Source organism: Manis pentadactyla, chromosome 6 (genome assembly GCF_030020395.1).
Source record: "Manis pentadactyla isolate mManPen7 chromosome 6, mManPen7.hap1, whole genome shotgun sequence".
Classification (NCBI taxonomy): Eukaryota; Metazoa; Chordata; class Mammalia; order Pholidota; family Manidae; genus Manis; species Manis pentadactyla.
Genome location: NC_080024.1, coordinates 93,676,771 through 93,820,949, shown reverse-complemented (window position 1 = coordinate 93,820,949; position 144,179 = coordinate 93,676,771).

Below are 144,179 nucleotides of genomic sequence, written 5' to 3'. Positions count from 1 at the left end.
AAATGTTAATTTATGACAGGTTAAATATTTTCCTAGAAATATACACTGACTTCTTCCTTTTTCGAGCTTCCATAGCTTTCATAAACATTGTATGTTGTCTCCTTCTCTCCAGTTCCTATTAGGTCAGATAAAATTAGGAAAATAACCATAGTTTATACTTTGATTTTCAAATAGAGAACAAAACAAAACGCAGTATATCATGTTTAGCATTTATAGACAAGTCACAGTAAATACTAAATATAAGACAAGAATGGCCAGTCTGTGCATGTTTCAGTTCAGCTTTAGAAAGCAAATACAGGAACAATCAAAAGGATAATGGTAAAGCAATGAATACGGAGACAGTGTAAACAGAAGCATACAAGATTTACTTATGGTCAGTTGTGATGCTCCTTCAAAAGCTGGCAGAACAAAAAGCATAATGGTTGGCTGGAACAGGTCAGTTACCTTACATCTGCTATTAGAAAAACCACAAATACGTACTAACCTAAAGGTTGTATGGCTCTTGGATTTTTAGATCAGGCAGAAATTTATTTATAATCACTTCCCTTTATGGTTTTAGAATGAGTTTTTTTTAAATTTCATGTACACTGCCATTTTATAAATTCAGTAAGCCACCAACAAATTAGAAAGGTTCTTTTTTTAAAGCTTTTACACCAGTTCGGTTTAAGCTAGCTGTGGTTCATATACCAATACCAGTGAAATGGAACACTGCTGTTTACTGATGTCTGCCACTTGATACACTATTTAAAGCCATAAAAACTGCACCATCGGCCTTAAGGGCATCTTGAAGGCACAGTATGAAAATAAGATAAGCACCAGCACCAGCTTAGTTTGATCATCTCATTTCACTTCAAAATTAAAAATCAAAGTTGTAACATCTAATCAATCCTTTTGTACCCCCAAATGGGTATTTCTTTTTTCTTTGGTATCACTAATCTACAATTACAGAAAGAACATTATGTTTACTAGGTTCCCCCCTTCACCAAGTCCCCACAACATACCCCTTCACAGTCACTGTCCATCTGCATAGTAAGATGCTGTAAAATGACTACTTGTCATCTCTGTGTTGCACAGCCCTTTCCGTGCCACACACACACGATACATGCTAATTGTAATGCCCTCTTTCTTTTTCCCCACCCTTATCCCTCCCTTCCCACCCATCGTCCCCAGTCCCTTTCCCTTTGGTAACTATTAGTCCATTCTTGGGTTCTGTGATTCTGCTGCTGTTCTCTTCCTTTAGTTTTCCTTTATTCTTATACTCCACATATGAGTGAAATCATTTGGTACTTGTCCGTCTCTGCCTGGCTTATTTCACTGAGCATAATACCCTCTAGCTCCATCCATGTGGTTGCAAATGGTAGGATCTGTTTTTTTTCTTATGGCTGCATAATATTCCATTGTGTATATGTACTACATCTTCTTTAACCATTCATCTACTGATGGACATTTAGGTTGCTTCCATATCTTGGCTATTATAAACAGTGCAGTGATAAACAGGGGTGCATCTATAATTTTCAAACTGGAGTGCTGCATTCGTGGGGTAAATTCCTAGAAGTGGAATTCCTGGGTCAAATGGTATTTCTATTTTGAGCATTCTGAGGAACCTCCATACTGCTTTCCACAATGGTTGAACTAGTTTACATTCCCACCAGCAGTGTAGGAGGGTTCCCCTTTCTCCACAACCTCGCCAACATTTGTTGTTGTTTGTCTTTTCAATGATGGCGATCCTTACTGGTGTGAGGTGATATCTCATTGTGGTTTTAATTTGCATTTCTTTGATGATTAGCGATGTCGAGCATCTTTCCATGTGCCTGTTGGCCATCTGGATTTCTTCTTTAGAGAACTGTCTATTCAGATCCTCTGTCCATTTTTTAATTGGATTATTTGCTTTTTGTTTGTTGAGGTGTGTGAGCTCTTTATATATTTTGGATGTCAACCCTTTAACGGATCTGTAATTTATGAATATGTTGTCCCATACTGTAGGATACCTTTTTGTTCTATTGATGGTGCCCCTTGCTGTACAGAAGCGTTTTAGCTTGATATAGTCCCACTTGTTAATTTTTGCCTTTGTTTCCCTTGCCTGGGGAGATATGTTCATGATGAAGTCACTCATGTTTAAGTCCATGAGATTTTTGCCTATGTTTTTTTCCAAGAGTTTTATGGTTTCATGACTTACATTCAGGTCTTTGATCCATTTGGAGTTTACATTTGTGTATGGGGTTAGACAGTGATCCAATTTCATTCTCTTACATATAGCTGTTGAGCTTTGCCAGCACCATCTGTTGAAGAGTCTGTCATTTCCCCATTATATGTCCATGGCTCCTTTTATCGTATATTAATTGGCCATATATGTGTGGGTTAATATCTGCAGTCTCTATTCTGTTCCACTGATCTGTAGCTCTGTTATTGTGCCAGAACCAAATTTTCTTGATTACTGTGGCTTTGTAGTAGAGCTTGAAGTTGGGGAGCGAGTCCCCCCCTCCACTTTATTCTTCCTTCTCAGGATTGCTTTGGCTATTCAGGGTCTTTGATGGTTCCATATGAATTTTTTAATTATTTGTTCCAGTTCATTGAAGAATGCTGTTGGTAATTTTATAGGGAATGCATCGAATCTGTATATTGCTTTGGGCAGGATGGCCATTTTGATTATATTAATTCTTCCTAGCCAGGAGCATGGGATGAGTTTCCATTTGTTAGTGACGTCTTTAATTTCTCTTTAGAGTGTCTTATCGTTTTCAGGGTATAGGGCTTTCACTTACTTGGTTAGGTTTATTCCTAGGTATTTTATTCTTTTTGATGTTATTGTGAATGGTTTTGTTTTCCTCATTTCTCTTTGTATTAGTTCATTGTTAGTGTATAGGAAAGCTACAGATTTCTGTGTGTTAATTTTGTATCCTGCAACATTTCTGAATTCTGGAATTAGTCCTAGTCGTTTTGCAGTGGAGTCTTTACGGTTTTTTATGTACAATATCATGTCATCTGCAAATAGTGACAGTTTGATTTATTCTTTACCAATCTGGATTCCTTGTATTTCTTTGTTTTGTCTGATTGCCATGCTTGGGACCTCCAGTACAACGTTGAATAACAGTGGGGAGAGTGGGCATCCCTGTCTTGTTCTGGATCTCAGAGGAAAAGGTTTCAGCCTCTTGCTGTTCAGTATGATGTTAGCTGTTAGTTTATCATATATGGCCTTTTTTATGTTGAGGTACTTGCCCTCTATGCCCATTTTGTTGGGAGTTTATATCATGAATGGATTGTGAATTTTATAGAAAGCTTTTTCAGCATCTATGGAGATGATCCTGTGATTTTTTGTCTTACTTTTTGTTCATGTGGTGGATGATGTTGATGGATTTTCAAATGTTGTACCATCCTTGCATCCATGGGATGAATCCCACTTGGTCATGGTGTGTGATCCTCTTGATGTATTTTTGAATTCGGTTTGCTAATATTTTGTTGAGTAATTTGAATCTATGTTTATCAGGGATATATGTCTGAAGTTTTCTTTTTTGGTGGGGTCTTTGCCTGGTTTTGGTATTAGGGTGATGTTGGCCTCATAGAATGAGTTTGGGAGTATTCCCTCCTCTTCTATTTTTTGAAAACGTTAAGGAGAATGGGTGTTATGTCTTCTCTGTATGTCTGATAAAATTCCGAGGTAAATCCATCTGACCTGGGGGTTTTGTTCTTGGGTAGTTTTTTGATTACCGATTCAATTTTGTTGCTGGTAATTGGTCTGTTTTGATTTTCTGTTTCTTTCTGGGTCAATCTTGGAAGGTTCTATTTTTCTAGGAAGTTGTCCACTTCTCCTAAGTTTTCCAGCTTGCTAACGTATAGGTTTTCATAGTATTCTCTAATAATTCTTTGTATTTCTGTGGGGTCCATCGTGATGTTTCCTTTCTCGTTTCTGATCCTGTTGATGTGTGTTGACTCTCTTTCTCTTAATAAGTCTGGCTAGAGGCTTATCTATTTTGTTTATTTTCTCAAAGAACTAGCTCTTGGTTTCATTGATATTTTCTATTGTTTTATTCTTTGCAATTTTATTTATTTCTTCTCTGATCTTTATGATGTCCCTCCTTCTGCTGACTTTAGGCCTCATTTGTTCTTCTTTTTCCAATTTCGATAATTGTGACATTAGTCTATTCATTTGGGATTGTTCTTCCTTCTTTAGATATGCCTTCATTGCTATATACTTTCCCCTTAAGACTGCTTTTGCTGTGTCCCACGGAAGTTTGGGCTTTGTGTTGTTGTTGTCATTTGTTTCCATATATTGCTGGATCTCCATTTTAATTTGGTCATTGATCCATTGATTATTTAGGAGCATGTTGTTAAGCCTCCATTTGTTTGTGAGCCTTTTTGCTTTCTTTGTACAATTTATTTCTAGTTTTATACCTTTGTGGTCAGAAATTTGGCTGGTAGGATTTCATTCTTTTGGAATTTACTGAGGTTCTTTATGTGGCCTCGTATGTGGTCTATTTTGAAGAATGGTCCATGTGCACGTGAGAAGAATGTGTATCCTGTTGCTTTTGGATGTAGAGTTATATAGATGTCTATTATGTCCATCTGTTCTAACGTGTTGTTCAGTGCCTCCGTGTCCTTACTTATTTTCTGTCTGGTGGATCTGTCCTTTGGAGTGAGTGGTGTGTTAAAGTCTCCCCAAATGAATGCATTGCATTCTATTTCCTCCTTTAGTTCTGTTAGTATTTGTTTCAGGTATGTTGGTGCTCGTGTATTGGGTGCATATATATTTATAATGGTTATATCCTCTTCATGGACTGAGCCCTCTATCATTATGTAATGTCCTTCTTTGTCTTTTGTTACTTTCTTTATTTTAAAGTCTGTTTTGTCTGATACCAGAATTGCAACACCTGCTTTCTTCTCTCTGTTGTTTGCATGAAATATCTTTTTCTATCCCTTGACTTTAAGTCTGTGCATGTCTTTGGGGTTGAGGTGAGTCTCTTGTAAGCAGCATATGGATGGATCTTGCTTTTTTATCCATTCTGTTACTCTGTGTCTTTTGATTGGTGCATTCAGTCCATTTACATTTAGGGTGATTATTGAAAGGAATGAACTTATTGCCATTGCAGGCTTTAAGTTTGTGGTTACCAAAGGTTCAGGGATAGCTTCTTTACTATCTTACTGTCTAACTTAACTCCCTTGTTGAGCTATTGTAAATGTGGTCTGATGATTCTTTATTTCTCTCCCTTCTTATTCCTCCTCCTCCCTTCTTCATATGTTGGGTGTTTTGTTCTGTGCTCTTTTTAGGAGTGATCCCATCTAGAGCAGTCCCTGTAGGATGCCCAGTAGTGGTGGTTTGTGGGAGGAAAATTCCCTCAACTTTTGCTTGTCTGGGAATTGTTTAATCCCTCCTTCATATTTAAATGATATTCGTGCTGGATACAGTAGTCTTGTTTCGAGGCCCTTCTGTTTCATTGCATTAAGTATATCATGCCATTCTCTTCTGGCCTGTAGGGTTTCTGTTGAGAAGTCTGATGATAGCCTGATGGGTTTTCCTTTGTAGGTAACCTTTTTTTTCTCTCTGGCTGCCTTCAATACTCTGTCCTTGTCCTTGATCTTTACCATTTTGATTATTATGTGTCTTTGTGTTGTCCTCTTTGGATCCTGTCTCTCGGAATTCTGTGTGCCTCTGTAGTCTGAGCAAATATTTCCTCCCCCAGTTTGGGGACGTTCTGAGCAATTATTTCTTCTAAGACCCTTTCTATCTGTTTTTCTATCTCTTCTTCCTCTGGTACCCCTTAAATGAAGATATTGTTTCTTTTTTATTGGTCACACAATTTTCTTAATATTGTTTCACTCCTGGAGATCCTTTTATCTCTCTCTGCATCACCTTCTATGCGTTCCTGTTCTCTGGTTTCTATTCCATCAGTGGCCTCTTGCATCTTATCCATTCTGCTTATAAATCCTTCCAGAGTTTGTTTCACTTCTGTAATCTCCCTCCAGACATCTGTAATCTCACTCCATACATCTGTAATCTCCCTCCCGACTTCATCCCTTAGCTCTTGCATATTTCTCTGCAGCTCTGTCAGCATGTTTATGATTTTTATTTTGAATTCTTTTTCAGGGAGACTGGTTAGGTCTGCGTCTGCAGATCCTTTCTCAGGTGTAACTGTCTTGGACTGGACCAGATTTTTTTGCCTTTTCATGGTGATAGCAGTGGCTGTACGCAGGTTGCAGGTGTGTCAGCTGGGAGAAGAAAGTCCTTTCCTGATTGCTGAACGCCTTTCCCTTCTGCGCTGCCTGTGACAGTTACCAGCACTCCTGGAACAGCCACCAGGTTAGTCCCCTAAGCTGCTGTGGGCAGGGTGTCCATCAGAGCAGCGTGGAGCCCTTCAGGGAGTGGCAGGCATGCCAGGTGCACTCCTATGTGCTAGCGGTGACCCTGACGGGCAGCTGTGTGGCAGCAGCAGCCTTTGAGTCTGGCCCAGGCAGGATTCTGGGCTGGATTCTGGTCAGCTGCAGGGAGCACGCCTGCTCCCTCCGGCTCCACTGCAGGTGTGCACAGGGCTCTTCCATGCAGGCTTCTACCGGGCCCCTCTGGCTTCACTGCCACTGGTGCGCGCGAGCCATGCCTGGGCTGTTCGGTCGCACCTCTGCAGCCTAGAACAAGCCTCTCCTGTGGTGCACGGATCTGCTGTCGGTCTTTCCAGCGCTGCCATCCCTGTTGCGCTCGCCACTCTTCCGCTACTGGGCCTGTGTGTCAGGCTCTGTGCCAGTTGGAGGAATGACTGGCAGGCTGCTTAGTGCCATGAGGGGCTTCAGAGCTGCACTGCCTCCATTGAGGGCGCCTAATTCTCCCCGGTATTCCCAGCTGCCGGGACAACTTCGTCCAGCTATGGGGTCTCTGTCTCTTTAAGACTTGTAGAAAGCACTCACTTTTCTTTTGTCTCAGGGGTGCCGGTTGTGGGGACCTGCCCATAGGTTTTGCTTTTCTATTTCTCTAATATCCAGCACCCCGTGCACCTTGTGTCTGTGTTCCGGGTGCAGATTTCTAGAGCTGGTTGATTAGCAGTCCTGGGAATTCACTCCCTCCCCTTTCCGATTCCTTTCTTCCCACTGGGTTTTGGGGTGGGGGAGCGTTCGGGTCCCACCTGGCACAGCTTGTATCTCATCCCCTTCATGTAATGCTGAGTTCTCACAGATGTAGATGTATCCTGGCTATTGTACTGCATCCACTGATGTCTCTTTTAGGAATAGTTGTATTTATTGTACTTTCATAAATATATATGTTTTGGGGAGCAGATTTCCTCTGAACTACTCATGCTGCCATCTTCCCATGATCCCCCAAAGGGGTATTTCTATTAACCCTTTTAAAATTTACCTATAAAACCAAAACGAATTTCAAATTCTCTCATCAACGTAACTCGAAATTTCCATTGTATTCAATGCCAGTTTTGCATCAGGAAAGATGAGAGAATATGGGTATAATTGTATCTAATTGTACAGTTATCCAACCTTCATTTTGACCTCAGTAATGCAAATTTTTGGACGGCGGCCTTCAATAAGGCTTATGCAGTCCAATTAAAAACATTGGGGACAGATCATACTTATAGAAAGACAAGCAGATGTATGCAATGCACTGTGCTGTAAAGCCATGCAACTGTGTATAATATGACAGCAGCCAGTGCCATACTTTATGAATTGCTATGACAACCATATTTCAACCAAATCACAATACGGTGTTAGATGCGCAAAAATAAACATACCCAAACCACATCTAGTCTATGCCTTTGTAACTCCTGGTAGAAAGAGTTGGTACAACATTATGAAACAGAAATCACAGAGTCAGGAAACCAATTTTTAACTCCCCCAAAGACACCAATACCAAGGCAAGGCAATAACTGTAAGATGAATGGAAAACTTAAGTGGGAATCATAATAGAAATTTTTTTTAGAGGGCATCTCTCATATTTATTGATCAAATGGTTGTTAACAACAATAAAATTCTGTATAGGGGACTCAATGCACAATCATTAATCAACCCCAAGCCTAATTCTGAACAGTCTCCAATCTTCTGAAGCATAACAAACAAGTTCTTACATGGTGAATAAATTCTTACATAGTGAACAAGTTCTTACATGGTCAACAGTCATCACAGAAACTTTTGGTTTTGATCACGCATTATGAACTATAAACAATCAGGTCAAATATGCATATTCATTTGATTTTTATACTTGATTTATATATGAATCCCACATTTCTCCCTTATTATTATTATTAATTTTTAATAAAATGCTGAAGTGGTAGGTAGATGCAAGATAAAGGTAGAAAACATTGTTTAGTGCTGCAAGAGGGCAAATGTAGATGATCAGGTGTGTGCCTATAGACAAAGTATTAATCCAAGCTAGACAAGTGCAACAAAACATCCACGGATGCAGAAGATTTCTCTCAAAACAGGGGGGGTGAGGTTCTAAGCCTCACCTCTGTTGATCCACAATTTCTCACCTGATGGCCCCTCTGCAACTGTGCCTGTCTTAGGTTGTTCCTCCCTTGAGGAATCTTACCCATCTCTGGCTAACCAGTCATCTTCTGGGGCCATACAGGGAAATGTAAAGTTGGTAAGCGAGACAGAAGCAATATTGTTTGAAAAGGTTAGCTTTTTACTTCTTTGCATATTTATGCCCTGTGGCTTTTATGCCCAGCATTTGTCTTGAGGTATCTTTACCACTTGGAAGAATTATGATACTCGGTAATTTCGTTATGAGGCACAAATTCTACTTAAGGATTGTAATTAGGAAGGAAGGAGAAAAGCTATAGAGGTAGCAGACGGAAGAAAACATGGGGAGATTGATTATTTCTTTCACATATCTTCTTGCAGAGTAACATAAGCATGTATAGGTTTTAAACTACTAATTTAATTGCGCACACACATTAATATAATAGGAATACAGCTACATAACCAAAGCAGACCTACAATTACCAGCCATCTCCAGTGAAACCAAGATAAACAGTTGGGCACCCTAGGCATTTGTGAAAACTTATCAATGATATGATGGATATTGTCTAACTGAATTTGAATAGTTTGAGAAAAATCAGACAAATTAAAACAACACATTCCTGGGAACTGTTCACATCCCATATTTCTTTTAACAGTAGAGAGTCTGTAGTTGCAAGATTTTGGAGAGCTGCAACTTGCACTTCTCCTAATTCTTGGTGGAGTTCTGACAGTATAGATCCAGTCAAATTTGTTGTTTTACTGTATGCCCAGGCCAGCTTAGATATCTCCTTCTTCATTCCAATGGAAAGTCCAGGAACCGGTGGGATGAATGCAGCTACAACTGCAACAGTGCCAGGATCTTTGCTGAAGATTTTTGATGAACATCTTCTGGAATTAATCTTCCAGAGAATGTTCATGTTGGAAGTTCTTCATATTGTATCTTAATTTGTTTTCTGGGTAGCCAAATTAGGCTTTGATCCTCTGTATAAACACAAACAAACCCTTTGCCCACACTTTGATATGCCCTTTATATCATTGTGAAGAACTTATTATAGATCACCACACAGGAACTGCTTTTTTTTTTTAAGGGAAAGGAATATTATCAGAAAAATGTATTTCCATAGCTGATCATCTGACACCCTTTAAATGATCAAAATTAAGGATATTTAAAGCATGCATTAATCGTTGATTTACAGTTAGTTTTATGCTATCAGGGAGTAATCCCCCTTTTCTTTCTTTCTTTTTTTTTGTTATCATTAACCTACAATTACATGAAGAATATCATGTTTACTAGGCTCTCCCTTATACCAGGTCCCCCAACAAACCCCTTTACAGTCACTGTCCATCAGCATAGCAAAATGTTGTAGAATCACTACTTGTCTTCTCTGTGTTGTACAGCCCACCCCTTTCTCCCACCCCCCCCATTATGCATGCTAATCATAATACCCCCTTTCTTCTTCCCGCCCCTTATCCCTCCCTAACCACCCAACCTACCCTGTCCCTTTTCCTTTGGTACCTGTTAGTCCATTCTTGGGTTCTGTGATTCTGCTGCTGTTTTGTTCCTTCAGTTTTTCCTTTGTTCTTATACTCCACAGATGAGTGAAATCTTTTGATATTTCTCTTTCTCTGCTTGGCTTATTTCACTGAGCATAATACACTCTAGCTCCAACCATGTTGTTGCAAATGCTAGGATTTGTTTTCTCCTTATGGCTGAGTAATATTCCATTGTGTATATGTACCACATCTTCTTTATCCATTCATCTACTGATGGACACTTAGGTTGCTGCTAATTCTTGGCTATTGTAAATAGTGCTGCGATAAACATAGGGGTGCATCTGTCTTTTACAAACTTGAGTGCTGCATTCCTAGGGTATATACCTAGGAGTGGAATTCCTGGGTCAAATGGTAAGTCTATTTTGAGCATTTAGAGGAACTTCCATACTGCTTTCCACAATGGTTGAACTAGTTTACATTCCCACCAGCAGTGTAGGAGGGTTCCCCTTTCTCCACAACCTCGCCAACATTTGTTGTTGTATGTCTTTTGGATGGTAGCCATCCTTACTGGTGTGAGGTGATACCTCATTGTGGTTTTAATTTCCATTTCTCTCATAATTAGTAATGTGGAGCGTCTTTTCATGTGTCTGTTGGCCATCTGTATTTCTTTTTTGGAGAACTGTCTGTTCAGTTCCTCTGCCCATTTGTAATTGGATTATTTGTATTTTGTTTGCTGAGGTGGGTGAGCTCTTTATATATTTTGGACGTCAAGCCTTTATCGGATCTGTCATTTACAAATATATTCTCCCATACTGTAGGGTACCTTTTTGTTCTATTGATGGTGTCTTTTGCTGTACAGAAGTTTTCAGCTTAATATAGTCTCACTTGTTCATTTTTCCTTTTGTTTTCCTTGCCCGGGGAGATATGTTCAAGAAGAGGTCAATCATGTTTATGTCTAAGAGGTTTTTGCCTGTGTTTTTTTCAAAGAGTTTTATGGTTTCATGACTTACATTCAGGTCCTTGATCCATTTTGCATTTGCTTTTGTGTATGGGGTTAGACAATGGTCCAGTTTCATTCTCCTACATGTAGCTGTCCAGTTTTGCCAGCACCACCTGTTGAAGAGACTGTCATTTCCCCATTGTATGTCCATGGCTCCTTTATCAAATATTAATTGACCATATATGTCTGGGTTAATGTCTGGATTCTCTAGTCTGTTCCATTGGTCTGTGGCTCTGCTCTTGTGCCAGTACCAAATTGTCTTGATTACTATGGCTTTATAGTAGAGCTTGAAGTTGGGGAGTGAGATGTCCCCTACTTTATTCTTCTTTTGCAGGATTGCTTTGCCTATTCGGGGTCTTTGGTGTTTCTATATGAATTTTTGAATTACTTGTTCCAGTTCACTGAAGGATGTTGCTGGTAATTTGATAGGGATTGCATCAAATTTGTATATTGCTTTGGGAATGATGGCAATATTGACGATATTAATTCTTCCTAACCACGAGCATGGGATGAGTTTCCATTTGTTAGTGTCCCCTTAAATTTCTCTTAAGAGTGACTTGTAGTTTTCAGGGTATAGGCCTTTCACTTCTTTGGTTAGGTTTATTCCTAGGTATTTTATTCTTTTTGATGCAATTGTGAATGGAATTCTTTACCTGATTTCTCTTTCTATTGGTTCATTGTCAGTATATAGAAAGCCACAGATTTCTGTGTTAATTTTGTATCCTGCAACTTTGCTGTATTCTGATATCAGTTCTAGTAGTTTTGGAGTGGAGTCTTTAAGGTTTTTTATGTACAATATCATGTCATCTGTAAATAGTGACAGTTTAACTTCTTCTTTACCAATCTGGATTCCTTGTATTTTTTTGTTTTGTCTGATTGCCGTGGCTAGGACCTCCAGTACTATGTTAAATAACAGTGAGGAGAGTGGGCATCCCTGTCTTGTTCCCGATCTCAGAAGAAAAGCTTTCAGCTTCTCGCTGTTCAGTATAATGTAGGCTGTGGGTTTATCATATATGGCCTTTATTATGTTGAGGTACTTGTCCTCTATTCCCATTTTGCTGTGAGTTTTTATCATGAATGAATGTTGAATTTTATCAAATGCTTTTTCAGCATCTATGGAGATGATCATGTGGTTTTTGTCTTTCTTTTTGTTCATGTGGTGGATGATGTTGACGGATTTTCGAATGTTGTACCATCCTTGCATCACTGGGATGAATCCCACTTGGTCATGGTGTATGATCCTCTTGATGTATTTTTGAATTCGGTTTGCTAATATTTTATTGAGTTTTTTTGCATCTACATTCATCAGGGATATTGGTCTGGAATTTTCTTTTTTGGTGGGGTCTTTGCCTGATTTTGGTATTACGGTGATGTTGGCTTCATAGAATGAGTTTGGGAGTATTCCCTCCTGTTCCACTTTTGGAAAACTTTAAGGAGAATGGGTATTATATCTTCTCTGTGTGTCTGTTAAAATTCCGAGGTAAATTCGTCCATCCTGGGGGTTTTGTTCTTGGGTAGTTTTTTGATTACCATTTCAACTTCTTTGCTCGTAATTGTTTTGTTTAACTTTTGTGTTTCTTCCTTGGTCAGTCTTGGAAGGTTTTATTTTTCCAGGAAGTTGTCCATTTCTTCTAGGTTTTCCAGCTTTTTGGCATATAGGTTTTCATAGTAGTCTTTAATAATTCTTTGTATTTCTGTGGAGTCTGTCGTGATTTCTGCGCTCTCATTTCTGATTCTGTTGATTTGTGTTGATTCTCTTTTTCTCTTAATAAGTTTGGCTAGAGGCTGATCTATTTTATTTATTTTCTTGAAGAACCAGCTCTTGGTTTCATTGATTTTTGCTATTGTTTTACTCTTCTCAATTTTGTTTATTTTTTCTCTGATCTTTATTATGTCCCTCCTTCTGCTGACTTAAGTCCTCATTTGTTCTTCTTTTTCCAGTTTCGATAATTGTGATGTTAGACTATTCATTTGGGATTGTTCTTCCTTCATCAAGTGTGCCTGGATCGCTATATACTTTCCTCTTAAGACTGCTTTTGCTGTGTCCCACAGAAGTTGGGGCTTTGTGTTGTTGTTGTCATTTGTTTCCATATATTCCTTCATCTCTATTTTAATTTGTTCGTTGATCCATTGATTATTTAGGAGCATGTTGTTAAGCCTCCATGTGTTTATGAGCCTTTTTGTTTTCTTTGTAGAATTTATTTCTAGATTTATACCTTTGTGGTCTGAGAAGTTGGTTGGTAGAATTTCAAGATTTTGGAATTTACTGAGGCTCTTTTTGTGGGCTAGTATGTGGTCTGTTCTGGAGAATGTTCCATGTGAGAAGAATGTATATCCTGTTGCTTTTGGATGTAGAGTTCTATAGATGTCTATTAGGTCCGTCTGTTCTACTGTGTTGTTCGGTGCCTCTGTGTCCTTACTTATTTTCTGCCCATTGAATCTATCCTTTGGGATGAGTGATGTGTTGAAGTCTCCTAAAATGAATGCATTGCAATCTATTACCCCCTTTAGTTCTGTTAGTATTTGTTTCACATATGCTGGTGCTCCTGTATTGGGTGCATATATATTTAGAATGGTTATATCGTCTTGTTGGACTGAGCCCTTTATCATTATGTAGTGTCCTTCTTTATCTCTTGTTACTTTCTTTGTTTTAAAGTCTATTTTGTCTGATACTACTACTGCAACTGGTGCTTTCTTCTCTCTGCTGTTTGCCTGAACTATGTTTTTCCATCCCTTGACTTTTATTCTGTGCATGTCTTTGGGTTTGAGGTGAGTTTCTTGAATGCAGCATATAGATGGGTCTTGCTTTTTTATCCATTCTATTACTCTGTGTCTTTTGATTGGTGCATTAAGTCCATTTCTATTTAGGGCAACTATTTGAAGATATGTACTTATTGCCATTGCAGGTTTTAAATTCGTGGTTACCAAAGGTTCAAGGTTAGCCTCTTTGGTATCTTACTGCCTAACTTAGTTCACTTATTGAGCTGTTATATACACTGTCTGGAGATTCTTTTCTTCTCACCCTCCTTATTCCTCCTCCTCCATTCTTCATATGTTGGGTGTTTTGTTCTGTGCTCTTTTTAGGAGTTCTCCCATCTAGAGCAGTCCCTGTAAGATGCCCTGTAGAGGTGGTTCGTGGGAGGCAAATTCCCTCAGCTTTTGCTTGTCTGGGAATTGTTTAATCCCTCCTTCATATCTAAATGATATTCGTGCTGGGTACAGTATCCTTGGTTCAAGGCCCTTCTGTTTCATTGCATTAAATATATCATGCCGTTCTCTTCTGGCCTGTAAGGTTTCTGTCGAGAAGTCTAATGATAGCCTGATGGGTTTTCCTTTATAGGTGACCTTTTTCTCTCTAGCTGCCTTTAAAACTCTTTCCTTGTCCTTGATCTTTGCCATTTTAATTATTATGTGTCTTGGTGTTTTCCTCCTTGGGTCCTTTCTGTTGGGAGTTCTGTGTATTTCCGTGGTCTGTTCGGTTATTTCCTCCCCCAGTTTGGGGAAGTTTTCAGCAATTATTTCTTTAAAGACACTTTCTATCCCTTTTTCTCTCTTTTATTCTTCTGGTACCCCTATAATACAGATATTGTTCCTTTTTTATTGGTTACACAAATCTCTTAATATTGCTTCATTCCCGGAGATCCTTTTATCTCTCTCTATGTCAGCTTCTATGTGTTCCTGTTCTCTGGTTTCTATTCCATCAATGGACTCTTGCATCTTATCTGTTCTGCTTATAAATCCTTCCAGAGTTTGTTTCACTTCTGTAATCTCCTTCCTGGCATCTGTGATCTCCCTCTGGACTTCATCCCTTAGCTCTTGCATATTTCTCTGCATCTCCGTCAGCATGTTTATGATTTTTATTTTGAATTCTTTTTCAGGAAGAGTGGTTAGGTCTGTCTCCTTCTCTCGTGTCTCTGTGATCTTGGTTTGCCTGTAATTTTGTCTTTTCATGGTGATAGGAATAGTTTGCATATCTGGGATGAGCGACGGCTGGAAGAACTTCCCTTTTTGTTGGTTTGTGGCCTTCCTCTCCTGGGATAACAGCGACCTCTAGTGTCTTGTGCTGGGAAGCTGCATACCAACAGAGCTTCTGCTTTCTGCCCAGCTGCTATGGAGTTTATCTCCACTGATGCTGTGGGCGTGGCTTGTCTGGGTCTGCTGCTCCAAAATGGTGGAGCCGCTTGGAGGGGGGGAGGCTATTTATCTCAGTGAGGGTCCCCCATGCTCCCTGCTGCCCAGGGAGTTAGATTGCCCAGAGATCCCCAGATTCCCTGCCTCTGGACTAAGTGTCCTGCCCTGTCCCTTTAAGACTTCCAGAAATCACTCGCCAAAACAAAACAAAACGAAACAAAAATTAAATAAATAATTCAACAACAACAACAAAAAAGTCTCTCGCTTTTCTTTGTCCTCAGGTGCCGGCCTCAGGGACCTGCCCACCGGTCTTGCTGCCCTGTTTCCCTAGTATCCAGGACCCCACGCATGCACTGTCTGTGCTCTGGTCCATATGGCTGGGGCTGTCTGTTCAGCCGTCCTGGGCTCCCTTCTCCCTCCCAGCTCTGACTCCTCTCCTCCCGCCGGGAGTTGTGGGGAGGTGCAATCGGCCCGCTGGGCTAGGGCTTGTATCTTACACCCTTCATGAGGCGCTGGGTTCTCACAGGTGTGAATATGGTCTGGATGTTGTCCAGTGTCCTCTGGTCTCTATTCTAGGAAGAGTTGTCTTTGTTATATTTTCATAAAAATATGTGGTTTTGGGAGGAGATTTCCACTGCTCTACTCACACTGCCATCTTGGCTCTGCCTCTCAGAAATTTCTAAGAAAATATTTTCAAGAGTCTGCCAAAATTAAGATTTAAGAAAAATCATAAAATGTACATTTCAACAATTGTTTAACTTTATGTCTACAGACCTGATGCTTCAGAAGAACAGCTTGTTATCGTCTCATTTCTTTTTCCTTAAAAATAAGAAACTTAATAAAAAAAATTTCAGGGAAGATTTAGAACATGTTACAAGTATTGCAAGTTCCTTTTCTGAGATTCTATAGTTGTCCATTAGGTCAAAGTATATAAAATTGCAAATATGTAATCATTTTTTACTTATAAAATAGGCAATTTCATGTGGTTCTACCTAACGCATTAAAACTATATAACAATATCAAGGATCTTTATTCAGCAGCCATTTAAACTTAAAATTCAAGGACCTAATGTTACATCTCAGTAGCACATTTACGTAACCGACTGACCAAGATTGTCAGAGCATATCAGATACCAGTGGAACATGTATTTTTTAATTATTTTAATAATAAAATATTTATTAAATACATCTATTTAATGAATAGATTTGGCACAACCCTCAAATCTAACTAACTTGAACCCTCTCCACTCTGAATATAAATTCCCAAATACAGTCTATAATTAACAGCATCTATATCATTTTATACACTGTATGTGAATGATAGTGATGAGAGGCAATGGGATCAGTGTGAGATTCTGATGCCTGCCTATGATTCAGCGCACCATTCCAAGGGGGTGGGGCTTGATGCAAGCTATTCTATGAATGCTAATAATTCAAATATTTTTATAAAGGTAAAATATGGTTGAAAATAATATTAAGGGAAGCCATGAAAAAGGGTAGAAATCTAAAGAACAAAGTAAGAGAGTCTATATAGAAAAGGTATCAAACAGATCCCCGGCTTTATAAGATAGACTGTGGTAGCTATTGCCTGAGCCAGCAGGATCAGTTGGCTGCCTTCCTTCAGTAATCACTTGTGAGAAAAAGAGGGATGTAAGCGGAGGAATGCATATGTGTGTGTGTGTGTGTGTGTGTGTGTAGGGGGGCATGAGAGTCCACCTCTCTGATGCTTCATGTCAGAAAACAAAATGGAAAGGCCCTCAAACAACACCCCAGTAATTAATAATGGCTATTTTTACTATTGGTAAATAACTGACAACTTTAGGTTTTTGTTTCTGTAGGCTTCTTTTTAATATTAAAACAAAGAGAAAGTTATAATATAAGGACGTAAGCAGATTTCAGATGCAATTTGAAACATATTAACAACACAAAATAGCTTTGGGGAGATCATTCTCATCCAGCGAAACTATACACAGTATATAGCATTATGCAACAGTCTGCATTTCTGAGTTGGGGTCTGCTACATAAAGAGCTCAAGGCATCACATAAAACCCACATATAATGAAATAAATATACACATACAATAAAAGTTCACATTATATACATCTATCTGTGCTAAATATTATTTCCTATAGTCATTTTGAGGAGTTTTTAAATTTCATATCATTGGTAGTGGTATACCATCACAGACTTTATTTTTTAAAAGTAAAAACTCTGATTCAAAATGGATCAAAGACCTGAATGTAAGTCATAAAACCACAAAACTCTTAGAAAAAAACAAAGGCAAAAGTCACTTGGACATAAACATGAGTGACATCTTCATGAATATGTCTCCCTGGGCAAGGGAAACAAAAGCAAGAATGAACAAGTGGGACTATGTCAAGCTGAAAAGATTCTGTACAGCAAAGGACACCATCAATAGGACAAAAAGGTACCCTACAATATGGGAGAATATGTTCATAAATAACAGATCCGATAAAAGCTTGACATCCAAAATATATAAAGAGCTCACACACCTCAACAAACAAAAAGCAAATAATCCAATTAAAAAATGGGCAGAGGAGCTGAACAGACAGTTCTCCAAAGAAGAAATTCAGATGGCCAACAGACACATGAAAAGATGCTCTACATCAGTAGTCATCAGAGAAATGCAAATTAAAACCACAATGAGAGATCACCACACACCAGTAAGGATGGATACCATCCAAAAGAGAATCAACATCAAATGTTGGTGAGGTTGTGGAGAAAGGTGAACCCTCCTACACTGCTGGTGGGAATGTAAATTGGTTCAACCATTGTGGAAAGCAGTATGGAGGTTCCTCAAGAAACTCAAAACAGAAATACCATATGAGCCAGGAATTCCACTTCTAGGAGTTTACCCTAAGAGTGAAGCAGCCCAGTTTGAAAAAGACAGATGTACCCCTATGTTAATCGCAGCACTATTTACAATACCCAAGAAATGGAAGCAACCTAAATGTCCATCAGTAGATGAATGGATAAAGAAGATGTGGCACATATAAACAATGGAATAGTATTCAGCCATAAGAAGAAAACAAATCCTACCATTTGCAACAACATGGATGGGGCTAGAGGGTATTATGCTCAGTGAAATAAGCCAGGAAGAGAAAGACAAGTACCAAATGATATCACTCATATGTGGAGTATAAGAACAAAGAAAAACTGACGGAACAAAACAGCAGCACAATCACAGAACCCACGAAAGGACTAACAGTTACCAAAGGGAAAGGTACTGGTGAGAATGGGAGGGTAGGGAGGAATAAGTGTGGGGAAAAAGAAAAGGGGTATTACAATTAGCATGTACAATGTGGGTGAGGGGGCATTGGGAGGGCTGTGCAACACAGAGAGGACAAGTAGTGATTCTACAACATCTTACTACGCTGATGGACAGTGACTGTAATGAGGCTTGTGAAGGGGGGAAGCTAGTAAACATAATGTTCTTCATGTAATTGTAGATTAATGATGAGAAAATTTTAAAAAATTATTACAATATGTGTTCACCTTACAATACTGAGTATCCATCCAATGAACTGGGCATTTTATATAAAATAGCTTATTGGTCATTTAAAAAAGTAATGACAACACAGGAGTTGAAATTAGCCTCTTTTCACGTAAGAGAAAATTGAAGCTCCTAGAAAATAAATATTTTGCCTATAGTCAAACAGTGAAGGCAGAGCCCTGGTCAGTTTCCAATGCCTTTGCTCCTGCTTCATAATAATGCCTCTGGCTACTTCCAGAAAACTGCTGTGAGGACTGTCGGGTGGTATTTTTGGCCTACCAGGTGGAAAAAATAATCTTGAGGATGAGAAACACATGCTATTATTTTAATTATTTTATTCTAGATCTAATGTAAACTTGAAAATAGACTCTATGTAACTGGCTGTGGACTAAAGCTATGCACGACTTTAATTTACTTTGCTAGCAATGAGGAGTAAGTCAGATGGTAACCTAAGACTAGTCTCAGATGAGCATCTTGATCAACGTCTAACATCAGTTCACTTGTATTACTGCTCCTGGAACCTTGGAATATCCATGTTTTTCTTGATGAGTAGCACACTATGTAGGCTTAGGTCCTAGCCACTCCAAGACTTTAGGATCACAAAGCTGAATTTAAAATGCTAATGGTTACAACGTGTCTCAAGCCATTATGAAATAGGATAAACTATTAAAAACTGTGACAGAAACAACAGTATTTCAGCTTAAAATGAACTTATTTTACATATACTGTAGTAGGCAGTAAATACTTACAGTATTCTAATAAATGTATTCATCACACTATATATTTTAATGTCAACCTCACAGTGTCTTTAGCAGTTACATTTAACAAACTAAGGAAAGAATTCAAGTTTCATTAAATTACAGTAAGAGAGTATACCAAACACTTTGATGTTTTATATCTATCTTTTAAAAAGGAAAATTTGCTCAAAATAGAAATACCATTTGACCCAGGAATTCCACTTCTAGGAATTTACCCCAAGAATTCAGCACTCCAGTTTGAAAAAGACAGATGCACTCCTATGTTTATCACTGCACTATTTATAATAGCCAAGATATTTAAAGCAACCTAAATGTCCATCAGTAGATGAATGGATAAAGAAGATGTGGTACATATACACAATGAAATATTACTCAGCCATAAGAAAAAAACAGATCCTACCATTTGCAACAACATGGATGGAGCTAGAGGGTATTATGCTCAGTGAAATAAGCCAGGCGGAGAAAGACTAGTACCAAATGATTTCACTCATATGTGGAGTATAAGAACAAAAGAAAACTGAAGGAACAAAATAGCAGCAGAAGCACAGAACCCAAGAATGGACTAACAGTTACCAAAGGGAAAGGGAATGGGGAGGATGGGTGGGAAGGGAGGGATGGGGGGAGAAAGGAGGCATTACAATTAGCATGTGTAGTGTGAGGGGGGCACAAGGAGGGCTGTGCAACACAGAGAAGACAAGTAGTGATTCTACAGCATCTTACTACAATGATATCCTGTGACTGTAATGGGGTTTGTAGGTGGGACTTGGTGATGGAGGGAGTCTAGTAGACATAATGTTCCTCATGTAATTGTAGATTAATGATACCAAAATAAAAAATGATAATAGTAATAATAATACCAAAGCAAGCATCTATATTAAATGCTCTCATATACAACAGACATTCATTTTCCTGGATTTTTGCTTTAAATTGCCTCAGGTTTTCATCTTTGCACAACATAAAAATGGCATTTTGAGTATTTGGTTGCTATTCATCAACCCAAAATAGGTAAAATAATTTCATCCAATTAACAGTGCCTGGTGAGTGAAAAATGACCTGGCTGATAGGAGACTGGGATTCTGGTTCCAATTTTCGTCACACTACTAATGTGATACAGAGAAAATTGCTTAACCTCTTAGGTTGGGCTATGGTACCAGGATCCTTTCTGCTGAAAGTGACAGAACAAGGAATCAAGATGGTTTAAACAATAGGGGCACCTGCAACTTCATATATGAGGAAAGCTGGAGGCACAAGGGCTGGAGGGGCAGCTGATTCAGAATCATCAAGGCCAGGTTCTCTCTGTCTCACAGCTCTGCCGTCCTATGTCACAAGTCATTAGTCACTTGCCAGTGATACTTCTTAGTTAGAAAGGACACATATGCTGTCTCAACATGTAACAATTGCTGGAAGCATCCCCCAGAGCCCGGAGTTGGTGTAAGGTTCCCAGCTGTGCCTTCCTCTTGGCTACAGAAATGCTTCCTGCCTCCAGGGGTCAGATGTGTCTGTTCATCTGATGCCCCTTCCTGGGAGAGTGGTGAAATCTAAAATCTGTATTATAAACATAACAGTCCCACCATCTCCATAATCATAGCCAGGACACATAATTCCTTGCTGGCATTGAACATTTATTGTCCGGAAAAGCTGCATAAACTAAGAAAGCATTTAGGAACTGTTCCCGAGGAATGGAGCAGCGTCGGTCCTCGATGAAGTACCCGAGCACTGCAGGCCGGGGTAACACACACGACCTTGCTTGGGCCTTGCAGCTGCCGTCCTGGAGGGCGCATGGGGTCCAGGCCCAGGCAAAGCCTCTCTACTCCCTGCAAGCCCAGGAATCGCAGCTGTGACTGCCACACACAGCAAGCCATGCCTTCTGTAAGAGTTTATTTTGTCCCTACAGCATCTCCACCAGTGCTGCCTCTGTCCAGTTTTACAGTTAGAGAAAGGAGTCCCCGAGAGGTGCCCCACATTCCAGGTTGCTGAGCTGGAGAGGCAGAGCCCTGATTCACGACTGCCCAGGCCTCCAGTTCCCTGGGGCATGTTCTCCAGAGGCTGTATCTGGCCATCACCATGAGCAATTCCAGCCTGGCTTATCAGAAGCTGTACCTGCAGTCATATCCAGCGCCCTTTTGCAGAGTCTCGCTCAGAAGTAAATTTTAAAATGAGAAATGCATGATGAGCTTAGCTAAGACACCCAGTAAATGTGACTCCATGAATGGCATGTCATCTGAGTCATAGCAATAGATCTCGATCTCTGCAGTGGAGAGGTGTGGGCGGGAGGGAAGGAAGGAGAAAAAGGAAAGAGGGAAAGAAAGAAAAGGTAATTTGGAGACATGAATGCAGCCCCCACGAGAAGCCAGCACGCAGTGTCTACAACTGCAGCCCAGCGGTCCCACAGCAGTTTATTCCACAGCCCCCTAGACACCAAGGACATTTTACAGCCTATTTAATGTTCTCGTTTACTATGGCAGTGCTGTGAAATATGTTAAAATAAAGTCTGCTAATGAAGTACGTGTTCAGGGAAGCTGGTAAATCTTCCAGGGCCCCTGCTGCATGTCTTCAAATGAACAAACACCCATATCAAGATTTAGGACATTATCAGCCCCAGAAGCTGTCCCCACATCTGCTCTGTGTCCTTGAAAGTGGCCATTATCCAAATTTCTGACACCAAGATTGCTTTTGCTATTTTTGAAAACGCTGTCTTAGAATCACACAGAGGAAGGCTTCTGTCTCGGGTTCGGTTCCTTCAGCCAGTCTTTCGTAGGGCGAGTCATCCCTGTTGTTGATGAAGTCATCCTGTTCTCTTTTACTGTGTGAAGTAGTCCATGTACTGAGTGCAATACTATTCACTTGCCCCTCACTGTTCATGGACGGTGACTCTCGATTTGGGACCACAAAGGGCTGCTGTGAAGACCCTTGTGTGCCTCCTGCACATAAGTACATGCTTCCTGAGACATGTGTCTGTGTGTCTGTGTGCACATTTACATTTGTACGGACATTTACTTTACACTTACCAGCCATAGGCTATGCATAGTCTTTCTAAGAACTGCCACCATTGTCCAGAGTGTTTGCACCCTGCAGGAGCCCGCCAGCCATTCAAAGGACTGACAATTGCTCTGTATCCTTGTCACCACTTATCAATCGTTTTTTAAAATTTAGACATGCAGTTGGGTTTATACTAATACAGAATGATGTTCTTAATTTGCATTTCCTGATGGCTGATGAGGTCATCTGGATTTTTTTAAGGTGTTGTTTCATGTATTTGTTAATTTTTCTGTTTTGCTGTCTCCCTTCAAATTAATTTTTAAGAGTCATAGAGGGGAGTTTTTTGTCAGATAGCTTGTATTACAAATTTTATCTCTACCTCTGTGGTTATCTAGACCTTATCTCTAGACTTTGCACTAACTTGGTGAGCCTTTGATCAACAAAAGTTCTTAATTTTAATGAAGCCCGTTTGTCATCTGTGTTTTTGGTCAGTGCCTCCTGAGGCCTATTTAAGAAATCTTTGCCATATTCCCCTTTGTTACCATCTAGATATTTTATCGTTTAACTTTCTATTTGGAGGTCTATGATACACCTATAGTTTGTTGTGTGTGGTATGAGGCAGGGGTCAAGGCCCATTTTGTTTTGGTTTCAATCCCAGGTATCTCAGTTTTTAATCATGAATAGGTGTTGAATTTTATGACTTTTCTACATATATTGAGATGAGTAGATGGTTTTTATCATTTGTTCATTTAGTGTGAAAATTTTCAGAGATATATTTTCTAGTATTGAATCTAATTTTTTTTTTCATTCCTTAAATTTGCCTTACTTGGGTGTGTTGTATTATCCTTTTATGATATAGCTGGGTTTAATTTGCCAATATTTTGTTGAGGAATTTGTACCAACATTTGTGAATTTGATCTTTCATATTCTTTCTTATAAAATTAGGCTCTCATATGACAGTTACACTCACCTACTAGTGAATAAGAAAGTGTTCCCTGTCTTCTAGTCTGTGGAATAGTTTGGGTCAGATAAGGTAGTATTTCTTCCTTAAAGTTTCTAGAATTCACCAAGGAAGCCATCTGGGCTGAGAATTGTCAGGGGGAAGGCTTAATTTCTATATTAAAGGTTTTTTTTGTATCGTTAATCTACAATTACATGAAGAACATTATGTTTACTAAGCTCCCCCCTTCACCAAGTCCTCCCCACAAACCCCATTAGTCACTGTCCTTCAGCGTAGTAAGATGCTGTAAAATCACTACTTGTCTTCTCTGTGTTGCACAGCCCTCCCTGTGCCCCCCCACATTATACATGCTAATCGTAATACCCCCTTTCTTCTTCCCCCCCACTTCTCCCTCCCCACCCATCCTCCCCAGTCTCTTTCCCTTTGGTAACTGTTAGTCCATTCTTGGGTTCCGTGATTCTGCTGCTGTTTTGTTCCTTCAGTTTTTCCTTTGTTCTTATACTCCACAGATGAGTGAAATCATTTGGTACTTGTCTTTCTCCTCCTGGCTTATTTCACTGAGCATAATACCGTCTAGCTCCATCCGTGTTGTTGCAATACATTCAAATACATTCAAGGTTTTTAAACCAGACACATGATGATTCAGATTCTTTATTTCTTAAGTTAATTATAAGTTGTTGTTTTTTTCAGGGAATCTGTCCTTTTAATCCACATTTTCTATATTCTTTTATTATACATTTAATGTACATAAGAGCTATACTGATATCTCCTTTTACCTTCCTGGTGTTGGTAATTTGTGTTTTCCTTGTTTTCATCTTTATTTTAAGCTCTTATCGATTTTATCAGTGTTTTCCAGGCACAGCGTTTTGACTTTGTTCATTCCTTTCTTGTGTGTTTGTTGATTTACTAACTTAGCCTCCTATTTTTATTATTTATTTAATTCTACTTTCTCTGGTTTTACCTTAGTGCTCTTCTTCTAGCATCTGGAGACAGATGCTCACAGCATTGACAGTGCTGTTTGTCAAAAGTACATCATCTGTGTCTGCAAATCTCCCTCTCAGTCCTGCTGTAGTTCCACTTTCCAAGTTTTAAGATGTGTTTCCCATTATCATTTAGTTCTAATTTTTCTAAACATTTCTTGTGGTTATTTTTAATTTCATAGACTATAGAAATCTACAGCTTAATTTCCAATCAGTTATTAATTTTTATTCAGCTTTTTATTAAGTATTTCTAGCTTAATTCATGGTGATCAGTATATTGCATGAATTTGGTCCTCTGAAATTTGTTGAAGCTTGCATATGACCCAAAATGTGGTATATTTTGGTAAAAGTTTCCTTTTTTCACTTGAAAAAAATGTGAATTCTGCAGTTAGTGGTTTGTATGCTTCAAATGTCATTTATATCAAATTTGTAATCACATTATTTAATATTCCAAAACCATTACTGATTGTTTTAACTGCTTGTTCTATCAGTAACTGCTTTAAAATCTCCAGCTATTATTGTGTACTTGTTTCTCTCTTTTTATTTAACTTACACTACTTGCTTTATGTATTTTAAGGTCATGTTATTAGGGGCATACTAATTTAATATTTTATCTTATTAAATCATCCATACTTAGTAGTGCCCCTTGCCTTAAAAATATACTTTACCTGATATTAAAATGGTTATGTTAGCTTTCTTTCACTTGATATTTGCAAGGCATATTGTTTTCTATGCTTTTATTTTGAACTTTCCTGTTTTTTATTTAATTTGTGTGTCTTCCAAGCTCCATGGGATTTGTTTTTTATTGCCACCCTATTTTTATTTTTACATGCAGCATCTTTACACCCATATTTAGAGTACTAACAACCTGCAGTTCTGACCCGCCTGCATCTCTTTGCTCTCTGCTGTCTCGACTGCTCTTTGCTGCTTTTGCATTCATTCTGTGTTTCTTTTTCATTTATCAAATATTTCTATTATGCAAGTTTTCCCTTTTTAGAGCATTAGTCACACCTTCTATTATTCTTCTAGTTGTCAACCCAAATTTATGGCATGCACCTCTGCCTCATAGGAGGTAGCCTCTAGTTACCATTTCACCACTTTCCAGTGATTTAAGGACTTTAGATACATCTCCATTTACTCCATGCTTTAGGTGCTATTGTTATGTGTTTTAATTCTATATGTATTTTAAATACTACAAGACACAGCTGTTGTTTTAAAGTTAGTATTTATTTAGGGCACCCATGTATCTGTCTTTCCTGGTGCTCCTTGGCCCCCCATGTCTCCACATTTCCATCTGGGTTCACCCTCCTGCTGCCTGAGGACCACCCTGTTATGTTTCTTTCAGCACCATCCTACCAGCAATGAATTCTCATTGTCCTTGATTATCTGAAATCATCTTAATTTGGCCTTCATTTTAGGGTATTTTTGAGAGTATTTAATTCTTTATTGACAGTTATTTTCTTCCATCACATTAAAGATGTACATCATTATTTCTTTTGAAAACTCAAACTCACCTGCCAGTCTCACCATTGTTCCATTGAAGGAATATGTCTTTTTTTCTCAGGTGCTTTGAATATATTTTTTTTCTTTGTCTTTGGTTTTCACAGCTGCACAATCATGGGACTCACTGTGGCTTTCTTGCATTTCTCCTTTGGGGATTAATCAGGCTTCTTTAATCTATTACTATATTTTAAGAATTTCAAAAAGTTCTTGTCAAATAGTTATTAAAATATTGCTTGTACTTTATTCCCTTCTCTCCTTCCGAAACTCTATTTTCACATATGACCGACTTTTTCACCACCTCTTATATATTTCCTACTGATTCTCTCCATTTTCCATTATTTTGTTTCCCTCTAATCTAGACATATTCTTCTGGACTATTTTCAATTCATGATACTCTCATTTATCATGTCTAATCTAATGTTAGACCCTGCTTTTAAATTCTTAATTTTGGGCTTTTTCTTTTAAGTTTTAAAATTTCCATCTGATTTTGTTCCATTTGCTAATAAAAAAGCTAATAATTACCTGAGTATATTAATCAATGTATACTTAATACACTCTGTATATTAAAATGCCAGGTTCTGGACATCTTTCTAAAATTGACTCTTTAATTTTTTTTCCTTTTAACTTGACAGTTGATCATTTGGTCCTGTTTGTGGCATGCCTAGTTATTTCCATTGAAATTACAAATAATTAAATTACAGAGGCTTTAGATGATATCCCACTGCAGAGAGGTTTTCTAGCAAGATAGGCAGAGCACCAGTCAGGATCGTGTTGATCTGAGTCTGTATTTCAGGCTTTATGAAGACGGGCTTCTCTCTGGTTCACCACTGTTTCTGGGTCACAGCTCTTTAGAGTTTCCAGTGAAAGCCTGGGAGTCCCTCTACCCAACACCCTGAATTCTGTAAATGAAGTTGCTAAAATTTCTTCCAACCATGTCACTTTCTTAGCCCCTGGGTTTCACTTCATTTCACCCAGCATGTGAACTTGGACCCAAACAAGTGTGAAGCCTCAGGTAATCACCTGCTGAGCTCTGGACTGTTTTCCTTTCCTCCAGACCTGCAGCCCCTCACATGTTACCCTGAAATCCCCTCATTCTGCTGCCATCCCTTGCAGTGACACTGTGATAAGCTCAGGGCTTTTGCTCCCTAGATGGCCCCTGAGCCCTGAGACAGACAGCCTGAGAGACAGCGAGGGGGCAGGCGTGTACATGTTTCCCTTCCCTGGGTCCCAGTCCTTCCAGCCTCCACTGCTTGGCTGCTGCCCAAAGCCCTGCCCACTTTGAGGGTCATGCCCACCCAGGTGGGAAGGCAGTCAGTAAGCTGCTCCTTCATACCCACAGAGGAAGCCTGCTTTAGTACGTATTTTTTAATGTTCTTCAAAAAGTTTAAACTATGCTTAAACCTAGAGAGCTGATATTTAATGACCCTATAAGTGCATTTGTGTAGGACAGCTGGTTTCCTAATGACTTCTCAATTAAAAGTCAAATCGAATATTCACTAAGTCTTCTCCAAAGCAGAGTTTAAGTGTTATAAGAGCACTATAAAAAAAACGTTCTGAGCATTTTTTGATATGAAAGATATCACAGACACTTAAGTCCAGTAAGAGGGCATTTGACGTGAGCTTTGCTGAAAACAGTGAAGTGAGTGCACATGCCCCACAGGCCTGGGCCAGACCCTGCTGTTCATACTTTCACTCTCAGGTACAGTTTGAGGGCTCTGACCTGAGGAGCTCATCAGGAATTAGGGTAAATATTCATGTACAAAAATATTTGTCATAATACAAAACAGAAAACATCCTTGATAGGGAGTAGTCAGATAATTATTAGCTTTCTTCGTGACTGTAAAAATATTTACATGCTATGTAGTAAGAAATGGATATATAGTAACATATATTATGATTTCAAATATAGAAAACTACATGTATATATCAAGAATAGAAGTGGAAGTAAACAAAGCTTAGGAACATTTGTCTTCGGGTACTAAAGGTCTCTTTCTCCTTTCTCCTCACCTTTTACATATTTTCTAAATGTCCTCAATACATGTGTTACTTTTGTGAAAAAAGGTAAACTTAAAAATATATAATAAGCAATGAAGATCACGGATGAATCTCACAGACATAAGGTTGAATAACAGAAGTAGACACAAAAGAGCATTATTGAAGTTATCAGAAATTATAAAATAAGCAAACTATGGTGATGGACATGGGATAAGGGTCACTCTTGTGGTGATACTGAGTGGGAGGGAGCATGAGGGTCAGGATGATGGAAATGTTCTATAGCCTGCACTAGAAGATGGTTATCTATGAGGTTACATATGTAGAAAATTCATCAAGCTCTAAAATTAAGGATTGTGTACTTCACTGTACATAAATTATACACAAATTTTAAAAAAGGAAAAACATGTAAGTGAAGAATGAACACAAAATGAAAATGGGTTTTATGGTTCTAATTTCTTTTAAACTATGCTATTTATATTACATTAAAAACAAATAATAGAGGCCCAGAAAGCTTTTAAGTGTGTTAATCAAGAAAGCAGTGTTAGGTTTTTGAGTCAAATTCCTTAAATTAATGGAAGGAAAACATGACAGTTTCTGAATCTTTCAGTATTCCTCTTCTTAAGATTTCTTCATATCTTGCAGCATGTACATACTGTACATTTAGAATATAAATTTGGAAATAAACTGACAGGTGAGTATGTAACAGAGCTTTTCTCATTCCAAGCAAATTTGCATTTTCTGAAATCAGTGATTATAATACTGCTCTTTTAGCAGAAATGCTGACAGCAGTCACTTAGAAAATGAGCTGTATGCCATGTGTCCAACATGTTAAAATAATGTTTCCCTTTTTCTCAGTGCCCTTAGTGAAACCAGAATTTCATATATTTGTTTGACACTGTGATAAACATTAAATATATTATCTTACTATGATGAAAATGGGTTTTTTGATTCTCAAGGTACTGCCTACTTTTTATGAATCAGTTAAATCAATATTCAAAATTTAATAGTCCATTATCAGAAAGTTTTTGAAAATAAAATCTATTTATATACCAGTAATGACTGCCTGACTAGTCTACATCTTAAAAATAATATATCTTAGAATTATTGTCTAAATCCATACACAAAATTGAACTCGAAATGGATCAAAGACCTGAATGCAAGTCATGAAACCAAAAAACTCTTAGAAGAAAACATAGGCAAAAATCTCTTGAATGTATACATGAGCAATTTTTTCCTGAATGCATCTCCTCCGGCAAGGGAAACAAAAGAAAAATGAACAAATGGGACTACACCCAACTAAAAAGCTTCTGAACAGCAACGGACACCATCAGCAGAACAAAAAGGCATCCTACAGTATGGGAGAATATATTTGTAAATGACATATCTGATAAGGGGTTAACATCCAAAATATGTAAAGAGCTCACACACCTCAACACCCAACAAGCAAACAACCTGATTAAAAAATGGGTGAAGTATCTGAACAGACACTTCTTCAAAGAAGAAATTAAGATGGCCAACGGGCACATGAAAAGATGCTTCTTCACATCACTAATTATCAGAGAAATGCAAATTAAAACCACAATGAGATATCACCTCACACCAGTTAGGATGGTCAACATCCAAAAGACAAGGAACAACAAATGCTGGTGAGGATGTGGAGAAAGGGGAAAATTCCTACACTGTTGGTGGGAATGTAAATTAATTCAACCATTTTGTGGAAAGCAATGTAGAGGTTCCTCAAAAAACTAAAAATAGAAATATCATTTGACCCAGGTATTCCACTCCTAAGAATTTACCCAAAGAAAACAAGATCCCAGATTCAAAAAGACATATGTATCCCTATGTTTATCACAGCACTATATACTATAGCCAAGATATGGAAGCAGCCTAAGTGTCCATCTGTAGGTGAATGAATAAAGAAGAGGTTATACATATACACAATGGAATATTATTCAGCCATAAGAAGAAGACAAATCCTATCATTTGCAACAACATGGATGGAGCTGGAGACTATTATGCTCAGTGAAATAAGCCAGGAGAAGAAAGACAAGTACCAAATAATTTCCCTCATTTGTGGAGTATAACAACAAAGCAAAACTGAAGGAACAAAACAGCAGCAGACTCACAGACTCCAAGAAGGGACTAGAAGTTACCAAAGGGAAGGTATTGGGGAGGGTGGGTATGTAGGGAGCGATAAGGGACACTACAATTAGCACACATAATGTAGGTGGGTCAAAGGAAGGCAGAACAGCATGGAGAAGACAAGTAGTGACTCTACAGCATCTGAGTACGCTGATGGACAGACAGTGACAGCAATGGGTTAAGGGGGGGATCATATAACATGAGTGAATGTTGTAACCACAATGCTGCTCATGTGAAACCTTCATAAGATTGTATATCGATACCTTAATAAAAAAGTATAATACACCTTAGAAACAAAACAAGTCCTAGGTCATTCACTCAACTACTGAGTGCCTATTATGTGCCAGACAGTAAACTTGGTACTGAGGATATGAAAAAGGAGTAAGGTACAGGTCCTGCCGTTGAAGAAATCACAGTGGAGTAGGAGAAAGCTACATTAACTGATAATGGAACTTTGCACCAGAGAAAACCATGAGAATATAAATGCACCAGCTTTAGATGAAACTGGCACCTGTGCATAGGATAGACCCATAAAGGAAATACCAGAGGCAGGAAAGCATGTGAAATGCCACTCATGAGCTGGAAATGAATTAATGAGGGCCTAAATTAGGGTTAGACAATGGAAATATAAAGAGAGCAAATGAAAAATAAACATAAAGAAGAAAGATGAGTCAAAGATACTCTGCAGTGATAAGAATGGAGAGACTGGTGACAGACTTCTGAACACAGGAAGAGCTTATTTAGAAGATGAGAATTAAAGGGCTCAGCTTTGTAATTCATTTTCCAGATAATCAAAGCAGCAGTAAGTAAGGATCTGCAGTTCAGGCTAATGTGAAAGCTCAGGTCAAAGATTTGAGAATCATCTTCCTAGAGACATTGAAGCCTTTGGAATACAGACACAGACATTGACAGAATGTCTAGAACTGGTAGGGGACAGGAAAATGAGACAGAAAGATAAGTCTTAAAAGCAGGAAAAGAAACCTGTCACAGAAGAGAATTTCCAAGAGAAAGAGAGTGCTTGCTAAGTGTCAACTCACCTCAGTGAAGAGAAAGAAGGACTAAAAAGAAGCAAGTAGATTCAGCCATTAGGTCACTGGCGACTTTTACCAGGTGCTACATTGCCACTGAGTTTGTGACTCTATACCCTGCAAATATTATCTCTGCTTGTTAAGGACTGTCTATTTAACCTAACTTTCTGCAAAACTTTTCTTGTACTTTCTAATAGCTCTTATCACATCACCTATTATAGTATTATAGCATAGTTATATCTTTAATTCTCCCTTTAGATAGTACCCTCCTCCTCAAGTACCTAGATAAGAGCCCCAATAATTATTTCTTGAATGAAGAGCCAAATAAATTGGCCCACACGGGATAAAGAAGCCAAGGGAAAATGTTATGCTATTTAATGTTTACCAACAGTGAAACTGGATATTTATTAACACACACATGCATGCACGCACACACACGCACATACACTGAAACCCTGGTAGTAGTGGAAAGCAAATCGGTTTAAAAATGGTTGAGAAAACAAACAAAAAGCAATAATGCAAATAAAAAATGGGCAGAGGAGCTGAACAGACAGTTCTCCAAAGAATAAATTCAGATGGCCAACAGACACATGAAAAGATGCTCCACATTGCTACTCATCAGAGAAATGCAAATCAAAACCTCGAAGAGATATCACCTCACACCAGTAAGGATCGCCACCATCCAGAAGACAAACAACAGCAAATGTTGGCAAGGTTGTGGAGAAAGGGGAACCCTCCTACACTGCTGGTGGGAATGTAAATTAGTTCAACCATTGTGGAAAGCAATATGGAGGTTCCTCAAAAAGCTCAAAATAGAAATATCATTTGACCCAGGAATACCACTTCTAGGAATGTACCCTAAGAATACAGCAGCCCAGTTTGAAAAAGACAGATGCACCCCTATGTTTACCGCAGCACTATTTACAGTAGCCAAGAAATGGAAGCAACCTAAGTGTCCATCAGTAGATGAATGGATAAAGAAGATGTGGTACATATACACAATGGAATAGTATTCAGCCATAAGAAGAAAACAAATCCTACCATTTGCAACAATATGGATGGAGCTAGAGGGTATTATGCTCAGTGAAATAAGCCAGGCGGAGAAAGACAAGTACCAACTGATTTCACTCATATGTGAAGTATAAGAACAAAGAAAAACTGAAGGAATGAAACAGCAGCAGAATCACAGAACCCAAGAATGGACTAACAGTTACCAAAGGGAAAGGGACTGGGGAGAATGGGTGGGAAGGGAGGGATAAGGGTGGGGAAAAAGAAAAGGGGCATTACAATTAGCATGTATAATGTGGGGGCACAGGGAGGGCTGTACAACTCAGAGAAGACATGTAGTGATTCTACAGCATCTTACTACACTGATGGACAGTGATTGTAATGGGGTTTGTGGGGAGTACTTGGTGAAGGGGGGAGCCTAGTAAAGATAATATTCTTCATGTAATTGTAGATTAATGATCCCCAAAAAAATGGTTGAGCAGAGACAGGCTCAAAAGGGATTATCCTGCCTGTTTCAAGGTGGCAGACTGAGAACTGGCTAGTTTCCCCCATCTACATCAAATCCTGGAAATGACAGAAAATTAATTAGTGGTCACACAAGAACAAAAGGAATTGAAGAGCTAGAAACTGCGAATACTCTGTTACCTAAAACAAATTAAAAATATGAAGAGGAAAATAACAGGCTGAGATGAACATGGATCTTCCAAAGTAAGAGACACACACAAAACAGCAACAGATTTGCCATTGCCCCTTGGCCACAGGTGGAATACAGGAACAGGAAGGGAAAGTGAACAGCACTGTTACTTGGACTACCACAGTGGGTGCAGCCAAGTCAAATGAGCCCATATTCATTCCCCACCAATACACCTGGCAGTGACCGAGGACCTATGACACCAGGAGGGAATAATGCATATTAAGACCTTAGAGACAGGGCAGAATCCTCAGTAGCTGGTGACACTTAGAAAGGGAAGCTTTGGTTCCCAGAAGATCAGCCACCAGGATATGTAGCCCAGAAATATATTCTACTCGCTCTTTTACTGCCACTAAAAAACACGTAAAAACACCAATGGCAGGTCTTAGCCCTCTTCCCAAGCAGTCCAGAAGCAGAAGAGATAGACAATAAGGAATTTCAGTATTAAATATGCATATACAATGAAAGAATGAGCAAACTCTTGAGGAATGTAAAGCCTGTTCAAGACAGAAGACAAGTTAAACAAATGAACGCAACCAAAGAAAGACTTAAAATATAATCAGAATAGAATTTCAAACTAAGTATGTTGACTTCTGCTTCTAGCTATAATGTAACAGGAACCATATGTACCTTTCATTTAAAACAACTAGAAAACTGGCCAAAATATATAAAACTGTATTCAGTTACTGGACAACAGGCAACATAGGACTATGGTGCCTGAGAGGGGAAATGAATGAGATGAGGCCTATGATCTCCTGGCTTTCTGTTGTGAGACACATTCTGGACTGCACAACAGGGACATAGATCCCAAGCAGAGCATACCTGCCTTGCTGAGTGGAGGAGACAGAAATTAGAATTCAAGAAATCTGAGGTTTCTGGAAGGTGTGGGGCAAAGTTCCAGAGAGAAGGAAGCTGTGTAGAAAACTAAAGCTCAATTTACACAGGAATGTCAGTAAGTCTTTGCTAGACACTAAGATGTGTGGGCACTGGGTCAAATTTTACAAAGCTTGGCAAAGAATGACTAGGGAAGTGTGAGCTGAATGGTTCCCAGAGCTCACATAGGTCTTAGAATCATTCAGATTTCCACCAGCCAAATTGCAGAGTTTTCATTAAACATTCAAGATATTCAGTAGAGACCTTAGCAGGACCATACCTTAGTAGTGGGGCTAGAAACTATCTCTAGTGTAATGATTATATTTTAATACCCACCCTAGCAAAACTTGAAAAAAGCAAACAGAACTGTAAGTCATTTAACTACCTTCCAAAGCTCAAAATTCTTTAAAGGAGGACAACAAAATCCAGAGACCTGACAATGTAATGTTCACAATGACAAGTATCCAGGGAAAAAGAAAAATTACAGGCATGCCTTGTCTTATTGGTCGCTGCTTTCTTAAGTTTTACAGATACCGCATTTTTTAAAAATTGAAAGTTTGTGACAACCCTGCATCAAGCAAGTTTATTGGTGCCATTTTCCCACAAACATTTGCTTACTTAGTGTCTCTATCACATTTTGGTAATTCTCACAATATTTCAAACTTTTGCATTATTATTATATTTGTTACAGTGACCTATGATCAGTGATTATGACTTGCTGAAAGCTCAGATGATGGTCAGCATATTTAGCAATAAAGTATTTTTAAATAAAGGTATATGTAATATTTCTTTTCTGACATAATACTCTTGCACACTTAAAAGACTAAGGTATAGTTAAATTAACTTGTAATACCCTGGTAAACCCAAACATTCATTTGATTCACTTTATTGCAAACTTGCTTTATTCCAGTGGTCTGGAACTAAACCTGTAATATTTCTGAGGCATGCCTGTATTCGACATACCAAGAAGCAGGAAAATGTAATTTACACCCAGAAGAAAAACAAACAGACAGAAATGCTGGAATAATAAACACTATGGAATTATCAGACACAGATGTTAAAGAGTTATATGTTCAAGTATTTAAAGGAAAACAATAATGAGAAAAAAGGAACATCTAGAGGTAAATATTTTTGTCTAATAATCTTCCCAGAAACAAGGAAGTATATCACATCTATGAAAAAAGAACAGGAAATGGGAAAAAGAACCAATTAGTGAACCTAAAAACCAAAAATCTAACTGCTGAAATACAAACCTCAATCAACTTGAGAAACCTGAAGCCCTGGCAATGGAAAATGACTTGAATCAATATAATCTATCCTGAAGAATTGCTTAAAGACTCAGGAAATGGTTGCACAAGGAAACCTGAAAGTGGTGTGACTGGAGCTAAAATAATGTTGATCAGTTGAAATGTCTTAAGCAGCAATTCAATTCCTATATCTCTTCTCATATTCTATGTTACTGGGTGAGCAGAAATATAGAGCCTTAGTCCATTGATGAACTAACTAAATCAGAGGGTTTCTAGGCTTAACAACCCTAGGTACAGTTGAGGACAGGACCGCCACACTAAAAGTTAATTAAATCAATATATGCATTCTGTATACTGACACACCTCTCAGTCTTCTGTACCCAGGAGACCAAAACTATGGCAATCAGGCCTTTTCCATCTGGGTAGAAGATTGGAAAAATCTTCTCCTGGAACTCTATCAATTCCTGAGTAAAGATAAAAAACTGGGAATCTCCAATGAAACAACACAGTCAGGTCACTCTTCCACAGTGAGACTCACAGCTCACAGATGTCACCTACTGGCTTAAATTCCATTTGGTCTCATACTTAGTTACTTACTCTTAACTAGAAACTGACAACCAGGTATATCTAGCAATCAACTAAAGAAACTTCCTAACATATAATAGAGAAAAAAATATACACACCCAATAGCAGACACTTGGAGGAAAAAAGAAACTATATGAACAGAAAGAAAATAACAAAATTTGTTTTTCTCAGAGAGCTAAGACAGACATTGTAAAATAAAAAAATAAGAAACAGGTGCTATTTTAAAAGGAAAAATCAGGGAACAAGATTAACTCATATATATAAAAAATACAATAGCAAAAAAAAAGGTTACAAGAGAAAGTTTATAAAGCACCCTAGAAAACAGAGCAGAAAGACAAAGGTGTGAGAAACAGAAGAATAAAAAAGAAAAGAAAATCAGAGAGCCAATCCCAGAAGGGTCAATATATGAATAAAGACATTCATGAAAGAGAAGGCAGAAAATTGAGGAGACCATCAACTAAGTAATTCAAAGCAATTTCCTAGAACCAAAGGATATGAATTTACAGATTAAATGGGCCCATCAGTAGCTCAGCACCATGAAACAAAATGGACCCACAACCAAGCATCTCACTGTGACATTTCAGAACACTGGAGACAAAAAGATGATCTTACAAGTTCACAGACAAAACAATAATTCACAACAAACAATCAGGAATTCGACCACTGTTAAGTTTTTCAAAAGCAATTCTGGAAACTATAAGACAATGGAACAATGTCCTCATTATTCCAAAGGGAAATTATTTCCAACTTAAAATTCTATTCCAAGAGAAACTATTAAGTATTATGGTATAAACAAGATTTCAAGATATGTAAGGTCTCGAAAAATTTATTCCTACACATCCTTTCTTCAAGCAAATATGTATGAGAGAGGATTTCCCTGACCACCTTTTATAAAATAACAAATCTTTACTTCCATCCTGGCTTCACTATCCTTCTAACCTTCCCTGAAACACTGACATGGTACATTTTCTTTTAATCTCTCCAAATGTGAAACATGGTCACTATAATATAAGCTCCAAGAGGACAAGGACTGTATGTTCTTTGATGTGATGTGAGCACCTAGAACCACTTCTGATAACCAACAGTGCAATAAACAATGTACTGCCTTGATGGAAGTTAAGAAAATAATTTTACAAAAGTAGACAATGGAGCAATAGCACAATCAGACTACTATTCAGTTGTAAGAGTAAAACTGATGCATTTTCAGAAATACAAGGTGCAGACAGGTCTTATTCAGAGACCTCTTTCTGAAAGCAGAAAGAATATTGTCCAAAAGGGAAAGAGATCACTCCCTTTGTGGACTATGGTTTCCCACAATATTCCAAGTCGGAAATCCATCCTTCTATCAACTTAATTAGCAGAAACTATCTACCTCTGGCTCTCCTCTTTCACAGAGAAGTGGCTTTCACTGAATTAATTTAATCTTACTGAAACTCCTTATTACAATGATTCAGTTAATAGAAATTCATCCTAAAAGAAACAGAAACACAGACAGTCAAAAGTCTAACATTAATAGAATTCCGCTGGGGATGGTTATGGCCAAGATCAGAATAGCTGATGCTCTTCTCTCCCTTCACTGCTGCCTTGCTGCAGCTGCAGCTGCCCGACACGGGAGAAGCTCACTGTTCACAGCACAGAATGTCAGCTTTGAACCACACAACTGAAGGCAAGCCACCAGTAAGCAGCAGGAGATAGCTGAAATTAAAATAGAAATTAACAGGAAAACTGGACTGCTTCTCAGAAACTTGGCTACTCAATGAAGGCCTGTTATACTTATATTTCCAAGCATTCGAAGCTAAAAACAATTTATTTAGTCATCTCTGACACATCCATTTCATTCATCAAATGTTCAGAAACTAAGGTTTGCCTCTTGAGACTTACAGACATCAGCTTCAGACATAGAAAACAGCCTATGAACTCTTTTAGTGCTGTGGTTAAGTCATTCATTTCTTTTAAATCCCCATCACTAGTCACAGTACCAAGCACGCAGAACTTAATAGACTCACACAACTCCCTCATTTTAGGAAACAGCGAGGTTCAGAAATTTTATATTGTTTATCTCAGGATATTTATATTTGAAGTTAGATCTAGGACTAGTACACAGACCTTGCTGTGGACTTTTAATGTCTGACAATATTTAAACAAAGGTGACGGGGAGAGCAACATCTTTTTGAATCATGAATCCTGCTGGTTCTTTCATGCAGTTACTAGGCTCCCTAAAAGTTAACTAGAAAGATTTACAAATAACCCCATTAGATCAGACCTCTTCAATGGTAACTACATTACACACACAGCTAATAAAAGTTCAAAAGGACATATCCTAAATTTTATATCTAAGGATAGTCTAATTTTACCCGCATGAATTTAACATTTGCATACCCCTTCTGAAGTATACACAATTTACTACCTTTCTACATTGACATTCACCACTCTCAGACGTGAGAGCAGCATTCACCTATACATGCTCACAGCAGACTCTGTTAAGGTAACAAAGGTCACAGAACATGTGACTGGGATGTGGCTGGCAAGGCAGACTGAGGCTGCATCATTACACCAGTTCTGCACTAACTTTTAATTTTATATTGAAGGCAATGGGGAGCCACAAATACATTTTTTCACTTCTTTTGTTATTCATTTTATTATCATTAATCTACAATTACATGAAGAACATTGTGGTTACTGGACTCCTCCCTTCACCAAGTCCCCTTCAACAAACCCTATTACAGTCACTGTCCATCAGTGTAGTAAGACGCTGTAGACTCACTACTTGTCTTCTCTGTGTTACTCATCCCTCCCTATGCCCAGCCCACATTATACATGCTAACAGTAAAGCCTCCTTGCTTTTCTCCAACCTTATTCCTCCCTTCTGACCTCTCCTTCCCAGTCCCTTTCCCTTTGGTAGCCGTTAGTCCATTCTTGGATTCTGTGATTCTGCTGCTGTTCTGTTCCTTCAGTTTTTCTTTGATCTTATATTCCACATATGAGTGAAATCATTTGGTACTTGTCTTTCTCCACCTGGGATATTTCACTGAGGATAATACCCTCTAGCTCCATCCATGTTGTTGCAAATGGTAGGATTTGTTTTTTTCTTATGGCTGAGTAATATTCCATTGTGTATATGTACCACATCTTCTTTATCCATTCATCTACTGATGGACATTTAGGTTGCTTCCATTTCTTGGCTATTGTAAATAGTGCTGTGATAAACATACAGGTGCATGTCTCTTTTTCAAACTGGAGTGCTTCATTCTTAGGGTAAATTCCTGGAAGTGGAATTTTGGGGTCAAATGGTATTTCTATTTTGAGCTTTTGATGAACCTCCATACTGCTTTGCACAATGGTTGAACTAATTTGCATTCCCACCAGCAGTGTAGAAGGGTTTGCCTTTCTCCACAACCTAAAGAACATTTGTTGTTGTTTGTCTTTTGGATGGTGATGATCCTTACTGGTGTAAGGTGATATCTCATTGTGGTTTTAATTTGCATTTCACTGATGACAAGCGATGTGGAGCATCTTTTCATGTGTCTATTGGCCATCTGAATTTCTTCTTCAGAGAACTGTCTGTTCAGCTCCTCTGACCTTTTTTTTATTGGAATATTTTCTTTTTGTTTGTTGAGGTGCATGAGCTCCTTATATATTTTGGATGTCAACCCTTTATCAGATCTGTCATTTATGAATATATTCTCCCATACTGTAGGGTACCTTTTTGTTCTATTGATGGTGTCCTTTGCTGTATAGAAGCTTTTCAGCTTGATACAGTCCCACTTATTCATTTTTGTTTCCCTTGCCCAGGGAGATATGTTCATGAGAAGTCGCTCATGTTTATGTCCAAGAGATTTTTGTCTATGTTTTTTTCTAAGAGTTTTATGGTTTCATGACTTACATTCAGGTCTTTGATCCATTTCAAATTTAATTTTGTGTATGGGGTTAGACAGTGATCCAGTTTCATTCTCTTACATGTAGCTGTCCAGTTTTGCCAGCACCATCTGTTGAAGAGACTGTCATTTCCCCATTGTATGTTCATGGATCCTTTATCATATATTAATTGACCATAAATGTTTGGGTTAATATCTGGGGTTCCTATTCTGTTCCACTGGTCTGTGGCTCTATTCTTGTGCCAGTACCAAATTGTCTTGATTACTGTGGCTTTGTAGTAGAGCTTGAAGTTGGGGAGCGAGATCCCCCCAACTTTATTTTTCCTTCTCAGGAAATCTTTGGCTATTCGGGGTCTTTGGTGTTTTCATATGAATTTTTGAACTATTTGTTCTAGTTCGCTGAACAAAGTTGTTGGTAATTTGATAGGGATTCCATCAAATCTGCATATTGCTTTGGGCAGGATGTCCATTTTGACGATATTAATTCTTCCTAGCCACAAGCATAGGATGAGTTTCCATTTGTTAGTGTTCTCTTTAATTTCTTTTAAGAGTGTCTTATAGTTTTCCGGGTCTAGGTCTTTCACTTCCTTGGTAAGGTTAATTCCTAAGTTTTTAATTCTTTTTGATGGAATTGTTTTCTTGATTTCTCTTTCTATTACTTCATTGTTAGTGTATAGGAAAGCCACAGATTTCTGTGTGTTAATTTTGTATCCTACAACTTTGCTGTATTCTGATATCAGTTCTAGTAGTTTTGGAGTGGAGTCTTTAGGGTTTTTTATGTACAATATCATGCCATCTGCAAACAGTGACAGTTTGAATTCTTCGTTACCAATCTGGATTCCTTGTATTTCTCTGTGTTGTCTAATTGCCATGGCTAGGACCTCCAGTACTATGTTGAATATCAGTGGGGAGAATGGGCATCCCTGTCTTGTTCCCAATCTCACAGGAAAAGCTTTCGGCTTTTCACAGTTCAGTATGATGTTGGCTGTCGGTTTATCGTATACTGCCTTTATTATGTTGAGGTACCTGCCCTCTATACCCATTTTGTTGAGAGTTTTCATCATGAATGGAAGCTGAATTTTGTCGAATGCTTTTTCAGAAACCATGGAGATGATCATGTGGTTTTTGTCCTTCTATTTGCTTATGTGGTGGATGATGTTGATGGATTTTCAAATGTACCATACTTGAATCCCAGGAATGAATCCCACTTGGTCATGGTGTATGATCCTTTTGATGTATTTTTGATTTCAGTTTGCTAATATTTTGTTGAGTATTTTCGCATCTATATTCATCAGGGATATTGGTCTGTAATTTTCTTTTTTGGTGGGGTCTTTGCTTGATTTTTGGTGTTATGGTGATGTTGGCTTCATAGAATGAGTTTGGGAGTATTCCCTCCTCTATTTTTTGGAAAACTTTAAGGGGAATGGGAATTATATCTTCTCTGTATGTCTGATAAAATTCTAAGGTAAATCCACCTGGCCCAGGAACTTTGTTCTTGGGTAGTTTTTTGATTACCACTTCAATTTCCTTGCTGGTAATTGGTTTGTTTAGATTTTGTGTTTCTTCCTTGGTCAGTTTTGGAAGGTTGTATTTTTCTAGAAAATTGTCCATTTCTTCTAGGTTTTCCATCTTCTTAGCATATAGGTTTTCATAGTAGTCTCTAATAATTCTTTGTATTTCTGTTGGGTCCGTTGTGATGTTTCCTTTCTCATTTCTGATTCTGTTGATGTGTGCTGATTCTCTTTTTCTCTTAATAAGTCTGGCTAGAGGCTTATCTATTTTGTTTATTTTCTCAAAGAACCAGCTTTTGGTTCCTTTGATTTTTTTCTATTGTTTTATTCTTTTCAGTTTTGTTTATTTCTTCCTTGATCTTTATTATGTCCCTCCTTCTGCTGACTTTAGGCTTCATTTGTTGTTCTTTTTCCAATTTTGATAATTGTGACAATAGACTATTCATTTGGGCTTGTTCTTCCTTCTTTAATATGCCTGGATTGCTATATACTTTCCTCTTAAGACTGCTTTTGCTGCATCCCAGAGAAGTTGGGGTTTTGTGTTGTTGTTGTCATTTATTTCCATATATTGCTGGATCTCCATTTTAATTTGGTCATTGATCCATTGACTATTTAGGAGCATGTTGTTAAGCCCCCATGTGTTTGTGAGCCTTTTTGCTTTCTTTGTACAATTTATTTCTAGTTTTATACCTTTGTGGTCTGAGAAGGTGGTTGGTAGAATTTCAATGTTTTTGAATTTTCTGAGGCTCTTTCTGTGGCCTAGTATGTGGTCTATTCTGGAGAATGTTCCATGTGCACTTGAGAAGAATGTGCATCCTGTTGTTTTGGGGTGTAGAGTTCTGTAGATGTCTATTAGGTCCATCTGTTCTATGGTGTTGTTCAGTGCCTCTGTGTCCTTCCTTATTTTCTGTCTGGTGGATCTGTCCTTTGGAGTGAATGGTGTATTGAAGTTTCCTAAAATGAATGCACTGCATTCTATTTCCTCCTTTAATTCTGTTAGTATTTGTTTCAGATATGCTGGTGCGCCTGTGTTGGGTGCATATATATTTATTATGGTTATATTCTCTTGTTGGACTGAGCTCTTTATCATTATGTAATCTCCTTTTTATCTCTTGTTACTTGCTTTGTTTTGGAGTCTATTTTGTCTGATACTAGTACTGCAACACCTGCTTTTTTCTCTCTATTGTTTGCATGATTATCTTTTACCATCCCTTGACTTTTAGTCTGTGCATGTCTTTGGGTTTGAGGTGAGTCTCTTGTAAGCAGCATATAGATGGGTCTTGTTTTTTTATCCATTCAGTGACTCTATGTCTTTTGATTGGTGCATTCAGTCCATTTACATTTAGGATGATTATCGATAGGTATGTACTAATTGCCATTTCAGGCTTTAGATTCGTGGTTACCAAAGGTTCCAGGTTACTTTCCTTACTATCTAAGCGACTAACTTAACTCACTTAGTATGCTGTTACAAACACAATCTAAAGGTTCTTTTCTATTTCTCCTCATTTTTCTGCCTCCTTCATTCTTTATATATTAAGTATCAAATTCTGTACTTTTTGTCTATCCCTTGATTGACTTTGAGGATAGTTAATTTAATTTTGCATTTCATTCATAATTAGCTGTTCTACTTCCTTTACTGTGGTTTTACTTCCTCTGGTGACAGCTATTCAACCTTACGAACACTTCCATCTATAGCAGTCCCTCCAAAATAGAGTGTAGAGATGGTTTGTGGGAGGTAAATTCTCTCAGCTTTTGCTTATCTGGAAATTGTTTCATCCCACCTTCAAATTTAAATGATAATCTCGACGGATAAAGTAATCTTGGTTCCAGGCCCTTCTGCTTCATGGCATTAAATGCATCATGCCACTCCCTTATGGCCTGTAAGGTTTCTGCTGAGAAGTCTGATGTTAGCCTGATGGGCTTTCCTTTGTATGTGATCTTATTTCTGTCTCTGGCTGCTTTTAGCAGTATGTCCTTATCCTTGATCTTTCCCATTTTAATTACTATGTGTCTTGGTTTGTCTTCCTTGGGTCCCTTGTGTTGGGAGATCTATGGATCTCCATGGCCTGAGAGTCTATGTCCTTCCACAGATTGGGGAATTTTTCTGCAACTACCTCCTCAAAGACACTTTCTATCCCTTTATCGTTCTCTTCTTCTGGTATCCCTATAATGTGAACATTGTTCCGCTTGGATTGGTCACACAGTTCTCTCAATATTCTTTCATTCTTAGAGATCCTTTTTTCTCTCTGTGCCTCAGCTTCTTTGCATTCGTCTTCTCTAGTTTCTATTTCATTTATTGTCTTCTCCACCGTATCCAACCTCCTTTTAATACCCTCTATCGTGCTCTTCAATGACTGGATCTCCGACCTGAATTCATTCCTGAGTTGTTGTATGTCTTTCTGTACCTCTATTAGAATGTTGATGATTTTTATTTTGAACTCCCTTTCAGGAAGAGTCACGAGGTCTATATAATTTAAATCTTTCTTGGGAGTTGTATTAATAATTTTACTCTGGACGAGGTTCCTTTGGTGTTTCATGTTTGTATATGGCGCCCTCTAGTGTCCAGAAGCTGTAGTCTCTGGAGCTGCTCAGCCCCTGAAGCAATGTCAGGGATCGCAGGGGAGCAGTACTGGTGCCCCATTCAGTGAGGTCTGCTCTTTTCTCCAGGTGTGTGCCGTCTGACACCATCCTGTTTCCTGTTGCTGTCTCAGGATTAGTTGCCCCAACTATATTTTCTAATTGTATCCAGTTTAGGAGGAAGCCTCTGTCTCTCCTCTCATGCCGCCATCTTTAGTCAAATCCACAGATAACATTTTAAGTAGAAACTGAAAAGGATCATATCTGTATTTCACAAAGATAATTTTGATAGTAATGGAAGGTGGACTAGAAGAGGGACATCCCTGGAGGCAGAGACATAAAGCTTCTGAAGTACAGATGAAAAATTATGATGGTCCAAACTAAAGATGGAAGAAACTGGACAGGTGAGGACAGATTTAAGAATGCTGCAACTAGGACCTTGAGTAACTACTTAAAAACCTAAAGAAATAAAACTTAAATCAGAGTCACACTGGTGTTATAATGTAAGCAAAGTCTTCAAATTTTATCTAAACTCATAATAAAAGGAAAATTAACAGATTTTCTAACATTACCTCCTTGCTATTAAGATGTTAACCAAGGCCACAGAAATTGTCCCATAGGTTCTCTGAGTAACCAAGTATCTAAAGGTATTTTGGCTGAAACAAAGCCCCTTTTTAATAACCACAGCCTGCATCCTAGTATTTTACCACTGAAACAGAAAGACAGGAAATGAATCCATAAACCTTGGGCACATGCTTGGCCAGGAGAGACAGAGCATATCAAGAAGCAGAAATCTGAAAACAGAAGCAGTGGGTAATTTAATTACCAGGCCGGAATCTGCTGACAGCTGGTTTAATCGTTTGAGCAGTGCCTGAACTGTCTTATGAGGTGGCCGCCCTACAATTTTTATGCCATTTCCTGCATGTGACCACATGGATAAATGTGAGAAATAGTTCTAAAGAATGTAGGAATCTTGAATAACTTTCATTAATCATACTTATGATTTCAAAGGAAAATGATAAAGAGTCAAAACCTTATATTTGTAAATGACCGAAGGCTCTTTTTAGCAAATTCATTTGACATTTTCACTGTATATTCTCTGCTGCCAGATTAAGAAAATAATATCCTTCAGAGATTAGCACCAATTTCTATAGAAGAATTGGAAAACAAAAACTTCTGAGATCAAATTTATATGCTCTCATTTATCATTCTACTCTGGAAAAGTTACTTTGGGGAGATGCAGGAGTGGGAAGAAAGAATGTAACTGTAGGGTGGTAACTACCAGTAAGTGATCAAAAACTGTGCAGTACACTAGAGGAAGCCAACTTTTCCCTTGATTCAGTTAGTATTTCCTCATTCATGTTTACCTTATAAAGACTAAACCAACAAAACACTTCTTTCAAACATTGAACAAAGAAGGACCTCAGACTACTTAACCTGGCAGTGTTCTACCTGCTTCACTGGGTAAATAAGGTGTAAAAGGCCAAAGGAGACTATCACACCATTCATTCAACAGGTGTTCATAAAATGCTGTGTATTGTGCTAAGTTTTTAGCAGAAGCTTACAATCTAGTAGAGATAAGATACAGAGATTTTAAATAACAATGAAAGGCAGTATATAGATAGATTGTAAAATGAGCTGTGCAGGCAAGAGAACTGTAATGATTTCATATGAGGAAATCGTTGTGGATTGAATTAATTGAGAAGGACTTCATGCAAGAGATGGAATTTCAGCTATGCCTTTAGAAAGGGCAAGATCTGAATTTGTAGAGAGCAAGGGGCTTTCTAGGGCTCCAGCGCAACATGAGCAGATTTGGTATCAGAAATTTAGATGGTCATCTTCAGCAGGGAAATCAGCTTAGCTGTGGGCTTTGTGGGCATCAGATTAGATTTGGTAAGAAGTCCATGCCCAGTTCCCAAAATACTGGAGACAGGGCTCAAATGCATCCTACTTCCATCAAGTAGGGAAAATTAAGGGAATATAGGACTATAGTGACATAAGAAGTTCTATCAAGATTAGTTGTATCCACCATAGTGGACACAGTATTAAATTAATTATATCTATCAAGATTCAATTCAATTTAGTGGCATGTTTAAGAGGATGAGGGGAGGACAGAGAATCCCTCAGGCAGAAGAAACACTCATTTGCAAAGTCACTGAAAGAGAAGAAGGCTTGTTAATTGTAAAGAACTTTAAGAAGGCACATAACCAGTTAGTAGAGTGAAGTTGTTAAAAGCTCTTAGTCTGAAGTCAGACTAAAGCTTCAACTCTTAAAGCCTTATTTACTTATTTACTCTATGCCTTCAGCAAACTGTTTAACCTCTCTGTTCCTTGGTTTCCTCTATTATAAAGTGGAAATATTAATAGTCCCTATCATACAAGGTTTTTGATGATGAAATGGCATAACATATATACAGGACTTAGCACCATGCCTACAACATAGTAGGTGTTAAAGAAGTGATAATCTTTATTGTTACTGTTTTTAGGCTGAGTAGTGTGAAATTGTTGGCTGATTAAGGATCCTGGACTTTATTCCAATGGAAGCCCCTGAAAATTTTGTCACAGTTTTAATAGGATTTTTGTTTTAAAAAGATAGCTTACTTAGTACTTTTTTAAAGAAATCACAAAGGGAAGATGTATTCTAGAATTTACTGCCAAGAAAAGTTTAGCTTTTTTGGATGAGTAGGTACCTTTCTCTCTCTTAGATGAAATTCTGTAAATGATTATTCCTTCTTCTCACTTTGACAACCACAAAGCTTTGGGCCAAATCTGAAGCTCTCAGGCCCTTGCTGCCTGCACAGTCATGCTCCCTTCCCCTACCTCCCATAATTGCTTCCTACTCTTAAAGGTATTTTCTGATTCAGTTATTTATTCTTCATAAAATTGTTTTTCATTGAAGTGTTGTTAATATACTTATGTTATGATGTTTTCAATGTACATCACATTGGTTCAACAGTCCCAGTGATCAACTTATATCATGATTGAGAATTATTGTGCCCCTTTATCCCCAACCACCCAATAACCACTAGTCACTTCTCACATCTATGAAGTTCTTTATTCTAATTTTTATTTTAGAGTTATTTTTCTATTATTCCTCTTTAAAGCTCCCTCAACCACTTATGGAATGAGGGTAATGAGGGTACAGACAAAAACAAAGGACATACACACCACAGCCTCATAATGCATGAATCACACACCACAGATGCATTCATAGCATGCCACCAAAATCACTCTTTTGGGGTAAACCTAGTCAGATGGAGCAAGAAAATCAGATGGTCCAGGAAACCTCTCTTTATTCACAGGGGCAGCAGCTGAGGAGAGTGCAAAGGACTGAGGCCTCCTGAGTAGCAGGACAGTTAGGATGATTCAGCCTAGGAGCAGAAGGGGGCCTGAGAGTGACATACTGCCACTAAGTTACACACAGGCTCAAGTTCAAAGTTTTTAGTTTTTGTATACAAATGTTTTCCTGAAAGTACTTCACCCTCTTCATAGCCTTCAGTTGCTTCACTGTTCTGTGTTCTCAGCTCATGGGACCCCTTGAATGCTTCCCTTATCTCCCTTCTGAACCTGGACTTCCTGGTCAAGCCATTTCAACTCTGAGGTCTCTGGGCACAGCAACTCCTACACACCTTTTACCTTCTACCATTCCAATCATCAGCCTGGGTCATTCATACTTTTTCTCCTCCTGGGTTGGGAAGCACTGCTGACTGTGAGTCTGCCATGAACTCCCTCACTGCTAATTATTAATGCTTTTATTCATCCCTTGACTATCATATAGCACCACGAACTGCTCCAAACTTTTCCCACACTATAGCGTGTAATGTATTGGTCTTTCCTGATATTCAACCACTACATTACAGATTGACTTAAATCTACTCTACATTAACCAACCCATCTTCCTTCTATTTCAGTCCAAAGCACTGTGTCACCACATCCTCAGCACGAGCTCTAATTTGCACCGTGACTGCTTCTATGCATGCCTTTCTCAGGGAAGGTGAAATTCCTCTCTTCTAGGTTAACCATTCCCTCTGTGCCCTTGATCTCATCATCTCTTGTTTACCCTGGGACCTAGTTTCATCACTCCCTCTTTTCCTGCTTATACTCTTTTCTTTTCTAACACTAAGATCACCACCACTAATGAAACTGTGACACAATACTGAGTTCAAGGAACCCTGATTATCCCTCGGTTCTTTCCTTTTCTCCTTCCTTCTACCCTGACTACCTCAAAATAGTTTTGTAATACCTTTCTCCCTCTCCTCACCATCCATGTGTCCATAACCTCTTGAAATCTGGCTTTATATCCCCATTGATTGAAAAGTACTCTCTTTAAAGTCATTGGTGATATCTGAATCACTCTTACTCTGAGCTCTCTCCCCTCAGGCTAATCAGGATAGAAACTGTGCTTAATTTCCAAAAATCTCTTTTACTTCACCAACTCGTATCCTCACCTGCCTGCTAACAAAAGCATAATCAGAACTCCTCAGCCTTCTTTTAAGATATCATTATTAATTATAGTTTCACTCAAAACTTCCATGCAAATAATTCCCCAATCTATACTGCTAATAATAAACTCCCCTTTTTCTAGAGAAAAGGATTTATCGAGTATAACTTACATAAAATAAAATGCAAATTCTTAGCTGGTTACTTATGAGATCTGATAATTGTATGCTGAGTATAACTACCACTTAAACCAGATATAAAACATTCACCAAGGTAGTTCTCTATCCAGTCAATTGTCCCTTCTCCCCAGAAATAATGAAAAGAGCCAATCACTTTTCAACTCCTATTATTATTAGTGTTGCCTGTTCTAGGCATGTAAATACAACTCCATGCAAACAGAACCATACATTATATGCTCTTGTGTGTCTAGCTTCTTTTGCTTAGCATATGTCTGCTATATTTGTTCATGTTGTTGCACATATAAGTACTCATTCCTCTTTGTTGCTGTGTCCTTCCTTGTCCACTGTATTACTATATTACAATTTGTTTTGGATACAGTATCTTATTGATGGGCATTTGGGTTCCTCCTGCTAGAGAAAAAAGGTTGCTATGCCAATTGCACAAGTCATTTAATGGACATATTGTTTTCATTTTTCTTAGGTAAACCTAGGAATGGAATGCTGGGTAGATGTTTAACTTTGTAAGAAACTGTAAAACAGTTCTCCTAAGTGGCTGTACCATGTTATGCTCCCACCTGTAATGTATTAGAGTATACTAGTTGTTTCATATCCTCACTAACATCTAGTATTATCAATCTTTTAAGTTTTAATCATTCTAGTTGATATGTAATCACACTGTAGTTTTTAATTTCTCTGATGACTAATAATGTTGAGTCATTTTTCATATACTTACTGGCCATATTTATTGGCCATTTGTAGATCTTCTTTTGTGAAGTGTCTGGTTCTAGTCTCTTACTCATTGTTAAATTGGGCTGTTTGTCTTTTTGCTGTTGAATTTAAGTTCTCCTTTAAATGTCATTTGCTTCTGAAACTGCAACTGCCAACAGCTCATATCAAACTAAGTGTCCTTATGTTATTTCCAACAGCACATTTAAAACCTAGTTTATAATTTTTAGTGGGGAACAAGACCTCTCTAGTGCTGCCAACCACACCGCAAATATTCTTCAATCATATTTACTTGAAATCCTAACTAAATATTTTCCTCTTGACAGTCAATATGAATTCTTGAGAGGTAGTAGAGTATAATTATTAACATACAGGCTCTGGGACTGCATGGTTCAAGTTCTGCCACTTATTTGTTGTGAGACTTTACACAAATCACTGAATCTTTCAGTGACCATCTCACAAAGTTTTTGTGAGGTTTAAACAAATAAATCATGTAAAGCATTTAAATAGTACCCAACAAAAAGGGAGTGATCAATAAATGTTACTTGTTATTTTTAGAACTGGAAACACCTTTAGCTTTAAACCTTTTCTCATGATTCTCACAACTAGTATCTTTCTAGGCCTTCAGCCCGTTACCTCTACACAATTCAAATAGTCTCTTAAATGGCATCTTTTCTCCTCCTCTAATTGAGAATGCACATCCTGATGGATTTATCTTCCTAAAAAAAGTCTTTATACACATCATCACCTTTTGGTTCACACATGTCCAATCTAAAAAATAATCTTAACTCTTTATCCAGACATTCAAGGTCTCTGACAACTTGTCTTTACAAACCTCTCTAACATGTGCCGCTTAATACAGGAGTAGGGAAGGAATTCAAAGGGCATTCCAAAAACTATGCCTAAAAGAGAAAAATCCAGAAGCAGCAATATAAGCATATTACCTAGGGATATGGAGGTAAATCTAATCAGCTAAAAGAAGTGAAAACTGGTTGCCTCTGAGGAAGGGAAATGGGGGTGGAGAGGAAGATGGGAAACTGGTATTTTTTGAAAAAAACCTTGGAGAATTATTTGACTTCTCATACTAGTACATATTCAACTTTTGTAGAAATATGAACTTGGGAGATAGGAAGATACACATCAAGAGAGACAGACAGGAGGAAAGAAAGACTGATTCTTAACTGAAGTAGAGAGCATGATGTGTAGTTTGCCTGTCCACACTGATGGATAATCCATAGACCATGTAAGGAACAAATCCCTTTACAGGGATCAGACATTGGTCTCATTCCTATTCCTACTCACTACATATGTGGTCTCCATCTGTCAAGAAGTGCTGGTGACTGTACTTTCAAAACATACAGCCAGTCTGAGCACTAGCACTGTGGGTCCCACTGCTACCCTACTCTGAGCCATTACCATGCTCACTTGGACTGTGGCAGCCTCCTAGCTTGTCTCCCTCTTTCCACCCTTACTCACTACCATCTGTGCTCAACATAGCAGCCAGAGCGGTGATTTTTAAATGTTCGATTAGATGCAATCACTTCTTTGCTCAAAACTCTCTAATGGTTCCCTAATTTTATTCAACGTAAGAGCCAAATTCCTTATAATGCCCTACAAAACCCTCATATCTGCCCCACTATTTTCCCAGTTACTGTTCTCACCTAATTTCCTATAGTTCTTCTTCCTTATTCACTCCTGTTCTTCCCTTTTTGCTCTCTTCTCTCCAGCCATCCTGGCCTCCCTGCTCTTTCTGGAGCACGCCAAGCACTGCTGCCTCAGGAACTTTGCATGTGTTATTTCCACTTCCTGGATCACCCCCTTCCCCCATATCCATATGATGGTGTTTTCCAGTCTTTGCTGAAATGTCAGAGAAGCATTCCCTGACCACTCTATTTGATACTGCAATCAACTCTTTCACTAACGATGCCCCCTTCCTTGCTTTATTATTGCCATAGCATTTATCACCATCTAATATACTATATAATCACTTGTTTTGCTTATTGTCTCTTTTGCCACACTGGAATGTAAGGTTCATGGAAACAGGGATTTTTATCTGTTTTCATTGTTGTGGTATTCTCATCACACAGAACAATGTGTGACACATATTTGGTTTTCAACAAAGATTTGTTTATTGAAATCTGAATGAATGAGTAAATATAAGAAAGGGAACAGAAAAGAACAAAAGGAAAGAAGAAATGGAAGGAAGAAACTTGGCCAAAGCAATGCAACAATTAATATGGTGGAACCAGATCCACCTGGCCTCAAAGCCCATATCATTCTATTATGGCACCAGTAAAGAAGCTTCTAGAGAAACAAAAAGCTCAATAAGCAGTAGCATAAAAAAGACAAAAAAAAGTAAGAGGCAAGTCAACTATCTTTCCTGAAATACAATTAGAAAAGGAATCAAGTAGAATTATTTATTTAGAATTCAACTGTAAATAATATATTTTTCAAAACTACATAAGTATGTGTAATTCTTACTTTTAAAAATAACTGAAATTAAAGATAATTTTGAATCAATTGGAGACCTGCTTTCAACAAAGATGGAGTAACAGGGGCCATATTTACCCTCCTGCCTGAAATAAACCCCTCCCCAAACAAAAAGCTGACAAATATATATGAGACACTGAACATCAGGCAAAGAAGGAGAGTGATCCCTGAGAAACAGGAAATAAATTACGTAAAACCTAGGAATGCCCTCAAATAATGCTTGGAGAGAGTGTCTAGGCTATAACGTAGAGAAGGGAAACCCAGGCAGAGCCCAGCAAATTTCTTGAGTTGAGAAGACAGAGTTGTGAATCTAGGTAGACCAAGTCCTCTGTAGGCCACAAAATAGAGAAGAGAGAGCTATGTACAGAGAGAATTCCAAAGATGCAGAGAGGTCCCCTGGAGTATTTAGGAGAGTACTGATTGGCACTTATGTGTGAGAAAACTATCCAGGCCAGACAAAGAACCATCTGAGAGCATTATAGAGAACAGTGCCTGTTCCTACTGACCAGGCTAAAAAAAAAGAAACCCCAGAAGTCATGGGTCATAGGGAGGACTACTAAAAAAGGGAAATAATTAAACCTAGATGCAGCACTGCTCCAACCATAAAAGGAAGACCCAATGTCTCAAACTATTCTCAAGTAATAGAACTGTCAGCATGAGTTACAGTAATACAAAACGGAGTGGCAACCAACAAGGTAAAACAGACAATGTCTGTCACCCAAGGGCTGCGGGGCTTGTATAGAATCAGGAAAATATGATCAAAAGCTTAAGAGAACCATCAACCATTCAAAACTGAACCAGCACTGAAAGAGGTGCCAGACTGAGGACACTAAAAGTTACTAAAATTGTATTACAGATGTTCAAAAACCTAACAGAAGACATGGAAGGTATAATAAATAAAGAGGGAAAAAAGGCCCTAGTTAAGCTCATAGAGCAGAAAATCCGCCACAGAAATAGCAACTACATAAAATGTAAAACAGAGAGAAAACATTTTTTTTTCCAATGGAAAAGAGCAGCAGTAAGCAGAAGCTGGGAAAACTTCAAACAGAATAATATATGTGTAATTGGAGTCTCTGAAGAAGAGAGGGCATAGGTCAGAAATATTAAGAAAATAATGGCTTAAAATTTTCTGAATTTGATGGAAATTATGCATTCACAGGTCCTAGGAGCTCAATGGACACCAAACATAAGACTCACAAAGAAAGCCACACAAAGGCATATCATAATGTACTTTGCTGAAACCAACAGTAAATAGAAAACCTGAAAAACAGCCAGAGAAAAAAGGCAATTCACATAAAGGAATAAAGAAAAAGAAGAATGACAGATTTCTTCTCAGAAACAATGTAAATGAGAAGACAGTGGAGCAACATCATGAAAGTACTGAAATAAGTCAACCTAGAATTATATACCCAACACAAATATCTTTCAAAACAAATAAAGATTATTTTAGACATACAAACACTGAAAGATTTCATCACCAATAGACCTGCTCTATAAGAAATGTTAAAGAGAATCCTTCAGGCAGAAGAAAAATTACACCAGATGAAAATATGTATCTACCCAACGGAATGAATGCATATACATATAGGAATGCAGCAATGTTAACTCCACTAGTAAATATGTAAGAATAAAAAACTATATTGAAATCTCTTTAAAACATAACTGACTCTTTAAACAAAATAATGATACTGTATTTTATGTTTTATAAAATAGGTGTAAATAAAGTATATGACAAGAACATAAAGGCCAAGAAAGGCAAAACAAAAGTATGTTATTATAAGGTTCTTATACTCTACATGAAGTGGTGAATATTACTTGAAAGGACACTGTATGTTAAAGACTTGTACATGAATGTTCATAGCAATTAATGAATTAATGTGTAATAGCCAAAAACTGAAAGTAACCCAAACTTCTATAAACCCATGAACGGTTAAGCAAATTGGAGTATATTCATACAATAGGATACTACTTACAATAAAACTACAGTTGACTTCTGAACAACATGGGGGTGGAGGGTGCCAAATCCCTGCATAACTGAAAATTCATATAGAACTGTTGACTCCTCCAAAATGTAACTACTAATAGCCTACTGACTGGAAGCCTTACTAATAACCTAAGTAGTCAGTTAAAGGACAGTTTGTATGTTATATGTATTATATATTGTATTCCTGCAATAAAGTTAGCTAGAGAAAAGAAAATGTTTCTCAAATTGCTGCAAATTTCCAGAAATTTTCCAATATATTTTACCAGAAAATATCTACATATAAGTGAACCCATGCAGTTCAAACCTGTGTTGTTCAAGGGCCAACTGTGATTACAATAAAAGGAAATGACATGTATTATACACAAGAAAATGGATGAATCTTGAAATAATTATACTGAGAGAGAGAAAGAAACCAAACCAAAAAAAGAGTACATGCTCTAATGACTACATTTATATAAAACTCTAGGAGACACAAACTAATCTATAGTGACAGCAAACAGATTAGTGGTTGTCTGATGATGAGGTGGAGCAATACAGATTAAAAAGGGGCACAAAGAAAGTTTTGAGAGGATGGATATTTTAATTGTGATGGTTTATTTCACAAATATGTATGTGTCTTAAAACCTATAAGTTGTACACATTATATAGATGCAATTGATTATATGTTAATTATTCCTCAATAAAGCTGTTTAAAAAGCAATTTTGGACTTAAATTTAGGTTAAAAGTAAAAAATATTTAAGACTAGTGACAATGTTATGGCTCCATACAGTAAAAATAAAATAGATGAATGCTAGAAATAATAAAATGTTTGTAATTTTTTAAGGGTTAGCATGGATTATAGAGGACAATCAATCAAATAATTTCTTCTTAGAGATAAGGGACTGAGTCTCAGAGAGATTTAGTGATGTTCCTTAGGTCTCACAGGTGTAGGTAATAGCTTACTGAACTGTAAGAACCACAATGGCAGAGGCTGTGTTATTTAGGTCACTCCTGTATCCCCTAATACAATGCCTGAGAAACATTAGAAGCTCAGTAAATGTCTGCTGACTGATCTTTCTCCTGGAAAGAAAGGTAAAACTGAAGATATAAAGAAAGAAAATCTCTCTTGAATATTACTGAAATTTTCTCCCTATCATTTATTCTCTAATCTCTTTAACACAGATGACAGAATTAAGCAGTAGCTTTAATATCATAAATACAAGAGAATAAATTGTATTCCAAAATTTAAGCTTACTGGATATTTTCTTATATTATAATGCTTAAGAATGTCTAATCGTCATTACTGATTCTTAAACAAGCAGGAGTATTAACAAAAATACTCCATGGAGATTAGTCACACCTTCAAATTAAATAAAAAAAGAAGTGCTTACCAAAAATTTCTCCATTTTTTGCATATTCTGTGACAAGGTACAACATATTTTTGGTCTCCATTACCTATTGATAAATAATTCCATATCAGTCTGACAGAAAAGTATTCCAATCTTCATCTATTCCAATTCAACGTTCTTTGGAGTTACCTAAATTAAAACTTTTAATCAAAGTATCAAACTTATAAACAATTCAGAAGATATTAAAGTGTACAAGAGTAACAATAACCTTATGTTAATGCTTTTGTGAAAAATTTAGATCTTTACTTTTCCAAGTGAGGTCCATGGACCAGCAGCAGCACTGCCCAAGCTTCTGTTAGAAATGCAGAACTTCAGACCCCACTCCAGACCTACTGCACAGAATTCACACTTCAACAAATTCCCCAGGTGACCATTATAGACCTCCAAGCTTGAGAAATGCTAATATAAATAAAGGAATTTTGAACATCAACTTTTTACCACCTCCTTACTGACTTTCTAGCCCTGTGTGATATGGTAAACTCTAGTTAAGAAAAGAATAATAAAAAAGAGCTCAGTTTATCTGGCCAGTATCCTAGCTAATCTGGCACAATATTATATTCCACATACAATACTTTAATGTTTCTACAAAGTACTGTTATTTTAAAACATTGTTTAAAAGCTTCCTCAGAACTCCCCTGTAATACACTTTTATTAGGTTTTCTAGGTTTTTCTAGGTTCAGAAAAGTCGCATGCCAAACCTTATTTTTCAAATATATTGAACCAAAAGGAAATGAATTCATAGAATCAAAATGAGTGAAAATTTAGTTGCTGTCTACTGAAAGGCTGAAGGGTAGTTTTTTCTCTAATACATAGGTTTAGCACTATTCCCTATCACACCAGAAAACTAAGAGCTACCTACAGTTTGGGTCTAAATAACTCAAATAGTAAATCAATTTAACTGATTATTCTGTTCAAATAAAGATAAATTACCATGAGTATCATGGTAGTTTTAACCTCACTTTGGCTTATGATTAATCAGACTACTAAGGATGTGATTAGTTTCTTAAAAACATCCTCTTTAGTAATTAAAAGAGAAAAAAAAGCTTAAAAGGAGAAAGACTCTGGTTTCAATTTGACCTAAGTGGCCCTCTGTAGTTTACAACTTTATGAATTGTTTAGAGTGGCACACCACAGACTCATTCTTGACTACAGATAATGCTAATGATCTCCATTGGTCTCCACACATTTTTAATTGCAAATCTCTATCAATAAAAAGCTTTTTGGCCAAACATACATACCTGTATGTACATGTGTATATATATACACACACACACCTATACATGTGTGTATTTATAAATATATACAGACACAAATTATATACTTGTGCCACTATGTAAGTATGTTATATACATTACAAAGTGCTCACAAGAAGATAACCACAAAAAATAAGCATAAATAGAAGTTCTAATATTTCCTTATTGTGCCCCAATGGACACCTGTGCTAACCCATTTATGTGCACACACTGAGGGGAAAGAAAGATTCTGATTTGTAAACCAATGTCTGTGGTATAAATGCTCCTACTTTTTCTGATGTGGAGCTACTGACATGGTATTGATCAATTTGCAGAAGTTTTGAAAACTTAACAGTCAGCTCTCACAAGCCCATATGGGCTTAGCACAGCACACCCTGGGTGCCAACATCACACTTTGTAGACTGAAGTCATGGGTTAGCATAATGTGACATTTTACTTAAAGATAGTTTTCTAACACAAAAATTCTACATACTAATGAATGGAAATATTCCAAAAATTGGGTATTATTATTATCATTCTGACATGAGTTCTTTTTAAATTTTTGATAAATTCTTCCTTTTACAAAACATGGCTTTCACTTGAGATGGGTGCAGTTTAGGTTACAAAAGTTATCTTAATCAAGTTGATTTCTTTAAAAATGTCTCTTACTTTTACCTGATAAAATAACCCAAACAAAATATAATATTTTGTGGCAGGTATTACAAAGCATGACACTAAGTAATATACTATTTTAACTTTTATATTTCATGAAACATAAACAGTGTATTTTTTAACTAAGCAAAAATGCTATACCCTCATTAATAGGACCACCACCAAAACCCCGCAGGTTTAAGCAAGGTATCAAAAATGTATGACTAAGACATTCTTAAATAAATAATTTTCAGTGTGAGAGATAACTGAAAATTAAGCTACTAGTTTTTGATTTCCTAATTTTTATTTAAATGTAGAAAAATGGATGTACTCAGCTTAAGAAAAGTATATAATAAATCTTTTTATAGATTAGAAAAACTACCATAAAAGAGAAAAATGATGCAAAATACAAAAATGAATGTGAGAAGCATTAAGAGATATAAGGCTAAGCCATACCTGATAAAGTTTGATTATGTGTGGGTGGTCTAACATTTTCATTATTTGTACTTCTCAGTAGATTTTCTCAAAGTTCACTGCATCCAGTTGAGATTTATCTATTATTTTTATCGCCACCTGTATTCCAGACACAAATAAAAACAATTAGTATACAACAATTAACTTTTCCAAATTACAATTATTTAATGCATGACATCTGGGACTTCGCTGTAGGTTCCTATGACAATGGTGATACTAAGCTTAAATTCAATGCTCATTTATTAATTCAAAAAATATTTCATACACATCTACTATGTTTAAGTCACTGTTGTAGATTTCATTTGAGATTTCCTTTAGTGTGCTATGAAGAATAACCCTGCAGAATTACTTTTTAAATTAAATTATTTCAGTAAAATTGTAATGCCTTTTAACTCCACTTATAAACTGAAGAAATAAAATCTCAGAGGTTACAACTAGTTATTATCCAACTGCAAATGGTATACATATATAAACAAATGATCAGCCAAGGAGAAGACACTTCCTATTATACTGAAATACAATTTTTCTAGAAAAGCCAAGTGGTAAGTTTCAGAGTATAGACATGCCTTTATAGAAAAATGCTAAATATAAAATATTAAAATCCATCTACATGAAAAAATACCAATTGGATTAAGTTTTGTTTTGAAATTCAAAGTGCAAAAACTGAAATGTTAAATAATTACACTATATTTTAACTTTGACAAAGGAATTTGATTTAAAAAATATGGCCTCTTCCTCCCATAACTAGATAAACCCAAGCCACCCCAAGGTTAATATTTTGAAGGAACTGCATTGAAGGTAGTCTGAATAACTAGGTAGTCTGAAATCAACAATCATATATATTTTTTCCTGCAACCAAAAAAACCCTTTTAGTTTAAAAAATTATGTATTAGTAGATACTTGGTTAGGAAATGAGCCATTCTGAGTTAGGTAAAATTTTCAGATAATTGGGAACCACCAAACTTACAGTAAGTTCTGAAGGAATTATAAAATGTACTTAGCATTCCACCCTTAAGTATTCTGAACATAATTCAGACTTACATTATTTCAGGGTAATATTTAGTATCAATTACTGTATATAATATAGTAGTTCAATACTCCTAAAAGGTACCCAAGAAAGTAGCACTCAGTTTGTCAATTCACTTAATTACTTCAGACTCCTGTTTATACAATTAGATTTTCCTTTTTTCCTTATAGCTGCTGCTCTGTCCTTTGCTGTTACCTCCTAGTGCTTCACTGTAAGGTTTATTTCTTACCTTTCGCTATTTCTAACTTGATGTCCACAGCTTATTATCTGATTCTCATTAATTGTAACTCACAGAAGACCTCGTGATTCCCAGGTGAAATCAGATTATTAAATATAATGAATAAAATCAAATGTATTGCCTAAGAAGAAAGGGGGAAGCCCCTTTTCTAGGCAGCAAAGTGTGTAGGTTTTGTCATAGTTGTTTTCACTATGCTTGGTAGTATTTATCTCCATAATCAAAATATTCTAGAAAATTAAATAATCTAAACTTTGCTAGATAGGTAAACTGACTAAAGCAATCTTCCTTCCCCAAATAAGAGCATGTTAGAATACAGCATTAGTTACTTTGGTTAAAAGCTGCCAGATAAAAATATAAGTATATATTTTAATTCCCTCAATATTCCTTAGGAGTATGACATGGAAGTTTTCACAAGCATACATTTTTTGAAGTAAATTTCTTGCCCTACAATTACTGGAGTGTGATTAAATACCAGTACCCCTCCCAAACAAAAATCTTATTTTATAATGAAATGGGTTACAACGTTTAATAAATAGAAAAAGAATTGGAGAGAAATGAATCATGTTTTCAAAAAATTTTGGCATTATTACTGTCACTAAGAAAACATTTTTATTACATGTGTTATCTTAAGTATCATATTTAATGTTAAAGAAAAAGTTTAGATACTAAGTATCAGTTAAAGTGTTATTACCAAAACTTACGATCTCTTTGATACTCTTTTGGGAACTTGGTCTCAATGAAACAGTGAAAAACATATAAATTACCTAATTAAACTTTAGTAATAACTAGTTACAAACCTCATTAAACTTTTCTCAGCCAAAAAATTCTCAACTGACAAAATATAATTCTCTCCTCAATTTTATCTTGGGTCACGGAATATGCATATAGGACCACAAGCCTGTATATTTGTATCTTTACACTGTTAGCCCTTGTTTTAAGGTTGCTAAACAGGATTATGAAAAAGTAAAGCACTGAAGAAAAATTAGAGCTTGTGTCAACATGCTCCATATAACAGCTAGTGCTGGTCTGACTGCTGTAACAAGTAGTCCCCAAATGGGTAATGATTCAAAAACAACAGTTTATTTCTTGCTCAAGTAGCAGAACTGGATGGATGAACAAATTTGTAGGTGGACTTCCTCCATGCAAGCATATGATGTTCAAGGAGACTGTACTACCTGTAATGGATGGCTTCCATGGCTACCCTGAATGTTGTCTCCATCCCAGTCACACAGAAAGACAAAAAATTTGGAGGAGCCCTCATGAGAGGTTTTTATGGGCCATGCCTGGTAAGTGGCACACATTGTTTCTGTATACTCCATTAATGGGAACTCAGTCACATGAGCATACCTAAATGCAAGGGAAGCCAAGAAACGGTGCCATTGTATGTCCAGGAAGAAGAGGAAACAGTGGATTTGTGATCAGCTAGCAAGCAGTCTCTGCCATCCTCTTTAGGTAATTTCTTAATAGTGAGACTCTTAACCAAGTACTTCCCAGAAATGTAATAATGATAATGTTGATGACTTTCACAACTACACAGCACTTTTTTATTTAACAAGATACTTCAACATATTTTATTCTATTTCTCAACTTTGTGAAGTAAATGGAACAAGCAGTACAGCCATGAGTTGATGAAACTGAGGTTCAAAGGATGTTACATAATCTATAAAACTCCTAAAGCTCAAGATAATTAATAGGAAAAAACCTCAGGTCTTCTAATTTCAAGTTCAATCTTTTCACTCTTTCAAATATTCTGTTATTCACACATTTAGTGAACACCTTTAGGGAATTTTGTATCCTGAACATAATTATTTGCTCAGAGAAATTATTTGACGGAAATAATCTGAACGCATTTAGGGAATTATGCTCAGGATACAAAAATGAACAAGATCGGATTCTTACCCTCAGGTAATTTAATAGGTCTGTGATAACAAAGTAAACACATTTTCAGAAACAAATTTTATCAACAGAAATCTACATTTGGAGATTTCCCCAACCAGTGGTGTACAAAAATCCCAACTTACAAAAGGGCTTTGTTCCAATAGTTCATTTTAAAGATAACTATGAACTTAGATTTCTGGAAACTTACTCTCTATATCCTTTCTTTATATAGTTCAGAACATAGTACCAAGGAGAAAATCCAGATGGTCACAATAAAGTCAGGCAAGGGACTTTGTAACAAACTGGATAATCCTTTTTGTTCTTGTTCATCTTAATTATTCAGCTCTCTAATTCCTAATTATGCATGCAATATCTTTAAAGAAATAAACCGTCAGTGACTTTCTATGGAGATAAAAAACATTAATATTCCTTCTGTTAGGGGACAAAGGAAGGTTTTCTATACAACTCTGGAGTGTATACTGGATAAACTGGAATGGTTTCTATTAAACTAAATCCCATGTAAAGTAGCAAGACTGAATATTCAATCTCAGAAATAAGAAATAAATCCAAACAATGAAATACCTGATATAATGTTATATGGCAATTATCTCAAAAAACAAACCATTTTCACATATTGTTTACAAAGATTAAAAAGTAAACAACCTTGTGAGCTGAGGTTCAATGAGATAGCCAATTTTATACATTGTTAGTAGGAATGAAAAATAGGTTATAATTATCCTGGAAGGTAATTTGGCAGTCTTTATCAAGAATCTTAAAACATCATCCATCCCATTCATTCTAAAGAATCTACTTCAGAGAAATTATTTGATGGAAATAATCTGAATTACAAAAAAGAGATTCATGTGCGAATATATTCAAAGAATACTATTTATAATACAAAAAACAGAAATCATAATTGAGAAATAATTACATGACATGAATTATGGTAAATTTATGACTATTATACAACTATCGAAAGTTTCTTTCAATATAGAGAAATTATTATATTAAAGAAAAAATCAGGAGATCAGTGCAATCTCAATACAACATATATATAATTCAGAGCAGGAAAAAATAGATTAAAATGTAACCAAAATATTGTCAGTGGGTGAAAAACTCATGAATCACTTTATTTTCCTGCGTTACACTTTTATGTGCAATTTTTCTTCAATAAGCATGAATTACTTTTCTAATAAAAAATGAAAGTTATTGTATTTATCATAATGCCAGCTTTTCCATCTGTGAAATATTAGTCATTTTCATGATCTTATTTTCTAAATCCTCTATTTTCTAATGTTGTGTTAGTTTTATAAGATTTAAATTTAAATAAGGCTATATACATGTAAATATTTCCAACAATGTTAAGTAAAAATACACATAAAAGTAGCAACTGTGTATGGAATATCATTCAGCCATAAGAAGAAAACAAATCTTGCCATTTGCAACAACATGGATGGAGCTAGAGGGTATTATGCTCAGTGAAATAAGCCAGGCAGAGAAAGACAAGTACCAAATGATTTCACTCATATGTGGAGTATAAGAGCAAAGAAAAACTGAAGGAACAAAACAGCAGCAGAATCACAGAACCCATGAATGGACTAACAGTTATCAAAGGGAAAGGGACTGGGGAGGATGGATGGGAAGTGAGGGATAAGGGCATGGAAAAGAAAGGGGGCATTACAATTAGCATGTATAATGTGTGTGGGGGGGTATGGGGCGGGACAGGCTGTACAACACAGAGAAGACAAGTAGTGATTTTACAGCATCTTACTATGCTGATGGACAGTGACTGTGAAGGGTTACATGGAGGGGACTTGGTGAAGGGGGGAGCCTAGTAAACATAATGTTCTTTATGTAATTGTAGATTAATGATACAAAAAAAAAGGTAAGGGGAAAGTATATTCACACCTATTTGCTGATTGGAGGCATAGATTATACCTGAGAGGGGATCACATAAAACTAACAGCAGCTTGGCTTTGAGGAGGGCTGGAAGACTTTTTAACTCCGTCCTCATGCTTTCCAAACTCTGCAACGATGGAAGCATTCTTGAAAAGTGCCTAGTACCACTGAGACCTGCACCTTTAATTTTCTGTAATTCTAATTCATTCAAATAGCCATGTGCGTGAGTGGCTTCCATATTGGCCACACAGTTCTGTATGCTTCCAGATCTTTCGAACTCTGGAACATCTCAATATTACCTATTTTTAAAAGCTAAATAAAACTTAAATTTTAAAAAAGTAGCAAATGTGTGAAATACAAATTTGCAAAGAATACAAGGGATTAAATGTAAGATCAGAAATGAAACTAGGTTAATGTATAAAAGGAATAGTTTCATTTTTCAAATCGTAATTGAACGGTAACGTTACCCTGTCTTTTGATAATTAAAAAAATTATTTGACTTCTCATAAAAGAAATAATAATCTCGTGTACTTAAAGAAAGCACACACACAAAAGTGGCTTTGGGGAACTTTATAAGGAAGTTACACAATAAGAGCTATTCTTCTAGTAACAAATTAGAAGGCATTAATTTATGTTTGCTGTCTCAGGTAATATTTGCTTCAGTGCTATTTACTATTAATACCCTAGTTCCAACTGTCCTTCTCAAGTACCAAGCATTACCCTTATCATAAAATTAGATCTTTGCAATTAAAAATAAATGTACTTTTCAAACTTACACATCAAGTCACGGTGGAATGATAACATACCAGCCTACCATTTGATTGGAAAGTGAATGTGATTGAGTGGTCCACAGATGAAAGGGTTTCCAAAATCAGTAAAAGTTAGTAGTAAAACTGATATGGAGTTCTCAAGTTACCCTTTAAGTATAAATAACTTTTTTCCAATTTAAAATTTGACTTTTAAAACATAATAATTTATGTAATAAAATAAATCCTTATGAAGATTCAACCTTACTTTTAAAATGGTGGGTAAGGCAAACAGATTGGAGGAAAGGTAGATGTTGTTACATTTTTAGATCACCTGAGAATTCCATTACTATGGGATTACCCTGAGGAAACTATCAGGTATACAAAGAGATGTATGTATATGTAAGTATATACAGGAATGGCCTCTGAAACATTATTTTAAAAAGAGAAATAATCTAAACATTCAATAATAGGAAATAGATTAAGGAAAACAGAGTTAGTCATATGTAAGGATGCTATGTAACCATGCTTCAGACATTGTTTTAATATGGGGAAATGTTAATAATACAGTAAGTAAAAAACAGATTATCTGTATAGACGACATTAATTTTTATTATGTACAAAATATATGTGAATAACTGGAAGGATATGAACCAAATATTAACAGTGGTTCTCTGGTGGAATTAAGGATGTTTATTTTCTTTTTTAAGCTTTTCAAAGATGCCTATAATGAATATGCATACCTTTTATAACTGGGGGAAAAACACATAAATACTATGTTTATTTTAAAGAATATTAAGTGAAACAAACGTTAGCATGATTTTTTAGTTCATCCAAGATTCTGTTCTTAAACTGTTTTAAGTATATCTTAAATGTATTTTAAAATGAACAGTTTCTGTTGAAATTCCCAAAAGCATACTTTTCTCAGACTGGATGTATGGGCTGTTTCTCTCTGAAGTATGGGAAAGTGTTCTCCATAAATGTTTTGAAAAGAGAAATTTTTACATAAATAACTCATTTCAAAATATGGACATGGATGGTAGAAGAAGTACTAGGTACACTAAAGCAGAAAGAAAGATATCTTAATAAATCTTTAGAATCCCTTTCACTCAAAGGAAATGAATCTGCCATTGGCAGTGGGCCATAAACCAAATGTCGTCATATGAATCCAAGAGGCCAGTTTCAGTTATTTCCAAATACATGTTTTTTTTATCTGCCTTATATTGCGATAGAAGTTCCCACTGGAATTAAAATCAGAACAAATTAAACTCTGTTAAAATTGAAAATTCCTACAGAATATAAAAATTTTACACAACTCTTACTTTGTGTTTGCTGCCTCCTCTTGGACCCCCTACAAAGAACAGATTGTTCTGAATAATATTTAGCATAATAATTTGCCTTGACTGGGGCAAGCAAGGCAAATTATTGCCTTGTCTGGGGATTACTTATCTGGGTGCCAAGAAACTAAGGAATGATTTCTAATAAATCATACATAGTCCATGCAAATATAATTTTTATTTCAACACACAATTAAAAATCACACATAGGTCTAGATACAAATATTAGTGATAAAGTTATTTGGTAACAAGTCCTTCTGTTGCATACAGTACAGCTGTTTCTTGAATCTGCACTATTTCACAACATAAGATTAATACCAAGTCTATTGATCAGACTCTTAAAATTTTAAAGCAAAATGAAAAATTCAAATGTATTTTTTAAAAAAGCTCTCTTCTTCAAGGAATATTGTAGTCAGGGTGTAATATGCTCTTCTCTTGTTTCTATCCTTCCTCTAAAAATGCAGTTTTGATATTTTACCTATTTGGAAAGCTTCAAAAGTACTTAAGACAATGGTTAATGAATTATACCTAAATATAAAAGTCCCAAAATGCACACAGAAAGCTATTCAGTGAACAAAAGCAGTTTTCAGAATGTCCTTGAGAACAGCTTTGTATTCCAGGTTCTCTTAAGATTAAGCCAATAGCCCAATGTCTACATGTCATTTTAATAAATCAGAACCTCTGTGAAATACCTGTCACAGACAAGGTCTGATAATAACTAATGATGGTTATCTCTGGGCGGTGATACTATGGGTAATTTTTTTATACTTTTCATTTTTCATAATAAACATGATAGATTTGATAAAAAATACATTATTCTTTACTGTAAAAACAATACCTTCTCAGCTGGTAATTTCCTTCTAAGAATTAATCAACTGAGAAGGTACTTTTTTTCTTCCTTCTCCCTAAAATATTTAAAATGCAGTTACAGAGTTATATACACAATTGCCTACTGCAAATTATTTAATGTAAGTGGAAACTGGAAACTAACTATATAACGTTCAATAATTAGGAAATACTGAAGTTAAATAGGATTCATCTATAAGGCACACTATGCAGCTATGAAAAATGTTTAAAATTTTATATATAAAAAGCAAAATGTGTATGCTATAATGATAACTGCGAAAAAGGATACCATTTATATGTGTACCTACCATGTGCTCTCATCTATGGAAAAAATTCTCTTAAAAAAGACTGGAGGGAAATAAGCCATAATGTTAAGAATGATTTATTCCAATTGATGGAGGGATTACATGTGTACTTTTTGTGCACTCTACCGTTATTTACATTTTCTATAAAATATAGTAAGACTATATTTATTTAATAGTCAGAAAACGAAGTTTGAGGCATAAATGACTTATCAGGAATTATAATTAATGGACATAAAACAAAAAGTAGCCACACAGGATGGGATTAAAGATGGCAGCGTAAGAGGAGAGACAGAGGCTTCCTTCTAAAACTGGATACAATTAGAAAATTTAATTGGCACAACTAATCCTGAGATAGCAACAGGAAAGATGATGGCATCAGACTGCACACACCTGGAGAAAAGTGCAGACCTCAGCTAATGGGGTAACATACCAGAGCTGTGGCTCTGTGGGACCCGAGCCCCTCCCCCACCCCAGCTCACTGGCAGGAGGAAGACAAATGGAGCAGGGAAGGACTGGAAGGCTTGGGACTGCTGAATACCTAGCTCTGGAGATCTGCTCTGGGAGCACAAACCTACATTTCATGGTGCTTTCATGAGACTCGCATGACTACTGGGTTGGAAAGTTAGTACAGGCAGAGTTCCTGGGGAGACTGGGATTCCAGCAGCATGTGGAAAGCAGTGATCCATATCTGGCTGCTCTGGGACAAAAAATTATACCTGTGTGACCAGCTCAATGGCTCAGGCAGTGGAGAGAGGCACAGCAGCCAGGAGGCGGGGAACAGCTCTTTCCTACCCCCAAGCACCAGTACAGCTCCCCTGCGACCCCCGACATTGCTTCAGGGGCTGAGAAGCTCCAGAATAGAGCTTCTGGTCACTAGAGGGCGCCATATACAAACATGAAACACCAAAGGAACCTTGTCCAGAGCAAAATTGTTAATAGAACTTCTGAGAAAGATTTAAATGATATGGACCTCGTGACTCTTCCTGAAAGGTAGTTCAAAATAAAAATCATCAACATCCTAATGGAGGTATGGAAAGACATCCAAGAACTCAGGAATGAATTCAGGTCAGAGATCCAATCATTAAATAGCATGATGGAGGGTATTAAAAGCAGGTTAGACACGGTGGAGGAGAGAGTAAATGAAATAGAAAATAGAGAAGAGGAATGCAAAGAAGCTGAGGCACAGAGAGAAAAAAGGATCTCTAAAAATGAAAGAATATTGAGAGAACAGTGTGACCAATCCAAGCAGAACAATATTCGCATTATAGGGATACCAGAAGAAGAAGAGAGAGAAAGGGATAGAAAGTGTCTTTGAGGAGTTAGTTGCTGAAAATTTCCCCAATCTGGGGAAGGACATAGTCTGTCAGGGCATGGAAATACACAGATTCCCCCAACACAAGGGACCCAAGGAAGACAACAGCAAGACACATAGTAATTAAAATGGGAAAGATCAAGGATAAGGACAGACTGTTAAAAGCAGCCAGAGGCAGACATAAGATCACATACAAAGGAAAGCCCATCAGACTAACATCAGACTTCTCGGCAGAAACCTTACAGGCCAGAAGGGAGTGGCATGATGTATTAAATTCCATGAAGCAGAAGAGCCTGGAACCAAGATTACTTTATCCGGTGAGATTATCATTTAAATTTGAAGGAGGGATTAAACAATTTCCAGATAAGCAAAAGCTGAGAGAGTTTACCTTCCACAAACCATCTTTGCAGTCTATTTTGGAGGGACTGTTATAGACGGAAGTGTTCCTAGGGATGGATAGCTGTCACTAGAGGTAGTAAAATCACAGTAGGGAGGGTGGAGCAGCTGATTGCGAGGCAAATGCAAAATTAAATTACTATCCCCAAAGCCAAACAAGGGATAGACAAAAAGTACAGAATTTGATACCTAATATATAAAGAATTAAGGAGTAAGAAAAAGGAGGAGAAATAGAAAAGAAAGTTTAGATTTTGTTTCTAACAGCATACTAAGTGAGTTAAGTTAGACTCTTAGATAGTAAGGAGAGTAATCTGGAACCTTTGGTAAACACGAATCTAAAGCCTGAAATGGCAATAAATACATACCTATCGATAAACACCCTAAATTTAAATGGACTGAATGCACTAATCAGGAGACATAGAGTCACTGAATGGATTAAAAAAACAAGACCCATCTATATGCTGCTTACAAGAGACTCACCTCAGACCCATAGACATGCACAGACTAAAAGTCAAGGGATGGAAAAGATATTTCATGCAAACAATAGTGAGAAAAAACCAGGTGTTGCAGAACTAGTATCAGACAAAATAGACTTCACAACAAAGAAAGTAACAAGAGATAAAGAAGGACATTGCATAATGATAAAGGACTCAGTCCATGAAGAGGATATAACCATTATAAATATATATGCACTCAACACAGGAGCACCAGCATATGTGAAACAAATACTAACAGAACTAAAGGAGGAAATAGACTGCAATACATTCATTTTAGGACACTTCAACACACCATTCACTCCAAAGGACAGATCCACCAGACAGAAAATAAGTAAGGACACAGAGGCACTGAACAACACCATAGAACAGATGTACCTAATAGATATCTACAGAACTCTACACCCAAAAGCAACAGGATACACATTCTTCTCAAGTGCACATGGAATATTCTCCAGAATAGACCACATACTAGGCCACAAAAAAGAGCCTCAGTAAATTCAAAAAGACTGAAATTCTACCAACAAACTTTTCAGACCCAAAGGTATAAAACTAGAAATAAATTGTACAAAGAAAGCAAAAAGGCTCACAAACACATGGGGGCTTAAGAACACGCTTCTAAATAGTCAATTGATCAATGACCAAATTAAAATGGAGATCCAGCAAAATATGGAAATAAATGACAACAACAACACAAAGCCCCAACTTCTGTGGAATGCAGCAAAAGCAGTCTTAAAAGGAAAGTATATAGCATTCCAGGCATATATAAAGAAGGAAGAACAAGCCAAAAGGAATAGTCTACTGTCACAATTATCGAAATTGGAAAAAGAAGAACAAATGAGGCCTAAAGTCAGCAGAAGGAGGGACATAATAAAGATCAGAGAGGAAATAAACAAACTTGAGAAGAATAAAACAATAGAAAAAAATCAATGGAACCAAAAGCGGGTTCTTTGAGAAAATAAAAAAAATAGATAAGCCTCTAGCCATACTTATTAAGAGAAAAAGAGAATCAACACACATCAACAGACTCAGAAATGAGAAAGGAAACACCACAATGGACCCAACAGAAATACAAAGAATTATTAGAGACTACTATGAAAACCTATATTCTCAGAAGATGGAAAACATAGAAGAAATGGACAACTTCCTAGAAAAATACAATGTTCCAAAACTGACCAAGGAAGAAAGACAAAATCTAAACAAACCAATTACCATCAAAGAAATTGAAGCGGTAATCAAAAAACTACCCAAGAAAAAAACACGCAGGCCAGATGAATTTACCTTGGAATTTTAACAGACATACAGAGAAGACATAATACCCATTCTCCTTAAAGTTTTCCAAAAAATAGAAGAGGAGGGAATACTCCGGAACTCATTCTATGAGGCCAACATCACCCTAATACCAAAACCACGCAAAGACCTACCAAAAAAGAGAACTACAGACCAATATCCCTGATGAACGTAGATGCAAAAATACTCAACAAAATATTAGCAAACCGAATTCAAAAATACATAGAAAGTATCATACACCATGACCAAGAGGGATTCAACCTAGTGATGCAAGAATGGTACAACATTCGAAAGTCAATCAACATCATCCACCACTTCAACGAAAAGAAAGACAAAAACCACATGATCATCTCCATAGATGCTGAAAAAGCATTTGACAAAGTTCAACATCCATTCATGATAAAAACTTTCAGCAAAATGGGAATAGAGGGCAAGTACCTCAACATAATAAAGGCCATCTATGATAAACCCACTGCCAACATTATGTTGAACAGCGAGAAGCTGAAAGCATTTCCTCTGAGTTCGGGAACTAGACAGGGATGCCCACTCTCCCCACTGTTATTTAACATAGTACTGGAGGTCCTAGCCATGGCAATCAGACAAAACAAAAAATTACAAGGAATCCAGATTGGTAAAGAAGAAGTTAACTGTCACTATTTGCAGATGACATGATACTGTACATAAAAAGCCCTGAAGACTCCACCCCAAAACTACTAGAACTGATATCGGAATACAGCAAAGTTGCAGGATACAAAATTAACACACAGAAATCTGTTTCTTTCCTATACACTAACAATGAATCAACAGAAAGAGAAATCAGGAAAACAACTCCCTTCACAATTGCATCAAAAAAATAAAATACCTAGGAATAAACGTAACCAAATAAGTGAAAGACTTATACTCTGAAAACTACAAGTCACTCTTAAGAGAAATTAAAGGGGACACTAATAGATGGAAACTCATCCCATGTTCGTGGCTAGGAAGAATTAATATCGTCAAAATGGCTACCCTGCCCAATGCAATATACAGATTTGATGCTATTCCCTATGAAACTACCAGCAACATTCTGCATAGAACTGGAACAATTAATTCAAAAATTCATATGGAAACACCAAAGACCCCGAATAGAAAAAGAAATCCTGAGAAAGAAGAATAAAGTAGGGCGGATCTCACTCCCCAACTTCAAGCTCTACTATAAAGCCATAGTAATCAAGACAATTTGGTACTGGCACAAGAACAGAGCCACAGACCAATGGAACAGACTAGAGAATCCAGACATTAACCCAGACATATATGGTCAATTAAAATTTGATAAAGGAGCCATGGACATACAATGGCAAAATGACAGTCTCTTCAACAGATGGTGCTGGCAAAACTGGACAGGTACATGTAGGGGAATGAAACTGGACCATTGTCTAACCCCATATACAAAAGTAAACTCAAAATGGACCAAAGACCTGAATGTAAGTCATGAAACCATTAAACTCTTGGAAAAAAACATACGCAAAACCTCTTAGACATAAACATGAGTGATCTCTTCTTGAACATATCTCCCCAGGCAAGGAAAACAACAGCAAAAATGAACAAGTGGAACTATATTAAGCTGAGAAGCTTCTGTACAGCAAAAGACACCATCAATAGAACAAAAAGGAACCCTACAGTTTAGGAGAATATATTTGAAAATGACAGATCCGATAAGGGCTAGACGTCCAAAATATATAAAGAGCTCACATGCCTCAACAAACATAAAACAAATAACCCAATTAAAAATGGGCAGAGGAACTGAACAGACAGTTCTCCAAAACAGAAATACAGATGGCCAACAGACACATGAAAAGATGCTCCACATCGCTAATTATCAGAGAAATGCAAATTAAAACTACAATGAGGTATCACCTCACACCAGTAAGGATGGCTGCCATCCAAAAGACAAACAACAACAAATGTTGGTGAGGCTGTGGAGAAAGGGGAACCCTCCTACACTGCTGGTGGGAATGTAAGTTAGTTCAACCATTGTGGAAAGCAGTATGGAGGTACATCAAAATGCTCAAAACAGACTTACCATTTGACCCAGGAATTGCACTCCTAGGAATTTACCCTAAGAATGAAGCAATCAAGTTTGAGAAAGACCAATGCACCCCTATGAAATAAGCACTATTTACAATAGCCAAGAATTGGAAGCAACCTAAATGTCCATAGATAGATGAATGGATAAAGAAGAGTGGTACATATACACAATGGATTCCTACACAGCCATAAGAAAAGAGCAAATCCTACCATTTGTAGCAACATTGATGGAGCTGGAGGGTATTATGCTCAGTGAAACAAGCCAAGTGGAGAAAGAGAAATACCAAATGATTTCACGCATCTGTGGAGTATAAGAATAAAGGAAAAACTGAAGGAACAAAACAGCAGCAGAATCACAGAACTGAAGAATGGAATAACAGGTACCAAAGGGAAACGGTCTGGGGAGGATGTGTTGGTAGGGAGGGATAAGGTGGGGGAAGAAGAAGAGGGGTATTAAGATTAGCATCCATGGGGGGTGTGAGATAGGGTAGAGCTGCACAACACAGAGAAGACAAGTAGTGATTCTACAACATTTTGCAATGATGATGGACAGTGACTGTAAAGGGGTTTATAGGGGGGACCTGGTATAGGGGAGAGCCTAGTAAACATAATATTCGTCATGTAAGTGTAGGTTAATGATGCCAAAAAAAAAAGGCTGTTCCTGTGTGGTGCCTCCAATGAGTTCTACACAGTGGTATAAAGATCATATAAAAGTGTAGGCAAAGGGACTGTTTGTGTTTATACAGAGGATCAAAGCCTAATTGGGCTACCCCGAAAATGAACTAAGATAAGATATGAAAAAGAACTTGCAAAATCAGCACTCTCTGGAAGATTCATGCCAGAAGATGATCATCAAAAAACCCCAACAAAGATCTATGCACTGCTACAGGTGTAGATGCACTCATCCCACCAGTTCCTGGACTTGCCATGGGAATGAAGAAGGAGATATCTAAGCTGGCCTGTGCATACAGTAAAACAACAAATTTGCCTGGATCTATACTATTGGAACTCAAGCAAGAAATAGGAGAAGTGCAAATTGTAGAGCTCCAAAATCTTACAACTAAAGACTATTTACTGTTAAAAGAATATATGGGATGTAAACAGTCCCCAGGAATGGGTTGTTTAATTTGTCTGATTTCTCTCAGACTGTTCAAGTTCAGTTGGACAATATCCACCATATCATAGAGAAGTTTTCACAAATGCCTTAGGTGCCTAACTGGTTTTCTTGGTTTCACTGGAGATGGCTGGTAATTACAGGTATGCTTTGGTTATGTAACTCTACTCCTATTATGTTAATGTGTGTGCACAATTTAATTAGTAGTTTAAAGCCTATACATGCTGAAGTTACTCTACAAGAAGATATGTCAAAGAAATAATCAATCTTCCCATGTTTTCTTCCGCCTGCTACTTCTATAGCTTTTCTTCTTCCTTCCTAATTACAACCCTTAAATAGAATTCGTGCCTCATATCAAATTTACCGATTATCATATTTCTTCCAAATGGTAAAGATACCTCAAGACAAATGCTGGGCATAGAAGCCACAGGGCATAAATATGCAAAGAAGTAAAAAGCTAACCTTTTCAAACAATAAGGCTTCTCTCTCACTTACCAACTTTACATTTCCCTGTATGGCCCCGGAAGATGACTGGTTAGCCAGAGACAGGTAAGATTACTCAAGGGAGGAACAACCTAAGACAGGCACAGTTGCAGGGGGGCCATCAGGTGAGAAATTGGGGATCAACAGAGGTGAGGCTTAGAACCTCACCCCCCCTGTTCTGAGAGAAATCTTCTGCATACATGGATGTTTTATTGCCCTTGTCTAGCTTGGATTAACACATAGTCTACAGGCACACACCTGATCATCTACATTTGCTCTCTTACAACACTAAACTATGTTTTCTACCTTTATCTTGTATCTACCTACCACTTCAGCATCTTATTAAAAATAATAATAATAAAGAGAGAAATGTGGTATCCACATGTAAATCAAGACTATAAATCAAATGAGTATTCATATTTGAACTGACTGTTTAGAGTTCATAATGCATGAGCAAAACCGAAAGTTTCTGTGATGATTGCCCTTGTACTGTTCACCACGTAACTTATTCACTATGTAAGAATTTGTTCTCCATGTAAGAACTTGTTCATTATGCTTCAGAAGTTTGGAGACTGACAAAAATTAGGCTTGGGGTGGATTAATAATTGTGCATTGAGCATTGACTCCCCTATACAGAATTTCATTGTTGTTAACAACCATTTGATCAATACATATCACAAAAAAAAGAAAGTACACACCTCCAATTGTAAAATAAATAAGTAACCGGGATGTAATGTATAGCATAAGGAATATAGTGAAAATATTGTAACAACTTGGTATGGTGATAGCTGGTACCTAGAATTATCATGTATATAAATGTTGAATCACTGTGTTGTACACCTGAAACTAATGTAATACTGTGTGTCAACTACCCTTCAATAAAAAATAATTATCTACAAATAAATAAATAAATAAATAAAATACCTAGGAATAAACCTAACCAAAGAAGTGAAAGACCTATACCCTGAAAACTATAAGACACTCTTAAGAGAAATTAAAGAGGACACTAACAAATGGAAACTCATCCCATGCTCTTGGCTAGGAAGAATTAATATTGTCAAAATGTCCATCCTGCCCAAAGCAATATACAGATCTGATGCAATCCCTATCAAATTACCAGCAACATTCTTCACCGAACTGGAACAAATAGTTCAAACATTCGTATGGAAAAACCAAAGACCCCAAATAGCCAAAGTCATCCTGAGAAAGAAGAATAAAGTGGCGGGGATCTCGCTCCCCAACTTCAAGCTCTACTACAAAGCCATAGTAATCAAGACAGTTTGGTACTGGCACAAGAACAGAGCCACAGATGAGTGGAACAGATTAGAGACTCCAGACATTAACCCAAACATATATGGTCAATTAATATTCGATAAAGGAGCCATGGACATACAATGGGGAAATGACAGTCTCTTCAACAGACGGTGCTGGCAAAACTGGACAGCTACATGTAAGGTAATGAAACTGGATCACTGTCTAACCCCAGATACAAAAGTAAGTTCAAAATGGATTAAAGACCTGAATGTAAGTCACGAAACCATAAAACTCTTAGCAGAAAACATAGGCAAAAATCTCTTGGACATAAATATGAGTGACTTCTTCATGAATATATCTCCCTGGGCAAGGATAACAAAAGCAAAAATGAACAAGTGGGACTATATCAAGCTGAAAAGCTTCTGAAAAGCAAAGGGCACCATCAATAGAACAAAAAGGAACCCAACAGTATGGGAGAATATATTCATAAATGACAGATATGATAAAGGCTTGACATCCAAAATATATAAAGAGCTCACGCACCTCAACAAACAAAAAGCAACTAATCCAATTAAAAAAATGTCAGAGGAGCTTAACAGACAGTTCTCCAAAGAAGAAATTCAGATAGCCAACAGACACATGAAAAGATGGTCCACCTCGCTATTTATCAGAGAAATGCAAATTAAAACCACAATGAGATATCACCTCACACCAGTAAGGATGGCTACCATCCAAAAGACAAACAACAACAAATGTTGGTGATGTTGTGGAGAAAGGGGAACCCTCCTACACTGCTGGTGGGAATGTAAATTAGTTCAACCATTGTGGAAAGCAATATGGAGGTTCCTCAAAATAGACTTATCATTTGACCCAGGAATTCCACTTCTAGGAATTTACTCTAAGGGTGCAGCACTCCAGTTTGAAAAAGATAGATGCACCCCTATGTTTATTGCAACATTATTTACAATAGCCAAGAAATGGAAGTAACCTAAGTGTCCATCAGTAGATGAATGGATAAAGAAGATGTGGTACATATACACAATGGAATATTATTCAGCCATAAGAAGAAAACAAATCCTACCAACAACATGGATGGAGGTAGAGGGTATTATGCTCAGTGAAATAAGCCAAGCGTAGAAGGACAAATACCAAATGATTTCACTCCTCTGTGGAGTATAAGAACAAAAGAAAACTGAAGGAACAAAACAGCAGCAGAATCACAGAACCCAAGAATGTACTAACAGTTACCAAAGGAAAGAGACTGGGGAGAATGGGAGAGTAGGGAGGGATAAAGGCGGGGAAGAAGAAAGGGGGTATTATGATTAGCATGTATAATGTGGGGGGTGGGTTAAAGGGGAGGGCTTTGCAACACAGAGAAGACAAGTAGTGATTCCACAACATCTTACCATGCTGATGGACAGTGACTGTAATGGTGTTTTTTGGGGGGACTTGGGGTAGGGGAGAGCCTAGTAAACATAATGTTCTTCATGTAATTGTAGATTAATGATATCAAAATAAAATAATTAAATAATTTTAAAAAGTAGCCACACAATTAGTTGGAAGTGAAAAGTTTATTTGCTAGTAAAGTATGAATAAAATAAAACACTATTCAAGGACACTCACAGCACAGCAAACTAGCAACCGCTACTGGTTAAAGTAGTTTAACAGTCTAAATGCTTATATTCATTGCCATTATGCTAATTTTATAAAATTAGCTATTCTAATTCAGAAACCACAAACCAATACTGCAGAGCCTTTATGAAATATAAGGAAGCTGGATTCTACCACCACCTGCCTTCCCTTTTGTTTGCAGAATTTACATAGAGATCTAATATGGGACTACTGCTTCAGTTGATTATGTAATTATATTTCTTAAACAATGTTATTTGATAGACTAGACCAAAATGAAGATTTCTTTTGTCTACTATTCCTAAAAGACAGTCATGGATCTTCCAAGTTCTGTAGAAAATATACCATTTTTTAGTTATACAGAACAAGAAGAACCAATTAAAAACAAAACGTTCCAATTGTTCATTGCACAGATGTTTAAACAAAGTCCTAAAATTTGTCTCACATTTAAATTTTGGTTGAAAAAACCTGCAAGTTTTAAAATACACAACTTGTATTGCTGTTAAGGCATACTATATTGAGGAAACTTTCATAAGTGTGACTATAATAGTATTTTCCTTGTACTGTTCTTTATACCATGTTAATTTTTCTCACTGTAATTACTGTAGTATGTTCAGCAAGAGAACCTAAAAATGTTCAGTAAAATTTTATGAAGTTCCCACGTTTTATTTATAGTACTTGAGGTAGTTGTATTTGTTAAAGACACAAACATTTATCCATGAATAAATGAAGATGACAAATACTGCTTTAAAAAACCTCACTAACAAATAGTTACGAAAGAATTGTATCTGTTCAGTTACTAAATCATTACTAATGAAATTTACCAGAAATGTTCATAGAGCAACTGTACAAAACTTGAGATCAGCAGGAATTTTCCACTAATTAACTTGTTATTTACCTCACCCCTCTAAGTATCTCTAAAGACACCAAACAACCACACTCAGTCACCCATCTTAAATTCACACTAGTTCTTTTGATATGTTAAGGTCATCTTTCTTAGGAGAGACGGTTTCTGTGGAGTAAAAAGTTGGGTCTTATAGCTCACACACCTCAACAAACAAAAAGCATATAATCCAATTAAAAAACGGGCAGAGGTGCTGAGTAGACAGTTCTCTAAAGAAGAAATTCAGATGGCCTACAGACACATGAAAAGATGCTCCACATCGCTTGTCATCAGAGAAATGCAAATTAAAACCACAATGAAGTATCACCTCACACCAGTAAGGATCGCTATCATTGAAAAGACAAACAACAAATGTTTCCTCCTTCAGATCTAATGAGGTGATTTTGCAAACTGGGCAAACTAATTTAGCATGCAAGGACAGTCATAACACAGTAAAAGGCAAGAGTCTGTACCCTGTCCATGGAATACGTGGCAGTGCGTGTGAAGTAGTTTGGAATTGGGAAAAGTGCAAAGAAGTCCAGCCGGCTTTGCATGCTTGGCCAGCCTGAGGGCCCCTTCCCTGGGGAGCCCTTCCCATAGGGGAACTCCCGCCTCCTTCTCTGGAGGGTGGGGCTGAGCCCCCAGCATTTAGGAGGAGCTTGGCTGCTCCCTCGTTCTTCTCCAGGAAGAGGAGCAGAATGGGGCCGTTTACATTGAATACAGGGTGACAGGCTTGCCCTGCCAAGTGCGACCCACCAGATAATTCATGTTTCAATGTAGAAACTATTTAGTATAATATAAATTAAAATCGGTGTTCACATAACCCACCAGGGAATGCTGTGGTCCATGGTATCTCAACAACTATTGAAAAGAGAGAAAGAAAACCCCAATACCACCTACTCCATCTGTAAACCACGTGGTGTGTGGACTGTGGACTCTGGACTCACCCCCTACAGGGCACTGCCCTCTCCTTGCGATGGAGTTACCTCCCTTTGTGTGTTTCCAGGCTGCTGGTGCCACTTGTTCTCGGTAAGAGCATAACTACTCTGCATTTACAGGTCTTTGCACAACCGCCCCCGTTGAGATGGATTCACTGTATTCCTGCCATGATGGCTTGGGGAGTGGGGTCACCAATGCACATGGCAGCCATACCCAGGGATCCAGCACAGCTCCCACTTGCTGTGGCAGACAGTAAATCCAGGGATGTTTCTCCTGAACCCCACTTCCCTCACTTTTTGAGGTCTGAATGTGTATATAGAGTAACATTTAAGATGTCTGTGCAGCAGAAGAGGCCAGCACAGCTAGAAACGTCTGACCAGAAGGCATCATTTTTAGCTGCCTAAAGGGCTGGAGGGTCCCCAACATTCCCTCTGTTGTCAAATCCAGCAGTGGGGGACAGCAGCCCCTCCCAACCAGGAAAGAGACACACCCTCAACCCCAGCTCGATCTGGTGTTGCCAATAGGATGTAAAGCCATTGGGAACCTAACCAGACCCAAACACTGACCCTAACTTTAATCCTAATCCCAACTCTAACCCTAACCATGATCCTAAACCTGACCTTAACCCTGACCCCAACCCCAACCCTTCCAGCTGACGCTCTCTGAGCCTGCCAGTGTGAGCCAGGCTAAGGCTGGAAGGACTGCCGCAGTCGGCTCAAACGGCCACACACAGAATCACACCACATGAACACACTGTGATTATCCAAGTCCCCATTTCGGGTGGATCGTTACTGGTACTGGGTGACTTCTAGCCCTGACAGCCCCTCTCACAGTATTCACGGTGGGCACGATTGGTGCCTGGGTGGGGCCGCCACCTGCTCTGTCCAATATCTGCACTGCGTTCTGCATGTGGGACCCAGGCAGAGGTGGAGAACCATTCAGAGAGCTGCCCTCCAGCCTTTTCAGCCCATCTTCGACCCTTCACCTTCACCTTTGGCTCAGCAAACATTGCATGTGTTTTGCCCGACTCCCTATGTGAATACTGCTCCCCTCACCTAAGACCCAGATTCCTGTGACTAAATCTTCCTGGTTCATCCCACTTCCCACTCTGCAGCAAGGCTTGCCGGATCCCTACTCTCCAAACACTCCGACCCAAGGACCATCCTCCCCATGGCGCTCGCTTGTAGTCACTCATTTGCTGCTGGCTTGGCCGCACCTGCAGACACCGTTGGGGTGGGAGGTACTGTGTGGCCCTGCCCACTCCAAAGACAGAGGCATGGGCATGGCACTCACCTCGTGTCCTCTAAGGAGAGCCTGGTGGCCGCCCATACCCCCTTGCAGATGGTGGGGCCACCTGCAGAAAGACACCCGGTCATCCGCAGCCCTGGCCAGTCACTGGGGGCAGACCGGCAGGGATGACGCAGCTGTGTGTTTCATCGGCCAGGACCATTGGGGACCAGGGTTCTCTGATGATGACATTAAACAGAACCACCTCATAAACAGAAGCCAGCTCATGCCCTGGCTTCATTAAGGTGTGAAGACGAGTGTGTCTGAAAGCTGAATGCCCACTGTGCATCAGAAGCACTCGTTCAAGTGCAGGGAGGCTGTGCTCCCGTGATGGGGCACCCCGCCCCTCACAGTGGAAGGGCTTCCTGCTCTGTCTCCCATGCACCCTTCTTCCCACCTGTCCCCCCTTTGGGCACACTCCAGGAATGTGAGTTCAGTACAGTTTTAAACCAGCTTCCTGGGTCCCAGAAATGGTAATGTGTGGCTGTTGGAGTCTCCTAGAAAAGCTCGCCCCAGTGTGAACTGAGTGCACCCTACAGGGGGAGCAGGGGTTCTCTGAGCTGAAAAGTACCCCCCAGGTCAGCAGGGAGGGGACAGGTCAGGGGTGGGAGGGCGCTGGGAAGCTTACCCCATCCAATCAGGAGTTAGGCTGTGAAGCAGCGGCCGGGGAGCATGGCCACCAGGAGGGCATGCAGGTGTAGCCCCTCGGCCAGCAGCCAGTAGAAGCTGGACATGATGCAGTCCTGGAAGAGCACCAGACTCAGCTTGCAGCCAACCTGTAGGGTCACACACCAGCATGGGCATGGCCCTGAGCGCAGCACATGGTAGGCCAAGCTGCCCCCTAGCACCACACCCACGCTGCTGTGAGTAGAGGAGAGAAAGCAGGGAGTGGATGTGCACAGCCCCCACACGTGCTGGCACCTCAGACAGCCCCAAGAGCTGTGCTCAGGGCTCCCAGCCTCCCTCCCCGCTCCCCATCCTCCACTCAATCCTCCTCCCTCTGTTCTTCCCAAGATCCACTCTTAAAAGGGATGAAAAAATAAAGGGAAAGCAAGAGAAACCAGCAATGATTTCTCCAGGAGTTTTGGAATGGTTTTCTCTGGGGAGAAAATTGCACAGGATATAAAGCATATATATTTAAATACAATCTCTCAGGCCTTCGTATAATAAACGAACCAGGTGTCCCAACTTCACACGCAAACACTAAATTGCTGTTTTAATCATTAAATTTACTTAGGAGTTCTGAAAAAAAGGATTTTAATTTCTGTCCTCTGTTTCTGCAGCCTCCCTCCAAAATTACCGTGTGGCTGTGCTTCTGTAAGTCCATATATGTGGATACACTTTCACGTTTATGTGGATACACTGACATGTACATGTAGGCATGGACACGTGGGAAGAATATGCTTACATAATGCAGACACGCATGGCGTGGATATGCTCACATGTGTGTGGGCACACACACAAGGCAGATGTAGATACTTTTATATGGCATGTGGATGTATGTTTATATCCACTTACATACATACTTGTGGGGTGCTTAAAGGGACCCTGTCAGGCTGCAAGGACTTTGGCTGGCAGCCCTCAGCCCTCCAGCCTGCCCGCCTCCCACCCAGGCCTCTGAGGAGCAGCACAGGGAAGTGGCACTGCTTACTGGGGCTGGGACCCGGAGTCCTACTGCCAGAGCCCATGGGCACAGAAATGTACGTGCTAACAGCCATGAACATGGGAAACTCACTCCATAGACTGTCAGTGGGGCAGGCATGCAGTTGGGCTAGGTGTGGACGGGGAGGCACACCCTGCCGGACCAGCAGAGGCTGCAGCTGCATGTGGCAGGTAGAGCTGCCAGCTCTCTGGCCTTTGGGAAAGTGACCCAGTTCTAAGTGTGAATGTTCACTGCACTGCTTCCCTGCAGAGCTCCATCTGACAGAGACGAGGCGCCACACGTGAAGATGGGTGTGCCAGCAGGAACATGGTACTGAGGCTGTACCTGCTTGGTGGGATGTCACAGCCACATGCTGGGCTGCAGTGCCAGTCAAAGGAAACACTGACACGCCCTGGGCTTGGAGGATTTCTACGATGTCCTGTTGAATAAGGAAGAGTATGCAGAAAAATGGTCTTTAAGATGATTCCATTTTCTTGGGAAAAGTGTAAATACTGTGTCTGCAACTGGTCTATTTTCTCATTCAACATCACCACACTCAAGGACCGCAGGGGCCAGGGCATGGCACTCCCAGCAAGCCTCATCCTCGGGGGCTTCAAACCACACCCCTCAGGGTTCTCTACAGCATCCCAAAGATGCGAGGGCAGAGCCTGCCCAGGCCAGTGGTGAGAGCAGCACTCCTGACCTGCCCAGCCCTGGTCTGCAAGCCCCCCAGACATGCACCAGGGAGGATGGGAGGAGCCTGCCTTGGCTAGGGCTGCCACCATGGGTCAACATCCAGTACTGTTGTTCACGTTCTCTGGAGTGTGGTTTTCCAGGGCAGTTGGATAAAAACCAGACAAACCAGAGCAGAGGATCAAGTCCAAGTGCGTGCACGGCTGGAGACCCTGGGAAATGGCAATATCCAGTTCCCTTTGTGATACAAGAGGCCCAAGTCCATGAATGGAACAGGAAAAGCCGTGTGTCTCCTGGGCTGCTGCAGGTAAGGTTTTCTGTCACACCTGGACGTGCGTGTCCACTCCAGGCCCTACGGGAATGTAAGGTGGTTCTCTGGTCCCTGGGAGCTTGGTGACATCTGTAGTTGCTGATTATGAGCAAGCAAAACAGGACATTTTTATGAATGTGTGAAATACCATTCATACAGCTATGGGGCCAGCACAGAAAGTGGGCCTCAGCACGGAGTGTGCCTGATACTGGAAGCCCCGGCTTGCACTCAGCCTGCAGCAGAGTTGTGCATCTTGGTGATTCCTGCAGGGTGGTTTCTTGGGTCCTATTCACAGCTGCTCCTCACCTGAAGACGTAGGGCTCCCACAGCACCACACAAGCCTCAGGCAGTTGGTCCTTCCAGGCATGGATGCAAACACAGGAACTGAGTCTGAAGGGTGCATGCAGTGGGCACCTCACCCGCTGTGCCCCTTTGCTCACTTCCCTTCCTCCTAACCCCTGTGTCCTTTGGTCTGTGGCCAATGTGGCAGCTCGGTGGGCCCAGGACCCTCACCCAGCCTACAGCCTGGCCCTGTGATGTACATGCTCTTCCCAGGCCAGAGATGTGGCCAGCTCAGAGCTGAGCAGCTGCGCCCCTCCTGAGCCAGGGACTCAGGCCCTCAGGGATGGCCTTGGAAGCCTGGGCTGGGGCTCAGAGCATGCCCAGGGGCCCCACATGCCATGTGCTCTGGTCTCAGTGAGAATTACCTGTGTGTCCCACGCATGCCCTCTGGCAGCTGGGCGATCCCAGACAACCCTGGGCTCAGAAGCAGCCATGGCATGTAGGGCATGCAGGTGGAGGTGGTGGGTGCTGGGGGTTTCTGAAAAGGAACAGGCTTTTTCATGCCTTGGCCCATCTGCACACCCTGAGGAAAGACATCAGTGCCTCACTGGGGGACCCGCCCCAGATGCTCTACTTGGGGGGAATGCGTTTGTCTAAACCCAGCTGGGAACAGAAATATCTAAAAATCATAGATGAAAGAAAGGCTCCTTCTTCCCATCCCCATGTGGGACCCGAGTGTCCTGGCTGATGAACTCACTCAGGGCTCTGCACCCATGAAGGGGCGATGACAGGGAACAGCCCTTCTCCTCTCTGGGCACCGCTCTCACCCTGCTCATGCTCTGCCCTGTTTTCCTGCTGCCCCCACCCTCCCTTCTTCTCCTGGCACAGGAATCTTGGTGGCATTTTGTGCCCTCCCCTCTGCTCCATGCTCTGGGGATGGTGAGAGGAGGCACCCCTGCCTGCTCCATCCCAGACGGTGGTCCACAGAGCTGCTGGGACTGCCCGAGTGGCCCCACAGGTGTCTCAGCTGGGCCATGGGCCTGCAGTCAGCCAGAACGCAGCCTGAGCCCAGTCAGCAATGACACGCCACGGGTGGCTGGGCTTCCCTCAGCCCCACATCCTCATTTACCAAATTTGAAAATTTCTCTATTGATGGTCGCTGGGCACCATTGACAGGGTCCACAGGCAAAGTCCAGCACAGGAAGGGGCTCCAGCCATGGTGGGGGTGGTCCCATCCACAGGGGTGGCTGAAGGCTGGTGGTGTGCCAGCAGGGCAGGTCACCCTTGGCTACCCCCCAGGTGCTGTCCCTCCCCCATCCCTTGGTGAGGAGCTGGTCAGGACTGTCCCCATGGCAGGAGAGGGTTGAGATGCAGCTCATGGTCCAAGGCCTGCTGTTCGTGGCTCTGTGACAGTTGGTGGAGGTGGCAGGCTCCTCCGAGCTTTGAGGCCATCCAGGGAAATGCTGGCAGTTCCTCAGGGGAGGCCAGCCCGTGGCATACACAGAGACTCCCCAACTTTCTGGGGTGGGATTTGTGGGCTCCTGGGTGTGACAAGAGTGCCCATGGGTTGTGAGCCGATTATCCCCCCAGACATGTTCAGCTGCAGCCTGATGGCACAGCTGATGCTCTGTGGTGTGGAAAGGGGTTTACTGTCTTAAAATCAAATCAGTCCACATTCTGTCCAGTACAGAGCAACAGTGTGGCAAAGCCATCTGGCAGGAACATGAACCGCTCCAGCATCCTGGCTCCTTGCAGGAGAGAGGAGCCGACCTCAAGAAGCCCGATCACATTAGGGGCAAGGCACCAGAGCCCAAATGCCTGCCAGCATCCAGAGGACACAGGAGCCACACAGCGGAGAGGAGTGAGGAGGCGGCCTGCGTGCAAGGAGCTTGATAAGCACTACACCACAGTGGGCTTGGTGTGACAACTGGGTAGCGTGCTCCCTGAGCGTGGTGGCCGGAGAACCACGGGGCAGCAGGGGCCACACCACCACCGCCTCTGTGGGAGCTGGTGACTGACACGGGTGCCCTTGTGCCTAAGGGCTGAGCCCACACTCGCTCACAGATGTGCAGCTGGGCTCCCAGCAGGCTCAGGGCACTGATGGGAACATCTCCCACACAGAATCAGGGAGATCTGGGGACAGAACGATGGCTCTGTGCTCGTCCCTTCATGTCAGGGTTTTCCAGCCCGGAACTGCTGCTGACAAACTCTGGAATGGGGGTAGGGGGCCCAGCCAGCCACCTGCCTGTGTCACCCCCTTGTCTCATCTGCAGAGCTTGACCTACTCTGGGCCCCCACCCTATGGCCAGGCCCGTTTCTCAGGCCTGAGCTTGACCTCTTGGAGGCTGTGTACCAGCTGCAGGACTTCATCACAGGAAGTGGGGATTAGGGGAGGGGTGGGTCGCTGAGCAGGGAGGTTGGCAGATTCACTGCCTACAGTCCACCCCCCACAGCAAAAGGACTCTGCCCAGATGGGTGGCCTTACCCAGGAGGACTGTTGGTCGGGGCAGTGCAGCGTGCTGCAGCTGGAGTACAGAACATTATCCTTGACCAGCACCGAGACGACTCTCAGGATGAAGGAGAGGAACAGGTTCAGGTGGCTGTGGTTGTGGGTACGTGCCGCCTCCTGGGGGAGAGATGTATTGTAACCCATTGATGCAGGGGCACTTTGACCCTAAGGCTTCCTTCTTTTTTAATGGAAGCTAATAATTATCTGACTACTCCCTAGGGTATATCAAGGATGTTTTCCGTTTTGTATTATGACAAATATTTTTGTACATGAATCTTTACCCTAATTCCTGATGAGCTCCTCAGGTCAGAGCCCTCAAACTGTACCTGAGAGTGAAAGTATGAACAGCAGGGTCTGGCCCAGGCCTGTGGGGCATGTGCACTCACTTCACTGTTTTCAGCAAAGCCACGTCAAATGCCCTCTTAATGGACTTAAGTGTCTGTGATATCTTTCATATCAAAAAATGCTCAGAACGTTTTTTTTATAGTGCTCTTATAACACTTAAACTCTGCTTTGGAGAAGACTTAGTGAATATTCGATTTGACTTTTAATTGAGAAGTCATTAGGAAACCAGCTGTCCTACACAAATGCACTTATAGGGTCATTAAATATCAGCTCTCTAGGTTTAAGCATAGTTTAAACTTTTTGAAGAACATTAAAAAATACGTACTAAAGCAGGCTTCCTCTGTGGGTATGAAGGAGCAGCTTACTGACTGCCTTCCCACCTGGGTGGGCATGACCCTCAAAGTGGGCAGGGCTTTGGGCAGCAGCCAAGCAGTGGAGGCTGGAAGGACTGGGACCCAGGGAAGGGAAACATGTACACGCCTGCCCCCTCGCTGTCTCTCAGGCTGTCTGTCTCAGGGCTCAGGGGCCATCTAGGGAGCAAAAGCCCTGAGCTTATCACAGTGTCACTGCAAGGGATGGCAGCAGAATGAGGGGATTTCAGGGTAACATGTGAGGGGCTGCAGGTCTGGAGGAAAGGAAAACAGTCCAGAGCTCAGCAGGTGATTACCTGAGGCTTCACACTTGTTTGGGTCCAAGTTCACATGCTGGGTGAAATGAAGTGAAACCCAGGGGCTAAGAAAGTGACATGGTTGGAAGAAATTTTAGCAACTTCATTTACAGAATTCAGGGTGTTGGGTAGAGGGACTCCCAGGCTTTCACTGGAAACTCTAAAGAGCTGTGACCCAGAAACAGTGGTGAACCAGAGAGAAGCCCGTCTTCATAAAGCCTGAAATACAGACTCAGATCAACACGATCCTGACTGGTGCTCTGCCTATCTTGCTAGAAAACCTCTCTGCAGTGGGATATCATCTAAAGCCTCTGTAATTTAATTATTTGTAATTTCAATGGAAATAACTAGGCATGCCACAAATAGGACCAAATGATCAACTGTCAAGTTAAAAGGAAAAAAAATTAAAGAGTCAATTTTAGAAAGATGTCCAGAACCTGGCATTTTAATATACAGAGTGTATTAAGTATACATTGATTAATATACTCAGGTAATTATTAGCTTTTTTATTAGCAAATGGAACAAAATCAGATGGAAATTTTAAAACTTAAAAGAAAAAGCCCAAAATTAAGAATTTAAAAGCAGGGTCTAACATTAGATTAGACATGATAAATGAGAGTATCATGAATTGAAAATAGTCCAGAAGAATATGTCTAGATTAGAGGGAAACAAAATAATGGAAAATGGAGAGAATCAGTAGGAAATATATAAGAGGTGGTGAAAAAGTCGGTCATATGTGAAAATAGAGTTTCGGAAGGAGAGAAGGGAATAAAGTACAAGCAATATTTTAATAACTATTTGACAAGAACTTTTTGAAATTCTTAAAATATAGTAATAGATTAAAGAAGCCTGATTAATCCCCAAAGGAGAAATGCAAGAAAGCCACAGTGAGTCCCATGATTGTGCAGCTGTGAAAACCAAAGACAAAGAAAAAAAATATATTCAAAGCACCTGAGAAAAAAAGACATATTCCTTCAATGGAACAATGGTGAGACTGGCAGGTGAGTTTGAGTTTTCAAAAGAAATAATGATGTACATCTTTAATGTGATGGAAGAAAATAACTGTCAATAAAGAATTAAATACTCTCAAAAATACCCTAAAATGAAGGCCAAATTAAGATGATTTCAGATAATCAAGGACAATGAGAATTCATTGCTGGTAGGATGGTGCTGAAAGAAACACAACAGGGTGGTCCTCAGGCAGCAGGAGGGTGAACCCAGATGGAAATGTGGAGACATGGGGGGCCAAGGAGCACCAGGAAAGACAGATACATGGGTGCCCTAAATAAATACTAACTTTAAAACAACAGCTGTGTCTTGTAGTATTTAAAATACATATAGAATTAAAACACATAACAATAGCACCTAAAGCATGGAGTAAATGGAGATGTATCTAAAGTCCTTAAATCACTGGAAAGTGGTGAAATGGTAACTAGAGGCTACCTCCTATGAGGCAGAGGTGCATGCCATAAATTTGGGTTGACAACTAGAAGAATAATAGAAGGTGTGACTAATGCTCTAAAAAGGGAAAACTTGCATAATAGAAATATTTGATAAATGAAAAAGAAACACAGAATGAATGCAAAAGCAGCAAAGAGCAGTCGAGACAGCAGAGAGCAAAGAGATGCAGGCGGGTCAGAACTGCAGGTTGTTAGTACTCTAAATATGGGTGTAAAGATGCTGCATGTAAAAATAAAAATAGGGTGGCAATAAAAAACAAATCCCATGGAGCTTGGAAGACACACAAATTAAATAAAAAACAGGAAAGTTCAAAATAAAAGCATAGAAAACAATATGCCTTGCAAATATCAAGTGAAAGAAAGCTAACATAACCATTTTAATATCAGGTAAAGTATATTTTTAAGGCAAGGGGCACTACTAAGTATGGATGATTTAATAAGATAAAATATTAAATTAGTATGCCCCTAATAACATGACCTTAAAATACATAAAGCAAGTAGTGTAAGTTAAATAAAAAGAGAGAAACAAGTACACAATAATAGCTGGAGATTTTAAAGCAGTTACTGATAGAACAAGCAGTTAAAACAATCAGTAATGGTTTTGGAATATTAAATAATGTGATTACAAATTTGATATAAATGACATTTGAAGCATACAAACCACTAACTGCAGAATTCACATTTTTTTCAAGTGAAAAAAGGGAACTTTTACCAAAATATACCACATTTTGGGTCATATGCAAGCTTCAACAAATTTCAGAGGACCAAATTCATGCAATATACTGATCACCATGAATTAAGCTAGAAATACTTAATAAAAAGCTGAATAAAAATTAATAACTGATTGGAAATTAAGCTGTAGATTTCTATAGTCTATGAAATTAAAAATAACCACAAGAAATGTTTAGAAAAATTAGAACTAAATGATAATGGGAAACACATCTTAAAACTTGGAAAGTGGAACTACAGCAGGACTGAGAGGGAGATTTGCAGACACAGATGATGTACTTTTGACAAACAGCACTGTCAATGCTGTGAGCATCTGTCTCCAGATGCTAGAAGAAGAGCACTAAGGTAAAACCAGAGAAAGTAGAATTAAATAAATAATAAAAATAGGAGGCTAAGTTAGTAAATCAACAAACACACAAGAAAGGAATGAACAAAGTCAAAACGCTGTGCCTGGAAAACACTGATAAAATCGATAAGAGCTTAAAATAAAGATGAAAACAAGGAAAACACAAATTACCAACACCAGGAAGGTAAAAGGAGATATCAGTATAGCTCTTATGTACATTAAATGTATAATAAAAGAATATAGAAAATGTGGATTAAAAGGACAGATTCCCTGAAAAAAACAACAACTTATAATTAACTTAAGAAATAAAGAATCTGAATCATCATGTGTCTGGTTTAAAAACCTTGAATGTATTTGAATGTATTGCAACAACACGGATGGAGCTAGACGGTATTATGCTCAGTGAAATAAGCCAGGAGGAGAAAGACAAGTACCAAATGATTTCACTCATCTGTGGAGTATAAGAACAAAGGAAAAACTGAAGGAACAAAACAGCAGCAGAATCACGGAACCCAAGAATGGACTAACAGTTACCAAAGGGAAAGAGACTGGGGAGGATGGGTGGGGAGGGAGAAGTGGGGGGGAAGAAGAAAGGGGGTATTACGATTAGCATGTATAATGTGGGGGGGCACAGGGAGGGCTGTGCAACACAGAGAAGACAAGTAGTGATTTTACAGCATCTTACTACGCTGAAGGACAGTGACTAATGGGGTTTGTGGGGAGGACTTGGTGAAGGGGGGAGCTTAGTAAACATAATGTTCTTCATGTAATTGTAGATTAACGATACAAAAAAAACCTTTAATATAGAAATTAAGCCTTCCCCCTGACAATTCTCAGCCCAGATGGCTTCCTTGGTGAATTCTAGAAACTTTAAGGAAGAAATACTACCTTATCTGACCCAAACTATTCCACAGACTAGAAGACAGGGAACACTTTCTTATTCACTAGTAGGTGAGTGTAACTGTCATATGAGAGCCTAATTTTATAAGAAAGAATATGAAAGATCAAATTCACAAATGTTGGTACAAATTCCTCAACAAAATATTGGCAAATTAAACCCAGCTATATCATAAAAGGATAATACAACACACCCAAGTAAGGCAAATTTAAGGAATGAAAAAAAAAATTAGATTCAATACTAGAAAATATATCTCTGAAAATTTTCACACTAAATGAACAAATGATAAAAACCATCTACTCATCTCAATATATGTAGAAAAGTCATAAAATTCAACACCTATTCATGATTAAAAACTGAGATACCTGGGATTGAAACCAAAACAAAATGGGCCTTGACCCCTGCCTCATACCACACACAACAAACTATAGGTGTATCATAGACCTCCAAATAGAAAGTTAAACGATAAAATATCTAGATGGTAACAAAGGGGAATATGGCAAAGATTTCTTAAATAGGCCTCAGGAGGCACTGACCAAAAACACAGATGACAAACGGGCTTCATTAAAATTAAGAACTTTTGTTGATCAAAGGCTCACCAAGTTAGTGCAAAGTCTAGAGATAAGGTCTAGATAACCACAGAGGTAGAGATAAAATTTGTAATACAAGCTATCTGACAAAAAACTCCCCTCTATGACTCTTAAAAATTAATTTGAAGGGAGACAGCAAAACAGAAAAATTAACAAATACATGAAACAACACCTTAAAAAAATCCAGATGACCTCATCAGCCATCAGGAAATGCAAATTAAGAACATCATTCTGTATTAGTATAAACCCAACTGCATGTCTAAATTTTAAAAAACGATTGATAAGTGGTGACAAGGATACAGAGCAATTGTCAGTCCTTTGAATGGCTGGCGGGCTCCTGCAGGGTGCAAACACTCTGGACAATGGTGGCAGTTCTTAGAAAGACTATGCATAGCCTATGGCTGGTAAGTGTAAAGTAAATGTCCGTACAAATGTAAATGTGCACACAGACACACAGACACATGTCTCAGGAAGCATGTACTTATGTGCAGGAGGCACACAAGGGTCTTCACAGCAGCCCTTTGTGGTCCCAAATCGAGAGTCACCGTCCATGAACAGTGAGGGGCAAGTGAATAGTATTGCACTCAGTACATGGACTACTTCACACAGTAAAAGAGAACAGGATGACTTCATCAACAACAGGGATGACTCGCCCTACGAAAGACTGGCTGAAGGAACCGAACCCGAGACAGAAGCCTTCCTCTGTGTGATTCTAAGACAGCGTTTTCAAAAATAGCAAAAGCAATCTTGGTGTCAGAAATTTGGATAATGGCCACTTTCAAGGACACAGAGCAGATGTGGGGACAGCTTCTGGGGCTGATAATGTCCTAAATCTTGATATGGGTGTTTGTTCATTTGAAGACATGCAGCAGGGGCCCTGGAAGATTTACCAGCTTCCCTGAACACGTACTTCATTAGCAGACTTTATTTTAACATATTTCACAGCACTGCCATAGTAAACGAGAACATTAAATAGGCTGTAAAATGTCCTTGGTGTCTAGGGGGCTGTGGAATAAACTGCTGTGGGACCGCTGGGCTGCAGTTGTAGACACTGCGTGCTGGCTTCTCGTGGGGGCTGCATTCATGTCTCCAAATTACCTTTTCTTTCTTTCCCTCTTTCCTTTTTCTCCTTCCTTCCCTCCCGCCCACACCTCTCCACTGCAGAGATCGAGATCTATTGCTATGACTCAGATGACATGCCATTCATGGAGTCACATTTACTGGGTGTCTTAGCTAAGCTCATCATGCATTTCTCATTTTAAAATTTACTTCTGAGCGAGACTCTGCAAAAGGGCGCTGGATATGACTGCAGGTACAGCTTCTGATAAGCCAGGCTGGAATTGCTCATGGTGATGGCCAGATACAGCCTCTGGAGAACATGCCCCAGGGAACTGGAGGCCTGGGCAGTCGTGAATCAGGGCTCTGCCTCTCCAGCTCAGCAACCTGGAATGTGGGGCACCTCTCGGGGACTCCTTTCTCTAACTGTAAAACTGGACAGAGGCAGCACTGGTGGAGATGCTGTAGGGACAAAATAAACTCTTACAGAAGGCATGGCTTGCTGTGTGTGGCAGTCACAGCTGCGATTCCTGGGCTTGCAGGGAGTAGAGAGGCTTTGCCTGGGCCTGGACCCCATGCGCCCTCCAGGACGGCAGCTGCAAGGCCCAAGCAAGGTCGTGTGTGTTACCCCGGCCTGCAGTGCTCGGGTACTTCATCGAGGACCGACGCTGCTCCATTCCTCGGGAACAGTTCCTAAATGCTTTCTTAGTTTATGCAGCTTTTCCGGACAATAAATGTTCAATGCCAGCAAGGAATTATGTGTCCTGGCTATGATTATGGAGATGGTGGGACTGTTATGTTTATAATACAGATTTTAGATTTCACCACTCTCCCAGGAAGGGGCATCAGATGAACAGACACATCTGACCCCTGGAGGCAGGAAGCATTTCTGTAGCCAAGAGGAAGGCACAGCTGGGAACCTTACACCAACTCCGGGCTCTGGGGGATGCTTCCAGCAATTGTTACATGTTGAGACAGCATATGTGTCCTTTCTAACTAAGAAGTATCACTGGCAAGTGACTAATGACTTGTGACATAGGACGGCAGAGCTGTGAGACAGAGAGAACCTGGCCTTGATGATTCTGAATCAGCTGCCCCTCCAGCCCTTGTGCCTCCAGCTTTCCTCATATATGAAGTTGCAGGTGCCCCTATTGTTTAAACCATCTTGATTCCTTGTTCTGTCACTTTCAGCAGAAAGGATCCTGGTACCATAGCCCAACCTAAGAGGTTAAGCAATTTTCTCTGTATCACATTAGTAGTGTGACGAAAATTGGAACCAGAATCCCAGTCTCCTATCAGCCAGGTCATTTTTCACTCACCAGGCACTGTTAATTGGATGAAATTATTTTACCTATTTTGGGTTGATGAATAGCAACCAAATACTCAAAATGCCATTTTTATGTTGTGCAAAGATGAAAACCTGAGGCAATTTAAAGCAAAAATCCAGGAAAATGAATGTCTGTTGTATATGAGAGCATTTAATATAGATGCTTGCTTTGGTATTATTATTACTATTATCATTTTTTATTTTGGTATCATTAATCTACAATTACATGAGGAACATTATGTCTACTAGACTCCCTCCATCACCAAGTCCCACCTACAAACCCCATTACAGTCACAGGATATCATTGTAGTAAGATGCTGTAGAATCACTACTTGTCTTCTCTGTGTTGCACAGCCCTCCTTGTGCCCCCCTCACACTACACATGCTAATTGTAATGCCTCCTTTCTCCCCCCATCCCTCCCTTCCCACCCATCCTCCCCATTCCCTTTCCCTTTGGTAACTGTTAGTCCATTCTTGGGTTCTGTGCTTCTGCTGCTATTTTGTTCCTTCAGTTTTCTTTTGTTCTTATACTCCACATATGAGTGAAATCATTTGGTACTAGTCTTTCTCCGCCTGGCTTATTTCACTGAGCATAATACCCTCTAGCTCCATCCATGTTGTTGCAAATGGTAGGATCTGTTTTTTTCTTATGGCTGAGTAATATTTCATTGTGTATATGTACCACATCTTCTTTATCCATTCATCTACTGATGGACATTTAGGTTGCTTTAAATATCTTGGCTATTATAAATAGTGCAGTGATAAACATAGGAGTGCATCTGTCTTTTTCAAACTGGAGTGCTGAATTCTTGGGGTAAATTCCTAGAAGTGGAATTCCTGGGTCAAATGGTATTTCTATTTTGAGCAAATTTTCCTTTTTAAAAGATAGATATAAAACATCAAAGTGTTTGGTATACTCTCTTACTGTAATTTAATGAAACTTGAATTCTTTCCTTAGTTTGTTAAATGTAACTGCTAAAGACACTGTGAGGTTGACATTAAAATATATAGTGTGATGAATACATTTATTAGAATACTGTAAGTATTTACTGCCTACTACAGTATATGTAAAATAAGTTCATTTTAAGCTGAAATACTGTTGTTTCTGTCACAGTTTTTAATAGTTTATCCTATTTCATAATGGCTTGAGACACGTTGTAACCATTAGCATTTTAAATTCAGCTTTGTGATCCTAAAGTCTTGGAGTGGCTAGGACCTAAGCCTACATAGTGTGCTACTCATCAAGAAAAACATGGATATTCCAAGGTTCCAGGAGCAGTAATACAAGTGAACTGATGTTAGACGTTGATCAAGATGCTCATCTGAGACTAGTCTTAGGTTACCATCTGACTTACTCCTCATTGCTAGCAAAGTAAATTAAAGTCGTGCATAGCTTTAGTCCACAGCCAGTTACATAGAGTCTATTTTCAAGTTTACATTAGATCTAGAATAAAATAATTAAAATAATAGCATGTGTTTCTCATCCTCAAGATTATTTTTTCCACCTGGTAGGCCAAAAATACCACCCGACAGTCCTCACAGCAGTTTTCTGGAAGTAGCCAGAGGCATTATTATGAAGCAGGAGCAAAGGCATTGGAAACTGACCAGGGCTCTGCCTTCACTGTTTGACTATAGGCAAAATATTTATTTTCTAGGAGCTTCAATTTTCTCTTACGTGAAAAGAGGCTAATTTCAACTCCTGTGTTGTCATTACTTTTTTAAATGACCAATAAGCTATTTTATATAAAATGCCCAGTTCATTGGATGGATACTCAGTATTGTAAGGTGAACACATATTGTAATAATTTTTTAAAATTTTCTCATCATTAATCTACAATTACATGAAGAACATTATGTTTACTAGCTTCCCCCCTTCACAAGCCTCATTACAGTCACTGTCCATCAGCGTAGTAAGATGTTGTAGAATCACTACTTGTCCTCTCTGTGTTGCACAGCCCTCCCAATGCCCCCTCACCCACATTGTACATGCTAATTGTAATACCCCTTTTCTTTTTCCCCACACTTATTCCTCCCTACCCTCCCATTCTCACCAGTACCTTTCCCTTTGGTAACTGTTAGTCCTTTCGTGGGTTCTGTGATTGTGCTGCTGTTTTGTTCCGTCAGTTTTTCTTTGTTCTTATACTCCACATATGAGTGATATCATTTGGTACTTGTCTTTCTCTTCCTGGCTTATTTCACTGAGCATAATACCCTCTAGCCCCATCCATGTTGTTGCAAATGGTAGGATTTGTTTTCTTCTTATGGCTGAATACTATTCCATTGTTTATATGTGCCACATCTTCTTTATCCATTCATCTACTGATGGACATTTAGGTTGCTTCCATTTCTTGGGTATTGTAAATAGTGCTGCGATTAACATAGGGGTACATCTGTCTTTTTCAAACTGGGCTGCTTCACTCTTAGGGTAAACTCCTAGAAGTGGAATTCCTGGCTCATATGGTATTTCTGTTTTGAGTTTCTTGAGGAACCTCCATACTGCTTTCCACAATGGTTGAACCAATTTACATTCCCACCAGCAGTGTAGGAGGGTTCACCTTTCTCCACAACCTCACCAACATTTGATGTTGATTCTCTTTTGGATGGTATCCATCCTTACTGGTGTGTGGTGATCTCTCATTGTGGTTTTAATTTGCATTTCTCTGATGACTACTGATGTAGAGCATCTTTTCATGTGTCTGTTGGCCATCTGAATTTCTTCTTTGGAGAACTGTCTGTTCAGCTCCTCTGCCCATTTTTTAATTGGATTATTTGCTTTTTGTTTGTTGAGGTGTGTGAGCTCTTTATATATTTTGGATGTCAAGCTTTTATCGGATCTGTTATTTATGAACATATTCTCCCATATTGTAGGGTACCTTTTTGTCCTATTGATGGTGTCCTTTGCTGTACAGAATCTTTTCAGCTTGACATAGTCCCACTTGTTCATTCTTGCTTTTGTTTCCCTTGCCCAGGGAGACATATTCATGAAGATGTCACTCATGTTTATGTCCAAGTGACTTTTGCCTTTGTTTTTTTCTAAGAGTTTTGTGGTTTTATGACTTACATTCAGGTCTTTGATCCATTTTGAATCAGAGTTTTTACTTTTAAAAAATAAAGTCTGTGATGGTATACCACTACCAATGATATGAAATTTAAAAACTCCTCAAAATGACTATAGGAAATAATATTTAGCACAGATAGATGTATATAATGTGAACTTTTATTGTATGTGTATATTTATTTCATTATATGTGGGTTTTATGTGATGCCTTGAGCTCTTTATGTAGCAGACCCCAACTCAGAAATGCAGACTGTTGCATAATGCTATATACTGTGTATAGTTTCGCTGGATGAGAATGATCTCCCCAAAGCTATTTTGTGTTGTTAATATGTTTCAAATTGCATCTGAAATCTGCTTACGTCCTTATATTATAACTTTCTCTTTGTTTTAATATTAAAAAGAAGCCTACAGAAACAAAAACCTAAAGTTGTCAGTTATTTACCAATAGTAAAAATAGCCATTATTAATTACTGGGGTGTTGTTTGAGGGCCTTTCCATTTTGTTTTCTGACATGAAGCATCAGAGAGGTGGACTCTCATGCCCCCCTACACACACACACACACACACACACACATGCATTCCTCCGCTTACATCCCTCTTTTTCTCACAAGTGATTACTGAAGGAAGGCAGCCAACTGATCCTGCTGGCTCAGGCAATAGCTACCACAGTCTATCTTATAAAGCCGGGGATCTGTTTGATACCTTTTCTATATAGACTCTCTTACTTTGTTCTTTAGATTTCTACCCTTTTTCATGGCTTCCCTTAATATTATTTTCAACCATATTTTACCTTTATAAAAATATTTGAATTATTAGCATTCATAGAATAGCTTGCATCAAGCCCCACCCCCTTGGAATGGTGCGCTGAATCATAGGCAGGCATCAGAATCTCACACTGATCCCATTGCCTCTCATCACTATCATTCACATACAGTGTATAAAATGATATAGATGCTGTTAATTATAGACTGTATTTGGGAATTTATATTCAGAGTGGAGAGGGTTCAAGTTAGTTAGATTTGAGGGTTGTGCCAAATCTATTCATTAAATAGATGTATTTAATAAATATTTTATTATTAAAATAATTAAAAAATACATGTTCCACTGGTATCTGATATGCTCTGACAATCTTGGTCAGTCGGTTACGTAAATGTGCTACTGAGATGTAACATTAGGTCCTTGAATTTTAAGTTTAAATGGCTGCTGAATAAAGATCCTTGATATTGTTATATAGTTTTAATGCGTTAGGTAGAACCACATGAAATTGCCTATTTTATAAGTAAAAAATGATTACATATTTGCAATTTTATATACTTTGACCTAATGGACAACTATAGAATCTCAGAAAAGGAACTTGCAATACTTGTAACATGTTCTAAATCTTCCCTGAAATTTTTTTTATTAAGTTTCTTATTTTTAAGGAAAAAGAAATGAGACGATAACAAGCTGTTCTTCTGAAGCATCAGGTCTGTAGACATAAAGTTAAACAATTGTTGAAATGTACATTTTATGATTTTTCTTAAATCTTAATTTTGGCAGACTCTTGAAAATATTTTCTTAGAAATTTCTGAGAGGCAGAGCCAAGATGGCAGTGTGAGTAGAGCAGTGGAAATCTCCTCCCAAAACCACATATTTTTATGAAAATATAACAAAGACAACTCTTCCTAGAATAGAGACCAGAGGACACTGGACAACATCCAGACCATATTCACACCTGTGAGAACCCAGCGCCTCATGAAGGGTGTAAGATACAAGCCCTAGCCCAGCGGGCCGATTGCACCTCCCCACAACTCCCGGCGGGAGGAGAGGAGTCAGAGCTGGGAGGGAGAAGGGAGCCCAGGACGGCTGAACAGACAGCCCCAGCCATATGGACCAGAGCACAGACAGTGCATGCGTGGGGTCCTGGATACTAGGGAAACAGGGCAGCAAGACCGGTGGGCAGGTCCCTGAGGCCGGCACCTGAGGACAAAGAAAAGCGAGAGACTTTTTTGTTGTTGTTGTTGAATTATTTATTTAATTTTTGTTTCGTTTTGTTTTGTTTTGGCGAGTGATTTCTGGAAGTCTTAAAGGGACAGGGCAGGACACTTAGTCCAGAGGCAGGGAATCTGGGGATCTCTGGGCAATCTAACTCCCTGGGCAGCAGGGAGCATGGGGGACCCTCACTGAGATAAATAGCCTCCCCCCCTCCAAGCGGCTCCACCATTTTGGAGCAGCAGACCCAGACAAGCCACGCCCACAGCATCAGTGGAGATAAACTCCATAGCAGCTGGGCAGAAAGCAGAAGCTCTGTTGGTATGCAGCTTCCCAGCACAAGACACTAGAGGTCGCTGTTATCCCAGGAGAGGAAGGCCACAAACCAACAAAAAGGGAAGTTCTTCCAGCCGTCGCTCATCCCAGATATGCAAACTATTCCTATCACCATGAAAAGACAAAATTACAGGCAAACCAAGATCACAGAGACACGAGAGAAGGAGACAGACCTAACCACTCTTCCTGAAAAAGAATTCAAAATAAAAATCATAAACATGCTGACGGAGATGCAGAGAAATATGCAAGAGCTAAGGGATGAAGTCCAGAGGGAGATCACAGATGCCAGGAAGGAGATTACAGAAGTGAAACAAACTCTGGAAGGATTTATAAGCAGAACAGATAAGATGCAAGAGTCCATTGATGGAATAGAAACCAGAGAACAGGAACACATAGAAGCTGACATAGAGAGAGATAAAAGGATCTCCGGGAATGAAACAATATTAAGAGATTTGTGTAACCAATAAAAAAGGAACAATATCTGTATTATAGGGGTACCAGAAGAATAAAAGAGAGAAAAAGGGATAGAAAGTGTCTTTAAAGAAATAATTGCTGAAAACTTCCCCAAACTGGGGGAGGAAATAACCGAACAGACCACGGAAATACACAGAACTCCCAACAGAAAGGACCCAAGGAGGAAAACACCAAGACACATAATAATTAAAATGGCAAAGATCAAGGACAAGGAAAGAGTTTTAAAGGCAGCTAGAGAGAAAAAGGTCACCTATAAAGGAAAACCCATCAGGCTATCATTAGACTTCTCGACAGAAACCTTACAGGCCAGAAGAGAACGGCATGATATATTTAATGCAATGAAACAGAAGGGCCTTGAACCAAGGATACTGTACCCAGCACGAATATCATTTAGATATGAAGGAGGGATTAAACAATTCCCAGACAAGCAAAAGCTGAGGGAATTTGCCTCCCACGAACCACCTCTACAGGGCATCTTACAGGGACTGCTCTAGATGGGAGAACTCCTAAAAAGAGCACAGAACAAAACACCCAACATATGAAGAATGGAGGAGGAGGAATAAGGAGGGTGAGAAGAAAAGAATCTCCAGACAGTGTATATAACAGCTCAATAAGTGAACTAAGTTAGGCAGTAAGATACCAAAGAGGCTAACCTTGAACCTTTGGTAACCACGAATTTAAAACCTGCAATGGCAATAAGTACATATCTTCAAATAGTTGCCCTAAATAGAAATGGACTTAATGCACCAATCAAAAGACACAGAGTAATAGAATGGATAAAAAAGCAAGACCCATCTATATGCTGCATTCAAGAAACTCACCTCAAACCCAAAGACATGCACAGAATAAAAGTCAAGGGATGGAAAAACATAGTTCAGGCAAACAGCAGAGAGAAGAAAGCACCAGTTGCAGTAGTAGTATCAGACAAAATAGACTTTAAAACAAAGAAAGTAACAAGAGATAAAGAAGGACACTACATAATGATAAAGGGCTCAGTCCAACAAGACGATATAACCATTCTAAATATATATGCACCCAATACAGGAGCACCAGCATATGTGAAACAAATACTAACAGAACTAAAGGGGGTAATAGATTGCAATGCATTCATTTTAGGAGACTTCAACACATCACTCATCCCAAAGGATAGATTCAATGGGCAGAAAATAAGTAAGGACACAGAGGCACCGAACAACACAGTAGAACAGACGGACCTAATAGACATCTATAGAACTCTACATCCAAAAGCAACAGGATATACATTCTTCTCACATGGAACATTCTCCAGAACAGACCACATACTAGCCCACAAAAAGAGCCTCAGTAAATTCCAAAATCTTGAAATTCTACCAACCAACTTCTCAGACCACAAAGGTATAAATCTAGAAATAAATTCTACAAAGAAAACAAAAAGGCTCATAAACACATGGAGGCTTAACAACATGCTCCTAAATAATCAATGGATCAACGAACAAATTAAAATAGAGATGAAGGAATATATGGAAACAAATGACAACAACAACACAAAGCCCCAACTTCTGTGGGACACAGCAAAAGCAGTCTTAAGAGGAAAGTATATAGCGATCCAGGCACACTTGATGAAGGAAGAACAATCCCAAATGAATAGTCTAACATCACAATTATCGAAACTGGAAAAAGAAGAACAAATGAGGACTTAAGTCAGCAGAAGGAGGGACATAATAAAGATCAGAGAAAAAATAAACAAAATTGAGAAGAGTAAAACAATAGCAAAAATCAATGAAACCAAGAGCTGGTTCTTCAAGAAAATAAATAAAATAGATCAGCCTCTAGCCAAACTTATTAAGAGAAAAAGAGAATCAACACAAATCAACAGAATCAGAAATGAGAGCGCAGAAATCACGACAGACTCCACAGAAATACAAAGAATTATTAAAGACTACTATGAAAACCTATATGCCAAAAAGCTGGAAAACCTAGAAGAAATGGACAACTTCCTGGAAAAATAAAACCTTCCAAGACTGACCAAGGAAGAAACACAAAAGTTAAACAAAACAATTACGAGCAAAGAAGTTGAAATGGTAATCAAAAAACTACCCAAGAACAAAACCCCCAGGATGGACGAATTTACCTCGGAATTTTAACAGACACACAGAGAAGATATAATACCCATTCTCCTTAAAGTTTTCCAAAAGTGGAACAGGAGGGAATACTCCCAAACTCATTCTATGAAGCCAACATCACCGTAATACCAAAATCAGGCAAAGACCCCACCAAAAAAGAAAATTCCAGACCAATATCCCTGATGAATGTAGATGCAAAAAAACTCAATAAAATATTAGCAAACCGAATTCAAAAATACATCAAGAGGATCATACACCATGACCAAGTGGGATTCATCCCAGTGATGCAAGGATGGTACAACATTCGAAAATCCGTCAACATCATCCACCACATGAACAAAAAGAAAGACAAAAACCACATGATCATCTCCATAGATGCTGAAAAAGCATTTGATAAAATTCAACATTCATTCATGATAAAAACTCACAGCAAAATGGGAATAGAGGACAAGTACCTCAACATAATAAAGGCCATATATGATAAACCCACAGCCTACATTATACTGAACAGCGAGAAGCTGAAAGCTTTTCTTCTGAGATCGGGAACAAGACAGGGATGCCCACTCTCCTCACTGTTATTTAACATAGTACTGGAGGTCCTAGCCACGGCAATCAGACAAAACAAAAAAATACAAGGAATCCAGATTGGTAAAGAAGAAGTTAAACTGTCACTATTTACAGATGACATGATATTGTACATAAAAAACCTTAAAGACTCCACTCCAAAACTACTAGAACTGATATCAGAATACAGCAAAGTTGCAGGATACAAAATTAACACAGAAATCTGTGGCTTTCTATATACTGACAATGAACCAATAGAAAGAGAAATCAGGTAAAGAATTCCATTCACAATTGCATCAAAAAGAATAAAATACCTAGGAATAAACCTAACCAAAGAAGTGAAAGGCCTATACCCTGAAAACTACAAGTCACTCTTAAGAGAAATTTAAGGGGACACTAACAAATGGAAACTCATCCCATGCTCGTGGTTAGGAAGAATTAATATCGTCAATATTGCCATCATTCCCAAAGCAATATACAAATTTGATGCAATCCCTATCAAATTACCAGCAACATCCTTCAGTGAACTGGAACAAGTAATTCAAAAATTCATATAGAAACACCAAAGACCCCGAATAGGCAAAGCAATCCTGCAAAAGAAGAATAAAGTAGGGGACATCTCACTCCCCAACTTCAAGCTCTACTATAAAGCCATAGTAATCAAGACAATTTGGTACTGGCACAAGAGCAGAGCCACAGACCAATGGAACAGACTAGAGAATCCAGACATTAACCCAGACATATATGGTCAATTAATATTTGATAAAGGAGCCATGGACATACAATGGGGAAATGACAGTCTCTTCAACAGGTGGTGCTGGCAAAACTGGACAGCTACATGTAGGAGAATGAAACTGGACCATTGTCTAACCCCATACACAAAAGCAAATGCAAAATGGATCAAGGACCTGAATGTAAGTCATGAAACCATAAAACTCTTTGAAAAAAACACAGGCAAAAACCTCTTAGACATAAACATGATTGACCTCTTCTTGAACATATCTCCCCGGGCAAGGAAAACAAAAGGAAAAATGAACAAGTGAGACTATATTAAGCTGAAAACTTCTGTACAGCAAAAGACACCATCAATAGAACAAAAAGGTACCCTACAGTATGGGAGAATATATTTGTAAATGACAGATCCGATAAAGGCTTGACGTCCAAAATATATAAAGAGCTCACCCACCTCAGCAAACAAAATACAAATAATCCAATTACAAATGGGCAGAGGAACTGAACAGACAGTTCTCCAAAAAAGAAATACAGATGGCCAACAGACACATGAAAAGATGCTCCACATTACTAATTATGAGAGAAATGGAAATTAAAACCACAATGAGGTATCACCTCACACCAGTAAGGATGGCTACCATCCAAAAGACATACAACAACAAATGTTGGCGAGGTTGTGGAGAAAGGGGAACCCTCCTACACTGCTGGTGGGAATGTAAACTAGTTCAACCATTGTGGAAAGCAGTATGGAAGTTCCTCTAAATGCTCAAAATAGACTTACCATTTGACCCAGGAATTCCACTCCTAGGTATATACCTTAGGAATGCAGCACTCAAGTTTGTAAAAGACAGATGCACCCCTATGTTTATCGCAGCACTATTTACAATAGCCAAGAATTAGCAGCAACCTAAGTGTCCATCAGTAGATGAATGGATAAAGAAGATGTGGTACATATACACAATGGAATATTACTCAGCCATAAGGAGAAAACAAATCCTAGCATTTGCAACAACATGGTTGGAGCTAGAGTGTATTATGCTCAGTGAAATAAGCCAAGCAGAGAAAGAGAAATATCAAAAGATTTCACTCATCTGTGGAGTATAAGAACAAAGGAAAAACTGAAGGAACAAAACAGCAGCAGAATCACAGAACCCAAGAATGGACTAACAGGTACCAAAGGAAAAGGGACAGGGTAGGTTGGGTGGTTAGGGAGGGATAAGGGGAGGGAAGAAGAAAGGGGGTATTATGATTAGCATGCATAATGGGGGGGTGGGAGAAAGGGGTGGGCTGTACAACACAGAGAAGACAAGTAGTGATTCTACAACATTTTGCTATGCTGATGGACAGTGACTGTAAAGGGGTTTGTTGGGGGACCTGGTATAAGGGAGAGCCTAGTAAACATGATATTCTTCATGTAATTGTAGGTTAATGATAACAAAAAAAAAGAAAGAAAGAAAAGGGGGATTACTCCCTGATAGCATAAAACTAACTGTAAATCAACGATTAATGCATGCTTTAAATATCCTTAATTTTGATCATTTAAAGGGTGTCAGATGATCAGCTATGGAAATACATTTTTCTGATAATATTCCTTTCCCTTAAAAAAAAAAATCAGTTCCTGTGTGGTGATCTATAATAAGTTCTTCACAATGATATAAAGGGCATATCAAAGTGTGGGCAAAGGGTTTGTTTGTGTTTATACAGAGGATCAAAGCCTAATTTGGCTACCCAGAAAACAAATTAAGATACAATATGAAGAACTTCCAACATGAACATTCTCTGGAAGATTAATTCCAGAAGATGTTCATCAAAAATCTTCAGCAAAGATCCTGGCACTGTTGCAGTTGTAGCTGCATTCATCCCACCGGTTCCTGGACTTTCCATTGGAATGAAGAAGGAGATATCTAAGCTGGCCTGGGCATACAGTAAAACAACAAATTTGACTGGATCTATACTGTCAGAACTCCACCAAGAATTAGGAGAAGTGCAAGTTGCAGCTCTCCAAAATCTTGCAACTACAGACTCTCTACTGTTAAAAGAACATATGGGATGTGAACAGTTCCCAGGAATGTGTTGTTTTAATTTGTCTGATTTTTCTCAAACTATTCAAATTCAGTTAGACAATATCCATCATATCATTGATAAGTTTTCACAAATGCCTAGGGTGCCCAACTGTTTATCTTGGTTTCACTGGAGATGGCTGGTAATTGTAGGTCTGCTTTGGTTATGTAGCTGTATTCCTATTATATTAATGTGTGTGCGCAATTAAATTAGTAGTTTAAAACCTATACATGCTTATGTTACTCTGCAAGAAGATATGTGAAAGAAATAATCAATCTCCCCATGTTTTCTTCCGTCTGCTACCTCTATAGCTTTTCTCCTTCCTTCCTAATTACAATCCTTAAGTAGAATTTGTGCCTCATAACGAAATTACCGAGTATCATAATTCTTCCAAGTGGTAAAGATACCTCAAGACAAATGCTGGGCATAAAAGCCACAGGGCATAAATATGCAAAGAAGTAAAAAGCTAACCTTTTCAAACAATATTGCTTCTGTCTCGCTTACCAACTTTACATTTCCCTGTATGGCCCCAGAAGATGACTGGTTAGCCAGAGATGGGTAAGATTCCTCAAGGGAGGAACAACCTAAGACAGGCACAGTTGCAGAGGGGCCATCAGGTGAGAAATTGTGGATCAACAGAGGTGAGGCTTAGAACCTCACCCCCCCTGTTTTGAGAGAAATCTTCTGCATCCGTGGATGTTTTGTTGCACTTGTCTAGCTTGGATTAATACTTTGTCTATAGGCACACACCTGATCATCTACATTTGCCCTCTTGCAGCACTAAACAATGTTTTCTACCTTTATCTTGCATCTACCTACCACTTCAGCATTTTATTAAAAATTAATAATAATAATAAGGGAGAAATGTGGGATTCATATATAAATCAAGTATAAAAATCAAATGAATATGCATATTTGACCTGATTGTTTATAGTTCATAATGCGTGATCAAAACCAAAAGTTTCTGTGATGACTGTTGACCATGTAAGAACTTGTTCACTATGTAAGAATTTATTCACCATGTAAGAACTTGTTTGTTATGCTTCAGAAGATTGGAGACTGTTCAGAATTAGGCTTGGGGTTGATTAATGATTGTGCATTGAGTCCCCTATACAGAATTTTATTGTTGTTAACAACCATTTGATCAATAAATATGAGAGATGCCCTCTAAAAAAATTTCTATTATGATTCCCACTTAAGTTTTCCATTCATCTTACAGTTATTGCCTTGCCTTGGTATTGGTGTCTTTGGGGGAGTTAAAAATTGGTTTCCTGACTCTGTGATTTCTGTTTCATAATGTTGTACCAACTCTTTCTACCAGGAGTTACAAAGGCATAGACTAGATGTGGTTTGGGTATGTTTATTTTTGCGCATCTAACACCGTATTGTGATTTGGTTGAAATATGGTTGTCATAGCAATTCATAAAGTATGGCACTGGCTGCTGTCATATTATACACAGTTGCATGGCTTTACAGCACAGTGCATTGCATACATCTGCTTGTCTTTCTATAAGTATGATCTGTCCCCAATGTTTTTAATTGGACTGCATAAGCCTTATTGAAGGCCGCCGTCCAAAAATTTGCATTACTGAGGTCAAAATGAAGGTTGGATAACTGTACAATTAGATACAATTATACCCATATTCTCTCATCTTTCCTGATGCAAAACTGCCATTGAATACAATGGGAATTTCGAGTTACGTTGATGAGAGAATTTGAAATTCGTTTTGGTTTTATAGGTAAATTTTAAAAGGGTTAATAGAAATACCCCTTTGGGGGATCATGGGAAGATGGCAGCATGAGTAGTTCAGAGGAAATCTGCTCCCCAAAACATATATATTTATGAAAGTACAATAAATACAACTATTCCTAAAAGAGACATCAGTGGATGCAGTACAATAGCCAGGATACATCTACATCTGTGAGAACTCAGCATTACATGAAGGGGATGAGATACAAGCTGTGGCCAGGTGGGACCTGAACGCTCCCCCACCCCAAAACCCAGTGGGAAGAAAGGAATCGGAAAGGGGAGGGAGTGAATTCCCAGGACTGCTAATCAACCAGCTCTAGAAATCTGCACCCGGAACACAGACACAAGGTGCACGGGGTGCTGGATATTAGAGAAATAGAAAAGCAAAACCTATGGGCAGGTCCCCACAACCGGCACCCCTGAGACAAAAGAAAAGTGAGTGCTTTCTACAAGTCTTAAAGAGACAGAGACCCCATAGCTGGACGAAGTTGTCCCGGCAGCTGGGAATACCGGGGAGAATTAGGCACCCTCAATGGAGGCAGTGCAGCTCTGAAGCCCCTCATGGCACTAAGCAGCCTGCCAGTCATTCCTCCAACTGGCACAGAGCCTGACACACAGGCCCAGTAGCGGAAGAGTGGCAGAGCGCAACAGGGATGGCAGCGCTGGAAAGACCGACAGCAGATCCGTGCACCACAGGAGAGGCTTGTTCTAGGCTGCAGAGGTGTGACCGAACAGCCCAGGCATGGCTCGCGCGCACCAGTGGCAGTGAAGCCAGAGGAGCCCGGTAGAAGCCTGCATGGAAGAGCCCTGTGCACACCTGCAGTGGAGCCGGAGGGAGCAGGCGTGCTCCCTGCAGCTGACCAGAATCCAGCCCAGAATCCTGCCTGGGCCAGACTCAAAGGCTGCTGCTGCCACACAGCTGCCCGTCAGGGTCACCGCTAGCACATAGGAGTGCACCTGGCATGCCTGCCACTCCCTGAAGGGCTCCACGCTGCTCTGATGGACACCCTGCCCACAGCAGCTTAGGGGACTAACCTGGTGGCTGTTCCAGGAGTGCTGGTAACTGTCACAGGCAGCGCAGAAGGGAAAGGCGTTCAGCAATCAGGAAAGGACTTTCTTCTCCCAGCTGACACACCTGCAACCTGCGTACAGCCACTGCTATCACCATGAAAAGGCAAAAAAATCTGGTCCAGTCCAAGACAGTTACACCTGAGAAAGGATCTGCAGACGCAGACCTAACCAGTCTCCCTGAAAAAGAATTCAAAATAAAAATCATAAACATGCTGACAGAGCTGCAGAGAAATATGCAAGAGCTAAGGGATGAAGTCGGGAGGGAGATTACAGATGTATGGAGTGAGATTACAGATGTCTGGAGGGAGATTACAGAAGTGAAACAAACTCTGGAAGGATTTATAAGCAGAATGGATAAGATGCAAGAGGCCACTGATGGAATAGAAACCAGAGAACAGGAACGCATAGAAGGTGATGCAGAGAGAGATAAAAGGATCTCCAGGAGTGAAACAATATTAAGAAAATTGTGTGACCAATAAAAAAGAAACAATATCTTCATTTAAGGGGTACCAGAGGAAGAAGAGATAGAAAAACAGATAGAAAGGGTCTTAGAAGAAATAATTGCTCAGAACGTCCCCAAACTGGGGGAGGAAATATTTGCTCAGACTACAGAGGCACACAGAATTCCGAGAGACAGGATCCAAAGAGGACAACACAAAGACACATAATAATCAAAATGGTAAAGATCAAGGACAAGGACAGAGTATTGAAGGCAGCCAGAGAGAAAAAAAAGGTTACCTACAAAGGAAAACCCATCAGGCTATCATCAGACTTCTCAACAGAAACCCTACAGGCCAGAAGAGAATGGCATGATATACTTAATGCAATGAAACAGAAGGGCCTCGAAACAAGACTACTGTATCCAGCACGAATATCATTTAAATATGAAGGAGGGATTAAACAATTCCCAGACAAGCAAAAGTTGAGGGAATTTGCCTCCCACAAACCACCACTACTGGGCATCCTACAGGGACTGCTCTAGATGGGATCACTCCTAAAAAGAGCACAGAACAAAACACCCAACATATGAAGAAGGGAGGAGGAGGAATAAGAAGGGAGAGAAATAAAGAATCATCAGACCACATTTACAATAGCTCAACAAGGGAGTTAAGTTAGACAGTAAGATAGTAAAGAAGCTATCCCTGAACCTTTGGTAACCACAAACTTAAAGCCTGCAATGGCAATAAGTTCATTCCTTTCAATAATCACCCTAAATGTAAATGGACTGAATGCACCAATCAAAAGACACAGAGTAACAGAATGGATAAAAAAGCAAGATCCATCCATATGCTGCTTACAAGAGACTCACCTCAACCCCAAAGACATGCACAGACTTAAAGTCAAGGGATAGAAAAAGATATTTCATGCAAACAACAGAGAGAAGAAAGCAGGTGTTGCAATTCTGGTATCAGACAAAACAGACTTTAAAATAAAGAAAGTAACAAAAGACAAAGAAGGACATTACATAATGATAGAGGGCTCAGTCCATGAAGAGGATATAACCATTATAAATATATATGCACCCAATACACGAGCACCAACATACCTGAAACAAATACTAACAGAACTAAAGGAGGAAATAGAATGCAATGCATTCATTTGGGGAGACTTTAACACACCACTCACTCCAAAGGACAGATCCACCAGACAGAAAATAAGTAAGGACACGGAGGCACTGAACAACACGTTAGAACAGATGGACATAATAGACATCTATATAACTCTACATCCAAAAGCAACAGGATACACATTCTTCTCACGTGCACATGGACCATTCTTCAAAATAGACCACATACGAGGCCACATAAAGAACCTCAGTAAATTCCAAAAGAATGAAATCCTACCAGCCAAATTTCTGACCACAAAGGTATAAAACTAGAAATAAATTGTACAAAGAAAGCAAAAAGGCTCACAAACAAATGGAGGCTTAACAACATGCTCCTAAATAATCAATGGATCAATGACCAAATTAAAATGGAGATCCAGCAATATATGGAAACAAATGACAACAACAACACAAAGCCCAAACTTCCGTGGGACACAGCAAAAGCAGTCTTAAGAGGAAAGTATATAGCAATGAAGGCATATCTAAAGAAGGAAGAACAATCCCAAATGAATAGACTAATGTCACAATTATCGAAATTGGAAAAAGAAGAACAAATGAGGCCTAAAGTCAGCAGAAGGAGGGACATCATAAAGATCAGAGAAGAAATAAATAAAATTGCAAAGAATAAAACAATAGAAAATATCAATGAAACCAAGAGCTAGTTCTTTGAGAAAATAAACAAAATAGATAAGCCTCTAGCCAGACTTATTAAGAGAAAGAGAGTCAACACACATCAACAGGATCAGAAACGAGAAAGGAAACATCACGATGGACCCCACAGAAATACAAAGAATTATTAGAGAATACTATGAAAACCTATACGTTAGCAAGCTGGAAAACTTAGGAGAAGTGGACAACTTCCTAGAAAAATAGAACCTTCCAAGATTGACCCAGAAAGAAACAGAAAATCAAAACAGACCAATTACCAGCAACAAAATTGAATCGGTAATCAAAAAACTACCCAAGAACAAAACCCCCAGGTCAGATGGATTTACCTCGGAATTTTATCAGACATACAGAGAAGACATAACACCCATTCTCCTTAACGTTTTCAAAAAATAGAAGAGGAGGGAATACTCCCAAACTCATTCTATGAGGCCAACATCACCCTAATACCAAAACCAGGCAAAGACCCCACCAAAAAAGAAAACTTCAGACATATATCCCTGATAAACATAGATTCAAATTACTCAACAAAATATTAGCAAACCGAATTCAAAAATACATCAAGAGGATCACACACCATGACCAAGTGGGATTCATCCCATGGATGCAAGGATGGTACAACATTTGAAAATCCATCAACATCATCCACCACATGAACAAAAAGTAAGACAAAAAATCACAGGATCATCTCCATAGATGCTGAAAAAGCTTTCTATAAAATTCACAATCCATTCATGATATAAACTCCCAACAAAATGGGCATAGAGGGCAAGTACCTCAACATAAAAAAGGCCATATATGATAAACTAACAGCTAACATCATACTGAACAGCAAGAGGCTGAAACCTTTTCCTCTGAGATCCAGAACAAGACAGGGATGCCCACTCTCCCCACTGTTATTCAACGTTGTACTGGAGGTCCCAAGCATGGCAATCAGACAAAACAAAGAAATACAAGGAATCCAGATTGGTAAAGAATAAATCAAACTGTCACTATTTGCAGATGACATGATATTGTACATAAAAAACCGTAAAGACTCCACTGCAAAACGACTAGGACTAATTCCAGAATTCAGAAATGTTGCAGGATACAAAATTAACACACAGAAATCTGTAGCTTTCCTATACACTAACAATGAACTAATACAAAGAGAAATGAGGAAAACAAAACCATTCACAATAACATCAAAAAGAATAAAATACCTAGGAATAAACCTAACCAAGTAAGTGAAAGCCCTATACCCTGAAAACGATAAGACACTCTAAAGAGAAATTAAAGACGTCACTAACAAATGGAAACTCATCCCATGCTCCTGGCTAGGAAGAATTAATATAATCAAAATGGCCATCCTGCCCAAAGCAATATACAGATTCGATGCATTCCCTATAAAATTACCAACAGCATTCTTCAATGAACTGGAACAAATAATTAAAAAATTCATATGGAACCATCAAAGACCCTGAATAGCCAAAGCAATCCTGAGAAGGAAGAATAAAGTGGAGGGGGGGACTCGCTCCCCAACTTCAAGCTCTACTACAAAGCCACAGTAATCAAGAAAATTTGGTTCTGGCACAATAACAGAGCTACAGATCAGTGGAACAGAATAGAGACTGCAGATATTAACCCACACATATATGGCCAATTAATATACGATAAAAGGAGCCATGGACATATAATGGGGAAATGACAGACTCTTCAACAGATGGTGCTGGCAAAGCTCAACAGCTATATGTAAGAGAATGAAATTGGATCACTGTCTAACCCCATACACAAATGTAAACTCCAAATGGATCAAAGACCTGAATGTAAGTCATGAAACCATAAAACTCTTGGAAAAAAACATAGGCAAAAATCTCATGGACTTAAACATGAGTGACTTCATCATGAACATATCTCCCCAGGCAAGGGAAACAAAGGCAAAAATTAACAAGTGGGACTATATCAAGCTAAAACGCTTCTGTACAGCAAGGGGCACCATCAATAGAACAAAAAGGTATCCTACAGTATGGGACAACATATTCATAAATTACAGATCCGTTAAAGGGTTGACATCCAAAATATATAAAGAGCTCACACACCTCAACAAACAAAAAGCAAATAATCCAATTAAAAAATGGACAGAGGATCTGAATAGACAGTTCTCTAAAGAAGAAATCCAGATGGCCAACAGGTACATGGAAAGATGCTCGACATCGCTAATCATCAAAGAAATGCAAATTAAAACCACAATGAGATATCACCTCACACCAGTAAGGATCGCCATCATTGAAAAGACAAACAACAACAAATGTTGGCGAGGTTGTGGAGAAAGGGGAACCCTCCTACACTGCTGGTGGGAATGTAAACTAGTTCAACCATTGTGGAAAGCAGTATGGAGGTTCCTCAGAATGCTCAAAATAGAAATACCATTTGACCCAGGAATTCCACTTCTAGGAATTTACCCCACGAATGCAGCACTCCAGTTTGAAAATTATAGATGCACCCCTGTTTATCGCTGCACTGTTTATAATAGCCAAGATATGGAAGCAACCTAAATGTCCATCAGTAGATGAATGGTTAAAGAAGATGTAGTACATATACACAATGGAATATTATGCAGCCATAAGAAAAAAAACAGATCCTACCATTTGCAACCACATGGATGGAGCTAGAGGGTATTATGCTCAGTGAAATAAGCCAGGCAGAGACGGACAAGTACCAAATGATTTCACTCATATGTGGAGTATAAGAATAAAGGAAAACTAAAGGAAGAGAACAGCAGCAGAATCACAGAACCCAAGAATGGACTAATAGTTACCAAAGGGAAAGGGACTGGGGACGATGGGTGGGAAGGGAGGGATAAGGGTGGGGAAAAAGAAAGAGGGCATTACAATTAGCATGTATCGTGTGTGTGTGGCACGGAAAGGGCTGTGCAACACAGAGATGACAAGTAGTCATTTTACAGCATCTTACTATGCAGATGGACAGTGACTGTGAAGGGGTATGTTGTGGGGACTTGGTGAAGGGGGGAACCTAGTAAACATAATGTTCTTTCTGTAATTGTAGATTAGTGATACCAAAGAAAAAAGAAATACCCATTTGGGGGTACAAAAGGATTGATTAGATGTTACAACTTTGATTTTTAATTTTGAAGTGAAATGAGATGATCAAACTAAGCTGGTGCTGGTGCTTATCTTATTTTCATACTGTGCCTTCAAGATGCCCTTAAGGCCGATGGTGCAGTTTTTATGGCTTTAAATAGTGTATCAAGTGGCAGACATCAGTAAACAGCAGTGTTCCATTTCACTGGTATTGGTATATGAACCACAGCTAGCTTAAACCGAACTGGTGTAAAAGCTTTAAAAAAAGAACCTTTCTAATTTGTTGGTGGCTTACTGAATTTATAAAATGGCAGTGTACATGAAATTAAAAAAAAACTCATTCTAAAACCATAAAGGGAAGTGATTATAAATAAATTTCTGCCTGATCTAAAAATCCAAGAGCCATACAACCTTTAGGTTAGTACGTATTTGTGGTTTTTCTAATAGCAGATGTAAGGTAACTGACCTGTTCCAGCCAACCATTATGCTTTTTGTTCTGCCAGCTTTTGAAGGAGCATCACAACTGACCATAAGTAAATCTTGTATGCTTCTGTTTACACTGTCTCCGTATTCATTGCTTTACCATTATCCTTTTGATTGTTCCTGTATTTGCTTTCTAAAGCTGAACTGAAACATGCACAGACTGGCCATTCTTGTCTTATATTTAGTATTTACTGTGACTTGTCTATAAATGCTAAACATGATATACTGCGTTTTGTTTTGTTCTCTATTTGAAAATCAAAGTATAAACTATGGTTATTTTCCTAATTTTATCTGACCTAATAGGAACTGGAGAGAAGGAGACAACATACAATGTTTATGAAAGCTATGGAAGCTCGAAAAAGGAAGAAGTCAGTGTATATTTCTAGGAAAATATTTAACCTGTCATAAATTAACATTTTCTTCCTCAAGCAGTGGCTCTTCAAAATATAAATTTTTCAGAGTGTGGGTTTGTCATGATTTACTGGCTTTGATAAGCAAGCCAAAGGTTAGAAATAATAACTGTTAGAACATAAAAGATATAGGAAGGATTCCAAAGTAAATGTTAATTTTTTAGATGAAATTTTAATCATGTTTTTTGAATGTAGTGAATGGCATTCATTTAGCTAAAAGTACCTGTTTATTACCATAACCAGAGTTACAGCATGCCTAGAAAAGTCCTTTGTGCCCTGATTCAAATGATATATCCAATAAGGATCTAACATCCCAAATACATAAAGAACTCATAAGCCTCAGAACCAAAAAAATACAAATAACCCAGTTAAAAAGTGGGCAGAGTATCTGAATAGACATTTGTCCAAAGAAGAAATACAAATGGCCAACAGACGTATAAAAGGATGCTTCATATCACTAATCATCAGGTAAATTCAAAACAAAACCACAGTGAGATATCACCTGACACCAGTCAGAATGGCCACTATCCAAAAGACAAGAAATAACAAGTAGTGACAAGGATGCTGAGAAAAAGGAAACCCACTACACCATTGGTGGGTGTGTAAACTGGGGCAGCCACTGTAGAAAGCAGTATGAAGGGTCCTCAAAAAACTAAAAAGAGAAATACCATACAATCCACTTCTAGGAATTTACCTGAAGAAAACAAAATCTCTGATTCAAAAAGATATATGCATCCCAGTGTTTTACTGCCACATTATTTACAATAGCCAAGATACGGAAGCAACTAAAGTGTCCATTAATTAATGAACACATAAAGAAGTGGTACATATATGCAATTGAATATTATTCAGCCATAAAAAAGAAAGAAATCCTGCCATTTGTGACACCATGGATGGATCTAGAGGGTATGACATGCAGTGAAATAAGCCAGGTGAAGAAAGACAAACGCCATATGATTTCACTTATTTGTGGAGTATAAAAACAAAGCAAAACAGAAGGAACAAAATAGCAGTACTCACAGACGTAGAGAAGTGACTCATGTTTACCAGAGAGGTGGGGTTAGACGGGTTGGGAGGGGGAAGAGGAGGAGGATAAAGGAGCACAATAATTCTCCATTGCAATATAAGATGATCACAGGGATAGTAGTAAAGCATAGAGAATATAGTCAGTGATTCTGTAACATCTTTCTACATCAATAGATAGTAGCCGAACTAGAGAGGGTGAGGATTTAATAATAAGAGTAACTGTTGAACCACTGTGTTGTACATTTGAAACCAATATAAGATTGTGTATCTTATATTGTGTATAGTACCTGTAGCACTACGTCCAGACGTGCTAGGATTAAGTAGAAGGGGAGACCAAAGAGAATAGTAAGAATAAGACCATCTGAGGGAGTAAGTGCCCAGTTTGAGAGGTATGCAAAAGACCCAAAAGGTAAGACCTCCTCCACTCGTTTTTTGTATGTGACCATGTGGCCTGGGAGGAAAGTGGGGAAAAACTGCTGAAGAGAGGCGTGAGAGACCTGGTTTGAGTAGAAGGTAGCAGCTGCAGGTTAAATGAAGATAATTAAAATTGTCTCTAAAGAACCCATCAAAGCCCAAGAGTCCCTCTCTTGGGAAAAGCATATGACCCTTTGCTGGAAAGAGTGAATCAGGCACAGTGCTTCCATTAACACCTGGAAAGGTCTATGAGAAACCAACACAGCTCTCTGCCTCTCCTGGCCTCTTTGTCTTCAGAAAAAAGGCATGAACAGTATACAGAAAACTCATTCTTCAATCTGAAGTACTTAAAACTATAAACCAAGTAGCAGATAGAGTGATAAGGGAACTAAAGGAAAATTACCCCACCTGTATTGGAGCAGTACAAGTACTTAATAGGGCTGTGAACATCAGGCATAAGTAATCATAACTGTCAAACCAACCATGCAAAATATTACAGCAAAAAAAGTAAATATGTGCATATATACATAAAGTATAACTTAAGAACTGAATTCCTTGCTTTCATTCCTATTTTCCTCAGCTTTCCCTGTGCATTCTCTATAGAGCAGCAAGGGTGATTCATGGACCTTGCTGTTCTTCTATCAAATACTCAAAAGGTTCAGTCATAACAAATGTTAACTTGTCAAAAGGGTCTTCCCAGAACACCTGATTTTGCCTTTTCTTATGACCTACCTCCCGAACTCCATTCCATCATTTTACTCATATATTCCTTGTTTATGGTCTATCTCTTCCCAGAATGAAAGATCTATAAGGCAGGAATCTTGTCTGTCTTATCTACCATGGTATCACCAGTGTCCTGATTAGAGCTTAGTATATAATAGGTGCTTAGAAAATTAGAGGTGAGTGAAAGTATGAATGAATGTGCTAAAGTGGCAAAGTGCGAAGAAAACAAAATCATGGCCCAGCCGCACTCACGCAAGTGGCGCTGTCCTGTGGCACAGTTCTGCACCCTCCGAACTTGTGCTCCGGCAGCTCCGCTGCTCCTGCTGGCGGAGGCTGCGGCCACCAGGACTGAAGACCATGGCAGGGAAGAGGCAGCTGTTTGTAGAAATGCGTGCTCAGAATTTTGATGGGATATGACTGTTAACTTACAGAACAGCTTGAAAATTAAACCATTAGTTCAAAAACAATGCAACTTCCATCTTTTTGATACCTGGAACATGATTGAATCCTTTGAGACAATGGTCTGAATATACTGGACCATACCACTGAGATCAGTGTGACCTGCCTTGAAACAGTCATCTCATCCATCTACTAGGAGATGAACAAGTGCCTGCCTTCTACTCACTATATTAATTTTAAAGGGTCATTGATACATCATCATAGTTCATAAATATTTTCCTAAGTCTAAGAAAGAATAGTCTTTAGCCTAGTGAATAAAAAAGGCTTATTGCCTAGTATAATTCAAATAATAGTATGAAGTATATCTGCTTTCATTATTGGAATTTTGGACTGGAAATTTAGACTAAGCACCATGAAAAGTAACTCTAATATCCTGTTTCATTTATACAAAATCTCAAACCATACCAGTCACAAATATATAAGCACTTTACACATAATAACCAGATATCAACCATAGTAACTGTAAAAGAGTCTTTTGAATGCCTCCCCAAGGATCAATATACTACAAAGGTTGTTAAATATGCATCTATCACAGAATGACTGTGTCAGCACTTCAGGAGGCAAAACCTTAAAATAGAAGAGAGTAGGTCAGATTTCAGAAGTCATCTAATAAATAATTGGAAAGCAGAAAAAATGTATAACCCCTCCCAATGATACAAGTCATGAGAATATTTTATAATCCTATATTTATATGAATTAGTGAAGAATAAAAATAAATGTAGGATTTTACATATACAGTTTGGTTTAAACAATCCCATTTTTCAGTTGAAGACAATGTACATATGCGACATGCTTGTATATTATACTAACACAATGTATTTATAATGTACTCAATCTCAGTTTTAAAGTTCAGTTGCCTTTAAAAACAAATGTGATTTTATATTAACTATACAATAAATTTTAAATATGTAACAGTTCATTTTGGAAAGAATTGTTACCAATTTAGGGTACTCAAGTATTTGATTCAACATGTTTAATAATTGTGATTTTAATTTAGAAGACATTTATGCAACAGTAGCTCTTCTATAAAGATTTTAAAGATATTTAATCTAAAGTAAGTATAGATTTTTGAGTATTACATTGGTGGATTTTTCAGAAAATATGACTGGAATATTATTAAATATACCTATAAAGTAAAACTTTTATTAAAATGTGAAATATAAGGGTTTCTTCAATCATAGTTTTTTCATTTGTTAATTTTCACAATATTTTAATGTAATAGTAGGCCTTTATAAAAATGTTATCATGATTGTTTTACCCATACTCAGCATCATTTTTACTCTCTATACTTGTCTCCTATAAATGGCTTATATTATTAATCTTATTTATACTTGCATTCTTCCTACAACCTGAGGTAAATCCTTGTCCCTTAAATTTTATTTATGTCTTTGAAATTTAAGTACAAATTCCTGTCAAAAGAAATGTATTCTCCTAATTATGCCCAGAACAAACACCTAAGAGACCCAGTAAAATCGTAAAATGCAAAAAAATACAGGCACCTTTGCAACAAGGTCTCTTAAAAATGGCCTGTTTTGTAATCTCATATAAGTTGTAAAACTTTACAGTAACAGGTCATTCTACTATATTCTTGTTTGGTTTTTAAACTTTCATAATTCTAAAATACAGTGAGTTTAGTTCATATATTCATTATTGTACTGTAGATTTCTGGAAATACTTCCATTTTTGCTTTTAGAGTCCCTAAAATAAACCTTTTATGGGAATAGAAAACTACTTTTTAAATTTTCACCCTGTGTATTTGGGGCTGTTTCATATAATCTAAATTTAAAGCATTGGCTATCAAAAGATGTTCCAACTTTGAAATCAAATTCAAATGACTTCTTAACTAAGAAAAAGTAATATTTTATACAGAAAATTCCATTACTATAATTAAGATATCAAGGCATATTATTACAAATGATTTACGTTTCAAAAATCCAAATTTATTTCAAGAATTTCTACCTCTAGAAACTATGGGGGAGGTGAGGTGAATGCCAAAAAAATGGGAGGAGGCATACTTATTTGCTTGTAATTATTTACAGTCAATCTAAAAATAAAAATAGTCAAGAGCTATATTTTGTAGTCATTTGAGGGAAATATAAGTTATTGCCCTAAAATTAACCAATATTAATTTAAAATGTCTCAACATTCTGTTTATATCATGATTGGTTTAATTAGTTTTACCTCTGGTAGGTCAAAGGCCTATTGTGAACTAACCTTAAAAAATCAGAATGGTCCGTTATGAAATCTTTAATATTTGACATAGCAACAAAATGTAATATAGAAATTAGACGTAGGATCAAGCATGGCAACTTAATTTGTCAAGAAAAGGTTTAAGTGAAAAGTAGGTAAATATATTGCTCTTTGAAGAAGTATACCAAGTCTGGAAGAGAGACGACTACACAGATTTCATTTTTAATTTGGCGTAAAGTAGCACTGCACCTTTAACTTTAGTTCTGGAAAAATTCTAGGGAGTATAAAGTCTGTTTAATTTTGATACGGGGGAGGTCTATTTGCAAGCACATGAAATCATAATGCAATTAAAATGTTTAAGAAATTGTTGAAATGTTGGAGTAGATGTGAGAAATATATTTCAGATACTTAAAAATTCCTAAATATAACCTGGGTATTATTAACAAATGTGCGTATCTCTGCTTTTGGATGCAAGGTTTTTGTATAAATGAAGATTGAAAACATCAATTATGTTTGTCCATGATATAAAATATAAAAAGTAGAGAAAAGACCAGCTATTGAATATGTTCAATGACTACTAGTACAGAAGTTATGTATATTTATTTATGTGACATTTGTAGAATTAATCATAAATTCATGCTTAAATAAGTTTTATATGCTAAAGCACACCAAATATGTCCATTAGAGTCAGATGATAATTACTATAGTCAGAAATAAAAACAATATTTATACCAGAGGGTGAGGAATGTTGAAACGATACAGACTTGAGAGTTAGGGAAAAGGATAAAAATCACTAAAAACTGTACCTGGCAAATTGTACAGCTGGGAATTGAACAGGTGCATAAAGAACCGGGTGAATAAATTAGTTCTTCTGACCACCCTAAGTTCACAGTAGCATGAGAGACATCAACTTTAAACAAGTAACTGTCCCAGAGTGCAATGAATTCTGTTATGTGGAAGCCCAAAAAAGAAATATTAAAGTCCCTGAAGTAGTTGTGGGAAGAGTAAAAAAAAAAAAGACTTATGTGTGGAGGAGGAGCTATGAATTCTAAGCAGGGCGGGGATGACATACACAAGGGTACAGCCTGATGACTGAGTAGGGCCCTTGGGGTGGGGAAGATGAAGGGGCAGCAGGAGTCAGTTTTTACCTTGTATGTCCACCTGTCTCAGCTTTGTTGCTGCTTCTCCTTCTCTTTCCCCTCCATCTCCATCTTCATCATCATCATCACATCATCATCCAAGCAGTGCCTCAAACTGTCACACAGACTTTTCTCAACCCAGCTGTGTCAAACAGTGAGACTAGGGCATGGAGAATGCACTGAGAATAAGACGTGAGACAGACCTTGTATGGGGCTAAGTTGTGACTGTCTTTATGTGCCATTTGAAACTGGTTCTTTGAGTCATCTTACACCAGAACAACAGGATTTGTATTAGTCTTATACAGTTCTTTAAAATTCACTAAATAAATTAGTGAATACTTTGACTAAATAATAAATTAAATTAGTGAATAAGTTCACTAAATTTACTGAATTTAGAGACACCATGTTTCCCTTGAAATATCCGTATTAGTAAACAAAAATGGATGCCTGTCGCTAAGTATTAAATATCCTACTAATTTCAAAGATTTCTTGGAAATCTCTGTTTTATCCTAAACATTAACCACACTCTTACCTTCTGTTCCATATTATAGCCAAGTTTTTTTAATTGGAAAAAGTACTGCATATCACTAGTTAAAAATGATGCCCAAGAATAAACATGCACACATGCACAGAACACACAGTTGGCTTTTAAACAATGTGACATTAAGGAAACAGAACTCTGCATACAACACCTGACTCCCCAGAAACTTAACTACTTATAATAGCTACCATTGACCAGGAAGCCACACTGATAACATAAGCAGATCATCAACCATATTTTGAATGTTATATGTATTATATACTGTATTCTCACAATAAAGCTAGAGAAAAGAAAATGTTTTTTCAAATTGTTGCAGATCTCCAAAAAGTTCCAAGTGTATTTATTTTTTAAAACCTATGTATAAGTGGGGGCAGAGGCAACACGGCGGCATGAGGAGGACAGTGGGAATCTCCTCCCAAAAACATATATATTTTTGAAAATACAACAAATACAACTAATCCTAAAAGAGAGACCAGAAGACACAGGAAAACAGCCAGACTACATCCACACGTGTGGGAGCCCAGCACCTGGTGAAAGGGGTAAGATACAAACCCCGGCCCGGCGGGACCTGAGCACACCTCCCCCCAGCTCCTGGCAGGAGGGAGAGGGAGCCCAGGACTGCTTAACACTCAGCCCCAGTCACCCGCACCAGAGCGCAGACACAGTGCATGCGTGGAGGGCTGGAAACTAGGGAAATAGGGCAGCAAGACCTCTGAGCAGGTTCCGTAGCTGATGCCACTGTGACAAAGAAAAGCAAGTGCTTTTTGAAAGTCTTAAAGGGACAGGGACTTAACAGCTAGATGGAAACAACACAGGTCACAGCCCAGTGGCTGGAAATTACAGGGAAAACCGGGAGCACTAAGCCCCTGGGCAACAGCTCAGAGATCCCTCACAGAGGTAAAGAGCCAACCAGCCTCTGCCCCCGCCCCCCCATGCCGTCCATTACCCCTCTGGGCGCTGTGAAAGCAGAGAAACAGCCTAAGGCAAACCACGCCCACAGAAAGGGAGATCCAGCCGGGCAAGACACAAAGACCCAGCCTACACGTAATTACACAACACAAGCCACTAGGGGTTGCAGTTGTACCAGTAAAGAAAGGCCAGTAGCAAGTGAAAAGTTTGGCCTTCCCAGCTGACAGTCAATAGCACCTGTCAACATGCAAAGGCAAAAAAATATGATCCAGACAAGACTAACCCAGACAGCTTCGGCATCTGCTACATCTTCCCCTGAGAAGGAACCTGGGGAGATAGATTTAACCAGTCTTCCTGAAAAAGAATTCAAAACAGAAGTCATAACCATGCTGATGAAATTGCAGAGAAACATGCAAGAACTAAGGAAGGACAATACAGAAATAAAACAAGCTCTGGAAGGACTGCAAAACAGAATGGATGAGATGCAAGAGACCATTAATGGAATACAAAACAGAGAACAGGAACACAGAGACGCTGATGCAGAGAGAGATAAAAGGATCTCGAGGAAGGAACGAATTTTAAGAGAGCTGAGTGACCAATCGAAATTGAACAATATCTGCATTATAGGGGCACCAGAAGAAGAAGAGAGAGAAAAAGGGATAGAAAGTGTCTTTGAAGAAATAATTGCTGAAAAGTTCCCCAAACTAGGGGAAGAAATGGCCTCTCAGACCATAGAGGTACACAGAACTACCATGACAAGGGATCCAAGGAGGGCAACACCAAGACACATAATAACTAAAATGGCAAAGATCAAAGACAAGGACAAAGTATTAAAGGCAGCCAGAGAGAAAAAAAGGTTACCTACAAAGGAAAACCCATCAGGCTATCATCAGACTTCTCAACAGAAATCCTACAGGCCAGAAGAGAATGGCATGATATACTTAATGCAATGAAACAGAAGGGCCTCAAACCAAGACTACTGTATCCAGCACGAATATCATTTAAATATGAAGGAGGGATTAAACAATTCCCAGACAAGCAAAAGTTGAGGGAATTTGCCTCCCACAAACCACCTGTACGGGGCATCCTACAGGGACTGCTCTAGATGGGAGCACTCCTAAAAAGAACACAGAACAAAACACCCAACATATGAAGAAGGGAGGAGGAGGAGTAAGAAGGGAGAGAAATAAAGAATCATTAGACCGCATTTATAATAGCTCAACAAGCGAGTTAAGTTAGACAGCAAGATAGTAAAGAAGCTAACCCTAAACCTTTGGTAACCACAAACTTAAAGCCTGCAATGTAATAAATTCATACCTTTCAATAATCCCCCTAAATGTAAATTGACTGAACGCACCAATCAAAAGACACACAGTAATAGAATGGATAAAAAAGCAAGATCCATCCATATGCTGCTTACAAGAGACTCAACTCAAACTCAAAGACATGCAAAGACTTAAAGTCAAGGGATGGAAAAATATAGTTCATGCAAACAACAGAGAGAAGAAACCAGTTGTTGCAATTCTGGTATCAGACAAAACAGACTTCAAAATAAAGAAAGTAACAAAAGACAAATAAGGACATTATATAATGATAAAGGGCTCAGTCCATGAAGAGGATATAACCATTATAAATATATATGCACTCAATACAGGAGCACCAACATACCTGAAACAAATACTAACAGACCAAAAGGAGGTAATAGAATGAAATGCATTCATTCTAGGAGACTTCAACACACCACTCACTCCAAAGGACAGATCCAGCAGACAGAAAATAAGTAAGGACACAGAGGAACTGTACAACACACTAGAACAGATGGACCTAATAGACATCTACAGAACTCTACATCCAGAAGCAACAGGATACACATTGTTCTAAAGTGCACATGGAACATTCTCAAGAAAAGACCACATACGAAGCCACATAAAGAACCTCAGAAAATTGCAAAATTTTGAAAACCTAACAACCAACTTCTCAGACCACAAAGGCATAAAACTAGAAATAAACTGTACAAAGAAAAAAAAAGGTTCACAAACACATGGAGGCTTAACAACACGCTCTTAAATAATCAATGGATCAATGACCAAATTAAAATGGAGATCCAGCAATATATGGAAAAAACGACAACAACAACACTAAGCCCCAACTTCTGTGGAACACAGCAAAAGCAGTCTTAACAGGAAACTATAGAAATCCAAGCATATGTAAAAAAGAAAGAACAATCCCAAATGAATGGTGTAATGTCACAATTATCGAAATTGGAAAAAGAAGAACAAATGAGGCCTAAGTTCAGCAGAAGGAGGGACATAATAAAGATCAGAGAAGAAATAAATAAAATTGAAAAGAATAAAACAATAGCAAAAATCAATGAAACCAAGAGCTGGTTCTTTGAGAAAATAAACAAAATAGATAAGCCTCTAGCCAGACTTATTAAGAGGAAAAGAGTCAACACAAATCAACAGTATCAGAAACAAGAAAGGAAAAATCATGATAGACCAAACAGAAATACAAAGAATTATTAGAGAATACTATGAAAATCTATATGCTAACAAGCTGGGAAACCTAGGAGAAATGGACAACTTCCTAGAAAAATACAACCTTCCAAAACTGATCCAGAAAGAAACAGAAAATCTAAACAGACCAATTACCAGCAACAATATTGAATCGGTAATCAAAAAACTACCAAAGAACAAAATCCCCGGGCCAGATGAATTTACCTCGAAATTTTGTCAGACATACAGGGGAGACATAATACCCATTCTCCTTAAAGTTTTCCAAAAAATAGAAGAGGAGGGAATACTCCCGAAATCATTCTATGAAGCCAACATCACCCTAACAGAAAAACCAGGCAAAGACCCCACCAAAAAAGAAAACTACAGACCAATATCCCTGATGAACGTAGATGCAAAAATACTCAACAAAATATTAGCAAACCGAATTCAAAAATACATCAAAAGGATCGTACACCATGAACAAGTGGGATTCATCCCAGGGATGTAAGGATGGTACAACATTCGAAAGTCCATCAACATCACCCACCACATCAAAAAAAGAAAGACAAAAACCACATGATCATCTCCATAGATGCTGAAAAAGCATTTGACAAAGTTCAACTTCCATTCATGATAAAAACTCTCAGCAAAATGGGAATAGAGGGCAAGTACCTCAACATAATAAAGGCCATCTATGATAAACCCACTGCCAACATTATGTTGAACAGCGAGAAGCTGAAAGCATTTCCTCTGAGTTCGGGAACTAGACAGGGATGCCCACTCTCCCCACTTTTATTTAACATAGTGCTGGAGGTCCTAGGCATGGCAATCAGACAAAACAAAAAAATACATGGAATCCATATTGGTAAAGAAGAAAAACTGTCACTATTTGGAGATGATATGATACTGTACATAAAAACCCTAAAGACTCCACCCCAAAACTACTAGATCTGATATCAGAATACAGCACAGTTGCAGGATACAAAATCAACACACAGAAATTTGTGGCTTTCCTATACACAAACAATGAACCAACAGAAAGAGAAATCAGGAAAACAACTCCATTCACAATTGCATAAAAAAATAAAATACCTAGGAATAAACCTAACCAAAGAAGTGAAAGACTTATACTCTGAAAACTACAAGTCACTCTTAAGAGAAATTACAGGGGACACTAACAAATGGAAACTCATCTCATGCTCGTGGTTAGGAAGAATTAATATTGTCAAAATGGCCATCCTGCCCAAAGCAATATACACATTTGATGCAATCCCTATGGAACTACCAGTGACATTCTTCAATGAACTGGAACAAATAATTCAAAAATTCATATGGAAACACCAAAGACCCCGAATAACCAAAGCAATCCCGAGAAAGAAGAATAAAGTAGGGGGGATCACACTCCCCAACTTCAAGCTCTACTATAAAGCCATAGTAATCAAGACAATTTGGTTCTGGCACAAGAACAGAGCCACAGACCAATGGAACAGACTAGAGAATCCAGACATTAACCCAGACATATATGGTCAATTAATATTTGATAAAGGAGCCATGGACATACAATGGCGAAATGACAGTCTCTTCAACAGGTGGTGCTGGCAAAACTGGACAGCTACATGTAGGAGAATGAAACTGGACCATTGTCTAACCCCATATACAAAAGTAACTCAAAATGGATCAAAGACCTGAATGTAAGTCATGAAACCATTAAACTCTTCGGAAAAAAAATAGGCAAAAACCTCTTAGACATAAACATGAGTGACCTCTTCTTGAACATATCTCACCGGGCAAGGAAAACAACAGCAAAAATGAACAAGTGGGACTATATTAAACTGAAAAACTTCTGTACAGCAAAAGACACCATCAATAGAACAAAAAGGAAACCTACAGAATGGGAGAATATATTTGAAAATGACACATCCGATAAAGGCTTGACGTCCAGAATATATAAGGAGCTCACACGCCTCAACAAACAAAAAACAAATAACCCAATTAAAATATGGGCAGAGGAACTGAACAGACGGTTCTCCAAAAAAGAAATAGATGGCCAACAGACACATGAAAAGATGCTCCACATCGCTAATTATCAGAGAAATGCAAATTAAAACTACAATGAGGTATCACCTCACACCAGTAAGGATGGCTGCCATCCAAAAAACAAACAACAACAAATGTTGGCGAGGCTGTGGAGAAAGGGGAACCCTCCTACACTGCTGGTGGGAATGTAAATTAGTTCAACCATTGTGGAAAGCAGTATAGAGGTACATCAAAATGCTCAAAACAGACATACCATTGGACCCAGGAATTGCACTCCTAGGAATTTACCCTAAGAATGCAGCAATCAAGTATGAGAAAGACCAATGTACCCCTATGTTTATCGCAGCACTATTTACAATAGCCAAGAATTGGAAGCAACCTAAATGTCCATCTATAGATGAATGGATAAAGAAGATGTGGTGCATATACACAACGGAATACTACTCAGCCATAAGAAAAGGGCAAATCCTACCATTTGCAGCAACATGAATGGAGCTGGAGGGTATTATGCTCAGCGAAACAAGCCAAGCAGAGAAAGAGAAATACCAAATTTCACTCATCTCTGGAGTATAAGAACAAAGGAAAAACTGAAGGAACTAAACAGCAGCAGAATCACAGAACTCAAGAATGGACTAACAGGTATCAAAGGGAAAGGGACTGGGGAGGATGGGTGGGTAGGGAGGGATAAAGTGGGGGAAAGAAGAAGAGTGGTATTAAGATTAGCATGCATGGGGGGGTGGGAGATAGGGGAGTGCTGTACAACACAGAGAGGCAAGTAGTGATTCTACATTTTGCTATGCTGATGGGCAGTAACTGTAAAGGGGTTTATAGGGGGGACCTGGTATAGGGGAGAGCCTAGTAAACATAATATTCGTCATGTAAGTGTAGATTAATGATACCAAAAAAAAAAGGCAGTTTCTGTGTGGTGACCTCCAATGAGTTCTACACAATGGTATAAAGGGCATATAAAGGGGTAGGCAAAGGGACTGTTTGTGTTTATACAGAGGATCAAAGCCTAACTGGGCTACCCCGAAAATGAACTAAGATACGATATGAAAAGAACTTCCAACTTCAGCACTCTCTGGAAGATTCATGCCAGAAGATGATCATCAAAAAACCCCAACAAAGATCCACACACTGCTACAGGTGTAGATGCACTCATCCCACCAGTTCCTGGACTTGCCATGGGAATGAAGAAGGAGATATCTAAGCTGGCCTGTGCATACAGTAAAACAACAAATTTGACTGGATCTATACTGTTGGAACTCAACCAAGAAATAGGAGAAGTGCAAATTGTAGCGCTCCAGAATCTTACAACTACAGACTATTTACTGTTAAAAGAACATATGGGATGTAAACAGACCCAGGAATGGGTTGTTTTAATTTGTCTGATTTCTCTCAGACTGTTCAAGTTCAGTTGGACAATATCCACCATATCATAGATAAGTTTTCACAAATGCCTAAGGGTCGTAACTGGTTTTCTTGGTTTCACTGGAGATGGCTGGTAATTACAGATATGCTTTGGTTATGTAAATATACTCCTATTATGTTAATGTGTGTGCGCAATTTAATTAGTAGTTTAAAACCTATACATGCTGAAGTTACTCTACAAGAAGATATGTCAAAGAAATAATCAATCTTCCCATGTTTTCTTCCGCCTGCTACTTCTATAGCTTTTCTTCTTCCTTCCTACTTACAACCCTTAAATAGAATTCGTGCCTCATATCAAATTTACCGAGTATCATATTTCTTCCAAGTGGTAAAGATAACTCAAGACAAATTCTGGGCATAGAAGCCACAGGGCATAAATATGCAAAGAAGTAAAAAGCTAACCTTTTCAAACAATAAGGCTTCTCTCTCACTTACCTTTACATTTCCATGTATGGCCCCGGAAGATGACTGGTTAGCCAGAGACGGGTAAGATTCCTCAAGGGAGGAACAACCTAAGACAGGCACAGTCGCAGGGGGGCCATCAGGTGAGAAATTGGGGATCAACAGAGGTGAGGCTTAGAACCTCACCCCCCCTGTTCTGAGACAAATCTTCTGCATACGTGGATGTTTTATTGCCCTTGTCTAGCTTGGATTAACACATAGTCTACAGGCACACACCTGATCATCTACATTTGCTCTCTTACAACACTAAACTATGTTTTCTACCTTTATCTTGTATCTACCTACCACTTCAGCATCTTATTAAAAATAATAATAATAAAGAGAGAAATGTGGTATCCACATGTAAATCAAGAATATAAATCAAATGAGTATTCATATTTGAACTGACTGTTTAGAGTTCATAATGCATGAGCAAAACTGAAAGTTTCTGTGATGACTGCCCTTGTACTGTTCACCACGTAACTTATTCACTATGTAAGAATTTGTTCTCCATGTAAGAACTTGTTCATTATGCTTCAGAAGTTTGGAGACTGACAAAAATTAGGCTTGGGGTGGATTAATAATTGTGCATTGAGCATTGACTCCCCTATACAGAATTTTATTGTTAACAACCATTTGATCAATAAATATCACAAAAAAAAGAAATTACACACTTCCAATTGTAAAATAAATAAGTAACCGGGATGTAATGTATAGCATAAGGAATATAGTCAAAACATTATAAAAACTTGCTATGGTGATAGCTAGTACCTAGAATTATCATGTATATAAATGTTGAATCACTGTGATGTACACCTGAAACTAATGTAATACTGTGTGTCAACTACCCTTCAATAGAAAAAAAAATAAGTATTGAAAACAGAACATGTAAAAATTAAAAAACCTGCATATAAGTGGACCAATGCAGTTCAAGCCTGTGCTGTTCAAGGATCAACTGCACAAAAATATATACAGTCATAATACTATTTTGAAATTCAAGGAGTGACAATACTGAAAAGCAAAATAATTTACTTCTCTGCAATTCTTAGTCTGTTGCTGAACCTTCTAGGACAGTTCTGTTCATGTACACAGATCACTTTTTAAATTTTAACTAAATGTTTTTCAAACGTAATAATGGTTAAAGAGACTATGTGGACATGGTTTTCTTTTTTTTCCTATGTTTTTCTTTTATTTTAAATTTTTATTTTGGTATCATTAATCTACAATTACATGAAGGTCATTCTGTTTACTAGGCTCCCTCTTCACCAAGTCCCCCCCACATCCCCGTTCACAATCACTGTCCATCAACATAGTAAGATACTGTAAAATCACTACTCATCTTCTCTGTGTTGCACAGCCCTCCCCGTGCCCCCTGCTACACTATACATGCTAATCGTAATGCCCCCTTTCTTTTGTTCCCGCCCTTATCCCTCCCTTCCAACCCGTCCTCCCCAGTCCCTTTCCCTTTGGTAACTATTAATCCATTCTTGGGTTCTGTGCTTCTGCTGCTGTTTTGTTCCTTCAGTTTTCTTTTGTCCTTATACTACACATATGACTGAAATCATTTGGTACTTGTCTTTCTCTGCCTGGCTTATTTCACTGAGCATAATACCCTCTAGCTCCATCCAGGTTGTTGTGAATGGAAGGATCTGTTTTTTTCTTATGGCTGCATAATATTCCATTCTGTATATGTACCACATCTTCTTTATCCATTCATCTACTGATAGACATTTAGGTTGCTTCCATATTTTGGCTATTGTAAGTACTGCTGTGAAAAACATAGGAGTGCATCTGTCTTTTTCAAACTGGAGTGCTGCATTCTTGGGGTAAATTCCTAGAAGTGGAATTCCTGGGTCAAATGGTATTTCTATTTTGAGCATTCTGAGGAACCTCCATACTGCTTTCCACAATGTTTGAACTAATTTACATTCCCACTAGTAGTGTAGGAGGGTTCACCTTTCTCAACAACCTCGTCAACATTTGTTGTTGTTTGTCTTTTGGATGGCAGCTATCCTTACTGGTGTGAGGTGATATCTCATTGTGGTTTTAATTTGCATTTCTCTGATGACAAGTGATGTGGAGCATCTTTTCATGTGTCTGTTGGCCATCTGAATTTCTTCTTTAGAGAATGGTCTATTCAGCTCCTCTGCCATTTTTTATTTGGATTATTTGCTTCTTGTTTGTTAAGGTGTGTGAGCTCTTTATATATTTTGGATGACAACCCTTTATCGTATCTGTCATTTATGAATATATTCTCCCATACTGTAGGATAACTTTTTGTTCTATTGATGGGGTCCTTTGCTGTACAGAAGCTGTTCAGCTTGATATAGTCCCATTTGTTCTTTTTTGCATTTGTTTGCCTTGGGAGATATGTTCAAGAAGAGGTCACTCATGTTTATGTCTAAGAGATTTTTACCTATGTTTTTTTCTAAGAGTTTTATGGTTTCGTGACTTACATTCAAGACTTTGATTCATTTCGGATTTACTTTTGTGTATGGGGTTAGACAGTGATCCAGTTTCATTCTCTTACATGTAGCTGTCCAGTTTTGCCAGCACCATCTGTTGAAGAGACTGTCATTTCCCCATTGTATGTCCATGGCCCCTTTATCGAATATTAGTTGACCATATATGTTTGGGTTAATCTTTGGAGCCTCTATTCTGTTCCATTGGTCTGTGGCTCTGTTCTTGTGCCAGTACCAAATTCTCTTGATTACTGTGGCTTTGTAGTAGAGCTTGAAGTTGGGCAGCGAGTTCCCCCCACTTTATTCTTCCTTCTCAGTATTGCTTTAGCTATTCGGGGTCTTTGGTGTTTCCATATGAATTTTTGAACTACTTGTTCCAGTTCATTGAAGAATTCTGTTGGTAGTTTGGTAGGGATAGTATCGAATCTGTATATTGCTTTGGGCAGGATGGCCATTTTGACGATATTAATTCTTCCTAGCCAGGAGAATGGGATGATTTTCCATTTGTTAGTGACCTGTTTAATTTCTCTTAAGAGTGTCTTGCAATTTTCAGGGTATAGGTCTTTCACTTCCTTGGTTAGGTTTATTCCTTGGTATTTTATTCTTTTTGATGCTATTGTGAATGGAATTGTATTCCTGATTTCTCTTTCTATTAGTTTATTGTTAGTGTATAGGAAAGCCAAAAATTTCTGTGTTAATTTTGTATCCTGCAACTTTGCTGAATTCTTATATTAGCTGTAGTAGTTTTGGAGTGGAGTCTAGGGTTTTTCATGTACAATAACATGTCGTCTCCACATAGTGACAGTTTGATTTCTTCTTTACCAATCTGGATTCTTGTATTTCTTTGTTTTGTCTAATTGCCGTGGCTAGGACCTCCAGTACTATGTTGAATAACAGTGGGGAGAGTGGGCATTCCTGTCTTGTTTCCGATCGCAGAGGAAAAGTTTTCAGCCTCTCGCTGTTCAGTATGATGTTAGCTGTGGGTTTATCATATATGGCCTTTATTATGTCGAGGTACTTGCCCTCTATGCCCATTTTGTTGAGAGTTTTTATCATGAATGGAGGTTGAATTTTGTCAAACGCTTTTTCAGCATCTATGAAGATAATCATGTGGTTTTTGTCTTTCTTTTTGTTGATGTGGTGGATGATGTTTATGAATTTTCAAATGTTGTACCATCCTTGCATCCCTGGGATGAATCCCACTTGGTCATGGTGTATAATCCTTTCAATGTATTTTCCAATTTGGTTTGCTAAAATTTTGTTGAGTATTTTTGCATCTAGGTTTATCAGGGATAGTGTTCTGTAAATTTCTTCTTTGTTGGGGCCTTTGCCTGGTTTTGATATTAGGGTGATTTTGGCTTCATAGGATGAGTTTGGGAGTATTCCCTCCTCTTCCATTTTTGGAAAAGTTTAAGGAGAGTGGGTATTATGTCTTCTCTGTATGTCTGATAAAATTCTTAGGTAAATCCGTCTGGCCTGGGGGTTTTGTTTTTGGGAAGTTTTTTATTAGTGCTTCAATTTTGTTGCTGGTAATTGGTCTTTTTAGATTTTCTGTTTCTTTCTGGGTCAGTCTTGGAAGGTTGTATTTTTCTAGGAAGTTGTCCAGTTCTCCTAGTTTTTCCAGCTTGCTAGCATATAGATTTTCATAGTACTCTCTAATAATTCTTTGTATTTCTGTGGGGTCCACCGTGATATTTCCTTTCTCGTTTCTGATTCTGTTGATGTGTGTTGACTCTCATTTTCTCTTAATAAGTTTGGCTAGAGGCTTATCTATTTTGTTTATTTTCTCAAAGAACCAGCTCTTGGTTTCATTGATTTTTGCTATTGTTTTATTCTTCTCAATTTTATTTATTTCTTCTCTGATCTTTATTATGTCCCTCCTTCTGCTGACCTTAAGCCTCATTTGTTCTTCTCTTCCCAATTTTGATAATTTTGATATTAGACTATTCATTTGGGATTGTTCTTCCTTCTTTAAATATGCCTTCACTGCTATATACTTTCCTCTTAAGACTGCTTTTGCTGCATCCCACAGAAGTTGGGGCTTTGTGTTGTTGTTGTCATTTGTTTCCATATATTGCTGGATCTCCATTTTAATTTGGTCGTTGATCCATTTATTATTTAGGAGAAAGTTGTTAGGCCTCCATGTGTTTGTTTGCCTTTTTTGCACAATTTATTTCTAGTTTTATACCTTTGTGGTCTGAAATGTTTGGTAGAATTGTTGGTTTTTTTGAGGTAATTCAAATGTTTGAATTTACTGAAGCTCTTGTTGTATTTACTAAGGCTCTTTTTCTGGGCTAGTATGTGGTCTATTCTGGCAATGTCCCATGTGCACTTGAGAAGAATGTGTATCCTGTTGCTTTTGGGTGTATAGTTGTATAGATGTGTGTTAGGTCCATCTGTTCTAGTTTGTTGTTTAGTGCCTCTGTGTCCTTACTTATTTACTGTCTGGTGGATCTGTCCTTTGGAGTGAGAGGTGTGTTAAAGTCTCCCAAAATGAATGCATTGCATTCCATTTCTTCATTTAATTCTGGTAGTATTTGTTTCACATATATTGGTGCTTCTGTATTGGGTCCATATATGTTTATAATGGTTATATCCTCTTGTTGGACCGAGCCCTTTATCATTTTGTAGTGTCCTTCTTTATCTCGTTACTTTCTTTGTTTTGAAGTCTATTTTGTCTGATACTAGGATTGCAACATCTGCTTTTTTCTTCCTGTTGTTTGCATGAAATATACTTTTCCATCCCTTGACTTTTTATCTGTGCATGTCTTTGGGTTTGAGGTGAGTCTCTTGTAAGCAGCATATAGATGGGTCTTGCTTTTTTATCCATTCCAGTTCTCTGTGTCTTTTGATTGGTGCATTCAGTCCATTTACATTTAGGGTGATTATTGAAAGGCATGTACTTATTGACATTGCAGGCTTTAGATTCGTGGTTACCAAAGGTTCAAGGTCAGCTTGTTTACTACCTTACTGTCTAACTTAACTCGCTTATTGAGCTGTTATAAACAGTCTGATGATTATTTCTCTCCCTTCTTATTCCTCCTCCTCCATTCTACGCATGTTTAGTGTTTTGTTCTGTGTTCTTTTCTAGGAGTGCTCCCATCTAGAGCAGTCCCTGTAAGATGCCCTATAGAGGTGGTTTGTGGGAGGTAAATTCCCTCAACTTTTGCTTGTCTGGGAATTGTTTGATCCCTCCTTCATATTTAAATGATAATCGTGCTGGATACAGTATCCTTGGTTCAAGGCCCTTCTGTTTCATTGCATTAATTATATCATGCCATTCTCTTCTGGCCTGTAAGGATTCTGTTGGGAAGTCTGATGATTGCCTGATGGGTTTCCCTTTGTAGGTGACCTTTTTCTCTCTCTCTCGTGCTGCCTTGAATAATCTGTCCTTGTCTTTGATCTTTGCCATTTTAATTATTATGTCTTGCTGTTGTCCTCTTTGGGTCCCTTCTATTGGGAGTTCTGTGTACTTCCGTAGTCTGAGCAACTATTTTCTCCCCCAGTTTTGGGAAGTTCTCAGCAATTATTTCTTCAAAGACACTTTCTATCCCTATTTCTCTCTCTTCTTCTTATGGTACACCTATAATGTGGATATTGTTCCTTTTGGATTGGTCACACAGTTCTCTTAATATTGTTTCATTCCTGGAGATCCTTTTCTCTCTCGCTGCATCAGCTTCTATGTGTTCCTGTTCTCTGGTTTCTATTCCATCAGTGGTCTCTTGCATCTTATCCATTCTGCTTATAAATTCTTCCAGAGATTGTTTCACTTCTGCAATCTCCCTCCGGATGTCATCCCTTAGCTCTTGTATATTTCTCTGCAGCTCCATCAGCATGTTTATGATTTTTATTTTGAATTATTTTTCAGGGAGACTGGTTAGGTCTATGTCCTTCTCAGGGGTTGTGATTTTGGTCTGTATCTAATTCTTCTGCCTTTTCTTGGCAATAGAGGTAGTTTGAAGACCTGGCACAAGTGATGGCTTTGAGAACATCCCTTCTTATTGGTTTGTGGCCTTCCTCTTCTGTGATAACAGGGACCTCTAGCTGCTTGTGCTGGGCAGCTGTTTGCAGATGGGTTTTCTGATTCTTACCCGGCCACTATGGAGTTTAGCTCTGTGATTGCTGTGAGTGTGGCCTGCCTCTGTTAAGCCTTACTTTTGTTAGCTTTGTTATATAAATTTTTAAATCATATGCTATGTGTATGTCTGATATGGTTTAGGAAAAAAGATACAGAATTAGATGGTTTTCAAATGGAATATAAAAGGTTTGTATGTTATCAGATATTATCCACAGTTCTGTTTCCACTCACTATTAGGAGAAAATGTCATTGGTTAGTTGTTTCAGTAAGTGCAGGGTGGAGGAATATTGTTTAACAAAGACCGGTGAAATATAAATATTTAAAAGTTCCTTTTTGTAAATCAAAATTTAAAATACTATTATTAAATCTAAATCATGGACCTTATTACCTTATTTACTTCTTAAATATCCATGACAACTGGTACTACAGTTTAGTCATTAAAATGTTCATATGTGAGCATACTTGAGAAGTAGCAAAAGAGGCCGCTTTCTAAGTGTAGTATTGAAATTCAATATTAGTGTTTTGCTACAAGCCTAGAGACTATTAGTTGCAATGTAACTGGGTTCTTGATAGGATCATGGGTTCTGGTCATGTGGACCAAATAATTTATCGGCATTAATTAGCCAAAGGTTGGTACCATTCTCCCATCGGCCCATAGATGCACTGTATTTTCTATGCTACCAAAAAAGTGTGAATTATTAATCAGTCTCCATCATCAAAAGAAATTAGTACACGTGCCCTACTTAGATGTCCATGGCCAAGTAATTTGAAATGCTTCTTATGTTGCTCCAGTTATGTAACACATGTTCTATCAATATATGTTAATTAAAATTTGTGTTCTCTTTTCAGAGTTCTGAGTTCATATTGAGTTCAACTAAAACTTATTGATGGCTGCTTGGTTTCAAAATACTGTGCTCAGTACTATGGGGTTGCAGAAATGCCCTCAGGGAATCCACAGCCTAGACAGAAAACCACTGGTAGAGTTCAAGAGAAAAGAAAGATAGCAACTTGTTTTATTTCAGAAGATCTGAAGTCATAGCCTTTTTAATTAATTAGCTTTTTTATTTAATTTTATTTTTCAGCCTTTGCCAGAGTTGCCTCGTGTTCCAGGACATGTTCTCTCTGGAAGTACATTTTCAGACTGTCTCATGGTGGTGCAGTTCTTATGAAAGTTTGGTAAAGTTTTGGGCTTTGATGTGAATATTGATGTTCCAATTCTGAGTGTTCTTCAAACGGGATTGCTAAATATAGGGGACAGCGTAGGTGAAGTACAAGACTTGCTTGTGAGGCTTCTCTCAGCTGCTGTATGTGATCCATGTCTAATTACAGGATACAAGGTAAAAAAACAAAAATACAAAAATTCATTTTAATTTGTACCCTCAGTGCATTGATAGCTGGCTTTAGCATATTAGCAGAAGAGTGTATACACACTGATCCAATTTTTTCCCCATCTCATAAAGTTAAGTGTAGATTTGCATTCAGTTGCAAATGGTCCACATCTAGGAAAACCTGGTTCATAAAGCCTAGGGAATGTGGATATTCCCAAATTACTCTTATTTTCCTCTAGCTTTTGGCCAAAAGCAAGCTGACTTAAGGAAAGTGATATTCAGCAAAAGAGAATTTATAAATCATAAAGAATTAAAATTTATGTATGCCTTTTGAAATTATGCTGTGTGCTCTCAATCACTGTGAATAATGGAGGCTAATGGCAGCACCTCTAAGATCAGCATGTTAAGACTCTGTACCTCTCAGTGGATACTCAAGAAATTCAAATTTATCATAATTCCAGCAATGATACACATTTCAGTCAGCTTTGCTGTAGATAATATGGTGGAGAGAGAAGTTCCCAGATGCACCAGTTGCTTGTTATTCCATTTTCCTATTTAGTATAGCAGACAATAAAGTCCATGACACTCTAGAGCTGGAAAACACAACAATAGTGCCCCTGGAACTCCCGCAACCACTACTGATAGAGCGCCTAGATAAAGCCTTAGAAATCTTGAGATAGTTTCTGTAGTCGAAGAAGGTATGATTTCTACTCATCTGTTTACATACTCTCCTTCCCACCTGTTAACCAAGGGTCTAAAGAAGGAATAGAAAGATGCAAGTACTCAAATACTTGTCTGTTATCTGTTGCCTATTTTTATCTTCACTTCATGTAAAGTGTGAATAAAGCCCTTTTCAGTAATATATAGATAATATAATAACAATATATTAAAATCTTAATTGTTTTCATGTTCTGTATGGTTAGGATCAATACAGACAAAAATGCCGAACTTTTATAGGCCGAAACAGCTCTTGGAGAACATTTGCTGAATGTTGGTGTGAATGGAGACAATGTTTCTGAGATCTTGCAGATCTTTATGGAAGCCGGTTATGGACAGACTGAGCTCACTGAAAGCCTGAGGACCATGTTCTATTTGCAACCATTTTGTTTACTTAATAAATCTGTTAATTATTCATATAAGGAAACATAAAAATAGTTTTTTCTTACTATAGCACCGGAATGTAGCACCTTTGCAAGAATCCGGAATTTTTCTTTCTTTGACATCTTTCAGTGATAAATAACTACCTGATTTTCCTTTGCAGCCATTAATAGAATTATCCAGCTTTTTATTTTATGTGCTAATAACAATTTAATATTATTAGTTTATTGATGTGTTGTACTTTTTAAAAACTACTTACTCACATTTAATAGTCAAAGTAAAATTTGCACTCTAGTATTTCAAGTTTTGGCGAACAAATCCATATTCAGCTTGTTCTTGCTATTCGTTATTTTACATATTTCAGTTATGTTACTTTTAGCTCTTTACCTTTCTAGGAAAAGGACCAATCCATATATTTCTGAGCCATGCATTTCTACCATTGGTGGACATATTAAGTCTTCTGTACATCTCTTAGCTGTGTTACTGTATTGATATAATTTTTCATTTGTTTTTGCTACTCATTGACATCATTTTTACTTAGCAAGAATGGCAACAGTTTACTCGCCATGTTAACATATTGCATAATAGATTAATTTCTGTCTTCTAATGATTTTTTGCATTAACAGTGAAATTGACAAGAACATTGATTATATGTCAAACTTGAGGAGAGATAAACGGGTGGTAGAAGGTAAACTCCACAAGTAAGTCCTGTTTTATTAAAGTTAGTATACTGTTTCCCATTGTACAAATTCCCCAGTAAAACATAAATTGCAAAGATAGAATTTAAACTTTACTTTGTCTAAGAAATAAAAAAAGTTAAAGCTTAGTTAAGATGAATTAAGAAATTAATAAAACCCAGGGTGAGAGTCTGCAATGGACAAAAGTTGTAATTACAGTCATTGAACATCGTATGCTTCAAAGTTAGAAGAAAGTCAGTTTCCCTTTCTGATCTCACAGTCAAGCAATCACATTTTCTAGGATTGTTGTTGCTATCAACTTACTGTTGTCATATGTAGAATCTGTTCAGAACTACATCTTTTTAAAATTGCTTTCTAATTAAAGTTTGCTTTCATAGACTCTAAAATACACAAATGTATTCAGAATTAAAACTTAATTAGCTTTCCACCAGGAAATATAATGATGAAATTATTCAATTTCTATGTAAGAAGATATTTCTTTGCATAATTTGAACAGAAATTTATTCATTCTAATAGCATGGGATCAGGAATTATCATTGGCCATTGCTAGAGTTATTTTTTCAGCTTTCTAAGTTTTATTTTTTTAAATATATCTAATTCCAAAGAGATTCCTAATAATTCTTAAAAGTCAATATATTCTGTAATTTCTGGAAACATATTTCTTAAATTTCCTTAATTCTAATTTTATTGCCTTTGACTTATTACTCACCCATAAGGCATTTTTGCTTAAAACTCGCATTATTCTCTCTAAAAAGTATGAAGAGAAGCTTTTCTTGTGCATAATAATTTTGTTACATTTAAAGGCTCAGAATCATTCATGCTAAGAAAGCAGGCAAGAGAGACACTTCAGGTGGCATCAATCTTGAAGAAGAGCAGCACTTGTCGGCCACCCCCACATCAGGATGAAAGCGAAGAAGGGCAGGGACAGTGATGCTGACAGTGACGAGGAGGAGGAGGAAGACAAGGAAGACAAAAAAGGAAAGAAAATCGATGTCTGTGAAGATGAAGTAATCAAGATTAGGTAGATTTTATTACTTAACGAAGAAAACATACTGAAAACAACAGAATTTGGGGGTCAGGTGGATTTCGGTTTTAAATTCATTTTGAACGCCTACTTGCCTCCGTTTCTTCATCTGAAAACTGAATATTTATAACAATCACCTCGTAAAGTTTTTTGTGATGGTTTAATAATTGCCCACACGTAGGATGGACTTACACTGAATAAACAAAGTCAACTTTTTCTTTTTATAGAACATATTGAGAGTTCTACAAAGAACCATGCAGTTTCTTAATTTCATATATCCTCTTTCATTCTGGTAAAATACTAGCTTACATGTGTACAATACTTCATGCCTTGAAAGTATTGTCACATTTAGTGAAACTGATGTATTTCTCAAGCATCAGTTTATTATGTGCTTAGCTCTGGGCACTTTTGATCAAAGATGAGTAAGGTACTGAAAGTCCTCTCTCAACTTACAGTCTCACTGAGGATGATTTGCCATAAGAAAATGTAATGTGCTACATGTCAACTGCTTTTCTGGTGGTATTTACTCTGTGCTAAGCAGGCAGAAAGGAAGGGCATTGAACCTTTATGAGGAATAGGTCCTCATGAAGGCTTTCTGGGCCCATTGGCTGAGGCTAAAAGGTGGGCTGAATGTTAACCTGGGGAAGAACCCGTAGAAAATTGCTCAGGCAGAAAGAACAGCATAAACGGACGTAGAAATCTGAAAGCACGGTGCGCTTTAAGTGACTGACAAGTGCTTCATTGTTATTAGAGAGCCTCCTATCAACAACTATGAACTAGTATTTATACTTTTTTGGTAAGAGGAAGCCATTGCTTCCGCTTTGTAAGTAACAAAATGACAGAGTCACACTTGCTTTTTTTAGTGGCTTACTATGGCAGCTCCATGGAAAATAGAAATAGATTTGGGGTAGGGAAAGATCAGATGTGGAAAGATCAGTCAGGAGATGTTGCAAGAGTTTAGTGAGTTGTAGGGTCCAAAATGATCCCGATGGTAGTTGGGAAGAAGGAGGAAAATATTTCAGTAAATACTTAGGAAGAAGAATGAATAGTATTTGAACTGGTAGGTTGATGGAAGGGTAGGATTGATTCCCAACCATCTGGTTTGGGAGGCTGCATGGTATTCTTGCCATGAACTGAGTGAGAGAAATCAGGAGGAACAGAGTAAATAGATGATAGAGGAGGAGGTGAGTGCAGAACAGATAATGGAAGGCAAGAAATAATGGTCGGTTTATTTTGGACATGTTAAGTTTGAGGTGCCTATGCAGCAGTTCTGCAGTAAGTTGGATATAAGAATCTCAAGCCTAAAGATGAGTTCAGTCATGAAAATCTAGATCTGAAAGTTATTCACACAGACAATAGTTTAAAATCATGAGGTGGGTGATTTTTGTACAGGTGGACTGGTTTAGGGAACAGAGTAGTAGACTGAAGTTGGAACCTCAGGGGATGTCAATATTTAAGAGGACACCATAGGGCTCCTTGTTGAAGAAGGAGCAGTTGTAGAGGTAGGAGAGGTCTGTAATGGGTCAAGGATCTCTGAGGCCATCACCAGAGTCAGTGACTCACTAGGAAGGCTCACACAGCAGAATCAGTGAGAGAAAAGGCATGTGAGCCACGGCCCAGAGGAAACCAGACCCACAATGTTAAGTCTTTTCCAAGTAGAGTCACACAGGATGGGCTTAAGTCCCCTAGGAATGAATTATGACAGGTATAAAATTCCCAGGAGAAAAACAGGTGTTCAGTATACACCCCATTGTTAGCACAGTTGGGTTCCAGTGAGCCAATCTTATCAGCGTGGGAGGAAACCATCTGAAATACAAGTTCCCAGACACCAGCCAGGGACTAGCCTTGTACGCAGGCCTTTCAAAGGAGAGCAGTCAGACCTGAAATGTCAACTCTTTCCTACACACGTAGTAGTAGCAAAAATCAAGAAAACTGAACATTTCAAAAAGTAGGGAGTGATAAACAATGTTAATGCAGCAGGAGTCTAGTGTCTGTTGGATCAGGCAAGGCAGAGGTCACTGGGGACCAGTGGCAGCACAGTTGTTAGACGGGTCTGAGCAGGAGCTGGGCAGTGATGGATCAAGAGCGATAGAAGGTGAGGTGAGGATGACTTCTGTAAGCATTTTGCCTCAGAGGAAAAGGTGGTTCCTAAAGGGGAACAGATACCAAGGAATAATCAGATGTGAAAGACTAAATTTGATTTCAGGTTGAAGGGAAAGGGTCAGTAACAGAGGGGGGTTGAAGAGATAAAGAAAATACTGACCACCTGTTTTTCTCCTGGGAATTTTACACTTGTCATTTATACCCCAAATCTATTTCTATTTTCCATGGAGCTGCCATAGTGAGCCACTAAAAAAAGCAAGTGAGACTCAATCAATGGGGCAAGGTAGATAAACACTACTAAAATTTGTTACTAATTATTTAAACATAATTAATGTTTCTTAAACCACATGTATCATTTAAAGCGACTTTTTATGAGTAGTGAATTATATAGTTAGATTATAGGGTTTCATTGATCAAAATCCTGGCAAATGTATATGTTATTAATGTTAGAAAACAGTTTCAAAACTTTTTAAGGTAATTATTTTAGGACCTAATAAGTCAAAATAACATTTATTTTAAGTGATTTTAGAGTTATTTGTTATGATGAAGAACTGGTAGCCACTTATCAATTGCCTAAAAAATGTTAACTATTTAATGAGCCCAATGATAAGATAGATACATTATTCCTCAAAAGTATGTTAGATTCTTGATTAAAGTTTAGAAACAGTGTCAGGAATTAAAACTCCCTAGAAGATTAATTTCAGGGATCCTTTCTGTTGAGACCCATGTGCTCGCTTTCAGTTAGAAGGTCCTGCCCTTGACTAAGTCATCCCCCTTTGTCTCAAAGATGATTCCCTCTTCTACACACTCCTCGTTCCTTCAGCACATGGACTCTGTATATCTAAACCTTAGAATTGTGTTGAAACCTATGTGGGCGTTAACTTCACAAGTTGGCCTGGTAACAGGTTATGTGGATGATTGAATTTTGAAACATAGGGACATACAATGGCCTCTCTTTTGGCTAGGAAATCATGGAGAACCACAGCAGGGACAAGTTCTTTGTGCCTAGTCTCCTTGCCTTTCTCTCTGAACTGTCAAGTTCTACACATCTCTTAAAATTATAAGGATTATTAGCCAAAACTCCTTTGCTTTAAACAAACCTTAGACACTTTACTTCCTTTTCAGCTTAAGGAGAGTCTTAGAAACAGCAGTAAGTTTATTTGACTGATACATAGTTACTTTGATGTCTTTTGCAAGTATGTTTTATTACTGTTGCATGAATTGTATTTTTGTATAAGCGTATTATCAAACATTTGCCCTGTGAGTCAAAAGATCACTTTAGAATCATACAGACATGTAATTATGTAATTATCCATTTGAGGGTCATTGGGCCTGTTCTCTTTTAAGGTTTCTTTCCTGAAGTAGAAATTGTGTTACTGTTAGCACAAGTAATATGCCTAAATGCCTCTGTAACTTGTTCTCCTGAATTGGATGTGAAGTAGATAAATGATAGATAATACTAAATCTCATGAGGCTTTCTTTTCATTTCCTTTTGTTGGGGAGATAACTATACTTATCCAGAAATATCTGCTCATGAGTGGTTGGTGGCAGTGTGGCTTTTTAAAAATGCTTCTAGAAAATGAACACCTGAAACAAATTTTACTTTTTTAAACCTAAGAGGTACCTGCATTTTCTAGGTACAATTTTCAGAAAGAGGGAAAGTAACCAGTTTGCATACTGTGTGCCTGGAAGTTTGCTGGTTACTTTCAGATCTGTTCTTCTTAGCCCTCACAAATACCCCCATGTTACAGGAAATGCTATTATCAATTTACAGATAAGGAAATAGTCTTAGAAGAGTTACGTAGTTTGCCCATAGAAGTAGCGTGGCTAAGATACAAAGAAAATACATGTACCTTTTACTTCATGCTTTCCCTCTAAAACATATAATTTGGTGGTTGTTTTCGTATATTCATTTTCTAGAATGAAAGATTTCATGTAATCACTAGTAAAATACCACTTAAGAAATTAGTAATATATATTGTAGGAATTATTTTTCTTCTAAAAGCTCAATGTGTTCAAAATATAACATCTTCTTTGCCCTAAAAATGACTCCTTCAGTGAATGGTACCAGGATTTTTGCAGTCTCCCAGATTTAAACTCTTAACGTAATTTACTACTTCCTTTGTCTCCCTCACCCCTCTGTGCCTCATACCCATGAGTTGTCATGACTTAACATTTCTAATTAGGTAATAATCTCTTATATCAATTTGTTTTTCTCCATTCTATTTCTTTTACATATGTAAGTCCCACATTTTCCCTCCCTCTTGAATCACTGCAGTGGAATACTAACCAGATTTGACAATTTCAATCCTTTCCCTGCTCCAGGCCATCTTAGAACTATTGCCGTAATATCTTTGTAAGCATAGTTCTCTTGTTTAACCTCCCTCAAAAGATCATGTTATTGACCATGGTCAAGCATTTATAGCTCTAGATCGTTTAACCCTGAACTCATCCTTTCCTCATCTCCTGTCTTACCTCTTCACGTACCTTTCATGTCAAGATACATCAGACTCTTTCTGGAATGCCCTGCCCTCTTTTCTCTGATTGATCGAATCCAAACCAGTCTTTGGTTGCTAATTAAGACACAACTTATTCCATGTAGCCTCTCTTGGTAAAGATTCCCACAAAAGTAATCTCACATTCTCCTGAACTCCATGACTCTTAATCTCTACCTCTTTTGGGGTCCCTATGGCTTCCTCTGTGTAGTGGTTTTTATTTTCTTAGTGTGATGTGCATGTGTCTCCCTACCAGATGATTAATTTACAAATAACCAAGAGATGAGGCTTACTCATTTCCAAAGCGCCCATCCTAGTGCTTTGCATATAGGAGGCCTTCATTAAATATTCACCGATTGATTGAATAAATCTTAAAACCAGTAAATGATACTGTAGTTTGTCATGTATAGGATGAAGGTGACCAAGCAGCAAGTGTTGAAGTGCTAGAAAAACAGATTGAAAAGCTGAGTAAAGTAAGCACTTTACAGATTATAGCTTACATCATTTTGCAATGTTTTAAAAATCCACCTTGTATGGGATTCCTTTTTTATGACTGCTAAATAAAAGCAAGCTTCTTGTAAGTAATTTTAATGGGGAGCTCCCGAAACATTCTCACAATTGGACCGTAAAAGTTTCTTGCCAATGTTAAAGGCCTCCCTCTTAAGACATGGAACTAACTTAATCAAGAGCTATATTCTTTAGCTCTTTATTTAAATACAAAATATCAGTAAATGCATGGTTTTATTTCTTGGAATTCATTACTTTTAAAATACAGTCGGATTTCATGGTAATAGTTTCAGCATCCTGTTTTATTTTACATTAGTGTATTTGTAGGCTTTATTTGCACTGGACCTATAAACTATATATGTATGTACTTCTCATGTAAAATGAAATTTCATTAGCATTAGTGAAGTATTTCAGTATTAGTATTATGAGATATCTGTATTTTATGTCATTATTAGATACATCACACAGTTATTCCAAAATTCAGTCATATGCTGCCTAAGGTTTGTAGCATGTCTGGTATGACCCTCAGCTCCTCAAGGAAGGGCATCAAGTGAACTGGTGGCAACACAGGTGAGGTCCCAAGGGAGCCCAGGTGTGGGGATGCTCACACCGGGGGCGGCTTGCATAGCATGGTCAGGGGTGTTGCCAGCAGATCAAGAAGAAAGAGTGAATGCTAAATGGAAAAAGCCATGAATTCAGGCTCTGCTAGTGATAGGGTCACAATTTCCCATCACGTTCCTGAAAACTGAAGAGAATTAGCCTCCAAGGCTGTTGGATGGTGGGGGCCTGGCACCTGATGCCAACTCATCTTGAGGAGAAGGAGAGTGAGGCCAAATGAGCCCAAGGGAGGGCTGAGTGCCTCTCAGCCTGGACTCGAGTGATGGTTGAGAATGTGCTGCAAGCCCGTAGCAGCCAAGCCATCGTGCAGCAGAAGCTGGGTTCTTATGTGGCCCTGCCAGCAGCGTGGTGGAAGGCACACACTGGGCTGAGCCCAGCCCTTATCTCGGCCCCAGAGCACCGACATGCTGGGAAAGGCCAAGGTGCCAGAATCAGGGCTGCCCACCAGAACTTCTGTGCCAGGTTGGCACCAGGCCACTGGGTGCTGCACTTCCTGGTGGCTGTCCTGCTCCCACTGCCACAAGGATCGGGACCCTTCAGGAAAGGGGCTCACGGTGCAAAGCAGGGTCCAGGAGGAGACAGGTGTGCAGAGCGCAGGAGCTGCCAGGCTACCCAGAAAAGTGTGGCAGAGCTGGGACCAGAGAGGGTGGGCCACACTGCCAGGGCACCCAGGGACTCACAGGAGTTCAGCAGTTAGACACAGGAGAGCAAAGTGTGGATGCCAACAGAAGGTGGGACGCTGGAGCCCAAGGGAATTTTCTAAGAGTGAATGGAAGGAAGATGGGGAGTTCTGGAGAGCCAGCATTGGCAGAACCCCTGGAACATACCCGGGTGCAGCCGCCTGGGGAGGAAACTGCCATGGAGGCCCAAGGGGTGCGCTTCCTGCCTGGAAGTTCCCACGTGGCAAGCACAGGGGTGGGAAGGACCAGAGCATCTGTCCTCCGACATCCCACATGCGGGACATGAGAGCACCCTAGATGCCTGAGAGAAAAAGAGCAGGCTTCATGGAGGCATCGAGTTGGAAGTCCGTGCTTGGCAGCAGGAGGCTGGGTGGCTGAGAGGAGGTGCCTGGTGGGGACCACACCTCCTTCAAACAGGCAGTGGTGAATGTCCCACTTGGGAGGTGCCACTTCTTCACACAGCTCCCAGGAGGTTCCCCACCAGAGCCAAGGTGATGGCGAAGCAGCAGGTGTGGGAAGAGCCCAGGCCCACCTGGAGGGCAGGAGGCTCCTGGAGACATGCGGACAGTGCCAGTGAGGAAGTTCTTCTTCGGGAGATCTGGGGTCAAGTCAGGACTGGGTAACCAAGTCAGGCGCCCTGGTTGTACAGGCCCGCGAGGGTCACAAACACACATGGCTCAGCTGAGAAGAGGCTGTGGGAACCCAGACACTGGGGTGTGAGCAATCACGACACAGCTCAGTGGCCAATGGAGTGGATGCCAGCAGATGTCAGAAAACATCTGAATCATGGGAAAACCAAGAGCAGCGATCACATAAGCTGCTGGGCCCCAGGGAGCACCAGCCAGGGACAGAGCAGCTGGGGAGCAGGAAGGGGGACACAGGCCTGGCCAGCTGCGGGCTTCTGGCTCTGCAGTCCTGCCCATTAGAACTCAGGCATTGGCTGAGCCCCCTGGACAATAGCTGGCGGCTTGTGGACGCAGGATAGTTCCTGCCGCCCCATCATTTCCCACCTTTCTGTCTGTGTGTGCCCTGGGTGCCTTAGGGGCTCTCCTCAACTCCCGTTTAGGGGCTAATGTCTGTCACAGTTGACACTTTGCGCTTACTCTACATCCTCCCTTCTCTCCAGCCCTAGCAGATGGAGGGTCCCACGTGGCGAGCACAGGGGTGGAAACACTAACTCTACCCTAACCTACCTGTACCCATAACTTAAATCCTAACCCATACCGTAACCCGTATCCTAACCCATACCCTAACCCCTAATCATAAACCCTAACCCATAACCGAATCCTAAGCCTAACCCGTAACTGTACCCTGACCTATAACCTGTACCCTAACTTTAACCTCATCCCTAACCCTAACCCATATCCCAACCCGTATCCTAACGCATATCCTAACCCTATCCCTAACCCGTACCCTAACCTAACCCTAACCCTAACACCTTCCCATATCCTAACCCATTCCCATACCCTAATCCTAACCCGTTCCCACAACCTAACCCTAACCTGTTCTTGTACCCTATCCTTAGTTCTCACTCTTTCTCTTCCTATTGTCTGATTTCAAACAAACCCCCTGTAACAAAACCTACACTTCCCTGTGTTCTAATCCTCCATCTCTTAAATGTTAGGCATTGTTTTAATCCTAAATAGCTATATTATGAAATCCCAAAGCCCTGAACCCTTAAATACAAACTTGTTTTCTTTGTATACATTAGCAATCAATAATCACAAAAGGAATTTTTAAATTCTCTACTATATAATGTCAACATTACTAAAATACTT